This window comes from Micromys minutus, assembly GCF_963924665.1.
Source record: "Micromys minutus genome assembly, chromosome: 5".
NCBI lineage: Eukaryota > Metazoa > Chordata > Mammalia > Rodentia > Muridae > Micromys > Micromys minutus.
The window spans coordinates 45722579-45866757 of NC_137974.1; the positions used below are offsets into that span (position 1 = coordinate 45722579).

The 144179-nt window shown below is 45.2% G+C and overlaps 1 protein-coding gene, 1 long non-coding RNA gene and 1 pseudogene across 3 annotated transcripts; 1 reads left to right on the plus strand and 2 right to left on the minus strand.

The window, feature by feature from the left end:
- Positions 1-56031: 56031 nt before the first annotated feature.
- On the minus strand, positions 56032-85286 carry LOC308420918. Its single transcript, XR_013975042.1, has 3 exons — positions 85176-85286; positions 79564-79674; positions 56032-56463 (listed from the first exon to the last, which is right to left on the minus strand). It is a non-coding gene; the product is annotated as an uncharacterized lncRNA (long non-coding RNA).
- IPO5 (importin 5) lies at positions 85043-115469 on the plus strand. Its single transcript, XM_080917168.1, has 25 exons — positions 85043-85229; positions 91034-91114; positions 93416-93608; positions 95054-95156; positions 95911-96007; positions 96343-96447; positions 98851-98973; positions 99059-99179; positions 100713-100800; positions 101514-101620; positions 102957-103081; positions 103165-103254; positions 103337-103510; positions 104767-104985; positions 106205-106288; positions 108263-108517; positions 108985-109081; positions 109665-109837; positions 110448-110559; positions 110642-110697; positions 111413-111535; positions 112390-112609; positions 113156-113384; positions 114697-114838; positions 115328-115469. Exons 1-25 carry the CDS (start codon positions 85140-85142, stop codon positions 115412-115414), a joined length of 3294 nt encoding a protein of 1097 aa, XP_080773294.1. The 5' UTR covers positions 85043-85139; the 3' UTR covers positions 115415-115469.
- A 19663-nt stretch (positions 115470-135132) lies between these two features.
- LOC308420692 (large ribosomal subunit protein uL22-like) lies at positions 135133-135674 on the minus strand (annotated as a pseudogene). The gene has a single exon. The product of its transcript is annotated as a large ribosomal subunit protein uL22-like (transcript).
- Positions 135675-144179: the final 8505 nt, after the last annotated feature.

A 144179-nucleotide genomic window follows, 5' to 3' on the forward strand; every position in this document is an offset into this window, starting at 1 on the left:
CACAAACCACTCATAAATATGAAGATGCTTCACAAAATATAAGGCATCTGCAAACACAAAGTTTCCTAATCCGTCCACTCAGAGCAGATTGTGATCATTTCACGCACACTCACACACACACACACACTCACACACTCATACACACACATTCACAAACTCACACACACTCATACACACACACACACACTCACACACTCATACACACACATTCACAAACTCACACACACTCATACACACACAGACACACACACACACACACACACACACACACACATTCCACACACACTCATGTGGAGGCCAGAGTTGACCATAAGAATATCCCACAGACACTTTCTACCTCACTTTCAAGGCATGCTAATAATTCTCAAATGCCCACTTTACCGATGATTTCAGAGCAGGTACGTGGCAGGGTCAGCAGTCCGTAATCAGCGTGGAGGCTCTAGCCCAGAAGGTTGCTCTGTTATGCAGCATCTGCCTGTCTGCCTGAGCTTCTCTGCCCCCTCAAAGAATTAAGATTTCTATTCTGCTATTCTGCTAACAAAACACCCTCAGGGATGGAGCAGAAGGCCAAGCTCCAAGTTCAATAGCATCTGCCAAGTACTTGCTTTGTGTGAATGTGCACGAGCACATGCACACACATTCACACACACATTCACACACACATTCACACACACTCACGCACATATTCACACACACTCACACACACAGATTCACACACACTCACACTCATATACACACATTCACACACTCACATGCAAACTCATACACACACACTCATACTCATACACACACACACACTCATACACACACACACTCATACACACACATACATTCACACACACACTCACACACACACTCATATACACACATTCACAAACTCACACACACTCATACACACACACACACACACACAGTCCACACACACTCATGTGGAGGCCAGAGTTGACCATAAGAATATCCCACAGACACTTTCTACCTCATTTTCAAGGCAAGGTCTCCCACTGATTGGTCTAGACTGGCTGGCTAGCAGGCTTCAAGGATCCCCACGTCCTCACGTCCCCAACACTGGGATTACATGTGTGTGCTGCTACAACTACATGTGAATGCTGGAGACTGAGCTTCCATCCTCATCTCTCAGTGGAAAGCAGTTTTCCACTGAGCCATCTTTCTGACCAAATTATTTTTTTAATTGCTGGAGGCTGGAGGGATGGCTCAGTAGTTACGATTGCTTGTTGCTCTTCCAGAGGACCCAGGTTCAATTCCCGCACCTCTGTGGTGACTTGCTGTAACTCTAGTTTCCAGGGAACCCACTGCCCTCTGTGGGAACTAGACCGCAAAACACACGTAGGTATAAAAATAAGCAAAATCTGAAACCTAAAAATAAGAACCACTAACTGAAGTCAGGACACCTCGCTGTCGAAAGCACCCACTGCCGAGCCTGATAACCTGGGTTTAGCTCCTGGGATCCATATGGTAGAAGGTGACCCTTGACCTCCGTGCCCACACATGCAAATACAATAACAAACAAAGAAAAACTTTTTTATTTTTATTCTGTTTAATTTATGAGCTGAAGAGATGGTTCCGTGGCTAAAAGCCCTTGCTACTCTTGCAGAGGCCCTGGATTCCGATCTCAGCACCCACGGTGGACAGCGCACCACTGCCTGTTACATCAGCTCCTAGGGAATCTGATGCCTTCTTCTGGCTTCCACGAGCTCCTGCATGCATGTCACACACCAACATTTGCTTAGGCACTGGTGGGTGTGTGTGTGTGTGTGTGTGTGTGCGTGTGCACGCACTCGTGAATGAATGTGCACACCACACATGCATAAACACACATAAGATAAAGCAAGTCTTTCAAGATAAATTAAAAACTACTCGTTTGCTGTTCCTTCTCTGAAATGGCACATGGAGGCTTCCCCCTGCTGCATAGGTGTCATAATGAGAAGGAACCTGTGGTACCATTCCTGAGCCATCTATGTGGACCTGCCCTGGAACTTCCTGTCTCCTAAGAACTCACTGTTCATCGTTTGAGAAACGATTGTCATCTTTCTCAATAACTCTAATGAGAAGCCCTATTTTTAACTCAATCTAAAATACATTAGGGGAGCCATCTAGTGTTTTTTAGAGTTGGCAGCTAGGAGCTGTGGAGAATGTCCCTGCTCCCTAAATTTAATTTACCATCTGTGTTCATTCTCTGTGTTCTGAAGCATCAGCAGGGTATATATTTCATTTGGGGAGTGAAATCAGTTTTCAAAAATCAGAGCTCATTAGACTGTTGGTTCCCTCATCTTTGGAATGAGGAATTTGAAGCCATGGTAACAACCTCCTCTTTGATATTGGGCACAGCAGGGTAACAACATGGACAGGGTTGGTGCACTTGAAGTGAATACCTTGTTTGTTCAAAGCTTCCAGAACAGGAATTCTTTTATAGGTTGTTATTTTTCTGCCACCCAAATTTGGCTATTTTCAGCACAAGTAACAGCTGACATGAACTCTTGGGAGCTTGAGAAAGGGTCACAAAACATAATCTCCACCTTCTGGTTCATGTTCACCGACTTCCCAGGAACTTGGCTGAGGTGTGGCTGAGGAAGAATAGATTGACATAAAACATTTAGTGAACTTTGATTCTGTTACATTCTGACTTTTGAATAAACAAGACCCATGCCCACAATCATTCTAAAGTGTGTGTGTGTCTCTGTGTGTGTCTGAGTGTGTGTGTGTGTGTGTGTGTGTCCGATTCTGTAGGGAAAGCACTTACCTCACAATCATGAGGAACCTGATCTCCAGGGCCCGTGTAAAGCTAGATGATGTCTCTGTGGAAGTGTGTGGAAGTGTGTGGATAGCTAGCCTGGCATCCAGTGGTGAACAAAAGGTGACCCTTTCTCACACAAGGTGGAAGGTGACCAAAGTTATCCTCTGACCACCTCATGCACATGCACTGTAGCAAACATTCACGTGTACACAGAAAGGCATGTCTCTCTCTCATATACACAGGCACGCACATGCATACACATTTTAGGATGACAATGGACATCTATGTCATCCTCCACAAAAAGGCTTCATCAAGGCCCTGGGTGACCCTCCTCCCACCTCTCTCCACTATCTCTGAAGGGACTTTAGTTCTGCTTATCACTGTGGGTTACCTGGCAGATTGGAGCATGGCAGTGTCAGAGTGCTTGCTTAACATGCCCACAGTCCTAGGTTTGGTCCCCAGTACCAATGACACAAAATATTAGATTACCCTGTGTGTCTGAAATTTTATTAAAAAGAAGAAGGAGAAGAAGAAGAAGAAGAAGAAGAAGAAGAAGAAGAAGAAGAAGAAGAAGAAGAAGAAGAAGAAGAAGAAGAAGAAGAAGGGTGTGATACATGCTTGGGTTTTAGGGGGAGGGGTATCTGGCTTTCTTCACTCAGCATAATAATTTTTAAACTCCTTCATGTTGTTGTGGTTGTGATTACTTTGTGGCACTTGGTTGGTGAGTAAGACTCCCCTGGAGAGATATACCAAATTTGCTCACTTTGGGTAGGCATCTATGCTGTGTCCACAGGATCGAATTAAAGCCACCATGGGTACCTAGGCGTGGACACTTTAGTTTCCTGTAGGTGAATTCCTAGAAGGAGACACTGCTCGCTAGAATCGTTTCTCATGCCACCCATGATGTGTGAGCGTTCCAGTAGCCCCAGAGCCTAACCAGCTCTCTGTGACCACTCTAGTACGTGTGTGTTAGTGTCACGTTGTCCTTTTAACTTCCTCGAATGCCTGAAGATTGGCATGTTCTTGTGTGCTTAGTCTGCTGAATGCTTTAAAGTCTCCATATTGCTGAAACATGAGTGTCCTTTATATACCCAAGACGCAAGTCCTTTGCCAGAATATATTCCAATATATCCTCCCAGTCTGTCTCTTCTCTCTTTGTGTTATTGATAGAACCTTTTGAAGAGCACATGGTTTTTGTCTTGCTCTCGAGTAAGAACTAGGCATGGTGGGGCATGTCTGTAAGACCAGTCCTCTGGAGTCTGAGACAGGAGCATTTTGAGGCTATCTTACGCTATGGAATAAAACCCTGTCTCAAAAAAAAAAAAAAGGAAAATCTAAAAATTGCAAATGAAACTGATGAGAGAGAGAGAGAGAGAGAGAGAGAGAGAGAGAGAGAGAGAGAGAGAAACTCTACCAAAGCCATGAACATTTTCTTTTATTTTCTTCTAGAATTTCAACAGTCTTGCCTTGATCAACAGTCAGTAACTCGTTATTTTTAAACTGTCTGCATACTTTTGAGTTTCTATATATGAGTGTGGTGGTTTGAATACACTTGACCCGTGGGAACTGGCACTATTAGAAGGGTGGCCTTGTTGGAGGAAGTGTGTCACTGTGAAGGTGGGTTCTGTGGTTTCCTGTGCTCCACCAAATGCAGAAGACAGTTTCTTCCTGGTAGCCTTCAGATCAAGCTGCAGAAATCTCACCTCCTTCTTCAAGACCGTATTATCTACGTGGATACTGCCACACTTCCCACCATACTGATAATGGACTTAACCTCTGAAACTAAATTTCCAATGAAATAAAATTTAGGCTGGAGAGGTGGCTCAGAGGTTAATAGCACTGACTGTGCTTCCAGAGGTCCTGAGTTCAATTCCCAGTGACCACGTGGTGGCTCACAACCATCTGTAATGGGATCTTGGCGTTCTCTTCTTCCATGCAGGCAGAACACTGTACATAATAAATAAATCATTTTAAAAAAACAATTAAATTGAGTTGCCTTAGTCAGGGTGTCCGTTCAAACAATGAAACCCTAACTAAAACAAAAGTTGGTCCCAGGGACTGTGATAGGCCTGACCATGCTTTTGTTTGGAGGAATGTGGATATTTGGACGTTTGGATTAGGACAGCTCTGGAGTGCTTTAAGTGGGGTTTAATGGACCATCCTAGTAGAAACATGGAAGACAGTGTTGCTAAGGGGGATTTGAACTGTGGGATCCTGGCTCAAGAGGTTTCAAAGGAAATGAACTTTGGTTGTGTTGCCTAGAGATTGTTCTTGTGATATTTTGGTGAAGACTGTGGCTGCTTTTGTCCTTGTCTGAAAAATCTGCCTGAAGATAAGGTAAAGAGAGTTGAATTAAGCGCATTGACAAAGGAAGTCTCAAAAAAAGGCCTAGTTTAGACTTTGTCCAGTGGTTCACTCTCATGAGGAACATTTTGATCAAAAATGGAAAAAAAAATACAAAATGTAAGATTCAAAGATTAAAGGGACACCAGGATGTGGAATGGAGTTGAATCCTGTGTTCAATGATATTAAATAAAATTAATGGAGTGGTGGCTTTGGGGCAAGATCTCACCCAGCTAAACTTATTGTTTATGTCTTTTCTCTTAGACAAAGGATAATTATACCATGTCAGGCATTATTATAACCTGGTCACTGTTTTGATTTGGACATAAGGAGATATGATTGTGTGTCAAATGGACAAGGGGTGGTTTGTAATGGTTATTCTCAGTTGTTAGCTTGGAATGAACTACAATCCAGAATTTATAAACATCTTATGAAAAGATAAAAGAAAGGCTTAAGTCCAGGTGTGTCGGTGCATGCCTTCAATTCCAGAAGACAGAGGCAAGCAGATCTCTGAGTTCAAGGTCAGACTGCTTCAGAGTAAGCTCCAAGTGGAGAAAAGTTGATGCTCAGGCATGGCAGTATACACACCTTTACAGGAGATAGAGGCATGCAGATTTCTGAGTTCAAGGTCAGTCTACAGAGCAAGTTCCAGAACAGCCGAACTTAGTCGGTGAAGAGGTTTGAAAACAGAAAGTCTGTAATGACATAATAGGCAAGGGGGCCATGTTCCAGCTCCAGCAAGCACCAGAACTTGGCAGCTTCATCCATGGACTCTGGCTTTAGAGTCAAGAATAGAAGGGACATCTTTTGAGTATATACCCAGGAATGGCATAGCAGAGTGTTGAGGTAGAACTATCTAAATTTATTTCCCCTTGCTCCCTTGCTCTTTGCCAGTATGTGCTATCCCTTGAGTTTTTTACCTTCGCCATTCTGATAAGTATAAGATGGACTCTCATAGTTGTTTGATTTGCATTTCCTTGATGACTAAGGATATTGAACATTTCTTTTTCTCAGCCATTCAAGCCATTCTGTTGAGAATTCTTTGTTTAGTTCTGTACCCCGTTTTTTAATTGGGTTATTTGGGTTGTTGTTGTTATCTAACTTCTTGAATTATTTGTAAATTTTGAGTATTAGCCCTCTGGAAGATGTATGGTTGGTGAAGATCCTTTCCCAATCTGTGGGCTGCCAATTTATCCTATTGACAGTGTCCTTTGTCTTACAAAAGCATTGCAGTTCCATGAGGTCCTATTTATCAATTATTGATCTTAGAGCCTGAGCCATTAGTGTTCTGTTCAGGAAATTATCTCATGTACCAGTGTGTTCAAGGGTATTTCCCACTTTATCTTCTATGAGATTTAGTATATCTGGTTTTATGTTGTGGCCCTTGATCCACTTGGACTTGAGTTTTGTGCAGAGTGATAAATATGGATCTATATCCATTCTACATATAGACATCATTAGTCCAGCACTATTTATTGAAGATGCTTCATTTTTCCTTTGTATGGTTTGGGCTTCTTTATCAAAAATCAAGTGTTCATAGGTGTGCAGGTTTATTTCTGGGTTTTTTTTAATTCAATTCCATTGATCAATGAGTTTGTCTCTGTATCAATATCATGTGGCTTTTACCCCTATTGCTCTGTTGTACAGTTTTGAGGTCAAGGATGATAATTCCACTAAATAAACTTGCTCAACTCTGTTCATAGCAGCCTTATTTATAATAGCCAGAAGCTGGAAACAACCCAGATGTCCCTCAACTAAAGAATGGATAAAGAAAATGTGGTACATCTACACAGTGGAATACTATTCAGCTATAGAAAACCAAGACATCATAAACTTTTCAGGGAAATGGATAAACCTTGGGAATATCATTCTGAGTGAGGTAATACAGACCTAAAAGGACATCCATGGTATATATTCACTTGTAAGTGAATATTAGGCCATAAAATACAGGTACTATGTTACACTCTGCAGACCCAAAGAAACTATACAAGAAAGAAGACTCAAGGAGGATGTTTAAATCTCACTTAGAAGGGGGAATAAAATATTCATAAGAAGCAGATGGAGGGAGGGAACTGGGATGGAGGAGGGATGGGGAAGAGAAAGGGGGATTCAGAATCAGGTGTGGGGAAGGCCAGGAAAAATGGGTAGATGTCCATGAAAATGAATAGAGATCTGCACCTGACAGGGGTGGGGAGGTGAGGGGCATCTCCAGGATGAGACAGAAACCTGGGATGAGGGAAGTACTCATGAATCAGTGGGGGTGACCTTAGCTGTGACTCACAACATTAGGGGTATGGAACCTGAAAAAGCCACCTCCTATAGCCAGACAGGAACCCTAGTTGGGGAAACACAAGCCCACCAACAAAACTCACTCCAAAATGTATCCTGTCTACAAGCAATGCAGGAACGGGAAATGGAGCAGACACTGAAAGAAGGAAAGCCAATAACTGGCCCAACTTGAGACCCATCCCTTGGGCAAGCAGCAGTCCATGACACTATTAAGGATACAGTGTTGTGCTTGCAGACAGAATCATGTTGTCCTGGGAGAGGCTCCACCTAGCAGCTGACTAAGACAGATGCAGACACCCAAAGCCAAACAGTAGATGAAATTTATTTAGGGACTCTTATAGAAGAATAGGAGGAAGGATTGCTGTCCCCAGGGGGCTAGCAACTCCACAGGAAGACCAACAGAGTCAACTAACCTGGACCCTCGGGGCTCTCAGAGTCTGAACCACCAACCAAAGAACATCCACGGGCTGGAGCTGGCCTCCCTGCTCATGTGTAGCAGATGTGCAGCTTGGTCTTCATGTGGGTCCTGAACAACTGGAATGGGGGCTCTCCCAAAGGCTGTCGCCTGGATGTGGGATGTGTTCTACTCACTGGGCTGCGCTGTCTGGCCTCAGCAGGAAAGGAAGTGCCCAGCCTCACAGAGACTTGAAGTACCAGGGTCCCCCCCACCCACTCAGAGGAGAAGAAGAGGAGAAAAGATTGTGGGAGGGGATGACCAGGAGGGGCAGTAGGTAGGATATAAAGTGAGTAAGTAAAAAAAAATTAAATTAAATTAAAATTTTAAAATTCAGCATTATACTCTAAAAATACCACATATATTAAAATGTTGCTTTGACATTAAAAAAAAAAAGAATAGAAGGGACTACTGGGACAATTGATGCTGGTCAGCTGAAGCTAAGAAATTAGAAGTGATTAAAAAGAGACTAGAATCACTGAGGTGAAATCTTCTAGGAAGTGTTTCTGAGAGCACAAAGAAGCTGTGTTCCAAAGGTAGCCAAGATTGTACCTCGTGCTGCAGCTGTACTTAGATGTGTAAGAGTCACCTGGGTGGTACTGGCTTTGAAGGCATGAAGATGTCATATAGAGCAGCTGAGGCTCTGCACTGTGAGAGGGCAGGGAAGGCCATTGGTGAAAGTACAACCTCAGTTGCCATTGACGGCCTAGGACTGAAGGGGTCATGCAAAGGCACTGAGGCTTGGCACCATGAATAGAGCCTATGAGGGGCTATTGGTGAAGCCTAGTTGCAGCAGACGACCCCAGTGTACTGGAGATGCCAATACCATGGGGTGATCACCAAGAACAGCAGCAGCAGTGGAGTGGAGTCAACCAGAGTCTAGAGTGCTACAGAGGGCAGAGCTGGAGAAATTACCCAAGTCCTTCAGTGGAGCCCAGAAGATCATGTGTAGATCCCAGATATTCGAACAAGAAGGTGTAAAGTTGAAATTGCCTTAGATACCCCAAAATGTTAGATATGTCCAAGCCATAAGATACCTGCCGAGGACAGCGGTTAATAGGGAGTGGAACCAGCCCAGGAGAAAGAAGTTTGTTGCAGTCAACAGAGATGAAATGGAATCGGGGATCTGAAGACTGCTTTGACATCAGACATTGAGATGCAAGTTTGGAGTCTGTCCAACTGGTTTTTAGTCTTGCTTTATTTCCTCACTATGACATTTTAGAATGGAAATGCATATCCTGTATTGTTGGAAGTATGTGATCTGGTTTTTTATTTTATAGGGGATTACAGTTAAGAGATTGCATGAATCTCAGAAGAGACTTTGAGCTTTTAAAAATCACCAAGACTGTAATAGACTACAGAGACTTTTGAAGTTGGACTAGATGTACTTTGCATTATGCTATGGCTAGACATGCCTCCCCCCATAGACATATGTTTGAACAAGCCTAGAGGAGCCAGGGAATGGAATGTAGTGGTTTGAAGATGGTTGGCCCATAGGAAGTGGCACTATTAGGGGGTGTGGCCTTTTTGGAGTAGGTGTGGTCTTGTTGGAGAAAGTGTGTCACTGTGGGCTTTGAAGTTATATATATGTTCCAGCTATACCCAGTGCTGAAGACAGTTTTCTTCTGGCTGCCTTTCAATCAAATATAAAGCTCTCAGCTCCTTCTCCAGTACCACATCTGCCTGGATGCTGCCATGCTTCCCACCATGATGTCAATGACTGAACCTCTGAAACTGTAAGCCAGCCCCCAATTAAATGTTTTCTTTATAAGAGTTGCTTTGGTCACGATGTCACATCACAGCAAAGAAACCTGAACTAAGACAATAAAGAATCACAACCTACAACCCAACAAGACCACTACCATATTCTGTTCATGGTTAATGAAATGTCACCGTCTGCCCCGTGACTGAGTGTGCATCTGTGTCCTATCACTAAATTCTCTCTCTCAATACATTGCTTTTATGGCTTCGTCAAAACTCTAATCCTCAATTAGAGTTTCCATCACTGCAGGGTCCTGCAGATATCACCATCGATCCAGCTCTTCCGACTTTCTTTGCAAACGTATATTTAAGCTACTCAAGGTCCTTCTTGTTCCCACATGAACTTTAGAGTCCTCTTGTCAGTTTCTGTGAGAAGGCCTAAGGTGTTTGGGTTGTTTTTGCATTGACCAGTTTGGAACAATAACATTCCTCTGGTCCTTGAACACGTATGACTTAAATGTGACTTCTGTTTTCTTGGTTTTTAACATATATTTTTATTGTTTATTTATTTGTTTTCATTTCAATGTTATCCCCCTTCCTGGTTTCCCCTCCACAGACCCCTTATTTCATTGCCCCCTGCTTCTGTGAGAGTGTTCCCCCACCCACCCACTCACTAACTTCCACCTCCCCCACCCTGGCATTCCCCTCCACTGGGGCATCAAGCCTTCACAGGGCCAAGGGCCTCTCTTCCCATTGATGCTCAACAAGGCCATCCTCTGCTACATATGTGGCTATAGCTCCATGCGAACTCTTTGGTTGGTGGTTTAGTCCTGGGAGCTCTGGAGGGTCTGGTTGGTTGGTATTGCTGTTAATCCTGAGTTGTAAACCCCTTCAGCTCCTTCACTCCTTCCCCTAGCTCCTCCACTGAGAACCCTGTTTTCAGTCCATGGTTGGCTGCGAGCACCTACCTGCCTCTGTTGTTCTTCCTGCACAATCCTTGCATATGCCTTTGTCAACTCTATCCATAAATAGTTTTCTTCTGTGCCACTGAAAACTGGTGCTTTCTTAAATCTTTGTGCACTGCTAGTGCATGAAATCACAGCAAGGGGGAGACTAGCTGAAGAGATGGCTCAGAGATTAAGAGCATGTACTGCTTCTGGAAAGGACCTGGACAGTACCGTTCCATCTACCTGGACAGAGGAGAACTGGAGCTCTGTGGATGTCTCAGCTTTGGCAAGACTCTAGTAGCCACGGCTCCATGGGTAGGGTCATGTTCCTATGTTCTCATGACATCAAAACACAACATGAAGAATCTAAGGCACAAAAGAGTTGGTGTAAATACCAAGTCTCAAGTCTGGAAGCTCTCTGTGAGCACCGCATGTCAAGGTCTCCACTGAGCGACACACTCCCTGCTTGGTCTTGCTTGTTTCTCCTGTCCCCCTTCCTCCTTTTGCATTTCCATCTTTCTCCTTCCTCCTTCTGCTTTAGAGGTCATAGGAGGTAGGAATGCTCTCTGGATCTCACTCTGGTTCAAACCCCGACTTTGTCAGTGGGTATAGATCCAATCTCATATTACCAATACCGTGTTAGTATCAGCAACCGTAATTGATCATGAGGGTGACTGTAACCACCCAACTTCTCTGGTCTGTGTCTCGGCTTTCCTCATCTGCAGAATGGTGCTAATAATTATTTCTGCTGCTTACAGGAATGTGAGTGAGGACTAGGTATAGAGGTTCACGTCTTTAATTCCAGCACTTGGGAGACAGAGAGTGCTTTGCTGACATGTGGCTTGGTGCTTACCTGTGGACTTCTGCCATTGTATGTTCTATGTTTTATATGCATGTAAGTGTTCATTAGAAACAAAATTACAGAGGCTTGGGAATGGCTCAGTAGGTAAAGTACGCTTGTTGTTAACCTCTGACTTCCATAAGCATCCCTTGCCCCAACCACCCACACACACACACACACACACACACACACACACACGCAAGTCCATTGGGACCTTACTTCAAATAAGCATGCTGCTATTATCTGTGATGAAATCTAAACAATGGTGACAAATTATTGACTCAACAAAATTTGCAGACTAATTTCTGCTTTACCAATTAATAAAGCAGGAATACTAGGTAGCTAGCGCCAGAACAGACATGTGTATGTTCAACTATCCATTACCAGGTGTGTATGTGTGTGCATCTATGCCTGTGCATTGTACACATTTGACCTGCACGTCAACCTCAGATATCATTCCCTAAGTGCTGACCACCTTGGTGTTAAAGAACAGTCTCTCACTGGCCTGGAGTGTACCACATAGGCTGGCTGGCCAGCAAGCCTGAGGTATCTGCCTGGATCTTCCTCCAGTGCTGGATTATACACACGTGCTGCCATGGCCAGTTCCCACATGTGCTCCTAGGATCAAGCTCTCACGTTTGCAGGGCAAACACGTAACAGACAGGTCCATCCCTCTCCTCCCAGCCCCATAACAAGTGACATATTATGAAACAAAGCCAGGCATCTCCTGCCGTCACTGTCTGTTTTAAATGTGGCCTCTAAGCGTGTGAGTTCTGTGTGCCCCTACCATTCACTTCCTGGATGGTCTCCATGGCGACATGATAGAGTCAGGGTTGGAGAGATGCTCAGTGGTCAAGAGCATTGTCTGCTCCTCCAGAACTCCAGGCTTGAGTTGGAGCACCAAATGGTGGCTCATAAACATCTGTAATCCAGTCCCAGGGGGTTCGATGCCTTTTTCTGGACTCCATGAGTTAAGAAAAAGATAAAGAGAGTGGGGGGGGGTGTGTTCTATGGAGTCGTGGTGATGTGGGGGGGAAGGGGAATGCCTCTGGCAAATGCATGTTGAGTCCCTTCCCCTGAGGGACCAGCCACATAACAGTATAGTACAGAATAGACTTTATTCAGGGCATGGGGAGAGTAGTAAAGGCAGAGAGCGAAGAGGAGAAAAGAATAGAGGCTGGCAATAAGCACGTGGAGAGAGAGGGGGAAGGGAATGAGGGGAGAGGGCAAGAGCAAGAGAGGAGCAAGAGAAAGAGGAGGGGCAAGCAGCCCCTTTTATAGTGCCAAGTAACTGTGGGGCGGAGCATACCTGGCTGTTGCCAGGTAACTGTGGGGTGGGGTTTACAGAATCCCAACACCATTGGCACCAGACAATCGTGTGGTGTACACACGCTCGTGAGGACGTACGGACACACACACACACAAACACACACACACATACATGCAGGGAAAACACTCATACATATATAATAAAATAAATTTAATTACTGGTATATTGGAAATACAACAGACTGCTGAGAAAATCAGGGATGTTTTTGAGCTGTGGCTCAGTGATGCTTTGGTACCTGGCAGTCTCACAGACAGGCTTATGTTATATCATACCCTTTCTTTAACATGACAATATTCCTTCTGATTACCAATAACTCATAGAATCACAACAGCCTGTTCGAAATACAAAATACAAATCTTTAAAAGCCTGCCTGGACTGATGGCCCCCTCCTCGCCTGGAGAGATCAATTCCAGACTTTTGTTTCATTAGACAGGCAGGGAGAAATCGCTGCCTCCCGCCACTGATAGATGGTCCAATCTGCCTTTCAGTCAAGCAGGCAGACTTCAAATGCATTCACGGAACACAGGTCCCACCTCCTTTGTCCTGTTTATTTCGCTTCTGATTCCGCACTGTTGCAGATGCAGGGCTGAGCTGCCTCTGCCGGAAGTTGTTTTAAAATAACAAAACTCTGAAACCAGATTGACACTCACTGGGGCCCTGTGTGTGTCCATTTTTTAAAAAAAATCACTTTGTGCAGAAGTGAATTCCTCTTGTTCTGTTCTTCAGGGCTATGATAGAGTGGGAGCGGGCAAATCGGCATGCGTGTGGAAGGCACAGGACAATGTATGGAGCACTAAAAACTGAGCATTCTGGGAAAGGAGCCGTAGCGCCGCCATGCCTGCACAACACACTTTTGCCCACTCGGCTACTTCAGTGTCCCCCACTGAGACATCTCTCTGCCCCTCCCACCGAGACATCTCTCTGCCCCTCCCACCGAGACATCTCTCTGCCCCTCCCACTGAGACATCTCTCTGCCCCTCCACTAACCCCACTTGGCATTTATAATTGGACCGAGTTTTAGGCATTCCGGGGAGTTTTATTACACCGATTCATTCAGTGCAACTCAGGACAAAGTACTGAAATCTCTCAGGTCTTTTAAACTACGATTATTTTACATGAACCACCGATACTCTCTCTAGAACGTGCCGCTCTAGGTAACAATGACCGTGTGGACCATCAACAGCAGGGAGGAGTTCAGGGAGGGCGGCTTTCTCTCCGCAGTACTAACCCAAGGAGGGAGCTCACTAATTAGCCACCAAGGTGGCTTTGCTACAATACTAACCGATTCCAGGCCCTCCTCCCTCAGGTGGGATTGACAGACACCCAATTAAGTTGGTTTGGTCAAAAACAGAAGTAACTGAGACTCCGGAAACAGCTGCGAAGGTCGGGTGGGGTGGGGGACCTTTAGCTCAGACAATAAACCCCACAGCTCAGCGCAGGGCCTGGGAAGCTGCTGCTCCACTCCCTGGCTCTCAGAAAGAAACTTCTCACGGCTGGTCTTGCTCACAGGCAAGCGTCACCCTACTGCATATGCGAAATTTGGTAAGAGACTGCGCGTTCCTGTGAAAAGGAGAAAGTCTGTGAGGTGACAAATATTGCTAACTTGGTCTTATCATTTCGCGACTCGGTTTGTCAGGTAAATTGTAATAAGGCTTGAGGAAATGAGCTATATCAAAAGGGGGCATTCATAATACTAATGTTTAATAAAGCCACTTAGATAGGCCTTTCTAGACTGAGTCCTTATAGCACGCCACTTATTCATGAATAGTGTGTCTGCACCTGTCCCTTTCGTTGTGACTGGAAATAATTTCACTCTCGGGTGTTATGTGCTCTGTATATATATGCCGTTGTGACGGCATTTCTCCGTATCGAGCAAATATATCTCAATAACGTTTTAAAGTAAAAATAAAACAGAGTCATCCCAAGACACTCCCCGACTTCTGTATCTTACTGGTCAGAATTTGTGGGATTTGTAGCACAAAGCTTTGTGCATCAAAGGGTCCGTGTACGCGGAGTCCACGAGAGGGCGATATAGCCTCGCTTTTAAGCCCTTCACCATCCGCGCAAGCGCGGCAGGAGTGCTCGGGAGCTACGGGAAATCATTACCAACTTCCTTTCCATGGTGAAGTCAGTGACCCTTCTGTCACTTGGCAAAGCTAGCCGGGCAGCGAGCCTGGAAAGGCCGTTCTTAAAGTTAATGATTTATCGATTGTGCTGCCTGGTTTTGCTTTCCCTGAGCTGGGGGTGCTCTTTAAGTGTTTGTGGCTTGTTGCTAGAATTCTAAACAGAAAGCTAAGCCTTCCCTTGGTAGTTGGAATCCTCCATGTATGTAGTGGCTTGTGGATGCTGACTGAGGACCTGCCCCCTGCCCCCAGCTGTTTAGTGCAAGGAGAAGAAAGCAGGAAGACAGGAGATAAGAAGAGACCCAGCTGCCCTAGGGCCGCAGCAGAAGCAGCCAGTGACCCCGGGCTGGCCTCAACTTCTCAGTGTGGGTTTGCACAGGCCACAAGTGAGGCCAGCTGAGAGCTGCTCAGAGAATGAGTCAGCCCTCAGAATTCCATATGCAAATAAAAACAGAGCCACTCCCCCCCAGCACCCTACCCCCCCCACCCCCACCCCCCCAACCCCCCCAACCCCCCCCATCCCCCGCCGCCACGCCTGGATGAGTTCCTGAAAGATCAGAAAGCTTGGCAGTTTCTACAGAAGGTTTGAAGCGGCCTGCTTACCAAAAATGATCTGACTCAACATTATTTGCACCCTGGAGACTAGGAAAAGCCAGAATGTAACGTGTTATAGGTGTGCCAAGGGGTCTCTGGGAATTTTTACCTGCATCTAGTTTTATGCCCCATGATAGAAGCTGCTCTGTTTCAGAAGGGTAGAGAGTCCCAAGTGAGACATCAAAATAAGAAAGGGGGGGGTGGCTCTCGCTGTCCTTAGGAGAAGGAATTGTTCCCTGTAGTTAGCAGAAGACCAGAAGTCAGACTACCTCTGTTCAGAGCCTGAAGTGTTAGGTTCTGGGGGGTTAGGGGGGAGACCACACAGCCATCCCCAGGAGCTTCTTACCTCCTGGAATGGCCACTCTTCTGGATAGCTTTATGTCAACTTGACGCAAGCTGAAGTCATCTGAGAGGAGGAAACTTCAATTAAGAAAATACCTCCACACTGTAGGGCATGTCTTAATTAGTGATTGATGGGGGAGGGCCCAGCCCATGGTGGGTGGAGCCATCCCTGGGCTAGTGGACAAGGGTTCTATAAGAAAGCAGGCTGAACAAGCCAGGGGGAGCAATACAGTAAGCAGCGGACCTCTGTGACTTCTGCATCAGCTCCTGCCTCCAGGTTCCTGCCCTGCTTGAGTTCCTATCCCGACTTTCTTCGGTGATGATCAGGGATACGAAAATATTAAGCCAAATAAGTTCTTGCTTCCCCACTTGCTTATGGCCATGGTGTTTCATCACATCAATAGAAACCCTACCTAAAGCTAGTTGGTACCTAGTTAGTAGGGTATTGCTGCGTCAGCTCTGGCCATGTTGTTTTGGGGAGAACTGTAGAAGGACTTTGGAACTTTAGGCTAGAAAGGCCATTGAGTGCTCAGTACCTGGTGAGCTGTACTGTAGGAGCTTGGAAAATAAGAATATTAAAAAGCTGTGTAGAAGATGAGCCCTGAGGGGCTGGAGAGATGGCTCAGTGGTTAAGAACTGACTGTTCTTCCAGAGGTCCTGAGTTCAATTCCCAGCAACCACATGGTGGCTCACAACCATCTGTAATGGGACCTGGCTCTATGAAGAGACACCATGACCAAGGCAACTCTTAGAAAACTTTTAATTGGAGCTGAACAGAGGTTCAGATCTTGGGAGTGTGCTGGCACACATGGCACTGGAGAAGGAGCTGAGAACTCTACATCTTGATTAAAAGGCAGCAGGAGACAATCTCACGCTGACAATACTAAGCCTATATATGAAACCTCAACACCCCCCCCCCCGTGACACACTTCCTCTCACAAGGACATACCTCCTCCCATAAGGCCAAAACTCTTAATAGTGCCATTTCCCTTGGCTAAGCAAATTTAAACCACCACAGTGGTTGATTGGGAATGGCCCAGCCCATGGTGGGTGGTGTCATCCCTGGGCTGGTAGTCCTGGGTTCTATGAGAAAGCAGGCTGAGCAACCCATGGGGAACAAGCCAGTAAGCAATACTCCTCCATGGCCTCTTCATCAACTCCTGTCTCCAGGGTCCCAATCTATTGGATGGAGTTCCTGTCCTGACTTCCTTCGGTGATGGAATACAAACATGGAAGTGTGAGCCAAATAAACCTTTCCTTTCCCAAGTTGCTTTTTGGTCATGGTATTTTCTTACAGGGACAGAAACTCTCACTAATATGGCCGCCAAGAACCGAAAAGACTGAACCGTAAAACTTGTGAACCTAGGAATCGGGAGGAAGCAAGGGGTCCTCATCCTCCCTCAGGGACCAGGTGGCTCCACAGAGGACAGTCAGGACTGAAGCCAGCCTCCCTCTGTCAGACGGGGAGGAACTAGAGGACCTCATTAGTCAGGATAACCTTCTGGTGTGGGGAGCCCTTAGCTCAAACAAGCAAGTGGTTGCCAGAGTCTGCCCCAAGGGGTCACTGAACCTAACTGACAAGAGCTGTGTCTGCTCACAGGAGCTGCCTTTCTCCTCACCTCGGAAGAGCTCAGAGTCAGTCCTGACAGCCACACAGCCAGGGGGAGCCACAGTCCTGACTGAGCCTTGGCTTTTGGCCCTGCCCCCTCCCTGAACCCAATCACAGGACTCTAACCCTCTGGGTCTTCAACACTCGGAGAGGAATGGCCCACAGAAGGAGATACTGGCCTTTCTCCTAGCTGGGAACATACAATGTTGGCTCAGTTTTGAATTTTCAAGACGTGAAAGGATGGTTGTGATTCAGCGTTGGGGATTAACAGCAGCCAGAAGGACACTCAGCCTGCACAGCAGATGGAGCTGGGTCTCTGTTCTGATGCCAAGCTAAGCCTTAAAACCTCAGGGATGCATAATGAATAAAAAGGGAACCTTCAAATCTCCAAGTCTCCTCCTGTGCTCTCATCTGTCGGGATTGAGAGCAATGGTCCTGCTTTAAAAATGCATACTTGGGCTGGAGAGATTGCTCAGTGGTTAAGAGCACTGACTGCTCTTCTAGAGGTCCAGAGTTCAAATCCCAGCAACCACATGGTGGCTCACAACCATCTGTAATGAGATCTGATGCCCTCTTCCAATGTGCCTGAGGACAGCAACAGTATACCCACATATATAAAATAAATATCTTGGGAACACACACACACTTGCACACACTTACACACAAACATGCACATGCACACTCGTGCACACACACACACACCATTACCCTCATGCAGACATTCACACATGCACTTGAGAAAAAATAAAAATAAAGGGCTGGAGAGACAGCTCAGCAAAGCATATGCTGCTCTTGTAAAGGACCCAAGTTCAGATCCCAGCACCCACTTCAGATGACAGACATCCTCCTATAGCTCCAGGGGATCCAGTGCCTTCTGGCATCCATGAGCACCGTGTGCATGCACAACCCGCATACCCCTCTACACACACACACACACACACACACACCTCCATACACACAACACACAAAGAGGCACTTATACTCACATATGTATTAATTAAAATAAACCTTTTAAAAAATAAAAGTCTTTTTAAAAGATCCGTTCATACTGTCCGTGATGAGCTAAGAGAACATCTAGCCAATTCTGTCATAGAAATCTATCATGACAAGCCGTGCGAGAGACTTCCCAGCTCCGCTCTCTGAGATCTTCAGCGAATCTTCTGAGCCAAAATTCACTCCTTTCTGCAAAACCTATGGGGTGGAGGGAGGGAGTTGGCATGTGATTTCCAAGAGCTCTTGCAGCTGAAGAGTTCCTATACTCTGACCAAAAATAGGTATCGCATATATGACAGGTTTAAAATCCACTTAAACAGAGCTGGGGTGTGGCTTAGTGGATCTGACACAAAGCCCACAGGCTGATATCACACTTCCTGCAGAAGTCATGCAAACGAGGCACGGTCGGGCCACGGCCAGGGGTTCACGCTACGAGCAGCCCACCGTGTTTCCAGAAGGGCAACCTGGCCGTCATTTATACATCAGTGAGGATGTGTACAAACATGACAATTGGGTTTCCTGAGACAGCCAAGAGCACAGGATTTGGAACGGGGAGGGGGGACGTTTTATCAACAGCTGAAGTGGCTCTCACCCCTCCTAAGGCTGCAGCCCTTTAACACAGCTCCTCATGTGGCAGTGACCCTAAGCAGTGAATCATTTTTGTCTCATAAATGTAATTTTGCTGTTATGGATGGTAGTATAAATATCTGTAAGAGGGTCATTGGACCCCAAAGGGGTGGTGTTACAGTAAATATTAAATGGAAAGTTTTATCTCTCTATAGGCCCCTGCGATCTCACTCCATGGACGCTGCTCTAGTGTGGAGCCGAACGCACGGTCCACAAGCCGCCTTCTCCACACGGTTCCCTTCCCAGGCGGTTCACTCCGCCTGCCCTGCTGTTCCTGTCTTGGGTGGCGGTTACCGCCCGGCGTGTTCTTTCCTCCACTGCCCGGCACAAACATTACTCTAAGGCCGGATAGCTTTTCATACAGGTTTATATATTACATTCTTAACCCACAAACCCTCTATACAATAAGATTACATCAAATGGACAAAGATACAAACTGCCCTTCTATAAGAGATAAAAGACCTATAGAATCCCTTAAGAATATTCATATCTACCTATCGCCAATTATGGCCACCAGGACCCAGGTCTGCTTTCTCTGGGTCCATCTAGATTTCCTCCCCAATCCCTGTTCCTCTTCCGTTTTCCTCCCTTTTCTCCGCCTACTTCTCTACTATCCAATCATATTATCACCCTACCATACCTACAGGGTGGTGACCCATGGTTAAGAATAACTGGGCCAGAGGGAGTGTAGGAGCCATAAGAAAAATGTCAGCACCAGGATGCGTACTAGATGCTAACCCAAAGTAGGGATTGCTAACTATTGATCTAGAGGCCATCTGAGGCCCGCAACTATGTCTTTAGTTAGCATAGAACGTTAACTGAAGGTTTGCCAAAGCTTGTATGTTTTCTTTTTTAAATTCAAATTTCCAACTCTGCATATATGTTTCAAGAGAGGCGAGATTTGGTATGATTAAAATGAAATACCTTATTGTTCAAACACTAACAAAAAAGAAAAGGATTCTAAGCTGAGGTAGATGGATGGCCCGCAGAGGAGTTCCATCTCCTAGTCTCTGAGACCTGTGAGGACTTCTGTGGCAAAGCGTACCAAGATTGCCTGGGTTGCTATTGAACAGGTAGCTAGTCTCCTCATCAGCACATAGTAGGTTAACTCAGGATTATACATGGAGACCCAGAGCAATCTTAGAAAGGGGGAAGGGTAGAGGAACATGGTATAACATTACTGGTCTGTTGTCGTTTTGTTGTTTTGCTTTTGGGTTTTTTTTTTTTTTTCCCCAGGCTGGCCTCCCAAGTGCTAGGATTAAAGATTTTTGCCACCTCCGCCTCTAAACAAGTGAATAACTCAATCCACACAAGAGTTGATGGGAGTCGGGGTGGGCTGATTCGGGAAAGACAGACACATTTGAGGCTGCCTAGGTTATAAACCAGCTTTCCTTTATTCCGAACCGATGGTGAAAACACAGGTTGTGATCTACAGACCTTTCCAGGGAGCCTCCGCCCTCAGGAGAGACAGGATGGGATAGGTGGAGACTCACATTGTTACAGAGCACCTATGCTGGTGATGTTGGAGTACGCATGCCCACTCTGTTATTCTGTCCAGGGTTTACTAGGATTCCAGGCTTCTGGGATGTGCGGTGCTGGGAGACTAGGGTTTATCTTGACAATAAACAGCAATACGGATATCCTGGCGGCTTTTCTAAATTCCAGAGTTTAAGGAAACTTGGTCAGATTCGCCCCATTGGCGAACAGCAGCGAGCACTGTGGTATGGTGCGAGAGCAGAGCGGAATGTGTTGGCGATGTCAGCCAGACAGAAGGATAAGGAAGGAGGCAAGAAAGGCGTCTTTTTTTAAGGCTAAATTTATCATGCATCAGAATCACATGAAGAATTTGTTAAAAATCCCACAGGGCTCAGGCCCACTCCCAAGACTTCCGGGCTCTGGAGTCTGATGCTGCAGGTGCTGCTGGTCCAGGGAAATCCACTCTGACGTCACTGCCCTCCGATGTTTCCGTGGCATCCCTAATGTCTTAAGGTGGACCGTGGACCGCTACTGGAAGTGCGCTCGGAACCTTTGAAGTGAGTGTTGTTGTCTAGAGAGGGCAAGCTGACTGACCACCAGGGGGTTGTGAGGGAACAGGATCCCAATGAGACTCTGAAGCAGTTGTTAAAAAAGCAGAGGGAAGCCAGGCCAGTGTCTGGAAAGGGGGTCTGGGTTACTTTGAAAGTGTAGAGGAACAGTTAGCCATTGCAAAAGGAACTCGGTGGGAATTTTGTGGGCTTTCGGTTTGACTGTGCTCTGTTTTGACCTTTTTTTCCCCCATATTGGTCTTTTGCTTTTCCGTTCTCATTTTCATTTTTTGAGGGTTTGTTTCTCGTTTTTGTTTCTGAGAGAAAGGTATCGCACGTGAGCTCAGTTGGACATGTGGAGGTCGGAGGACAATTTTTCGGAGGTCATCTCTTCCCTTCCACTTTAGGATTCGAGGGGTTAATCTTGAGTTGTGGCGCTTTCGCTGCAAATCCTTTTCCTACTGAGTGATCCTTCTGGTTCCACTGTGTGAGCTTATTACGGGACTGTATGATATCTCCTTAGGAATGAATTCTGTAGGATATGCCACAGGTGAGACGCAGGTTCTATTTTGGTGTTTGATTGTTTTTAATGCTGTCGGAACTGCAGCTGGGAGATTGCCCTACGGAGCACACGTAGACCGGCAGTCCGATCCGTGTACATTAAAATCCTTTACTGAGGTACTGTTCTGGTCTAGGTGATTTGGGTTGAAACGAGGTCTCTGGTGGCACCGTCCTATCAGAGAGCCCCAGAGCAACAGAGGTCACTGGTACTGGGCCCCGTGAGCTACCCAATGGCAGCCAACCTTATTCATACCAAGAATGATGCTGTTTGACTTGAAAACCTATGAACAAGGAGCCTGGGCTGCCGCTGTAGCAGACAGGAGACAAAGAAGAGCTCAGGGTGACCCTGGTTGCCTGGGATACCAAGGACACCAAGTGTTCTAACAGCTCGGGGAGGAAAATGCACAGAATTCATCCCTGCAGAGCCCCATCAACCACAACCCGGAGTAAACAGGTTGTGTTATTGTTGTTGAGACAGCAACAAATCCAGAGAATTAATCAACCCTGTGGGAAGGGAAGGTCGTGAGCACAAAGGCAGACGCTGTCACTCACTGGTGCCCAGGGTGGGACAGCCTGGTAGGGAAAGGTGGCTGGGCTTAGCCAGGTAGTGATTATCTGCAGTAAAAGGTTGCCCAAGGTGCTTAGACTTTTCAGGGACTCTGGTTAGTGGGGTCGGTGAGATAACTTTTAGGCCTTAACTCGTGGTTAACCAAATGCCTTTCTCCTCACAACAAAGCTTGCTTGTCATTTCTGGCTAAACAAAAGAAGCCAAGACCCTGACACACAGCCACTTAGAACTCACTTCAAACGGAGGTGGCTCCGAGCTCTAGGTTGCAGGCATCCTAGCTACGAACACCTCCACACCGCAGCCAGAGTCAGTGGCTGGATATCCACACCTCCACTGCTGGGTGTGTTCTCCTAAGAGAACTTCTTGGACTGGAAAGATGGATCCGAAGTTAAGAGCACTGGCTGCTCTTGCAGAGGGCCTGGGCTTTATTGCCAGCACCCACGTATGAGCTCACAATCATCTGTAACCGCAGTGCTAGGGGATGTGGTGCCCTCTTCTGATCTCTGAGAATAACATATGCACATGATACACATACATACATACATACATACATACATACATGGAAAATACCCATACCCAAAAAATAATTTTTTTTTAATTTTTAAGAAAGAGATCCTTTAAGCAAAACACGTAAGGAGGGTCAGGTCAGGGGAGCAAGACAGCTCTCTGCAGCTGTGTGACTTCCCCAGGCAAGAATCTTCCTGGATATTCGGGGGCTGGAATTAGTACCCCTGTTCCTGGTACTTCCATACACTGTCTCGTTCTGCCCTTGCTGAGAAAGTGTTTGAACTGAGAAAATGGCTCAAAGCCAAAGAGCTCTTGGCTCTGCCATTCTCCTGAGCAGCTGCACTTTCTCTTTAGACCTGAAGACTCACCCTGACCCACGACTGTCCACACCAGAAATTCCTGGAAGAGGCTCGACCTGTCTCCTCAGCTCCAGGTCTAAAGCAAGGTGGCAGGAGCGTGTCTTTATCTGTAGGAGGAAAGCCGGGACAGAGGTGGAAACCAGGTCAGGGGGGCTTGATTTACCGTGAGACTCTGGGTAGGTCATCCAAGCTTGCTGACCATCATTCTCGTGCTCTCAAAGGGGCATTCAGGAACTGGGTGTGTCTGCTGGTCCCTTGGGCTTCTGTCTCTACTTCTCTGGCCCACTCTCTCCTGGGAGCACATATGAAAGGATGACATCTTTGCCTTGTGGTATCCAGATGTGACCTTCCTTCAGGGTCCCAAGAAATAGAAAGGCACAGAGTGTCTCGCGCCCCACTTGCCGCCGGCAGGAAAGGGCGTGCGACAACAGGATTCTTCTGCGAACAACCTTTATTGTATAACACTCTGAGCAGGGGATCCACCGGGAAGAAAAATGCACTGCTTATATATGCCCAGGAGACTCGTGTCGCTACCTGATTGGTGCGTCCTCCAGTAACTCATTAGCATGCCCCGAGAGCGGCTGTGACGTCTGTGGCACATTCGAGCTATGTCTCTTGGGCTCTGTTTGCTGCGTCATCGGCGGGAAGCCGGTGCCATGTTTGGGTGCGGCACAAACGGCTCTCTACAACAGAGAGAAGATGTGTTCCCATTGCTCTGCCCTCTTCCAGGAAGTAAAGCGGTCCCTCTCCTGTGGCCTCTGCTCCCTCAAGGCAGCCATGTCTGCAATCACCCTCTGGCTTCTGAGTCTCTCCCTCACCTAGCTCCCAGCATCACAGGTGTTGCCAACCCTCCTGTACCAGCCTGGGCCATTCCACCCCTGATCCAGTTTCCTTGTCTACCTATGAGTCTGCAAATGGTTTAAAAGCTTTTTCATCTCCCTGGTAGTCACTTGAGGGTGCAAACCGTTTCCTTCTGAGACCATGGCTAATATACATCGAGCGACACGGAGCATGCGGAGAACCACGTGGGTGACTGGGGTAACCCATCTGCACTTCAGTTTGGAATTCATAGATGCTGGACCCAGTAGAAAACTTGCTTCTATAGCTGCAATTATGAGTCTGATGATTGTTTTCAAAAGAGCTTTAAGTGGTCTCAGGGACAGAGGACGACCATGAATCTCTAGAATACATTTCTATCTGACAATGTTTTATTGGAGAAGTACAAACATTGCAGCAGTAACCAACCACTCTGATTGAACTTAAGGCTCACTCCAGGAAATGGAGCCTGTGTCTGACACTGCTCAGAGAGCTAAGACTTTGAGACTATCAGGTCGAATCACACGGGGTCAAGTGGCCAAGCTGCATGAGGTAGCATAGTCCAAACATGACCATTCTGTTAAAGGAATGCAGCAATAAAATTACCCCCATGACATTCTACTCTACCCTTAGGTCGGCCTCTCACCCGCCCTTTTTCAGAGAGGCCTCCTCCTGAAGGAGATGGGCACTAACACAGAGGCCCACAGCTGGACAACGTGAGAGACCTTGGAATGCAGTGTCTTCCTTAAACCCCTTCCCTGAGGGCTTAGGAAAACTGTAGGGAAGAGGAGGCAGGAAGAGTGTAAGGTCCACAGCAGAGGATCACACCAAGGTAAGGAGGCCTTCCAGACACAGCAGGACTGAGCCCATATGTACTCACAGAGCCTGAGGCTGAATGCACAGGACTGCACAGCTCCAAACCAGACAGGGTCCCAGACCCGGGGCAGTAGACACACATCTCCACTGCTAACCAAGGAGAAATCTCTAATTGATGAGTACTCAGAAGGAAATTTTGTTTCTCTAATGGAGTATCCCTAGGTATACAGACAATATTTAAGAGGCAGGCCCCACGTCTAGCAGCAGATAGACAAGGCTATCACAAAGGTATTTTGGAAGACTTTCCTGTCTCATAAAGCTTTGTTTGGACATCCTCTTATCTTACCGGTTTTTTTGCTTGTATATTATGGTTTCTGATTCTGTGTTTCTATGGAGTGTGTGTGTACAAATCAGTGTGTGTATGTGTGTGTGTGTGTGTGTGCATGCATGTGTGTGTGCATTGCATGTTTGTGTATGTCTATGTGTACGTGTGTGTACATGTGTCTGCATGCGTTTGTGTGCATGCATGTATGAATGTGTGTACATGCATTGTGTGTGCAGTGTGTGTATTGCATGTGTATGCATGTGTACACATGTGTGTGCATTCTCATGTGCATGCATGTGTGAATGTGTGTACATGCATTGTGTGTGAGCATGCACGTGTGTACACATGAATTTCTTGTGCTTTTTTTCCATTTTGTTCACTTTGTCTTTTTGTTGGTCATTTTTTGTCTGCTTTCTTGAGAGAGAAAAGGTGTGGACTTGTAAGGGTGGAGAGTTGAAGAGGATTTGGGAAGGTATGAGGGAAGGGAAACTGATCAGAATATATTATATGAAACAACCCTCATTTTCAATTAATAATAATAACAATAACAATGTTTTACTTGTAATGTGAGATAGTTTTAATACGCTTGGCCCAGGGAGTGGCACTGTTAGGAGGTTGGCCTTGTTGAAGCAAATATGTCACTGTGGGGGTAGGCTTTGAGACCCTCCTCCTGGCAGCCTGCAGAGCATGCCAGACTCCTCCATGTTCCCTTCAAAACACACATGCACACATGCATGTGCAAGAGTACACGCAGGCACACATGCACACCAACACACACATATACACCTGCACATGTTCACATACACACTTCCCCACATACACAAGCACACACATGCATGCACAGGCAATCAACGCACACATACACTCCATAAAAACGCAGAATGTAGATAGAACTCTCAACTCCTTCTCCAGCTCCATGCCTGCCTGGATGCTGTCATGCTTCCTGCCTTGATGATAATGGACTGAACCTCTGAAACAGAAAGCCAGCCCCAATACAACATTGTCCCTTATATGAGTTACCTTGGCCGTGGTGTCTCTTCACAGCAATGGAAACCCTAAGACATAACGTATCACAGAATTTGGTTTATGCATCGAGTGGTCATAGTGCAATGTGCCTGTAATCCTAGTATGTAAGTAGCAGGAGAATTACTCTAAATCCCAGACCAGCCATGGTTACCCTGTCTTGGGGCCAGCAAGAAGGTTCAGGGGGTAAAGTGCTTGCCACACAAGCCTGATGACACGGGTTTGCTCCCTGACACCCATGAGAAGGCAGAAGGGAAAACCGACTCCTGAGATTGTCTTCTGACCTCCACATGCATACTATTAGCAACAGGTCTGAGTGTTTGATTCCCTCTCGGTGCTACCATCTGAGGATCAGGAGGCATGTCACCGGCGTTGGGCTTTGAGATTGTTGAGGATAGACCACTCTCAGCCCTCCGCCTCATAGATTTCTCTCAAAATGTAATCTCTCTGCTACTGCTTCAGTGCCTTGCCTGCCGCCATGCTTCCTGTCATGAAGCTCATTGACTAACCCTCTGAAACTGTTAAGCCCCCAGTGAACTTTCTCTTCTCTAAGTCGATTTACTGGCTGGTTTTGTGTCAACTTGACACAATCTGGAGTTATCACAGAGGAAGGACCCTCAGTTGAGGAAATGGCTCCATGAGATCTAGCTGTAAGGCATTTTCTTAACTAGTGATCAAGGGGGAAGGGCCCAGCCCATTGTGGGTGGAGCCATCCCTGGGCTGGTAAACCTAGGTTCTATAAGAAAGCAAGCTGAGCAAGCCAGGGGAAGCAAGCCAGTAAGTAACATCCCTCCATGGCCTCCACATCAGCTCCTACTTCCTGACCTGCTTGAGTTCCAGTCCTGACTTCCTCTGGTGATGAACAGCAGTGTGGAAGTGTAAGCTGAATACACCCTTTCCTCCCCAACTTGCTTCTTGGCCATGATGTTTGTGCAGGAATAGAAACCCTGACTAAGACAATCGCCTTGGTCATGGTGTCTAGTCACAGAATAAGAAAAGTAATGTCTTTAATGACTCATGTTATTCACTTAGCCCAGGTCTCAATAAACCCACAGCTCACTAATCCAGCTAGGCGGGCTAGCCAGCTTGCTCTACAGTTCCTATCTCTGCCTTCTGAGTCCTGAAATCATAGGTAGGTTACCACACCAACCTGGTGTTTCTGCCAGTTCTGAGGATGTAAATTGTGGCTCTATACTGGTCCTGAACCATCTTGCTGGTAATAGTTTAACCACTGAGGCATCTATCCATCCATACCTGCCATTTTTTGGTAATGTATCATGTGAGAAGCACTGTGTTTAATACTTTCTCTATATAAATAGTAACTGATTACCATAGTTTTTCCAGTTACAATGCCAACCCAACTACTCTGGCCAGCCATGTATAGGGAGGGTTTCTGTTGCTGTGAAGAGATACTATGGCCAAGGCAAGTCTTATAAAGGACATTTGACTGGGGCCGGCTTACAGGTTCAGAGGTTTGGTCCATTATCATCAAGGTGAGAGCATGGCAGCATCCAGGCAGGCATGGTGCAGGAGAAAGTTCTACATCTCGGTTGGAGGGCAGCCAGCAAAAGACTCACTTCATAAGGCAAACAAGAGGAGAGTCTCTTCCACACTAGGAGAAGCCTGAGCAAAGGAACTTCAAAGCCCACCCCCACAGTGACACACTTCCTCCGACAAAGCCACACCTACTAATAGTGTCACTCCCTGGTGAGCCAAACCCCTCCCCATTAGGAAAATGCCAGCCATCCTTGACCCTCTGTTTAGAACCTGTGAGTTAGCAACCGCTGGAGGGTGGGGGCGGGGTTTTCCAAGCAGCAGCTTTCCACTTCAGCCTTCTCATACAGAAACTCAGCCAAAGACAGTAGCCTCAAACTTCATAGGAACCTTTTCAGTAACTGTATCTCAGCAGCCTCTTCTAAGACCCGAAGTCTGCATTCAGGAAGGGTCTTTCCTGACAAACCTCCCTTCAATAACAGAGCTCACCTGGCTCATTCTTCTCTCAAGGCTAAGGATGGCTTCCTCCACCCGTGGTCCCCTGCATTCGGCCCTAGTTGTTGTCAATGGTCTCTGGTGAATGGTGTTTCCAGGATCTTGGTATCTTGGTAGCAAAGACATGCCCACAAATAATAAGGTATAGAAGGCTTTTAGTCACGGTACAAAGTATAACAAGTACAGAGTTCGTACTTTGCAAGGGAGCAGGACAACCTGAGATAGAGGATTTCAAGGCACCTAGTGGTAGCCTGGAGCCACCTTTTGTGACCTAACCGTAGATAGGTGGGCCTTTGTTTTAAACGACTGGCTTCTGTTGTGTAAGCCGTTGTTCCGAGCATGTCTGTTCCCCTGGTGCATCTGACTTTAACCATACGTGTGCCCAATCATGCACAGACATAAGATGGTGCACAGGGGATTGCCCCTAAAAGTTCACTCAGAGAACACAGTACGACCTACTGAAAGTGTACTCCACCGGCCCAGGCTGGATCACACTCAGCCACCAGTCCCAGAGAGTCTTGAAAAGATGCCACAGAAAAAGAATTAGGGTTGCTAGGTCAGTGCGACCTGACTGCTTTCTTTGTAGAGGGGTATGTGTGCAGCCCCATGAGGGTGTGGGTCCTGTGGCTTTGTTAGGAAAGGGATGTGTGCAGAGTCCCAGGCTTGTCCCTAGACTTCCCTGCCACACTGGTTTTCTTCCAGGACCTTTCTCTCCCCCAGCATTCTACTCTCGCTCTGTCCTTAACAAGTGATTCTGGTTTTCTCCAAAGTGACATTGCGGTCTCTGCTGAAGTGTCAGGCTGAGGCTTAGTGGCTGAACATTGCTGAGGTCTCATGCTTTGTTTGCTCATCTCTCAAGTCCGAGTCATGGCTGAAGAAGCCAAGTCTGGGAGGAGTTAAGGAGTGTACCAAGGTCACCCAGCTAGAGCTGGGAACTGGATCTGCAGGATCACAGGATGCCAAAGCCCACGCTGTGACTCCTCCTCCTCCTCCTCCTCTTCTCTTCTTCCTCCTCCTCCTCTTCCTCCTCTTCTCTTCTTCCTCCTCCTCCTCTTCCTCCTCTTCTCTTCTTCCTCCTCCTCCTCTTCCTCCTCTTCTCTTCTTCCTCCTCCTCCTCTTCCTCCTCTTCTCTTCCTCCTCCTCCTCCTCCTCTTCTCTTCTTCCTCCTCCTCCTCTTCCTCCTCTTCTCTTCTTCCTCCTCCTTCTCTTCCTCCTCTTCTCTTCTTCCTCCTCCTCCTCTTCCTCCTCTTCTCTTCTTCCTCCTCCTCCTCTTCCTCCTCTTCTCTTCTTCCTCCTCCTCCTCTTCCTCCTCTTCTCTTCTTCTTCTTTCTCTTCCTCTCCTCCTCCTCTTCCTCCTCTTCTCTTCTTCCTCCTCCTCCTCTTCCTCCTCTTCTCTTCTTCCTCCTCCTCCTCTTCCTCCTCTTCTCTTCTTCCTCCTCCTCCTCTTCCTCCTCCTTCTCTTCTTCTTCTTTCTCTTCCTTCTCTTCTTCCTCCCCTCTTCCTCCTCCTCCTCTTCCTCCTCCTCTTCTTTCTCTTCCTTCTCTTCTTCCTCCTCCTCTTCCTCCTCCTCTTTCTTCTCCTCTTCCTTCTCTTCTTCCTTCTCCTCTTCCTCCTCCTCCTCTTCCTCCTCCTCCTCTTTCTCTTCTTCCTCCTCCTCCTCTTCTTCCTCCTCCTCCTCTTTGCTCTTTGCTCTTTAAGGAGCTGATCGAAAATGATGGAGTTTTCATGACAGAGGCCACAGCCCTCAGGCTGCACCTTGCCCACCTCTTGACAAAGATTTATCTACATGTTTTTGAAGGAAATAAACCACACTGGCTGCTACTTCCAATTCCAATTTCTGATCTAAAAAGAAAGTGCTAGGGAAAGAAGGGGGGAAAAAAAAAAAAAAAAAAAAAAAACTGCTGCTCCAGTTTTAAGTGAATCCTGTATTGTCAAGACACCGGGAGTCTAAAATCGAGTCCTTTAGGGAGCCAGGGGTAATTTTTAGAAACACAGTAAATTGCAGAGGCTTGGAGTCAGAGGCAGGCAAGTGTCTCTGATGAATGAGTTAGCAAAAAAGCACTCTACTACAGTTCAAACCCCTGAAGTCATATTAGCTGTTTTTAGAACACACCAACCTTCTGCTAAGTTCAAGTCAAGTTCAGTAGGCAGAAGGAGGAGCGCTCGGCTGACACAGGCTGCAAAGGGAAGCGCTCAGACCTGGGAGGCAGGAGCATTGACTTCAAGCCCAGCTGTGTGCCTGGCACAGCCTCGCTGAGGCTCATACTCTCAGATATGCCCTGGAGAAAGTAGCGTGCTGGTCTTCACACATGGAGACAAGAAATACTCAGCATTCAAATCAGCAACAGGATGTTTGTCGGCCTCTCAACAAGGGCACCACATGTAGTTAAAACCAGAGGAGGGAAACATCTAGAACACATTGGTTAGGGAGTAGGGAAAAGCGAGGTCAGGAGAGTGGGGTTTTTATGCGTAGATGTGGCCACTGGAGAGAACTGAGAGGTGCCCAGGAACCCTTGGCTTAGGAAGGCATCGGGGCCAGGTCCCATCAAGAGTCAGGCAGAGGCTCTAAAGCAGTGGTTCTCAACCTGTGGGTCATGAGCCGTTTGCGGGTTCGAATGACCCTACATGGGGGGTCTCATGTCAGACAGCCTGCATATTAGATATTCACGTTACTATTTGTAAAAAACGGTGAATTCACAGTTCTGGAGTAACAATGAAAATAATTTTATGGTTGGGGGGTACAGCACATGAGGAACTGTATTAAAGGACCGTGCCCTCAGGAAGGGTAAGAACCACTGCTCTAAAGAGACTTTAATGAGGAGACAATGGTTAGGAATGGTAGTGTGTGCCTAGACTCTGGGCACACAGGATCTGCCACAAGGTCAATGCCAGCCTGGGCCACACAGGGCGTACCAGGCCATCCCAAGGCCCTGCATCAAGAAAATAGGAGATATAGATGGAACCAGTGGGCAGATTCTCCTCAGGATGATGGAGCATCAAGAGGTGACGTCATCTGAACCTTCTCATTTTAATTAGTAAAATAAAGGAAAGCCAGTGACTGGGCGGGGCGAGTGGGGTAGAGCGAAGGCAGAGGTCTCAGAGGTCAGAGGACGGAGGGTAGAGATAGTGACAACTTGGAGCTTCCCAAGGACCAGCTAGACCCAGGTGGGATTGATTGGTGTTAAATAGCTATGAACATTAAGGAAAATTTTACAGGTCTAATATCTCATCTAGAAGGGCAGTTTGTATCATTGTCTATTTGATGCAATCTTGTTGTGTAGAGGGTTTGTGGATTGAGAGTTGAATATATAAAACTGAGTGAAAAGCAATCAGGCTGTAAGAGTTGTGTTTGTTTTGAGTTTTGGGGTAAACGAAACGCCGGGGTTGGAGGTGAAAGGCAGGTGGAAGAAGACCGCCAAGGGAGGGGAGTTGTGTGGCCAGGGGTGGGCCTCTGTATCAGGGCCGTGCCTGAGGAGTGAGACTCAGGGCCCATAGAGAGATAAACTTTTTATTTTTTAATATTTTCTACAACAAAGGTCTGCAGTTTCCACAGCATGGGGTTGGGGAGCGGGGCACAACAGCCCCTTACTCAGGAAGATTGAACAGCCCATGTCTTTATGTGAATCAAAAAGATGGTATTTTTAAAAGAATGCTATTCTTTAAAAGGAATCTATTGTTCAGAATTTCTACAAAGCCTAGTACCCCCGTCTCTGGCTGGTCTAAAATGGATTTTAAAACCTGCTGTCGCAGAAAGGGCTGTGAGACAGACAAATCTAACACAGTATGCAAACATCTAAACCCTGAATTGATAGACGTACAGGTAAGGTTATTCAGACTGAGCAGATTTATTTATATATTGGGAATATATGTGTAGCATCAGTTAAAGATGACGAAGTCATAAATTTCAGAGAGAACAGGAATGGGGTGTACATTTGAAGGGCTGAAGGGGGGAACAGGAGGAAATGAGGTAAATATATTTTAATTTCAAAAATTATCTATTTATCAACGGCTCTGTCCCATGACAACTCGGCACTGCACTTTCTTTAGAAACCAATTCCCAAATCTGAGAACAATTTGAGAAAGTCCTAAAATAATGGCGGTATCTGCTCCATTTCTGTCGCCGTGTCATCGCTTGCAGCGCCGTTTTGGATACAGATAGCTCTGACCTACCTTCCCTCCCTGGGGTCCTGAGCTGCCTGTGAAAATGGGTCTGGCTCCCCGGCCTGCATATCCTCACAAGCCTGACCAAACTCCTGGGTAACAGGGGACTGGGGTGTCAGCCTTTTCTTCTCCGGCCCCTCCCTTCAGGGCAGCCCACTGTCTCCGTCCACCCCTGCTCGCACATCAGCTTGTCCTCAGCGCTGTCTGCCTCACAGCCGTGGACTCCTAGTGAGAGGAAGCTGTAATTCCTCTTTCCCAACAGAGCGCAGGCTGGGAGCCCAAATGCGCAGAATCAGACATCATAGCCGCAGACGTCCCAGCGCAGGAACAGCTCGCACTGGTTGGCGCCTGGTGGAACATCGAACAGCCTTACATTTTAGGTTTGTTTCACCCTGGATGACAAGCAAGACTAGGGAGGCTGAAGTGCACCTGCCCACAGGGGAGTCCATCCGTTAAACGTTTCAACATGACGTTGTAGTCTGCCTGTGTGTTAAGCCGCGTTTATGGTGATTCTGGGACACATTAACAGGTGAACTGAGCCATATGGAACCACTGTTATGTGACACACTCACAGACATATGGGGCTATACTCACACCTGTGGCATACTCTCACACATGTGGCATACACACATGTGGCTACATTCACATGTGGCACACTCACACACATGGGGTTACTCACACACATGTTACATTCACACACATGTGGCTATACTCACACATGTGGTTATACTCGTAAACATGTGGCCACACTCACACATGTGACACACTCTCAGACTTGTGGCTACATTCACACACATGGGTACATTCACACACACGTGGCACATTTACATACATGTGGCTACACTCACACATGTTGTTACATTCATACACATATGGCTATACTCACACATGTGGCACACTCTCACACGTGTGGCATATTCATACATGTAGCATACACACACATGTGGCTATACTCATATACATGTGGCTATATTCTCACACATGTGGCATACACACATGCGGCACACTCACACACGTGGTACATTCACACACATATGGCACACTCACACACATGAGGCTACACACACAAACATGTGGCATATACTCATACAAATACATGCACATAAGTAAAAATAAAAATCTCTCCTAAAAAGGGAATAATACTGTTAAGTCTTTTCCCTTCAGGAGGAAAATTAACAAAGAACAGATGCCTGAATGAAGGAACAGTGTGTGTGTGTGTGTGTGTGTGTGTGTGTGTATGTGTGTGTGTGTTGTGAATGTGTTGTATGTGTGTGGTGTGTGTGTATTGTGTGTGTGGTATCTATGTATATTGTGTGTGTGTTGTGTGTGTTTTGTGTATATGTTGTATGTGTGTTGTGCATGTGTTGTATGTGTGTGGTGTGTGTGTATTGTGTGTGTGGTATATGTGTGTATTGTGTGTGTGTTGTGTGTGTTTTGTGTATATGCTGTATGTGTGTTGTACATGTGTTGTATGTGTGTGGTGTGTGTGTATTGTGTGTGTGGCATATGTGTGTATTGTATGTGTGTTGTGTGTGTTTTGTGTATATGCTGTATGTGTGTTGTGCATGTGTTGTATATGTGGGATGTGTGTATATTGTGTGTGTGGTATATGTGTGTATTGTGTGTGTGTGTGTGTGTCACAGGTTGAGGGGGGAGGCAGCTGACTCAACAGAACCTCCTCATTCAAGTTTACTCCATAGACTCTCCCTGACTGGGCAACACTTGCAGCAACTTGAAGCAACAGTGCTGCTCTGTGTGGCCATAACTCAGAGCCTGGAACTCACTCTGTAAACCAGGCTGGCCTTGAACTCACAGAGATCTGAATACCTTTTTTAAATCTTAGCTTACTATTTATTAGTTCAAGTACAAGTGTAAAACAGACAGAAGACTCATTAAGTAGCCCAGTCACACGGTGCTTGAGATCATTCTAAACTGTTTCAGAAACAGAGAGGAAAGAGAAGACCATAAATTTCCACAGAACTAGATATCTGAATTCAAGGGCATCTTAAATCTACCCAGTCAGTCACGTAAGGCCACGGTTTACTTCTAACAAATAGGGGTCACCCTAGCGCTGGCCCTCACTGTGAGACAATGTCTCTAGAATACTTCCCCAAAACCCTTGTTACCATTTGTCAAATGTCATTCTTCACTCAGCAAATATTTTAGGAGTGATTATGCACCATTGCTGGCTCTAAATTCTAAAGACACTGTGGGGAGACCATGGTTCTGTCCTTCTCAGAAGAAAAAAAAACTTTCTCTTTAAAAAAAATTACAACTAAATCTGCCCGGTTGCTATGAACGGGTTGTGTGGTACCAGCCTGAAGGGAGAAAGTGACTTAGGCTATGCTTTGGGCAGGTGTGATACCAATTATTTTTGAGGTAGGAGACCAGAAAGTCACTTGACTATGCTCCAGATCCCAGTGCCTCGGTCCTCTGGGCCCACTGATCTCACGACCCCCTCTTGCCACTGTGTTAAGCTACCTTACGGATATGACCTCTTCCTTGGGCCTCAGCCTCCTTATGGGTAAAATGTCCCCTTACACCACCTCTTGTTCAGAGTGTCCACATACATAGGCTTCGGGAACTGGGTAGTGCTACCTCTGAAGCAGACACTGTTAGGATTCTGTAGTAAACCCCACCCCTAGTTACGTGGCAGTAGCCAGGTATGCTCCGCCCCCATGATCTGATACTATAAAAGGGGGCTGCTTGCCCCCTCCTCTCTCTCTTGCCTCTCTAGGCCTCTTGCAGCCTTGCTCTCCCTCTTTACCCCTCCTCTTCCCCTTCCCTCCCCCCTCCCTCCACATGCTCATGGCTGGCCTCTCTCTACTCCTCTCTTTCTCTCTCTCTCTCTCTCTCTCTCTCTCTCTCTCTCTCTCTCTCTCTCTCTCTGCCTCTACTACTCTCTTAACTCTCCCATGACCTGAATAAACTCTATTCTGTACTATGCCATGTGTGGCTGGTCCCTCAGGAAAGGGATTCCCAACATGGGCCCTACAGAGACATCTCTCTACCCCCAGGCCTCGCCGCACCTCCATGGGCCATATGCCCTCCACTCTCTTCATCCTTCCCCTAACATTGGTGCCGAAACCTGAGACGTCATCTTTTTACAACATTGGTGCCCCGTGACTTTTCCTTTCAGTGGTGCCCCGTCATCTTTTCCTTTCACTGTTGATTATAAAGAGGAGGCTATAGGTCAGCACTAACTGGGTGAGGGTGTGGTCAGAGGGCCTTGCCTCCCAGGTTTATGGTAGAACCATCTAGCAGGCAGAGTCCCCTGAGGATCTCAGCAGGAAGGAAGAGCCCATGATTTCTTGGAAAAGGGGCGGGGTCAGAAAGGGAGATGGCTCCGTGGGGAAAGTGCTTGCTGAGCATCAGGACCTGAGTTCAGACCCCTGGCACCACCAAGCAAGCTCCAAGGTGGAGCGACAGAGACGCTGACACTGGTTTGAACAACCCATCACATATGCATATCCTACTGTAAACACACGCGCTTGCACTCGAGCTTGCGCGCACACACACAGACACACACACACACACACACACACACACACACACACACACACACGCACGGGGGGGGGGGGGCTGAGGAGAAGGAGGAAGAGGAGGAGGAAGAAGCGAAATAAGCATACTTGCCAGTCACTGGCTATAAAATGATGTCTACCTAAAAACTGTTATTCTTAGTAAGGCATAAGTCATTATGGTCCACATCAGTAGAAAGTGTGTTAGAGAGATCAGAGTAGATCAGCGTCTCAGAGAGGCAGGAGGCACGGCTAATACCCCTCCACCCCACTGAGGTGGAAACATCTAATTCTCTGGAAAGTTAGTTATATCAAATGATGTTTTGCTGGGGCACACCGGTGAAAGGGTGTCTTGCTAAAGCAAACACTGTTTTCCTGAAGCAGACACGGGTGGAAAGATGCTTTGATCTAACTAGCACATGAAAGGACCCAGCGTAAAGGAGTATAAATATGACCTCAGAGACAGTGGGAGAGCAGCACTGAGCCTTGGTTTGATTTGTTCCACCTTGCTATTCTTCGTTGACGACAGGCATGTGTTCTATCACCTTACAAAGCATTGTGGAGCTCAACTTTTGGTAATGCTGCCGTTGAGAGAAACTTGAAAAGAACTGTTCTTGAGGTTCCGGCTGCAGCCTGCTGCTTCTGTGGCCTTGCCTCGGGCCAGTTACCAAGCCTGGTGATTTCTTCAAGACTGAACTACAGCTGCTGGTTTGTGCCTTGTGCCTGGTGTCTGCTCGCTGGAAGGACTGGACTGTAGCTGCCGGTTTGTGCCTGGTGGTTACCTGGTGTCTGTCTGCCTGCCTAGAGGACTGGTCTGCAGCTACTGACTTATTTGGTGTTTGCTATAGGATTGCCCAAGAAGATCAAGCTCGCCCCTAAAGAACTATCACTGAGCAGGTCCACTTCCCCCATGTCCTAATAACTTTTCTCTCCCACCACCTCTGCCGGGTGGTACCCTGGAGGAGAGGTTGAACCCTTATTTTAAAAAGGTTGCAGAACATTTTTTGCCTACATCTCATTCAAGCCAAAGGTGTATCTCAGGATGGAAAAATTAGTCTGGTACAAGAATAAGCCCATGTGTCAGGAAGGGAGTGGGAATATCAAAACTCCAGAGGATGAGATTGGGGACAGGACTATGGTAGGCGGTCAGGAAGGTCCATAATGCTCTGAGGAACCCAGTCTGTGACTTTACACGTCTGTGACCCTGGTTGTAAAATCATGCAAGATTGGTGCAGCAGCCATTTTTGCCGTTGTCTGGTTGACACCTGGTTCCACAGGAAGGAAATTGCCTTCGCTACTTGAATTTGCTATCCCATAATGAGTCTCTTTCCTCCTGCCTCATAAGACTCAAATCTTTAGGGGACCTTAGGGATCAGGTTACAACAATGGAATGTGGGAAAGATGTGAATATTCAGGATTCAGCATCTGTTTTACAGATTAAAGAATTCTTGGAAGCTTGGTTCCTGAGTCTTCAGAATTACTCATCTACCCACCAGAATGTTCGCAAATATCACTGGTTCCACAATGAACAGCGCCCCGACATTTCTCCAGTCACTAGTCCCTACCAATGGAGTGTATCTGGGGTTCACAGAGCATCTGCGGTACGTTTAGCATTGGGAATAATCCAGTGATAGTCTGAAGTATGTAGGCGGGGCTAGAGTGATGGATGAAGTATGTAGGCGGGGCTAGAGTGATGGATGAAGTATGTAGGCGGGGCTAGAGTGATGGATGAAGTATGTAGGCGGGGCTAGAGTGATGGATGAAGTATGTAGGCGGGGCTAGAGTGATGGATGAAGTATGTAGGCGGGGCTAGAGTGATGGACGGTGGGGGGGGGACAGCGTTGAGCAGCTCACAACTGCCTTTAACTCCAGTTCCAGAGGATCCACACCCTCTCCTCAAATTCTCTAGCATTGCACCCATGCATCACACACACACAAATAAAAATAAAATAATTCTTTAAAATATGTGGGAGAGTGTGCATAGGTCAAATGGAAATCCTGAACTGCTTTATACATGGGACTTGAGCATCCACAGATTCGGGCTCCCTGGAAGCGATCCCTGCAGATACCCGAAGGCCACTGGAGGTCCCAACTTGCTCAGAGTGGTTCAATGACCGTTAGTGGGGCTGAGATTCCACCAAGGAAGATCTGTTGCCAGAGTTCCAGAGTAGCAGTTCCTTCATTCAAATAACGAAAGAAAATGTTCCGGCGCACTAGGAATCCAGGGCCAGCCTTCCATGTAAGCAGAATGTGGTGGCAGATGGTCCTATAGATCACCCTTACCATCCCAACACGTGCTTGCGTTACACTCTGCAACTCCAAAGTGCGCTCGGAGCCGTCTTAGTGACTCTTCCTCACGTGGAAGAGAACATCCCAGCAGCACTTGGCGAGGTCTGCACCCTAGCTCCCCACCACACAGGCAATGTCGGCTGTGTGATCATCCAGTCTGAAAGAGCAGAAAGCGTTGCTCGGCCTATCAGTGCTCAAGGCAGGCTTTCTGGGGTTCCCCTAAGCAGGCTTTCTGAGGCAAACCACACACTGTCCCCTCCACTTGGCCCTCTGTGTGTTCACGTCTCATCCCGACACTGTGGGACTCTCGGGGCTCTGAAGAAAGCCAAAGCAACAGAAATAATTTTTTTTTCTGGGTCTTCAACCTCTGGTCAAGAAAGGCTTGGCCTCTGGACTCTTCCTGGCCCCTTCTGGACTTCCAGGGCCACTAAACTAAAGGCCACCCCTGGCCTGCCCCACCCTGAGCTTTACACAGTTGTACTGAGAAGACACAGATAAGCCAAGGACAGTCTGGGGATGTTTGTCAGGACCTGTGAGTGTGTCGGTGTGAGTGTGTGTGTGCACACTTGAGCATGTTTGCACACAAAGACAGTATGAGGAAAACCGGGACCAGGGCTAGGAAAGCTGTTTACCTGAACTATTTTGCCCTATCACCTATCAAGAATTTCCATGTTACAAACTCCAGTACCCAAAAGGTAGCACTTCTGCTCCGATTGCACTGGGAAGGAAATTAAAACCACAAGGAGCCTCCCACATTCATCTGGAACATTACACCCTATAGGTAAGAGCTTCATGAATTAAAACATTTCCACGGATTAGCAGACACACACCAGTAATCTTCACCAACTGGGACTCACCAGAAATCCAAGGCCAGCCTTGGCTGAGTAGCGGGACCCTGACTCAAACAAAAACAACAACCAACAAACAAAAACAAGCAAACACCAGGATGCACAGGCCTGTCTCTCTGTGGACAAAGATGAGCCCAAGGGAAAACACTGAGCAATCTAATGGTCAATGAAAGAGACTCACTTATTAACACTAATTAACACAGACATAATCAGTGGCATACTACAGAACTATTTTAAAGATAAATAGTAGGGCCACACACATCTCCTAACTAATCACTTTTAATCGGTTGTGAAGTTGTAGACACTGTTTCCCCTTCTTCTGCTGTGATAACACCTCAGAGAAACGAAGGAAGAACTGGCTTCTTCTGCTCACTGATCTTGGAATCCAGTTCATCGCGAGCTGGAGAGGGCATCTGGCTTCTCTGGCTGGTGCATTTTCTGCTTCTTAATTCGCACAGCTAGCTGTCATATAGAGGGAATGCATTTCTGAAATAAAAATAGCTGCTCGCTTATATCATGCAAGGCACAATGCAGTGAAGTATTTTTTACGTAAACTTTTAATTCCCTGATGTTGAGCAATCTTCTCCTCTCCTTTTGCGCGTGTCCCATTTATTAAAGGATGGAGAAATCTGCACGCCTTCCTTAGACTCTAACAATGTATGAGGAAACCCTGCTTGCCAATTGCCAGCATGAGATGCTCTCAGGCATACTGTGGTATCCAACTGAGAAAGCTCATGCTTGGGTATGGCCATGGAAGTGTTCATATTTAATCAGAATCTTCTTCTTAAAGATATTTCTCCTCATTTGACCTCTATGTTTTGAATATATATTTTATGAGCATCCCCAATCCAGACCCCAATACGCCAAAAGAAAAAAATAAATAAAACAAAACAACAAAACCACTGGACTCTTGTGTGCACTAGGATAGAAGGAAACCCAGCCCCGAACCAGAAACTTTCCAGGTGTTAGTGTGACATCACAGGTAGAAATTACGCCACCACGACACCTTTGTCTTTTGGGCAAGATTATGAAAAATATTTTTGCAGAATTATTTCTTATGTGACATGAAACGCAAATGCCTTGTTGGAATCAGTTGCTACCTCTGAGATAGCTTGTTACCTAAGATAGTGAGTGTTCCAAACCCATCAAGATATCCAAGATCTGGCCCTAAGCATTTTACAATACAATCTACACTTTATCCTTAGTATGAACTCCTTAAAAGTTTGATGACTGGGGGAACTGGAGAGATGGCTGAGTGGTTAAGAGCACTGACTGATCTTCCAGAGGTCCTGAGTTCGATTCCCAGCAACCACATGGTGGCTCACAACCATCTGTAATGGGATCCATGCCTCTTCCGGTGTCTGAAGATAGCTACAGTGTACTCACACACACTAAATAAATAAAACTTTTTTTTTAAGTTTGATGATTGGACATAAAGTATGTACTTAGCATATAAGAGTCCAAGTGCAAAGGGGGGGGGGGCAAAGAAGGGAAGTGTGGGAGGGGGAGGGCAAAGAGGGAGGGAAGACTTCCTGGAAACTTAAGTCATCACTATCTTCAGTGGTTTCTTGAAGGGACATAAGCCTAAGCCACTAAGAGCAGGAATATCTGTTTGTGGATGTAATGGATCCACCAATCCTGGGCTGATGTGGGATCCCCAGAGTTTGACAGTGACATACCTCCTGGTGACAATGACCAAGTTATAAATGTCAGAGCGCCAGACCAAGGGGAAGTGTCAAAGGAACAGTGTGGGTGACTTGTAGCCCCAGGCAGGGCTCACACAGCCAGTGACGGGCACAATGCCTCTCTCTTGGCTACCAACCTATTCCACTGTCAGCTCAATGACACACAACATATAAGAGATACTTTCCTGATCTGTAGTTGAAAGAATGTTAAAAATTTGCACTTCAACCTATGGGCACCGAGTGCTGTCCCCTGTTGATGGTAAATATGCTGCAAGGAGCACATGTGTGCTACGTGTGCACATTTGGCATCCAGAGGACATCAGTGCTGTGCTTCAAGGTGTTGTTTATCTAAAACATTTTTATGCATTTATTTATATATTTTTGTGAGTGTAGGGGTGTCTATTGCAGATATCAAAAGACAACTTGCAAAAACTGGTTTTCTCCTTCCACTAGGTGATACACGGGGTTGATTGCCAGTTCCTTAACCCACAGAGCCTTCACACTGTTCTCCCCTCCCCCCATCCTACATATTCACAATCAACAGAGCACAGGGCTGGGGGGGGGGGGGGGCAGGGCACTTCCAGATGGAATAAGAACCTGGATTCAGTTCTGGGAACTGCCAGAGAAAACTATTGGATAAAAAGAGCTAATGCCACTTTGTAGCATTTGAGACATTAATCTTTGCTTGCCAAAGAGAAAAAAAAATGTTAAAATTGATTTGAAATCACTCTTTCATTTCAAAGAAAAAAAAAGTGTCTATTATGGGAGGAAACCATTAACATGATGGTCACATCTGCAAGTATCTCCTCAAAGTACAGGTTCAGGCAGGCTTCTGCAAGACCAATCTAGAAATCTCCGGTGATAAAAGCCACTAGAATCCAGGAAGTGGCAAGCCTGCCTGGAGCCTGTTGATTTTAAGATGGTACACAAATTATTTTGGCCAACATTTTAAAAGCTATCAAATTATTTTTAATTTGTTTTAGGCTTTGATACTGTATGACTTTTACTTTTTAAAATTTTTTTGAGATTATAATAATTGCATCATTTCCCAGTCCATCCCCTCAGATTATTTTTATATCTTCAAATCAAAATAAAGTGATTTCAATGTGTCCTAGCTTCATTTCTGTTGCTGTGACAAATAACCTCACCAAAAGCACAGGGGAAGAAGTTTTCTCGGCTTATAATTTTGAGTTTCTTTGTGGTTTTCTTCAAGTTTACACAGCTTGGGGCCAAGCCTATAGAATGGTGCTGCCCACAGTGGGCTGGGTCTTCCTACATCAATTAACAAGACGGTAACCAACAGACATCTCCACTGGCCAACCTGGTCTACACAGTACATTATTCGGAGTTTCTTTACATGTGATTTGAGGTTATGCCAAGTTCGACTGAAAATGGGGTGCAGTCGCTACCCTCTCTGCTTGTCATACAGCCCAGCTACATCCAGCTGTGGCAGTTAAGGGTCTTCTTTTTCTTTATGCCGAGATTGCTCACCCAAGATACAGGCAGTCAGCTACTCAGACGCTTGGTGGTCCTTGGTGGCTCCAAGTGCAGCCAGACCAATGCAAGACAATCAGCAAGCTGCCCCTAAGCGGGGATATCCCACTGAGGCCACCTGCCTCAGAGCAGACCGGAACTCTACCACTGCTGTGACAGATAGCCAACAGGGAAGCTCACTGGGGGGTGGTGCATGCACTGAGCCTGGTGTCTTCCCTGACCTCTTGGTGCTGGCAAACAGAAGTAGCCTCCCCTGCTGTGTAGGATATTTCCTCATTGCTGTAGCCAAGTTCCTAATGAGGGGCAACTGAAGAGAGGAAGATTATGTCTTGGCTGATCATTTGTTCAAGGAGAAACAGTTCATCCTGACAGGGAAGGTATTTGGCTACACTGTATCTACAGTCAGGGACCAGAATGAGACAAGAAGTCAGGACTGGCCAGTAAATCTCAAAGGCCCACCCACTGTTACTCACTTCTTCCAGTGAAGCTCTGCCTACCGAGGGTTCCAGTCTTCTAAAATGGTACCGCCCGCAGGGAACAAATGCAAAACATGCAGTTGCCAAGGGAAGAGGCCTCACACGTGGACACCTGGTTCTCAAAGAAACCAATACTGCTGTGTCTTTGAGGCCTTAGCAGAGTCTGGGAAGGCTGGTGAAAGCCAACAGGACCAATAATAATAGCAGAATAATACCAGATGGTAGATGGATCGAATCGGCTGTCAAATCCAGAACCGGAGGCACAAAAGTAAAGTCTAAAGGACTTGCCACCAGCCTAGAATAAAGAATCTACCTTTCTCTAAACACAGCATGCTTAAAAAAGTTTTTTTAAGGCTCCACATTCCAAATTTGTACACTACTCAATCCAGAGCACACAAACTCATCCTTGGATGTTTGTTCTTTATTTGAATGTTTTAATGGGACATGTAGAACGGTAAGACTCAAAGTGAGCCTTAGCTACCTGGAGATCCCCAAGTGAGACTTGAGAATGAAGCAAAAGCAAGAGGTCATCCTGCACCCAGAGGAGAAGTGGATCCCCTCTTTTTCATAAGCTTTTTATGTAATTTTTGAGGGAAGATTATAGCAACATCAACTAGGCACATAATGATTGGTGGTTATGGTGACTTTTACATTAATTAGCTGGGCAGGGAGTGGGGTTCAGGGATTTCCCTAAGGCCTGGTGGAAAGTTCCAAGTCCAGGCTCTCTCTCAGAACCCAGTCAGCTTGGGTACTTGTTACAACTTGTGGTCTTCCTGTGTTACCTTCTGCCTTAGTTTGAGTTTCATTGCTGTGAAGCCATACCATAGCTCTAAGCACCATCCTGCTCACACAGTAGTCTCTGAAGAAAACAGAACCCCTCCGGACACCACCATGTACCCAGTTTAGAGCAGTCTGTGGTCTCTAGGCTTCTGGACTTCTCTTGTATAAAAAAACAATTAGTTGGTTGGCACCTCCCAAGTCTGCCACAGAGGAATGTATATGTGTCCCCTCCCAAACTCATGTTGAAACTTAAGCTCCAGTTCAGTGTGATTAAGGCATGGATAAGACCTCTCTAAATGAAGCTTCACACAAGGTGTCTTTGTCAGGGTTTCTATTCCTGCACAAAACATCATGGCCAAGAAGCAAGGTGAGGAGGAAAGGGTTTACTCAGCTTACACATCCACATTGCTGTTCATCACCAAAGGAAGTCAGTACTGGAACTCAAGCAGGTCAGGAAGCAGGAGCTGATGCAGAGGCCATGGAGGGATGTTACTTACTGGCTTGCTTCCCACCTGATTTGCTCAGCTTGCTTTCTTATAGAACCCAGGTCTACCAGCCCAGGGATGGCTCCACCCACAATGGGCTGGGCCCTCACCCTTCTATCACTAGTTGAGAAAATGCCTTACAGCTGGATCTCATGGAGGCATTTCCTCAAGGAAGGTTCCTTTCTCCGTGAAAACTCCAGCTTGTGTCAAGTTGACAAAGCACAAGGTATGCTAGCCAGGGTTCTCTAGAGGAATGGGACAGAATGAATATCCTAACCATCACATGGGACTCGGCTCAGTGTTTACCTTGGTTTGGTTAGGTTCTTGAGACAGGTCCTTAGCTATGTAATACTGGCTGGCCAGGAACCTGTTGTGTAGATCAGGCTGGCCTTGAACTTGTCTCAGATACACTGTCTCTGCATCCCTATTGCTGGGATCACAGGCATGCCAGCAGGTGACTTGGTTTTTGTGTATTTGGGTAAGAATGGCCCCCAAAGTCATATTTGGATTCTTAGTCATCAGGGAGTGGCACTATTTAAAAGAGTTAGGAGGTGTGGCCTTGTAAGAGTGCATGTGGCCTTGTTGGGGGAAATGTGTTATTGGGGGTGGCCTTGGAGGTTTCAAATTTTTAAGCCAGGCCCAGTCTCTCTCTCTCTCTCTCTCTCTCTCTCTCTCTCTCTCCCTTTCCCTACCTCTCTCTCTTCCTGCTGCCTGCAGATTCTGATGTAGAACTCTCGGCTACTTCTCCAGCACTGTGTCTGCCCACGTGCTGCTGTGCTCCCCGCCGTGACAATGGGTATAACTAGACTAAATGGATGTGACTATAACTAAAATAGATAAGCAAGTCCCCGTTGAACGTGAAGTGGAAATGTATGGTTTCTTTGGAAAGCCGGTTGTGTTGGATGGTGTTTTGCCAGGGCAAACACGTGAAGGAGTGTTTCCCTGAAACAGACACAGGTGAAAGGATGTTTTGCTAGAGCAAGCCCATGAAAAGGAGTCTTCACTAACAACAGCCATGTCTTGGTTCACCTTACATTGCAAAACTGAGCTCCATTTGACACAAATGTATGGAGAGAAATGCATGCAAAATATATATGTATACATACATATACGTATATATACATATATATGTATACGTGTGTATGTATGTATATATACATAAGGTAGTATATATATATACTATATATATATATATATATATACACTATATATAGTATATATATATATATACACACACACACACACACACACACACATAAGGTAGTGATTTGGCAGTTTCTTGCTGCTTCCAAGGACTCTGGCCAAAGGCAGAGTTAAGGAGCTGATATAGACTCCCATGGAGTTTTCCTAATGCAGAGTCACTCACATGGTGAGGCAGGACTCATGGGAGGCAAGACCTGTGCAAGGACATGTGATGTTTGGAGGGAATATAAGTAAGACTTAACAGCTTAACAGTCAGTGCTCTTAACTGCCAAGCAGTCTCTCCAGCCCAGAATCTTTCTCATTATTTATATGTTAATATGTTTGTAAACTCCTGTATAGTTTTTTTTAGAGGTGGGGAGGCAAGGGGAGGGTTAGCAACTTCAAAAAGAATCATCTGTTGTATTTGTCAAATGGTAAACAGTCACCACTCAAAAAACAAAACAGGGCTGGAGAGATGGCTCAGTCAATGATTAAGAGTACTAATTGCTCTTCCAGAGGTCCTGAGTTCAAACCCCAGCAACCACATGTTGGCTCTCAACATTCTGGTGTATCTAAAGACAACTTATAATTAATTAATTATAATTAATTATAATTAATTAATTAATTAAAAACAATAAACAAAACATCGCACATGACAAGAGACTCCTTTGCTCATGGCCCAAAAGCCTGGTCATGACGATACCTGTCCACAGTTCAACTGCAAGAATGTTGAGAGCTGTCGGAGCCCTTGGACTAGCTATTGAACATTGCCATGTTAAGTAAATCAAACCTTCAGCCGCCTGGCACCAGAGGACTTGTATAGGAAGGTGCCTGAACCAGCAAGGTGCATTATGGTGGTGAAATGTTTTACTGGGTGATTGAGCAAACAGCTCCTCATGTTGAAATTAATAAGATGTGTCAATGCAACTGATTCTCAACATTTTCAAGGAAGGCAGGTTGTGTATAAGATGCAATTTATACCTCATGCAAAGCAATGAGGCGCTGTGACCTGACTCTGGTAGGGATTCTTAAAATAATGTATCAAGCTTGTTTGTTACACTTGTTGTAATGTATCAAGCTCGTTTGTTACATTTGTTGAAGCTGCCCTTCTGCTACAGCTTGCGATTGCCCAGGTTTCTGTCTCTTAGAATAGTAACCAGCTTTGAAGCCAAAATAAACTCTAGTTCTCTAGAACGTTCATCTGCCTCACCCTTCAACACCAGGAGTCCTTCCAAGGCTCCTAATGTCTGAGGCAGTGCACACATAGACCAGTTGTCAAGTGGTTCAAAAGATGTGTCCTTTCTTGCCACCGCAAGATTTATGTTTTTATTTAATTCCATATCGCAATTATTCCCAGATTGCTAGCTCTAAGACTGAGACAGAAATCGAAAATAGTCCTTCCCCAGATGAGATAATCTGACATTCAAAAAGTGTCCCACTGAGTTGAATCATGTCTAAGAAGAAAAATATCGGGGGCTGGAGAGATGGCTCAGTGGTTAAGAGCACTGGTTGCTCTTCCAGAGGTCCTGAGTTCAAATCCTAACACCCACATGGTGGCTCACAACCATCTGTAATGAGATTTGATGCCCTCTTCTGGTGTGTCTGAAGACAGCTACAGTGTGCTGTATATATAATAAATAAGTCTTAAAAGAAGAAAAATAGCACAAAAATAATATTACATCTTTTTTTAAATATATCCTTTCAGTTCATATGCACAAAACAATTAACTCGTTATTACACAAAAGTCTAATTTTGCTATTTGTAAGTTATGCCTTTATGAATTTGATAATCCCTTAAATGATATGACCAAAAAATTATGAAAGTCAAACATTCTACATCCCAGTATCAGAAAAAATATATATATAAATGAAAAAAACATCATTATTAAAAAGCATGACTTTCCTTACAAGCTCTTGCTGGAGTCTTTCTACAATTTTCTCTTGTGTTCATGATGACATCATGTTTTGATCCAAAAACTAGAGCAGGGGAGTACCAGCAGCTGCAAAGTTGTCAGCACACTGTCGGCTATTCCATAAAGGTTTGCCATCACACCAAGATCCGGGAGCTAGAGATGTGGTCCACATGGCTCTTGCAGTCCACCCAGGTTCAGTTCCTGGCACCCATACAATGTGACTCAAGCACCAGGGACGGGAAGCCCTCTTTTAGCCTCTGCAGGCACCTGTATGTATTTCATACCACACACACACAGAGACACACACATAGACACCAGGCACACAATATGTCCTTACAGACACTTAACAACATGTATAGCCTATAAAAAGAATCCACTAAGTCTCTCCTCTTTTTAAGGGATCCACTCTGTGACAGTTACAATGCTTTCAGCCTTCAACTGACCAAAAAGAAAATATGCTTTTTCAGATTCAATATTTTATATCAATCTGCCTTTGTAAAACACAGAGCCCAGATTGTCTTAAGTGGTGGCTAAATTGTCTCGACTAGTTAAATAGTGTTTCTGAAAATACTGGCTGAGAACAACTTCTTTGTGGTTGTTTCCTTATTCCCTTTAATCCAGTACAAACTGTCACCCTAAAGCACATCCCTTGTATGGGCTGCTCTGCCTGCAACTCAAACACTTCTTGGAAAACACCCAAACTGGACCACATTTGGCAAGACAAATCCATTGGCCACTGTATGTTTATGTTAAGGCAATACATGATTGGACAGTAGAGAAGTAGGCAGGGAAAGGTCCGAGAAAGCAGAAGAGGAGGTGGGAGGCAGAGATTGGTGGAGGAAGAGGATGGAAGCAGATGTGTATATTTCTCTCAGTTCATCTCTAGCTTGATGAGGTTGTTTTGGTTATTTCTAAGGGTTTCTATGGGTTGAATTTATCTTTTCTGGATGGGCACTTTGTATCTTTGTCTGCTGGTTGTGAGCTTATTCTGTAGAGGATTTGTGGATTGAGAATTTAACATATAAACCTGTTTGATAAGTTAATGGATATGGAGTCCTGTTTGTACCGGGCAGTGGAGAAAAGGAACATGCCAGGGAGGTTGTATCTACCCAGGACAGAAGCAACAGGGGCAGCAGAGTGAACTGTGCCTGAGTTCTTACAGGTGGCATGGAGTGCCAAGTTAGGGATCACCGCAGTGCTCCCGGGGGGCAGGTTTCCACTTTTTTAAAATATTTATTTATTTCATGTATGTGAATACACTGTTACTCTCTTCAGACACATCAGAAGAGGGTATGAGATGCCATTATAGATGGTTGTGAGCCACCATGTAGTTGCTGGGAATTGAACTCAGGACCTCTGTAAGAACAGTCAGTGCTCTTAAATGAGCCATTTCTCCAGCACCAGGTTTCCACTTTTTAATATTTGCCACAACAGGTCAAATGTTAGTTAGTTGTGACAGTAGTGCCCAGGTACTTACTCCCAGTTTCTCTGTTTATGTCACTGTAGGATGGCATGCAGCTCACAAGTGACCCACCCCACATTCAGAGCAGCCTTGGTTCTGTGATGAGGCAGACCTTTGGCATGACTCTTGCTCCTTCTCCCTGGCCTTCTCCCTTCTTTAGGGGCCCCAATATGTGCAATGTCTCAGTCATGAGTCAAAAGCTAGAACTTAGACACAAACCATCACTGGCAATCTGAACGAGGTCATCACTTAAATCAATCATGATCTTTACTCCCATGGGACTAGAATGAGGCCACAAAAGTGAGGGTGGTTCTGATACAAGAGTTGGGGTAGACAAATCACTGACTGTAGAGGATATTGTATCATTCCTCTGCAAGAGGGCTTCCTGTGGTTTCTCTTTTCTTCTCCCCAGTGGGTGAAGATACCCAAAGGCAGGCTGTCGACATTTAGATGTGAAATGGCCTCTATAGGTTCAAGTTTTTGAAAGTTTGAACCTCAACTGGTGGCTCTGCTTAAGATTATGAATCTTACAGGCATAAGTAGTTTTACGAAGGAAGCGCATCACAGGGGACAGGCCTTGGTCAGATAACAATGTGACCAGCTGCCTCCTGTTTCTACTAATGTGCCTTCATTGCCATTGTGGGTTGTATCCCCATGAGCTTGAAAGCAAAATAAATTCTTTCTCCTTACCCACAGGAAACTGATTTGTAAACAGAAGATACGGCTGACATTAAGGAACTGCATTAGGAGTTCATTTTCTCCTGTGACTCTGCTGATGGCTTACTATTAGTCAAATATCAGGACAAAACACAAATCCTAGGCACTCGTATCAAGAGAGCGACACTGCACTAGTTCCAGAAAGGGGGGTCAGCTGATTGCAGTGACATGGTCACCTGGAAAACTGGGGCATCTGTGGAGACAAGGAAGTCTAGAGGGCTTAGGTCAGAAGCCAACTTCAGAAGGAATAAATGGATATCATCGGGTGAGAAGATCACTAAGGGCCAGGGCAAAGCTTCTTTAGGAAGAGATGGGTGCTTGGTAGGAGACCTTCCTGAGCTGGGGTCCAGGATCTGCAGTGGTGTGTGGGTGATCTACAAAGTGATCCCTCTAAGCAAGCCTGTAGGAGCATAGAACACCCCAACCAGAACACTCCTGTCAAGTGCTATTATAAAATCACATGATGGGTAGCAAGGATGGAAATACCTCAATGCACACATGTGAGGTGGACCTCTGCAAACATGATTCACATCACCTTCATCGGGGTAGACTTGGGAAAGATGTGGTGAGAAGGCTAGCCTGATTCCATGACAGGCTTCAAATGGGCAGTTAAGGAGACAAGGTCTAAATCTCTGTTTCCAAGAACAGGGCAATTCCAGGCAAGTCCGAGTCTCAAAGCGGCCCCACCACCTGTCCTGAGGCAAAGGCAGTGGGGTCAGCAGCAGTTTCCAGACCTCCTTAGCTACTTCCTCATCAGCAGTTTCTAGACCTCCCCAGCAAGTTTCCAACCAACACACCCCAGTAATGGAATGTCCATAGAAATGGACCCAACAAGTGGAAGTCACCTACGCCAGAATTCCCTAATGTGATTTATAAATTGAGCCTTCGAGCCCACTTGGTTGTCTCTCCATCTTGGTAATGGGAGACCCCAGTGTGCTGAACCTCTGCAGAATAAAACATTCTTTGCATTTACCTACTATTTGAGTCCTGGGTGTCACTCTTCAGCTAATCATGGGCTCTTACAGTGTCCCTTTCTTCCCTTGACCCACTAAGCCCAGACACTTGTTTAACACTTTCAGACCAAGGTGTTGTTAAACATTCAGCTCAGGATTTGCACTAGAGTTTCATTCTGAAGATGAGCTCCACCCTTCCACTTCAAAAGTTCTCAGCTCAGATCTCCCTGCCATCCCAGGAGTTAATCAGACTCCCTATGCATGGCGCCCTCCGGTGTGTGATTACTGGCCTTACTTTACATGATTTTAGTATAGCATCAGCAGCTAGTTGTGGTATAGTCTGAATGCCTTCAAGTGTGCTCAGATGGGTGTGAGAACAGCCTGTCAAGCATTGGTCCATGTGAGCCCGATTTCCAAAGTCTATTGTTCCAAAGGATACTGCACACGGCAGGTTAATGGTAGAGTCCAATCCAAAAGGCAGGTGACTGTGGAGTGTGGCTGACCTCAAACTTCACTCTGAACTTCAGGAGCTCTGTATTCATCAGGACCTACAAGCCATGCTTAACTCCCAGCGGAGAGAATGGGTAGAGCTAGAGATTATCACAGTAAGTGAAACAAGCCAAACCAGACAGAAATGTTTTCTCTCAAATGCCTTAGAAATAGAAGGGGTTCTGTGTTAGCTATGGGGGAGGAAGTTCCCTAAAGCAAGTGGAGAGCCTAGCACAAGAGAAAATAATGTGTCAGATAGGGCTAATATACCAGACGTTTTATGAAGTGGGAATTTCTGGCTTTGTTGGAGACTCAATTGAGTTGTGTGATTTTGTTTTCCTGAAAGCTGTCTTATGAGAGGATGTTTCTCCGAGAACAGACGCATAGTGTTTTTCTGGAAGTTGCCTGGTAAAAGGGCATGTGATGTTTTGCTCGAGCAGATGCTTGAGAGGACACGTGATGTTTGGAAAGAGTATATGTATAACCCAACAGTAGACAATGCTCTGCATTGGTTCGCCTTGCTGATTTTCATTGGGCTTTACTGACTCTGGTCTTTGCAGACAATGTTCTGGCGTTGGTTCTGCTGGCTATCTTCCCTGATCTTTGCTTGTTGTGACTTCACAGAGAGAAATGCACCAAAAAACTTCCAGTGCCATTCTGACTGCTTCTTGTCCCTTTGGTGGATTCATGCTGATTGGCAGAGCCTCGAGGTATCTTCTGGAATGAGCTGCTGCTGTTGATTCATGTTTGCTCTTTTGCTACTGGGCTGGACTGTTGACAACAAAGATGGCAATCGTACCAAAGAACTACTTCTAAATGGGTTTATATCCCTCTTATGCTTTAAGCCATTTTCCTCCCCTACCTTTGATCAGTGGGCTATAAGTGAGGTTGAAGCATTTAAGAACTCTTATTAAAGTAGGTTTTGACAAATAGAAGCTGGGCTCAGTGGTTAAGAGTGCTGCTCTTCCAAAGGTCCTGAGTTCAAATTCCAGTAACCACATGGTGGCTCACAACCATTTGTAATGAGATCTGATGCCCTCTTCTGTTGTGTCTGGGGACAGTTACGGTGCACTTATCTGTAATAAATAAATCTTTACAAAGAAAAGAAAAGAAAAATAGAAGCTTACGTTTTTTTCTAATCTTCAAAATATTAGTTTATGAGGAAAAGTTATGAGGGAAGAAGGGAATCAATGAGGGGAAGAGACATGGAGGAGGGCAGTAAGTGACATGAACGCATATAATGCATGTGTATGCCAACAGCCCACTGAAACTCATTGTTTTGTATCTGTTTTGGTTACTTTGTTGCTGTGATAAAGGACTACCAACAGTGACTTCCATTTGGGCTTGAGGTTCCAAGGGGAGAGTCCATATGGCAGGGGCAGACATGGTGGCAGGAGGCTGAGGGATCACAAGTACACTGAGAGAGTGCCCTGGAAGTGAGGCAAGGCTATAAACTCTCAAAGCCCACCCTTGTTAGTCTGTGGTCTACCTCAATTCCCTGGATGCTAGGATGTACCCAGAATGCTGCTCAGGTAAGGCAGGATGCAGTCTGAGAGAGGGGCGTCCCGGCCTGTGTTTCCCTGGTGAGAACAGAGACTGTGGGTCTGCGCTGAGCCCGGGATGGGTCAAAATCTGTCTTGGTTCTGAGTGAGTGCCAAAACTACAGAAGGGCTGGAAGAGAGGCCTCCTATGGGAAATTTAGGTGCTGCTCTTTCTGATGGCCTCCCCCAAGGCAATCCTTCATCAGAGAGAGTCTTTGCTTGTCCAAGCTGTGGAGAGTTTTTGCGGTCCCTTGGCAAGAATTTGACATTGGTTCAGAACAAAGAAGTAGAGCTACCCCAGGCAGGAATTTGACATTGGGCGAGGACAGGGAAGTAAGCTTAGGCAGGAATGTGATTTTAGGCTAGAACAAAGAAGTAGGCTTCAGGCAATAACTTGACTTTGGGCTAGGACAGGTCAACTGGCTCAAATAACCCTGTCATCTTTACACGCCTTTAGAAACAGTGATATGGGACTTTGTTTGTGGCCTTGCTTGTTCCCTGTTTGTTTGTGTTCATTGTCTTGCGTGTTCCCTTAACCTAGGACTGACCTTATTATTACTCTCAGGTAATTAAAATGGTATAAAAGCTGACTGGAAGGATTAAACCTGCCCTTCAGACTCAGAACTGGCTGGGGGTCATGCTACAGTATTGTCTAATCCTCTCTTTTCTAATCTTTGCTCTGCCACTGGAGAATCCCATTGACAAACCTCTGGCTTGGTAACCAAACTGTTTTATTCATGGTGGATGTAAATGCATATGTCCTTTTTTCTTTAGATTTATTTGTTCTATTTAAATTCTATTTTATTTTATTTATTATACTGTAGCTGTCTTCACACATACCAGAAAAGGGCATCGGATTCCATTACAGATGGATTTGAACTCAGGACCTCTGGAAGAGCAGTCAGTGTTCTCAACCCCTGAGCCATCTCTCCAGCTCCTCCACTTGCTTTCTCATAGAACACAGAACCATCAGCCCAGGGATGGCCCCACCCACAATGAACTGAGCCCTCTAATGAAGAAAATGCCCCTACATGCTTGCCCACAGCCCAGTCTTATAGAGGCAGTTTCTCGGTTTAGGTTCTCTTCTCAGATGACTCTAGTTTGTAGTTGAAACTATCCTGGACAATACTAACTTAAAAAAAATTATAACACAATTAAAAATGCAGGGCCTCTCCTCTGGCTTTCTTCTCTGCTATTTCCTCAGGGATAGAACATGGGAAAAAGAAAAGGACATTACTGTCATCTGGTCTACCCACATTCTACAACTAGGATACCAGAGCTCCTCTCTTCCACATAGCACACAACTTGTACCTAGAGCAAGGGCTGTCCAGGCCTAGTGATCTGATACCCATGCTCTCCCAATAATTAAGAGAAGAGTGTAGATATCACATCCTGGCTTATCCTAAATTCCAACTCCAGTGGAAGGTGGGGCAGAGGTGTCTATCTGTTAAAATAGGATATAATCAATAATATCTAAAGCTAATGAATCACAAGGCACCACTATGTATTATTTGACAATATAGAACACAGGCTGAGGGTGTAACTTGGTTATAGAGAGCTTAGGCAGCATGTATGAAGTCCTGGGGTCAGTCCATAGTACAGCATGAACCTGGCATGTACCTGTCATGTGTCACCTATGATAGTAAGATCACAGCACTTACTCAGGAGGTAGAAGCAGGAATATCAGAAGTTCAAGGGCAAGCTCAGTCCCATACCCTGTCAACACCAACCTGGGCTACAGGAAACTTAGTCTAAAAAAGCAAAGAACACAAGTGTGGTGTCATACACCTTTAATCGCAGCCCTGGGGAGACTGAAGCAGGAGCAGGATGAGTTCAGGCAGCCTACACTACCACACAGTGAGTCTGAGGCAAGCCTGAGTGAGTAGGTGTTCCCACTGAGGAAGGGGACTGACTACAGAGCAGGAGAGATGAGTCTGTTGTCATAAATAAAGATCACACAGAGTCACTTGTAAACAGGTGGTGTGCATGTGTGTGTGCATGTGAGTGTGTGTGTCTAAGTGTAAGTATATATCTATCTGAGTGTGTATGTGTATGTGTGAATGTATGTGTGTGAGTGTATGTATGTGTATGAGTGTGCATGTGTGAGTATATGTGTGTGCATGTGTGTAAGTGTATGTGAGTATTCATATATGTGTCTGAGTGCATGTGGGTCTGAGTGTGTGTGTGTCTGAGTATATTTGTGTGTGTCTGCGTGTATGTGTGTGTGTGTGGTCTGGTGATTTTGATGAAGACAGCTGCTATGTTGAAGGGCCCCCATGTGGAAAGAAACTAGAGGCAGTCAGTTTCTAGACACAGCTAACTATGAAATGGATGCTTTTGGCCAACAACCCACAAGGAACTGAATCTAGCAACAATCATGAGAGATCTTGGAAGCAGATCCTTCTTCAGGTGTGCCTTGAGATATCTGCCTAAGTAGGCCCTCCTTGTTCCCAGCCTGTGAGAACCCTCCACTAGAGGGCTCAGCCAGGCCTCCCCAGGTTCCAACTACGCTGTGGGGTAGTTTGCTCCATAGATAACATATATCGCCCGTGACATGTTTATCACTAAAAGAGTCCTTTGTGGAGAACACAGACCATCACAAGACACACATTTTAGATAGTTTAAGGACACACAGGACACACTTTATCATGTCAGACAGCAGTATGCTGGTTTAAACCTAACTCCAGAAGAGAAAATGTTCATGGGGATTTGGGAATCCAACACCCCAATGTCTCTCCAGTCCTCTCTGAACGGTGTCCTTCCTGTTATGTGCCATGAAGGTTTATCTGAGGCTGTAGCTCAGGAGTGCACTTACCTAGCAAGCACAAGCACAAGGCACTAGGTTCAATGCCAAGGCCACACATCCCTTGGTGACAGTTAATCTTGTCAACTTGAGTGGATTTAGAATCATCATGGGACGATGCCTCTTTGGGTGTCTCTGTGACAGTGTTCCCAAAAAAAGCTGAACTGAAAAGGGGGAGCCACCCTGAGTCTGGTGGTGCTATTTCCAGGGGTGGGGTCCTAAGCTGACTGAAAGGAGGAATGGGCTGAATACCAATGACTGTGAGTGAGACCAGCTACACCACAATCCTGCCTCGCTACCTTCCTGACATGACCCGAAAGTCCACATGCAGCCGAAGATAGCTACAGCTGCATCCTGACACAAAGCCGTGCGTGTCCTTAGATGATTACAGGATTTCTGTGTGACTGTTTTGGTCACTGAGCTCTGTAGAGGACACTAATGCAGTCGTTAGAGCTTCAAACCAAGAGCCTAAAGGAAGCTTCCCCTCCTGGGCTGCTTTTCTTCAGATATTGTGTCAACAATGAAAGGAAAGAGAGAAGCTGACTCAACACACTCCTCCTGACACCCTCAGATCACTCCTCTGCCCCTTGTTTTTCAGGACTGTGTTGTTCAACATGAAGCAGGCGTGAGAAGCGGCTAGAGGGTGGGAGGTATGGCTCCCTGGGTCAAGCACCTGTTATGAAGCCTGGGTTCAGACCCCAGAAGCGGCGCCACACATCTATAATACCAACATTCCCATCCCAAAGGGAGAGGAGGGCTGAAGAATCCCCAGAAGCTCTTAGACCATCAGGGAACTGAAGACCCCATCTCAGACAAGGCTTAAGATGGAGACCCATGGTTATGCAGAGAGTCGTAACGCAAGCTTTTAATCCCAGTGCTAGGGACACAGAGGCAGGAGGAGCTTTGAGTTCAAGGCCAGTCTGGTATACAGAGCTAATTCCAGGACAACCTGGGCTACACAGGAAAGAGCCAATTCCAGGGCAACCTGGGCTACACAGGAAAGCCCAGTCTCAAAAAATAAGCAAGCAAACAAACAAAAAGACCCAAGACGCACTATACCACAGACTGGTTGTTCCTTGCCGACAACAAATTAATCTATTAATTGAATTAAAACGTTTTGAATAACTGAAAGGCTATCTGCAAAACTCAGTTCAGTGGCTAACGCACAGGGGCATGAATGTAGGGTAAGTGTCTTGAGACTTATTCATCTCACTTTGTGACAAACTAACGTGAGAAAAATATTTTATATTAATTATTAGTTTAATTAAAAAGAAAACGGTCCCGGGGCTAAGGAGGTGGCTCAGCAGTTAAGAGCACTGTTCTTCAAAGGGCTGGGGTTCAGTCACCAGGGGATCTGACGCTCTCTCTGGCCTCTGTGGGCACCGCACACATGCACATAAAATAGAAGTAAATCCTTTTTGGAAAGTGGTGCTTTCCTGCTACTTCTCCTCTAAGGGCTCTGCTGTGCTGCCGCAGCTGGGTGGAACCCAAGGACAGTTCTTCTGCATTGTAGGACCGTGTGAGGAAACGTGGCCTCGGAGGGACACAATCCCATCTCTGCTTTGGGCCTGAGGAGAAAATTGAAAGGTTTACCCCTTCGTGGGGCCGAGGCGCCTCTCCTGACTTGGCAAAGTGACAGCGACGGGGCTCCAGCTCAGAGCTGTGGTCAATGGGGCTTTCGTCATTTCCTGTGAAGAAATCTATTCATGGTCCTTAAGACTCATCCCATCGATCCCTGTGAAAAGAAAGAAAGACCGAGAAAGGAAATCTGAGCCCAAATATAGATGCAAGCATTTCCGTCATTGATTCATTCTGCCCTGAGGCCCAGGCTGAATGGTCTCGCTGGTAGATTCGGAGAGAAGAAAGAAATAAACAAACTGAACACAGTCAGCACAGAGAGGTCCTGGGGTTCCTGATGCTGGAGAGAAGAGATGGAGATGGGGGGGGGTCCACTAATCTGTTCCTCCCTTTTCAGGAGGTTTTTTTTTTTTTTTCAAGGTTCACAATTCATCCCCAGGCTCTGAATGCACAGGTTTGAGCCCACACTCCTTTGGTGACCTCAGCCACACGTCCTCCAGCTCCCAAATGCCATTGTGCTGACTTGAACGTCCCTGGAAACTGGTCCACATCAGTCCTACCATTAAGGCCCTCTGGTCTCTGCCAAGGTCAGTTTTAAATTCGGGGAGGAAGAGTTACCTGCTCTCTTCAGTGATTCTAAGTCCTGCCCACTCCTCGAGGAGGGAAAAGATGTTGTCTACTCTCCACAACATTCTGTGAGGATTCTGGCACCAAGTGAGAAGCCAGGTGTGTCAAGGGACATCTGTCATCCTAGCACCCAGAGGGCAGAGGCTACCAAGTATGATGTTAAGGGGCAAAGAGGCAGAAGCGGAGATGGGGAAGGGGGGACAAGGTGGTCCTGAGACCTTCTGCTGCTGGGTAAGTCTTCCTGGGAAACTTCCTTACCCTAGCATTGGGAGGTCAGACAGATGCAAGGCCACCTGAACAGCCCACACCTAGAGGGCTAACTCCTCCCTGAGTCCCTTCGAGAGTGTCTGAGGACGAACCAATCCAGAACGGCCATCACTCTCCTGCTTCCCGGAAGGAATCTGCACTTCCTCCTTTCTTAGCTCCTGCAGTGTGCTATGACACAACACCTTCAACCCGACAGTTCATAAACAGCAGAAATGCTCTGTGTGGGGATGGACAGAGTGCTCAGAGGTTAAGAGCACTGATTGCTCTTCCCAAGGTCCTGAGTTCAAATCGCAGCAACGGCATGTGGCTCACGACCATCTGTAATGAGATCTGATGGCCTCTTCTGGTGTGTTTGAAGACAGCTATGGAATACTTATATATAATAAATAAATAAATCTTAAAAACAAAACAAAAACAAAACAAAACAAAAAAAAGAAATGCTTTGTATGGTTTCAGAAGACAGGAAGTCCAGGGTTAAAATGCTAAAAGACTTAGTGTCTGCTGGGTTCTTACCAGAAACACGTCCCATAGTCCCATAGGAAAACCAATGTGTAGAGGTTAGTGCTAGGGAGGAAAGAGGCTGTATTCAGTGACCAAAGACTGGAGAGGAGGGGGCTGGGCTCACAGACTAACTCCTTTCAGCTGGGCTTTCAGAATAGCAGCCATAGGAGAGGAGAGGTGAGCCAACAAGCAGGAATGTTTCTGAACTTCAGAAGTAGGTGTCACTTCCAGAACCTCGGGTGGGTGTTACTTGCCTTGTGGCCTGGTGGCTGGTGAGTATATTCAGCCTTGAGGAAGAGAGGAAGACGAGGCCACTGAAAATCAAGATAACCCCAGATTATAGCTTTGAACAAAGCATTTCTCCAATGGTTCATGTGTCTACCTGCGAAGCTGAGCTGAGTTTCACCCAAAGGTCAAAGTAGCAGTGGAGATAGTCACAGCAGGAATACGGAGGGACCAAACCTTCTGCTCCAGTCACCCACTGGCCACCTGCAGGCCAATGCAAGGAGTTGGCAGCCGACTGGTGTCCAAAATGTAACGCTGTCAGAAGTGCTGACCGGGCGGGGCTGAGCTAATACCAGCTATGTGGGCCCCAAACCAGTGAGCAAAGCTAAAGGGCCTATTTAGGTTTTCAGGGTCCCCCCCCCAGTATCAGCAAGTAGGTGACATTCCTTAGGGCAGTGAGCCTTCTCTAACTCACTGCCTGACATCTGACTGAATCATACCTCCTAAGCTAGGGAGGGCCTTCATGGACAAGGTGTTCCCTCCACAAGAGAGGCTCTGTCTGCTTCAGAGATGTGCTCCTATCTTTGTCGGATGCTGGCCACAGCCCAAGAATGTTCACAGGGAACTTTGGGATTTTTTTTTCTTTCTCTGAAGCCACCCTTCCCCCTCCTCCCCTTTCACTATGTGGCCACTTGCTAACCTCTTTTGCTAAACGTGCTGGCCTAGCTCAAAAGGCTTTGCAGCCTGTCTGCACTGTTCTTGTTCCTCACACTCTGATAAAACCATCTGTGAGTTTCCTCCTGAGTCCGTTTTAAATTCTTTGATTAACAAGACTAAGAACCCCAAGAAGAGCCAGGGGTTTCCCCTGTAGCAAATCACATCTGCCCTGTCACTAGCTATGTGCCCCTGACAGCTTGCATTATAATAAATTCAGCATAGATACTGGAGAGTATCCTAGTTGCTGTCCTATTGTGAAGAGACACCATGACCAAAGCAGTTCTTATAAAGGAAAGCAGCTTCAGAGGTTTAGTCTGTTCTCATCATGGTGGGGAGCATGGTGGCCCATGGTGACAGACTTTCACCAGCAAGACCACGCCTCTAATTCTTCTGTTAACCCTCAGAGCCACTCCCTGCTGACCACTTATTCAAATTCACGAGCCTGTGAGGGCTAATCTTATTCAGACCGCCATGCCACGTAGAGCACTTATTTCCAAACAATTGTGCTTTCCTATCTAGAATCTTCTGGGGAACTTTTCAAAGCAGACCAATCATAGGCAGATCTCAGAATACGGAGCTCCAGCATCCGTATTGTTGAAAGTCACGGTCAACCAGGACTAAGAGTCACCAAACTGGGCTGGCAATGCTGGTGGGACGGTTGCCTTGCACACATAAAGTCCTGAGTCCTACCCCAACACCACAAAACTCTGACCTAAATCTCAGGCATACCTATGGTTTTGAGAAGTAGTTGAACCTCCAAGTCTCTTCCCATGTCTACCAGATACAGGCTTAAAAGTGCAATGGCCAAGTGGGTGCATCATATAGCCCCACCCACTGTCACTACCCTGAGAGACATGGTGATCTATGTTCCTTACCCAGCCCTAGCTCCTTCACAACTCAGACAGAGAGCGGTCAAGGAATGTTGGTCTCCCTTTCCTTGGGGATCATTGACCACCTTGACTTTGATGGAAGGACTTGTATGAGTCAGCTTCTGTGAGACAGCTCTACTTTACTTTTTAAAAAATATTTATTATAGATAATATACACTGTAGCTGTCTTCAGACACACCAGAGAGGGCATCGGATCCCATTACAGATGGTTGTGAGCCACCATGTGGTTGCTGGAATTTGAACTCAGGACCTCTGGAAGAGCTCTTAACCTCTGAGCCATCTCTCCAGCCCAGACAGTTCTACTTTATTATATCAGGGGTAGAGTACATAAGGGCTTTGGGGGCTATGAATGGTAAGGGTTGATGGGTCCAAACATAGTACCTATCACATAGGCAGGAAGGGTCTATTGGTCATAAACAGTACCTAATTATCATATGGGTTGGGTGGAGAGAGAGACAGAGGGAGGAAGGGGAGAGAGAGGAGAGACTGAGACTCAGTGCTGACTCATGCTACACTTGCAGGAAACTGTGCAGACTCATCCTCAGAGACACTCTCCAAGGGAGGTTCAGCAGAGAAACGGAAGCCCCGCTGAGAAAGGGAGTCCTCCATTTTGTGCTGAGCTCAGAAAGCCATCTGGACAGGGTGGACTGAGAACTTAATAGCAGGCTTCTCCAACCAGGGAATGTGTCTCCCTGTCCCTTTTGTGCCCGGTCATCAAAAGTGACTCAAGTCTCTCCACCAAAGGGCGGTACTTATTCCCATTAAGCAACCCCCCCAACAGGTTTTCTCTGCATTGCACAGGTCACAGGTCTCTCTCTCTCTCTCTCTCTCTCTCTCTCTCTCTCTCTCTCTCTCTCTCTCTCCTCTCTCTCTCTTACACACACACACACACACACACACACACACCCTGGCTGCTCCAAAGGTAGGCTCACTCCTGCTGTTTCCAGTCCCCACACTGCTTTGCGCCTTCCCAGTATGTCTTCGCTCTACCTGCCTGTTTATAAACAACCCTTTTGTTCTAGGGTGGTGAGCATGCCCGAATTCCCAGCTTCCCAGTGTCAGAGGCAGAGAGATCAGTGGTCCAAGGCCAGTGTGGGCTACATACATAAGTAAGACCTTGTCACAAAAATGCCAGGTCTTTTGATGAAATGCAGTGAACATTTCTCTATTGGTCTTTTATCCCCAACGCCCCAGACCATATAGACTGAGGTTATCTAGTGAGACTCTGCCTAAAAATTAAACAACACAAAAGCAAAACCACAGTTAAATTTCCCTGAGATGTCATCATGGGCCACTTTCTTTCCTGGCTGGCTACTCGGTTTTCCTTCAGAACTGCTTTGTTGTTTTTATATTATCAGAAAACATCCAGTCGGGATGCTGTACAGATTAAGTCATATACTCCATGAAAGACAAAAAGCAAGCCATCTTGTGGGGCAGAGCTGACATGGCAGACCTGGGTCTGAATCCCGCTCCTGAGTTAGGACAAACTGCTTCTGCCCTGTGAGGCAGGGTAGAAATACTGCATCTGCTGGGCTCTTGCTCCACGAGGCTTCACGGTCATTTAACTGATATTGTTAGCTCCTGTGTGTGCTTTATTTCACCCCGTTGGGGAAAACCTCATGAAGTTGGTGTGACTTTTAAGCTGTGTGTGAAGCCAGTTATGAGGGAAGTTAAGGGATCATCACAAGGTGGCCTGCTCCTGAGTGGCGCTGGGCAGCTGGGGCTCACACTGGAACTCGTTAGTCACACTCTCTCTCTCTCTCGGTCATTATTTTTCCTGGGTACTGGGTCCTGAAGCAGGGATCCTACTACACACGTCAGGCAAAGCACTTTACCCTCGACCAATGTTCTCAGTTGTCTTATTTTCTTTGTGTTTCGAGACAAGGTCTCATTAAGTTGCCCAGGCTGCCCTGGATCTCACGATATAGCCCAGTCTGGCCTTGAACTTGTGGTCCTTCTGCCTCAGCCTCCTGAAGAGCTGAGATTACAACCGTGCCACCTAGCTCATCGTTTTAAAAAGAAGAAATAAACCTGCAGTTCTACCATGATCTAGTGATATTTCTGAGCTTATAAATAATGCCACTTACTTCTTACCCTGACTGTTTAGAATTTAAGAAATTTTTCCCAATAGAGGCATAGCCACAGGGCTGGAGAAATGGCTCAAGGGTTAAGAGCACTGACTGCTCTTCCAGAGGTCCTGAGTTCAAATCCCAGCAACAATACACTGGCTCACAACAATCTGTAATGAGATCTGATGCCCTCTTCTGCTGTGTCTGAAGACAGCTACAGTGTACTTATATATAACAAATAATTTTTTAAAAAAAGAAAAGAAACAGCCACAAAAGGACATGTAAAAATGGTCAAGGTAACCTCTCTCTCTCTCTCTCTCTCTCTCTCTCTCTATCTATCTATCTATCTATCTCTATCTCTCACATTTATTTTTTTAATGTTTGTGAGTACACTGTAGCTCTCTTCAGACACACCAGAAGAGCACAGTGCTCCTAACCACTGAGCTATCTCTCCAGCCCCCCCCCTAAAATTTTTATGTGCATTTGTGTTTTCCTGCATGTTTATCTGTGTGAGGGTGGCAGATCCCCTTGAGCTGGAAGTACAGACACCTTTGAGCTACTGTGTGGTTGCTGGGAAGTGAACCCCCGGCCCCTTTGGAAGAACAGTCAGAGCTCTTAACCACTGAGCCATCTCTCCAGTGCACCACCACCTCCACACACACACACACACACACACACACACACACACACACACACACACCTTTAATTCTCTAAAAAGCAAACTTGAAGTTAGTCTAGTGCCCATCAACCTGAGGGAAAATTCCATGGTATAGATAATGCAATTATTTTCTTTCTCTCAGGTCGATGTCTTCTCTGTAGAAAGCACTGAAGGGAGGGTTCATTTGACTTACAGTCGATCTCCTAGGGAAGGGCCGACTGTCCAAGAGGCTCCAGAGCACCATCTTTTCTCTCCCAGGTTCTCTAGTGTTGGGGTTGTGACTCCATCTGCACAGATTTCTACACGGGTGCCGGGATCAGAACTCAGGTCCCAAGCTCACTTGGCAGGGGGTACTTTATTGACTGAGGATTGTTTAGTCCCTTTAGAGCTTCCAGTGATACAGCCCACTTGCCACTAGCTTTGTGGTATCTCCATTTGTTAGTTTATAATGGAATTTTGCAATAGAGACTTGGCTAGCCTGAAACTTGGGCTCGAGTCATCCTCCTGCCTCAGCCCCCTGAGTGTTGGGTGAAGGTTAGGGTACCACCATGCTAAATAGGAGAAACTTTTTTCTGATGAGAATTATTTTTCTATCTAGTTTTCCTAATTCCTCATCCTGCAATCTTTATATAATCACAACAATGATTATTTATTATGTGATTATCTAAGAAGCTTTAAATTACTAAATTTATAGCTATTTATTGTTGAACCTCTCTGTCTCCTTATCCCCCATCCCCATTCTTTCCAAGCCTGGATATTAAATCTAGGGTCTCATACATGCAAGGCAAGCAAGGACTCTACCACTGAGGACCATCCCCAGTCCTTCAGTTCTTTACCTACTATGTAGCATTATGCATTTTATGTTACATTGGTAATACATAATAACATTATGGGAGATTTCTAGAGGTTCACAGTTAAAACCTTAGAAACTATGTGTCCTGTTAGTAAACCCTGGGCTTTTTTAGTTGTGTTTTTTTTTCCTATTTATTATCGTGTTTGCCTACACACACACACACACACACACACACACACACACACACACACACACACTTCAGATCTGGTGATGCCTATAATACATTTCTCTCTCCCCAGTTCAGCTTTTCCTCACTGGCAAATTGCTCTGAGAGAACACAGGGGTTCTCTGTGTTCCCTTTGTTCTGAATCAGGAACGGCTGGTTTTACTTTGCTGACATGTGAGAAATTTGCTCTCAGAGCTCCACTGAGGCCCCAGCTCATGCTCATCAGCACTGCCCTTGACCGCTCCCAGCGGCCTGCAGCTTTGCACTGGATTCGCCCCTCGTTTACTGAAGCAGAGATGTGTTTGCTGTTCACTCCCGCTCAGACCCATTTCTATTGAGAAGACCGGGGGACTCTGTTAATACTGTGCCATCTTTTCCCCCACAGTGTGTGTAAGTGCTCTGCCTGCATATATGTCAGTACACCCTGTGAGTGCCTGGTGTCTGCAAAGTCCAAAAGGGGCACTGGGTCCCTTGGAACTGGAGTTACAGATGATTGTGAGCTGCCATGTGGGAGCTGGGGAATTGAACTCGAGTCTTCCAGAAGAGCAGTCATTTCGTCGCCCTATATTGTGTATATCTTAAATGCCGATGTCTCATAAAGCAGATGCGGTTTTTACGGTGTGTGAAAATGTAAAAATGACTTAATCCGTCTTCGTCTAACACAGATTTCTTCCCACCATGCAAGATTGTCCCTTTTACATCAATCAATCTGCACAGGATCGTTGCTAGGCATGTGTTTCCTCCTGAAATTCATAAAATTATTAAAGGACACCATATGTGAGCTTATTGTGTAAGTAAAAACCGGGTGTAGGTTTTTCAAGAGAAAAGACTTCATCTGAGGGTAGGAAGAGCTGCTCCCAGCCTGTGAGTGAGGAGCCTTCAGCAATAAAGAAAACAGCCTGTACCCTGGAACCCAGCGCTGCTTCATGGACGCAGGAGCCTGCCTGTCCTACGAGGCAGGCCAAGCCTGTGTGGGGGACAGAGGACATATGTGCTCCTGCCCTTCAGTGGACATCAGGTCCTTCTAGAAGATGACAGCAACCAGCCCATGTCCCTGAGCCACTTCTCCATGGATATTAAGCTCAGGCAGGATGAGCTAGCAGCCTCTTTGCTCTGCCTTTCTCTCAGTGAGCAGACGGGCTCCAAGAAATGCACCTCCGAGCCAGAGCTGTCGAGGATGATGCGGAGATGCACAGAACGGGTGTCCTTGCATTTTTAATACAGTTAACAGTCTGGCGACTTAGCATGTTTTAAGATTTCTGTAAAGTTTCTCCTAAAAAACATGTCTTTAATACTTGAATTCAAAGTTGACTCATTAGTCCCCAGCACCCATCGGGAGTCACCTCTAGCCCAAGGACAGCAAGCCTTGCTGTCCAGGGTGAGCAGAGCAGCCTGGCAGTGGGTGAGAGTCATTTGCATAGGGAACATTCCTGCTCATTACCTTTGATAGTGTACGAGCTGACTTTCCATTGTCAAAGTCTGATCATTCTTGAGATGAGTTCATGTCAGTCCTGAACAAACAGTCCTATGTCTGGTGGACTGCAGCTAATTGTTTACCTTGGAACTTGGCAGAGTGCACATAAGTCAAATATAGTTAAGAATGCTTTTTTTTAATCAAGTGCACACCCTTAATCCCAGCACTCATAAGACAGAGGCAGGTGGATAGCCAAGTTCAAGGCCAGCTGCATCTACAGAGCGAGTTCCAGGACAGTCAGGGATACACAGAGAAACCCTGTTACTTTTAAGAGTCAAATTCATGGAGACAGTAGAAGGTAGATTGATGGTGGGTAGGGAGGTCACTCAGAGTGCAGGGGCACTTGCTGTAGGAGCTGGCGGACCTGAACTCAGACTTCCCTACAGGACAATTGGTTCTGGGGACCCACAGAACCAATTGGGTGGCAGGCACCTGTGACCTCAGCACTAGGCTCTGCGCACAGGCAGGTCTTGAGACCTTACTGACCCACCAGGCTTGCCAAAACTGTGACCCTCCGGTTCCACGGGAAATCCTATCTCAAGAAAATGACACACATACTCAATGCCACTAAGTTACCCTTAACACGACTTAAGATGGTAAATTCTGCCAGACTGGGGGTACAGGCCTTGGCTCTCTACCACTTGGGAGGTGAAACAGGAGGGTCATGAGTTCAAATCCTGAGCTAGGTAGGCAGTGCCTGAACTGAGGTCCTTGGCAGGACTCTCTGTTTTGTTCATACATACAGGCTGAGAAGCAATCCTGACACCCTTTCTCAAAAGAAAAGGTTAGTGAGGGGAGGGTACAGCCCGGGGGTAGAGAGTCTATCCCGTGCAAGGCTCTAGGTTCCATAACCAGGACAAAAAAGAGGGAAGATGGAGGGGGAGGAGGGAGAAGAATGCACGTGATCAAAAGACACTGTGGAAATGCATAAAGTACTCAAGGAATTAATTAAACCTTTAAAAAGAACCAACAATGAAAAAGAAAAGTTGTGAATTTTACATCATATGTGTATTACAAAGAAAGCACCAACACAGTCATTTTTCTAGAAAAACTTTTAGTAATATGGAAATACCTCTGCATTGAAATAATTAACAAGATAAGCAAGTAAAAATCTTCCATTTTCAGCTGGGGCGTGGTGCGCACACCTTTAGTCCCAGCACTAGGGACGCAGAGGCAGGAGGATCTCTGAGTCTGGGGCCAGCCTGGTCTACAGTGCAAGTTCCAGGACAGCCCAAGATACACAGAGGAACCCTTTGTGGAACACACATACACACACACACACAATGAAGGAGCAGATATGATAGTTAGAGGCAAAGGAACTTGCTGCTAAGCCTGATAACCTGAGTTTGATTTCTGGAATGTATATGGCAGGAAAACAACCAACAACTTTTGAAAGTTGTTTTCTAACATCCATACACACACCACTGGTATATTAATACACACACACACACACACACACACACACACACACACACAAATAAAAAAAATAATAAATAAATAAAATAGTACTATAAAGTCTTGTTTGTATATTTGTTTGTTTTGAGATAGGGTCTCTCTGTGTAACTCTGGTTGTTCTGGAACTTTCTCTGTAGATCAGGATGACCTCAAACTCAGAGATCCTCCTGCCTCAACCTCCGGAGTGCTGTAAGTGGATAAGGCAGATCCTCTAGAGGAATGACAGCAGACTCTGGACAAAGTCCTAGATAAAGAATTTCCATACCAAGCTCGACCAAGGTGGCACCGCCCCGGGAGCAGGCAGCTACCCCCTTTTATCCACCACTCCGCAGAGGTGTCATGGTTCCCACCTTCAGTACTCTGAGCCTTGTGTGTTCTTTGTGTAGTCAATGCTATGGACTTCACTTGTTGCTCAAGAGGCTCCGAGGTGGTGTTGCTGTTCTCAGGAAGTTCGGTCTGTCCCTCACTGTTTTCACTGTCCTATTTCCATTTATCAGTTTAACCTCCTCGGTTACCAGGGCAACAAATAGCCTCAGGCCTTACTGAGTAAACACCAGGTTCACAGCATTGCCAGGGGCACTGAGGTATCCTATGGGGCAGATTAAACACAATTCCTTGACCTCTGGTTTCTGAGATCCAAGCAGACCAATAACATACTTTAACAGAGAAATCAATGCAGAAGTAATGAAGGGTCAAATAAAGTGTGTTCAACAGGGTTTTTTTTTTTTTAACATTTTTATTCTAACATGTATGAGTTTGCCTGAATGTACATACACCAGTACGTTCCTGCTGCCCATGAAGGACAGAGGGTTCTGGATTCTCTAGCTGGGGTTGCAGATGGTTCTGAGATACCTTGAGTGAATCTTGGGACTTTTGCAAGAACTGTAAGCCTTCTTACTGCTGAGCCATCTCTCCGGTTTCTATAATACCAAACTTGAAAGGTAAACATTTTATTGTTTTTTTAAGATGTTTCTAGTTCATTTAATTTCCTCGTTACTGCAGCAAAAGCAAGTTAGGAAAGGAAGAGCTTGGTTTTGTTCACGGCTTGAGGGTGCAGTCCATCACTGTGGGAAAGCATGCTGACCAGGAGCACGAGGCAGCTGCTCACAGTACATCCGTGGTCTGCAAGTGGAGAGGTGAGTGCTCCCTTTTCTTTTTAGCAAGTCCAGCCCGTGGGTTGTGTCACCAAATTCCACATTCCGAGTGGGAGCAGGCACTTCCTCCTGGGTTCAATCTTTCTGGTTACTCTTCACGTATGCACAAAGCTGGGTCTCCTAGATGGTTCTAAATACCCTTGAGTTGGCAAGGCCCCCAGCTTCATTCACATTAATCATGACTTCCTTAAATCTTTTCATATTCAGATATCACTCTGCCCCACCCATTATGTCTCAAGGGGTAAAAACGAGGGGGAAGGGACTCAAGAAGGAAAAAAAAATATTAAATTACAGGGTTGTGGACACTTTTAGTGGGTTTATTGTTGTTATTGTTGTTTTTCTTTTCTTTCTTTGAAGGCGTGGCCTCTGAGGATGGCCTTAAACTGAACCTCTGGTCTCCCAAGTACTGGGATTATAGATGTGAGCTACCATGATCATCTAATTCTTGATTTTGAACAGTGTAGCCAATATTGCCATAATTTAAGTTTTGCATTACAATTACAACCATTTAATCAGTCCACAGGAACATGTCTTAGAGAGAGGATAGCATGTTACGTGATGTCCATGTTATATGGAAGAATCACGTGACTTCTCCAACCTCTCACAGCTCCCCATGCTTAACCACTGCAGGACCTGCCTGAGGTTGCGTTCACTGAGGTACAAACCTTGACTGTCTTGGGGCTGGAGAAATGGCTCAACAGTTAGTAGCACTTGTTACTGTTTTCTTTCCTTGAAGGCATGGCCTCTGTATCCCAGGCGCTGGATACATTGTTGCAGAGGATCCAGTTCCCAGCACCTATGCCGGCACCTTATAGAAGGAAGCATTTAATGGAGCTTAACAGTTTTCAAAGGCTGTGCCATGGCAGAGAGCATGGCATCAGGCAGGCATGGCGCTAGAGCCACAGCTGGGGGCTTACATCCTGATCCATGAGCATGAGGCAAAGAGAGCACTGGCTGGGAATGGTGTGGGCTTTAGAAACCTCAAAGTCGAATCCCAGTGACATACCTTCCCGCAGACAAGGTCACATCTAATGCTTTCCTAACAGTCCCATCAACTGGGGACCACACAGGGCTGTTCTTATTTAAGCCACCACACAGCACAAAACAATGATCCTATGAGAAATGGCTTATGGCATTGGGACAGTTGTACCAAAGGCTCACTTTGATTTGATAAAATTATGATTTGAGATCAGAAAGTTTCCCAAATCTCTTGTTCTACTTTGCACGTGCATGTTTGTGTGTGTGTGTGTGTGTGTGTGTTCTGTTGGAAAAAGAACCTAACCCTATGCATTTAAGAGAAGAGCTCTACAATTAAGCTCTTTCTTTCTTTCTTTTTGAGACATAATAATATACCATACAGTTTAGCCATTTAAAGTTCCCAATTCAATGGTTTTTAGTATGTTCGAAGTTGTGCAGTCATAAAAGCAATCATGCTATTTATTTAAGAAAACTTGTTCTAAGTTTTCATCTCCCATTCTCCCCTAACCTCTACACATCTGCAATCTACCTTCCCCCTATAGACTTGTCTTTCCTGGTTATTTTGTATAAATAGACTCAGTGCCTTTGTGGCTTCTTCTGTCCCCTGACACTCTGTTTCTAGGGTTACTCCAGCATGATGGCATCTATCAGAAATGGTCACTTTTTAGATGGGTGTCATAGCTCTTATCTAAATTCCCAACACTGTGAGAGCAAAGTGACCTCTATGAGTTTGAAACTAGGCTGGGCTACATAGTGAGTTTGAGGCCATCCTAGGCTATAGAGTGAAACCATATATAGATGGTTTCATAGATATAGACACAGATATATGAATATAGACATAGATGAGAAACTATCTTGTTGGCCTTTGTTTTTTTTTTTAAAAAGATTTATGATACACACACACACACACACACACACACACACACACACACTAGCTATCTTCAGACACACCAGAAGAGGGCATCAGATCTAATTACAGATGGTTATGAGCCATGAGCCACCACGTGGTTTCTAGGATTTGAACTCAGGACCTGTGGAAGAACAGTCAGTGTTCTTAACAGCTGAGCCATCTCTCCAGCCTGTTTCCTAAAACTAACTCCTGGATTATTTCCCATACTGCCACAGCACTTTTTTTTTTTTTTTTTTTTTTTTTTTCTTTACATCCGAACAATGTAAGTGGATTCTAACTTTCCACACTCTAGACATTTGGGGGGGGGGGGGGGCTGAAGTGACATCTCATTACAGCTTTGATTTGCATTTCCCTGATGACTAACGCTCAACACCTTCCATCCACATACTGGCTAACTGTACATGCTCTTTAGAGGACTGTCTGTTCAGATCTTTGCCCACAAAAGTCTCTTTTGAAAAGTTGGGTGGCAGATTAAATTATTCATCTCTGGCTGCTTCAGATCTGACCCTTTGTTAAGTGAACTTAATGAGTGTTAATGCTATGAACCAGAAGCCTTTGGTCCCTGGTGGTTCAATAGAACCATGCTTTAAAAGGACTTCTCTACTGAAAGTTCAATGGTGTGTAGGCATATGTGTGGGGTGGGGCAATTGTGTGCTTGTGAAAGAAGCCAACTCTAATTGTCCTCAGGAGCTCTTCCTCTTCTTTTTGAGACAAAATGACTCCCACTAGACTGGAATTCACAAAGCTGTTCAGAGAAGCTGGAAGATCTACCCGCCTTCCACCCTAAGCACTGGGAATGTCAAAGTGCATGCTATCACACCCAGCTCTTTCTTTTTTCATGGAGGTGCTGGGGATTGAACTTGGGACCTTGTGCTTGCAAGGCAGGCACTTGAACGAAAGAATCGACCATCTCTCCAGTCCTACAAGTCTGAGCTTCACACATGGAAGTCGAGGACATAGTGAGACAAAAGGTCCCCATCCCTCGGGAGACATGAATATTGGAGTCAAAGGACAGTGAAAACCGATGACTGTCACTGCAGGCAGGTCCTCTAAAGGACAAAAATCTGAAGAGCTGCTGCTCTTCATGTCAGTGCCACAAGCCACCAGGGGAAGCCCATGGACGTGGGCGTGCTTAATTTCCTGTTGCATTTGGAACTGCTGCTGGAAATAAATCCCAGCCAAGGGTGGGGGGGGTCAAGTCTATAATCCCAGCACTTGGGAAGCTTGAGCGGGATTAGATGGTGTGCTCAGGACAGCTTACACTGTGAGATGTCTCAAGAGCAAGTAAGACCATGGTGTGCTTGTATGAGACTCTCAATATATACAATTCCAAACTAAGTAAACTAAGAACAGAGCCAGCTTCTATGAGAATTACATGAGGTGGTGGTCTGCCTTCCACACTAGCTGAGTGGCTTCATCAAATCCAGGAGGCAGGAAGAAGCCATGCACCCAAAGAAGAGTCCCACGCAGGTTCTCCACGGGGGCAGGCTCAGGAAGGGTGCAGATTGGAGAGAGGGGCTGGCTTCATGGCCTCTCCCTTCAGCTCTGTAATGAGCTATTATGTGACTTCATTTAAATTCGAACATTACAGAACTATCTTTTGAGTTATTTTTTAAATCCACATTCTCAACATTCCCTAAAATAAAACCAGTCATGGTAGGAGGGAAGCAAATGGATACCCACGCGTGAGTGGATAGATGTAACTCAGAGGTCCTTGAGTCGGAGAAGATGGGGTACCCGTGTACCCGTGGGTAGATGGAACGCTGTGGACCGAGAGTCTGAGAAGGTCAGGCTGCTTCAGGGGCAGCTAAAGGACCTTGTCTTAGTTACTGTTCTATTGATGTGAGAGGACACCGAGACCAATGAAACTTATAAAGAAAAGCATTTAATTAGCGGTTTACAGTCCCATGAACGTCAAGATGGGAAGCCAAGTGGCTAGCAGGCACCGTGCTGGAGCATTAGCTGAAAGACCGTCTTATCTGTAAGTTTTAAACAAAGAGAGTAAGACTGGACTTGGCATGAGCTTCTGAAACTTCAGAGCCCACCCCCAGCAACACACCTCCACAAAGGCCACTCCTGTTCCTTGTCTTTCTCAAATTATTCCACTGACTGAGGACCAAAGGAGCCATTCTTTTTGTGTTTCAAGACAGGGTATCTCTGTGTAGCCCTAGCTGTCCTGGAACTTGCTTTGTAGGCCAGGTTGGCCTTGAACTCAGGATCTGCTGGCCTCTGCCTCCTGAGTACTGGGATACAAGACTTGTGTTACCAGTCCTGGCTCCTGTGAGGCTAGTTCCACACCAGTCTCCTTCCTCCCTCTCCCTCTCCCCCTGCAACCCTCTCTCAAGCCTCCAGTCCCACCTTTCCCCTCCACTGCCCAATCACAGGCTCTAGCCTCTTATTGACCAGTTAAATGCTGAGAAGGCTCACTTGCCATCACTGGAGTAAGTGATGGTCTGCTGGTCTGGGACAACCTCTCTTGTGGAACCAGAATTAACATTAGAATACAAGGAGCTTCAGGCCAACCCACTACATCCTCCATGCCCACCCAAACACCATTCAACAGTTGAAATCCACTGGGACAAGGATTCAAATACCTGAGGCTGGGGTGGGGGGCATGTTTTGTCTCAAAGGGTCAGATGGTGCTAGGGGAAGACACCTGACTCTGACTTTTGGGCTTTCTGTGCGCGCACACACACACACACACACACACACACACACACACACACACGTTATGCATGATATACTCACGGCTCCCGATTAAAATGGGGTGAGCAACAGGCACAGCAGGTCATAGTTCAAAGCACCCTCCCCAGGCTTCTCTGACCCTGACATTGTAGGCTACCTTTACCCACGACGTTGGCTGTTCACAGTCCTCCCACCCTTGTGCCTGCTGAGGAAGCACCCATACATGCTCCTCTCAATTCAGTCATGGTGTAGGCTGGGGATGATCAAGGCTTGACCGAGCTCCTCTGGCCAAAGCCAAGCAACCCTTCACAGAGTCAGGAGGGACTCCTGAGAACTTTGCTCCTAAAAATAGCATTCTCCATACAGTTCGGAAAAATCTACCCGTTTTGAGATGGGTAAGGTCACACAAGCCTGTAGTTCCAGCTCTTCTGAGGTCAAGGCAGAAAGACCAAAAGTCCCATATTATCTCTATGACTAAGAGTTCAAGGCCAGCCTTAGTTACATGAGACCATCTCTCTGAGAACAGAAAACCTGGTTTTAAACTCCCTATAGGATCCTTGAGGGGAAATGCCCTCAGGACGCCTGCCTAGGAACCAAAAGATTATGATAAACTCCAGATAAGGAAGCGGACGAAACTGGGCGTGGGCACCGAGGAGCTTTCTGAAGAGGCCCTTTCTGTGGGCGTGTGCTTCAGTCTCTCCTTACCACGAGAAAACAGCCCACAGAAAAGACTGTACACAAGTCTTCTTAAACAGTTTTGTTTTAAAGATGTATTTATTTATTTCATGTATGTAAGCACACTGTTGTTGTCTGCGGACACACCAGAAGAGGGCACCAGAAAGAGTCATACAGGTTGTGAGCCACCATGTGGTTGCTGGGAATTGAACTCAGGACCTCTGGAAGAGCAGTCAGTGCTCTTAACTTCTGAGCCATCTCTCCAGCCCTCCTAAAAAACAGTTTTTAAAAGCTATAGCATGTTGTTTAATTTCAGAGTTATTTTGGGGTAACAGTGCAGGAAGGGCAGCCAAGTGGGCACTGAGGAAAACGTAGAACAGAGATGACACACGTATGTCCTATAAGAATTTTATTACCAACCCAAATGTCGGGACCCAATTTAATAAGGAGTTTCCTGTTCCTACCACAGAAATGTATACATGTCTGTGAGACTGGTTTTGCTTGGTACTGAGTAGTGAATGAGAATTGAGAGCCACCGGTAAAGAGACTGCTCATGTGGTTCAAAGATAAACTTGGTGGCATGTGTCTCACTTCCTGTCCCTGTACCATTCATGTGGACTTGCCCTGTATTATCCAATTCAGAGCCCTGCAGCTGAGGGATGGGCAGACTCAAATGGCCATCAGTGGCACACTGCCCACATGAAGGAGGTCACAATTGCAATCTAGTGTCTCCATGGCGACCTCTCTGAGCTGTGAGGTCGGAACTGTGGGGTTAGTGCCATCCTATGACTGAAGCAAGCACAGGGCTGAGAACAGCCTTGATTACTGTGAGTAGCCCTCATGCTCCCTCGGGACAGAGAACACTTGAGAGCTTGTGGAAGGGATGGCACTGCTGGTTCAGATCTAGGGGCCTCCTTCATCTCTCCTGCTCCCGGGGGTCTGGGGTGCAGCACCTATCGGAAGGAAGACCAGACGGAGGGATTCTGGCTGGCAGGAACTAAGGGACGACCAAAGGCAGTGCCTTTAGCCCACTGCACTGTCTCTGTGAACTTGATCAGAGCCGCTTAGATCAGAACTGGTCTCATGACCCTGCAGCCTGTCACCGTCCCAGAGCAGTCAGAGCTGGTTTTCTATCTTATTCAGGTGGTTCCAGGGAGAAACCTGACCAGGGCCCATGTGTGAGCACAGCCACTTTTCCTGACCAGGATCTTTGCGTCGCCCAGGTAAGTTATTCCCAGGTCCTTCTGGCTCCTAACTGACAGGAACTGCTTTCCTTTAGAACTCTGATGTTCATTTCTTGACTTCCTCACCTCCTATTCAAGTCCAGCCCACTGGAAATGGTCTATCCCCCATCCCTACAGCAGAGACCCACTGGCTGCCTTCCCTTTAAAGGCTCTGCTCCTTAGAGAGCTGAGTGACCTCATCAGGGTAAAGTCTGCGTCACCTTGCAAAGAAAATGATCAGAGACGGGCCAAGGTCCATACTAGTGGAGCTTCCTACACTGTTCTGTCACTGCATGAGTATGGGTGGTGGGTCACACTGGCAGGAGAGACAGCTTGGGATTGGAACATTGTGTCAGCTCCAGAGAGATGAAATCACTGGGATGCAGTTATAAACCCTAAAATGGAAAGTTAGTGGAGCTGAGAGTGTGGCTCAGTCGGTAGAGCCCTAGTCTAGCATGCATGAAGCCCTGAGTTCAATCCTCAGCATTGCATAAAGGCCATCAAGTCAGATGTGGCAGCTCATGCCTGTGACCCTGGCATTAAGGAAGCGCAGGTAGTAGCTGCTCTGGGTTCAAAGTCAAACTGATCTATATATTGAGTCACAAAACAGTCAGGGATACACAAAGGTCTTGCTCAAAAAAAGCCCCTTCTCCCTCCAAGAGCAGCCTAGATGAAACTCTGCCTCAAAATAGATAGTTATATAGATAGACAGACAGACAAGACCTATATAAGTGGCCTAATCGCTGTTCCAAGTGCGCTACTCTTCAGGAATGTGCTCTGCTCCCCACACATGTCACCTTCTACCTTTGGCTTTCCTGGCATTCAGAGCACACACATAAAGCCAGATAACAAGCAACAGGCAGATGAAAACAGCTGCCATTTTTGGTTAGCAGTTAAGCACAAATGACAGCAGATGGTAAAGAAGAGGTTCCTGACTCTAAGGAAGATGTTGGGAGTACAAATCTCTTAAGCTCCAGGAGACATAGAACCGCAAGCTGCTAGCTGCTCTGGGGACACTGTTACAACACAATGGATAGCTGACTTACCTGGAGGACACAGGACGACACCCCAGGGAACTGGTCCAACCCTCCCAAATCCCAGATAAGGGCAACCCTGAGAACCAAAATCACAGTGGTTAATGGCGAAGGTGGGAAGGGCGCCAAGGGGCTCCGATCCTAAAGCTCTACTCATGCAGTTGCTCCATCACATAGGAGAAAGTCTTCAAAGCTATAAAGGTTGGAGGATGGCTCGTTAAACAAAGTGCTTGCCATGTTCTGCTTCATCTCTGCAACTCACACAATGGAGAAAGGACAAAACCCACTCCATAAAGCTGTCCTCTCACCTCCATACCTGTGCTGGGGTGTTGTGCACACAGGTGCACATACACACATGCACACATGTACATGCACACACGAAAATGTTTACCTGCACACACATAGGCACACACAAACACACACAAACGTATGGATACGTGCACACACACACAAACGTGTTCATAGGCACACGTGTACACATACACACATTCACAAATATGCACACACACAAACATATGAACAACAATGCTTATGTATGCACACATAGTTCTCCTGCTCACCCACTCAAGTTTAAGAGCACATTTTCACTGCTCTTGTGCTCTCCAGCAGGTCATCTTTGTAGCCCCACAGTTCTTCCACCTTCGTGCAGGCAACCTATGGACCTGAAAGCACAGCCTTTGCCTACACCCTGCAGACATTCTTCTGAGGGGTAGGGACCGTTATCTCTCCAAATAATCAAACACAACCCTAAGCAAGAACAAAACAAGGAATTTAACTGCTTGGATTAAGTTGGTAGAGGTCAGCCTGTTGAGTATTGTCAGTCCTACTAAAACCTGTTGTAGCATAAAAAGGGGGTGGTCAAGATTGAAAAGAGCAAGAAGGAGGAAGAGGAAGATGAGGATGAAGAGGATGAGGAAGAGGAGGAAGACAAGGAAGATGAAGATGATGAATAAGTTGGTTCTAGCGCAGTTTTTTTCTTGTCTATAAAGCATTTAACCCCCCTGTACACAATTTACCCCTTTTAAAGAAAAAAAATTGAAATGTAAGGCTGTGTAAGATTTGTTTTTAAACTGTACAGTGTCTTTTTTTATTTTTTTTATTTTTGTATAGTTAACACACTACCGAATGTGTCTTTAGAGAGCCCTGTCCTGGTGGTATTTTCAGTAGCCACTAACCTTGCCTGGCACAGTCTGGGGGTTGTAAATTGGCATGGAAATTTAAGACAGGTTCTTGTTGGTGCACAGCACAGATTAGTTATATATGGGGACAGTAGTTTGGTTGTTTTTCTGTTTCTTTTTTTTATTTTAATTTGGTTTTTGTTTGTTTTGTTTTTTTCATCTTCTGTTGTCTCTGATTCAGATTATACAAATATAATTCTTGTCCTGTTAACTGAATACCACTGTGTAATTGCAAAACAAAAAATTATGAATGTTTCTATGTAAATATAATTTTTAAATATGAAAAAAGAACATTTTAAAAGAAAATTGAGGGTTTTCCCCTTTATATCTGGTAATATTACCTCTCTTTGTGTGTAAGAAAAAAAATCAAAAGCAACTTTGTTACAGATTATGTGAGATGACTCCTTTGTACCTGTTTGTCCAAACAGAGGGTTTCCCACTTTTGCCTGTGTTGCAGGATGTGTGAGCACACTGTGAACACCAAGATTGTGTATTTACTGAAATACCTGTAACGAGTTGTGTGGCTCAGCCTTGGCACATACCTTAGTCCCTCAGGCTGGAATACAGACACACCCTTAGCGCACACCTTTAATCCCAAACAATGGATGTAAAGTTAGTTTGTAGAAGGAAGCACCCATGTTTGAAAGTGATGTATAATTGAGTGGCAGACAAAGTGATAAATCAAAAAGATTTTCATGCCCACCTCATGAAAAGAGAGAGGAAAGGGAAGCTACTTAAGAGAGCAATGAGTAGGGGGTCGGAGAGGAAGAGGAGGAGGAGGAGGAGAAGAAGGCAGTTTTTCTAGGACAGTTATAGAGATACAAGTTGCAGAGAGAGAACGAGATAGACACAGGTGAAGACAGAAGGAGCCAGAGAATGAAAAGGGGCCAGAAGACCAGAACAGTTGGACAGAGTTAACATGAGGTCAAGTAGAAACTGAGAGGAGTCGATTGAATCAGTTAGCGGAGAGAGACATCCGAGTTGAAGCAGCCAGCCAGAGCTCAGAGGGAACTAGAAAGGGTGAGGTTATTCAGCAGGAAGTCTCAGAGGCTGAAAAGATTCCAGGACAAGGTTAGACTGTAGGGAAGCCAGAAGCTTCCAGGAATAGGCCTAGGTTAGCAGAGGGAGGCGGTGAGCCCCCCACATGACAATTACATCAGGTAAACCAAAGTTACATTTACATCCGTGGGTTCCTAAATGGTAAAAGAAAAATATGTTTGTACTCAGAAATCAACAGAGATCTAGGCATGGTAGTACAGACTGACAATCCCAGTGCCTGGGAGGTATAGGCAGAAGGACCAAGAGTTCAGGCTCACCCTCAGCTACACAGAGAATTTAAGTCCAGGATGCTCAAGGGATAAAAGCCATTGTTTTGGGAGGACTTGGGCTGGAATCACTACCACCCGTGTGAGAGGCCAGGCATGACTGTGAGTCTGTAATGTAAATGTTGGGAGCAGAGATACCAGTTTCCCCGAACTTGCTGGTCAGATGAGCCAGCAAGTTTCTGCTCTGGATCAAAAGGAGATCTTATCCTGGGCGAGGAGAGAGGGAGACACTGAAGGTCATCATCCTCTGGCCTCTACACATACACACTCGCACATGCATGTACACAACACACACAACTGAAATGTTTAAAGAGGGAGTTGATGGTTAGACGAGCTCAGGACCTATTCACCTGGTCCCTCTAGTACATTTTGCATTTAGTGAAATTTTTTAATTTAATTTTTTAGAGAGGATCCTTAAATTATATTTTAGATCTTTTCAGATCTCTCTCTCTCTGTGTCTCTCTCTCACACACACACAAACACACCCCTCTCACATACACACTGACCTGTGTCCGACTTCCAGCTTTATTATCTTTATTTCCTGAGATGGGGTCTCAGTGTTCTCCTTCAATTTCCTATGTTGACCACCACAGGTAGACTAGGAATTCACAGAGATCCCCCTGCCTCTGCCTCGTGAATGTTGAGATCAAAGATGTGTGCTGCCATGCTCAACTGAGATTCTAAGAAACTAACAAAAACTAGCTAAATGTGACCATTTTTTAACACGTCGGTTGGCGGCTGTTTGCACCATTACCTTCTGTACCACATGGCAATGGCCCCCAAGGCCCCCAGCACCTTCACTGTCCCTCCTAGTTCTACAGTATGTCTTTACAACTATCTCTGGCTTTCTTTTGGCCTTTTGAGAAAGGAGGCCATGTATCTCAGCCTGGCCTAATTTGGTGTGTAGCTGAGGATGACCAAGGGCTCCGGGGCCACTTGCTTTTTACCTCCCAAGGCCTTGAAATCACAAGTGGCTTACACGGTGCTTCAGGCAGAACCCTGAACTGAGAACATGCTCGGCAAGTGCTCTCCCAATGTGCTACACACCGACCTGCTCGGCTCACATGGTGCTGGGCAGAACCCAGAACTGAGAACACGCTAGGCAAGTGCTCTCCCAAGGTGGTACATCCCTAGTCCCTCAGTCCTTCTAAGATGCTGTCTATTAATCCCCCAGGGGTTTCCCTTCTCCTTACAAGGAGTCGCACTGCTAAGCTGGGACAATGCCTGGGTGATGGCCTTATGTCCCTCCGTCTGGCTACAGGCTTTCCTCCTGTCTGTAATGTATAATTCATCTTCGCTTTAGAGGGTTTGTGCTGCTCTCTCCATGCCTCCATTTCTTTTCGGGTTTTTCTTGTTTCTTGGCATAAAAATCTCTCAAAGACTGTAAGCATAGATTCACCCTGCCCCCACTCACCACCTCTGGAAATTATCTTCGCTCACCTGTTATCTCTGGCCCTGGCTACAGACTGAAGGCCTGAGGGTCCATGGTAGCCGCTACCTTCTGGGTGCTGTGACTAATTGTGTGGACCACCAGCTCTGGCTCAATATGTTTTTAAATGACATTTAAGGGGTTTTTGTTTGCTTGTTTATTTTGTTGTTGTTGGGGGTTTTTGTTTGTTTGCTTGGCTGGCTGGCTGGTTGGTTGGTTTGGTTTTCTTAGACAGGGTTTCTCTGATTATGAAGATTTCATAAACCTCAAATCTCTGGCTGTCCTGAAAATTGCTGCGCACACCAAGCTGGCCTCAAACTCCCCCAATCTGCCTGCCTGCACCACCACGCCTGGCTACATTTAATCACCTATTGGCTGTGAGTGGTTGGCATGTGCAGGTCCGACCCACCTAAGTTCAGCCTTTTAAAGTATACGATTGGCAGTTGGGATATTTCAACTGTACATCCGCTAGCACTGCTGTGTTCACGAATCCCTTCATTATCCACGTTAGCTTGCTTTCTGCTGCTCGGTATAAAAGCCATCACTGAGAGCAACTTGAGAGAGAGGATCCAATTCCCTGTGCCTCATAAACTGCAACCCATTGTACAGGGTGGGGCAAGGTAGGAATGAGCAAGGCAGAAACCACGGGAAGTGGCAGCTTACCTTCAGCTCGCCTTCCTATACAGTCCTCCAGCAGTGGCTGCGATCTCTCTCCCACACCAATCAACAGTCAAGAAAACACCCCTCACCTCCCCCAGACTCACCTGCAGGCCAACCTCCTCTGGGTAGCTCCTTGGTTGAGGTTCAAACTTCCCTGCTGACTATGGGCTTTGCCGAGTAGATGATTAAAACTAAGTGTGGGACACCTCCTCTCCCTGCCAAACAAAAGCTACATAAGTATCAACTCTTCTACTCCTTCACCTCTTCTCCCCTCTGCCCCCTTCCCCCAGGCACGTGGCAACCATTCATTTATTTAAACGGAGTCTTCTCATTCTGGACATTTCATACACTACTTGAGCAACTGTGTCTGATGTCACTCTGTAAGCCGATCTTAAAGTCCACCCATGTTATGTTGCGTCTGTGTTCTATTTGTTTTCTTTCCCGAGTACTACCTTGCTGCCTACTTGCACCACACTGGCTTTCCTCGATTCTCCCTTGACAGTCCCTCTGCTGCTGTCCATCAATTGCTACAAGCGCTCGGTCAGCAAAGCAGAAGGACTCTGAGCCTGGAGCAGGATGAGGGTTTCAACCCCTCCACGTTCTCGGCAACACTTATCACTGCCCTTTTAACTAAAGCAGTGACTCCAGACAAAATGGTACCTTGAGATTTTTCTTTTGCACGCCTGTTAACAGCTAAGGCTGTTGAAGAATTTCTGTGTGTTTGTTGTTCATTTGTATATTTCCTTCATGGGAATTGTCTATTCAAATGCTTTGCTCGCATCATAACTGGGCTGCTTTCTTGTTGAGTGTAAGAGTTCTTTACATGTTTGTTTTGAACATAAGTCCCTAAAGGATACCTGGCTTGCATAGGTTTCCTGCTATTCCACGGGTTCACTCTTGTGATGGTATTCATCACTGAGAGACCAGGGCTGCCATTCTGCTGGTGGAAGGCTCTGCACTACATGCAGAAAGCACAGCTTCCATCCCTTAGCACCACTCAGAACCCATCAGGCCCTTACAAGCCTGTAAGCTCAGAATTTACATCAGTTTAAGATTATCCTCAGCTACAAAGTGAGTTCAAGGCCGGTCTGGTTACACAATAATGTAGGCTGGATTTTTGTACACTGCTATATAGACCAAACTGGCCTTGAACTCACCTAGATCTACCTTCCCTACCTCCAGGCATGTGCTTCCTGGAAGAGTGCAAAATATTTAAATTTAGCTCTTATCACTGTAGGAAGCAGCCAGGTCAAAATCTCCGAGAACACTCTGCAAGTCCTGATGGCAGCTAATAGTATGACCCAGAGCCTCAAATTTCAAAGTTGCCTGGATCTCCTTGGCACGGAATTGTTTCTTACTCCAAAAATCTGAGTGGTTCTTACAAGGGTCTCATTATTAAAAATGAACGCATCTCATGGAGGGCAGTCTGTTTTCCTAAGCTGATTAATTACAAACCTTAGATCACATTCCCAAACCCCTTCTCAGCAATATCTAGCCTTGTAGTTGACCAAACAAGTGGGTATCACGAAGTAGCCACATTTTGAAAAAAAAAAAATTAAACATCACAGAACCTTTGTCAAAAAATCAGGAACTAAAACACTGATGGCCCTGACCTGTTACTCCAGCACCAGGAAGGGCAGCAGGAGACTCTGGCCTCCTAAGTTCTGGGATTACTGGAAGAAACCTGGCATCTTGCATTTTTTCCTATGTAGGTGTTTACAGCTCTGATTTCCTTTATGAGCCTGCTGTCGTGGTGTTCTGTACGTGTTGCTGTCTGACAGTTGTATCATTCTCTGGTGTTTTCTAATTTCTCTCATGAGTTAGCCTTTTATATGGCTGCCATTGAAAGCTGTACTGTTTAATCTCCACATACATGTCAAGTTCTCAGACTTTTTTTTTTTTTTTTTTTTGGTAGTCCTATACCTAATCTCAATCTATTAAGGTCAGAGAACAAGTTTTTTGTTGTTGTTGTTTTGTGATTGCAACCTTTTTTAAAAGGTAGGATCCATCCTGGATCATGTGGTATATGTGCCGGGGAAATGTGTATTCACAGCTGTTAGAGGGTGGTGTCCTATACAAACCTAGCGGGGACACTGGATTTATAGTGTCTCATGTCTGCCTCTCTTCTGTCTTCTGTCCATATACCTGACAATCCTACTAGTTGCTGGAGGTGAGAACTAACATCTCAAACTGTTCTCACTGAACTGTCTCGTTTCTTACCTGGGTCAAGCTTTATTTGGGGGTGTTTTTTTTTTTTTTAGGTCCATGTATTTATAACTTCTATGTCTGGGCTGGCAATACAGATCAGCCAGTCAAGGTTCTTGCTGCCAAGTCACGCAGCCTTGAGTTTGATCCCTGAGACCCACGTGGTGGAAGGAAGGAGAGAGCCAACTCCCTGTCCTCTGACTTCACACACCATATGGCATGTATGCACCCACAAGCACACTCTTACCCACTCCATATAGATGTGTGTAGATTGCGTTTCTTTCATATGTACAGAAACTAACATGCTAGAAATCTTTAACTGTATCTTTCTGGTTGGACTGACCCTTTTGTAATAGGAATATCTCATCACTGATGACATTTTGTTGTAGAAAATGCATGTGATGCATGTCTGTGGGCACAAGTGTCCCCACACACACTTAAGGTCAGGGGACAACTGTGTGGGAAGGTGGTCTCCTTCTGCCTTCATGTGGCTTCCAAAAATTGAGCTCACTTGGGACAGAACCCCAGCTGACCTGAAACTCAGGCTCCACCAGCTTCAGTTGTCCAGCCCTTAGCTCTAAAGGTCACCTGGATCCTGGACTCTGCCTGGGCGACAGCGGTGCGGTCCGCTGGCCTTCTTTTGGAAACTGTTTCTATGATGTGTCTCTTTCCATTCTCTTCCCATTCAACATATTTGTGTTCTAGGTAAAAACATTAATCTTAAAAATGAAATCCTTCTGTTAAGTGTATTTTTATTTCATGTTTGAAATTCAGCAAAGGGGATGCTATTTAAATCCATTTGCCACATTTAAATAAAGACAGTTATTCTCCAGAAAATGCTTTTCTTTAGCTTTTGAGCAGTACTTGATTTTTTAAAAAGCAAAGTGTGTGTGTGTGTGTGTGTGTGTGTGTGTGTGCATGTGTATTTGTGTGTCTGTGCATGTATGTCTGTGCATGTGTCTTGTGTATGTGTATGCATGTGTCTATGTGTGCATGTGTGTGTGTGTCTGTGCATGTGTGTGAGTTTGCACCACGGCAAGTGTGTAGAAGTCAGAGGACTACTTAGGTGAGTCAGTTCTTTTTCTAATGTGAGTCCTGGGGATCAAACTCAGGTCACCCTGAGTTCTGGGACCAATGAACCAGGCTCAGGTGTAAAATTTTATCCCACAAGATCAAATTTGACCCGATTGCCTTCAATTCTGTTTATGTCACCAGCAGGGAAAGTAAATTCCTAAGCAAGGAACACCGCTCAGAAAGTGCTGTGCCATGTCTCCAAATCCCTGAGAACCAAGGCAAAAAACTGGGAGCGACAGAAAACACTGTACGGTAACTGATTTGTTCCTTGAAGTCCTTACCTAACTTAAATGACCAAGCATACAGCTTAGCCGCTTACTTGATTCTTTAGCAAAGCACTATCCAATAGAAGTAAAATATGTGTGTTTTACGCGTTACTTGTAAGTTTCTAACTAGCCATACTTTAGTAAGAGCTAAAAATGATCAATATATATATAGTAAATTTCTATATAGTAAAACAAAAATATAGACTTTAACCCAATATACTATTTCTACATGTTATCAATATAAAATGTTATTAATGTTCCATTGTCTGAAATTTTTTGTAAAGTTTTACATTTTTAAGCTGAAAGCACATCTCCTTTTGAACTAGACACACTGAGTCACCGATAGGAACACACCTTTAGTCCTAGCACTTGGGAATCAGAAGCAGGAGAGGCTCTGTGATTTCAAGCCCAGTCAGAGGCTGACAGTGAGGCCCACTCAACAACCAAAGTAAACAGAAACTAACAGTACAGTTACCGCTCCCATGGAGCTCTAGACACCCAAACTTCTGCTTAGGTATTTACTGTCTAATAATCGATGGATGTTTGTTCTTTAGTCAAAGCCTCATGTGACCCAGGCTGCTCTCCTCCATGCAGACAAGGGTGATCTTGAACTCTTGGTCATCCTGCTTCGATATCTTGAGTGCTGCCCTTACAGGCAAGAACCTTCAGGCTTCCTTTAAGCAGTACCGCCAAACCCAGGCCTTCCTGCATGCTGGGCTCTGATTCACATCCCCAAGCCCGGCACATGTGCAATGTATAGATTCGGCTCTCAACAGAGTCTGGGCAAAGGCACTGGGATAAACTTGGAGTTGAGAGCCAGCCAAGAGTTTTACAACAGAATCTGATTTGTGGAGAAAGGTCTCCCCTCTACAGTTGTAGCTGCAACCCTGATTGCATTCTTTCTCTTTGGGAGGCCAGTGCATCTATTTTGAACTAGTTTCCAACTGGGGATGAATGCGTTTTCATTCTTGGGCCACATTTTTTGTTATGTTTTGTATGAAGTGTCAGATCATTTCATGCATTAGTTTGGGAGTCGGTTTTATCTTTTGATATGAGCATTTGTGTCTGTGGACTGTAGACATCATTCTGAATTGGACATGATTTTCAAAGTGCTTCGATTTGAGCTTTGCTCTCTCCCGGCTTAGGCAGCCCATAGAAAGATGGACCAACCCTGGTGTCTTTAAGCATTGGAGTTCAGAGTAGGGGAGAGGGAGGCAGTTTCTGGTCCCCTCCGAGCTGGCCCACATCAACAAACATTAAGATCAACCACGTTAGGGAGTGGCTCATGAATTCTCCCATCCTTAGAGAGCAAAGAAGCTCCAAAACACCAGGACAGGTGGCAATTCCCGGGTGAGAGAGTGTGTGCTTTGATCCCGGGTGGAGAAGTGCAGGGGGAAGAGTCATGAGCAACCCCGCTTCCGGATCAGTCCTAGGACGTGAGTCACAGGACAGCAGAGGGTAGGGACCTCCTGAGTCACATGCTGAGGGGAACGACACGACACCACAGGACCAGATAGATGGAGTGGTTTGCAGAGGCGGGCGTGTGTGTATATATGATCCGCTGCTGGGGCGACTGGGATGGGGGTGGTCCGTGAGCCCAAAGCCTTAAGGCGAGGCCACGCGTCGGGCGGCCGGGAAGGGAATCCAGCCAGCCAGCGGCGCCGAAATCTCCCGCGCTCTGGAGCTGGCCCCTCCTCCAGGCCCGGCCTCACGCCCCTCGCGGCGGCCCAGCCGGGACGGCTCCTCCCTACTCGCGTCCCGCGAACCCCAACCTCCTTGTACAGCGGGCCCTCCGGCCGCCCAACACACCCGCCGGCCCCGCCTCCCGGCGCGCGCTGGAGTGACGACACCGCAGGGTGCGTGGCCAATCGGCGTGGCCCTCGAAGGGGCAGCCTCGGGCACGCCCCCAACGCCGCGAGCCAATGGGACGCCGGCGCCCGCGACCACAGCGGGGTGAGAGGGCGCGAGGCCCCGCCCTGTCCTCCCTCGGCCCCTCGGCCCCGCCCTTCCCGCCCGGCCCCTTAGCTCCGCGCCGCCGCTGGTGCCGGTCGCCGCGCTGGGCCCGCCCCCAACCCTCCCGCCGGCCCGCCAGCGCGCCTCACAGCTCCCTCCTTCTCTCTCTCACGCCTAGCGCAATGGCGGCGGCCGCTGCGGAGCAGCAACAGTTCTACCTGCTCCTGGGAAACCTGCTCAGCCCCGACAATGTGGTCCGGAAACAGGCGGAGGTAAGCGAATCGGCGGCCCCGCAGCCCCGGCGCGCCGATCCTTCCCCCTCCGCAGCCGGCCCGCTGGCCCTGGGCGCTCGGCGGCCGGCCGAGCGGCGCGGGTCGGCCCCGGCTGGCGGACAGCGGCCCCGCAGCCCACGTGCTCACCTCCCGCCCGGCCCCGGCCCTTCCGGCCCGTGCAGCGGCGGCGCCGGTTGCCTCGCCGCCGAGCCGCGCACACGTGCCACCGCGCCTGACGCGCAGCCCCGCCCGCGGGCCCCGCACCCCGGCCCCGCTCTCCCCGCGTGGCCCACCAGCCCTTCCGGGCGGCCAGAACCCAGCAGCTCCGGTCCCGTCCCGCTTCCCCCCACCCCCAACCCCTGCTGCTCCCTTCCCCATCCCAGCTCTGGGAAACGTGTGTTCTGCTTGTCGCTTTCCCTCGAGTCCCTTTCTGGTTTCTAAACGGAACTGCACAAGCCGGTCCCTTCAGGATCGTGTGAAGTTGCCTTGGAGGGATTCCTGCTGACCACCACCTCGCTCTGCTCTTCCTTCAGATTTGGGTTTATAAATGGGATATACTGGGGACTCTGTCTAACTGGGGCAATGCCATTTCTTCCTATAACCCAGATCGTTCTCACTCTTAACTAAGTTCAATTTCAGATGCTGTTGTAAGCCCATTTGCAAGCTAGCAATAATACTATTAGCTCAGTAGAAGGCAGATGATACATTGTTGTTGGTGTTGAAGCTCAGATTTTTGTGAGGTGATTTCTAGGGAAGTTGATAACATGGAACTCCTTGAGTGACACCCATGTGTCTGAAGTTTTTTAGGGGACTCTGGAGATGTATCCATACCTTTACTTACTGAGCAAAGTTGACATGTCTTGTACTTAGTGACCTAAAGTTGTGAGCTGTGCTAATTTGTCTTTGAGTAGAAAAGATATTCTGGCCACACTTTGTTTAGTAAGTAAATTAAGTTGGAAACTTAAGTGTGAAACGGTGCTTTAAACTCTGTTTTTTAATGGTACTTTCAAAATTAATTTTGGTGGGAGGGGAGATAATAAGGTTTAGCTCTAGTTTACACAGGCCCTCAAACCTGTAATGTACAGTGTATAGGGTAAAATTCAGACAGTACAATTCTTAACCCCATTCTCCACATTTGAGCATTTCATGAGTCTTCCTAGAAAATGTATCTTTAAAAGCATTCATGTATACATCATATAACTGGTGTGGCTTTATAGTATACATAATTCTGCAATTTGAATTTCCCCTTGGTTCATTTCACATTGTCACCCAGAAGACCATACATTATATAGATTAGGTACATTATTTATACCAGTATCTCCCCACTAATGAGAAATTGATGCATCTAGTGTGTTCAAGAAGTACTGCACATAGAAGTGTATGTACACTTCTGGGCATACTTTGCAAGGTTTATTTTAAAGGTAGTGTATGTATTTAGAAGTAGTATGCATGTATTACTTGCAACAGTTACTGCTTGGGATATGATGCCTAAACATTTTGATAATTTCTGCAGACTCGAGGTAATTTTTTTAAACCAAAGCAAGTTCTTAATCCCACCCTATAATAGAAATTTCCGTGTGTTGCAGAGCAGAACTGCTTTGTAATTAGTAAGCTAGTTTAATTCTCCCTCTTCCCTCCAGTTGCTTAAGTCTATTGTCAAGCCTGGTGGGGAATCTCTCTTCTATTGAACTGAGTACCAGTGTCTGGTTCAGCTTGAATTCCTATTTGGTGCCTGTTGTAAATCTCTTGTCTCTTACATCACTTTAGGGATAGTTAGTAGCATTCAGCACATTTTCTCATAAAGAGCAATTAGAAGTATTGTTAGTATTCTATTACTAGTGAAAATATTTAGATACTGCATTTTTCCTTAATATATCCTGGGAACATATATAGAAAGTAAGTACTCCGACACAGAATTTTCTTAGTTTGGTGAAACAGTAAATTCGGGGTGGGGGTGGTCCTTGATACCATATGGTATAATACTAAGTTATAAATAAAACTTCCTAGAAAAGCGCCCATACACAAAACAACTGCACAAAAGCTTTCAGTTAACCCTTTTGTCTGGGAAGTTTATAAGTAACCTAAGTAAATGAAATACTAATTCTGATGAAACAAATATGAACATACTTTACTGGAGCTGAAAATTGGCATGGGCTCCAAGAATATATTTGTAATTTACTCAGCCAAAATAAAAATACTCAGTTGACACATCAATACCAGACTCTTGTCTAAGGTTACTTTTACTCATATAAGGAGGCAAACAGTGAAAGTCAGTCACATTGGTACATTTTGTTGAAGTGGTTGAAAGACTTTAAATTTTCTAAAATGTTTCTGCATTTGAACGATCATTTAATAGACTTTTCCCCCCACATCTACAAGGACTAACTTTACAGCAAATGTTTCTCATATTTAAGGAAATGATTTTGAGATGGACTTGGTAGCACATGACTTTAATCCCAGCACTGGGGAAGCAGAGTCTGGAAGATCTCTTGAGTTCAAGGCCAGCCTGGTCTAGTAAGTTCCAGGCCTGCCAGCCACTACTGAATAAAAAGACTCTACTTCAAAACAGGAAGGAAGGAAAGAAAAGATTATTTTGAATGTTTATATGTCTTGGAATACAATAATTAACACAAATAAGGAACTAAATAGATAGTAGACAAGCAATTTAAAGGCATTCATGGTGTCCATAATCCGGCATTTTTATCTGACACGTCTAGTTACTAATTGTGTGTGAATTTTAATCCTTTTTAAATTTTTATTTTATGTGTATGAATAGTTGTCTTCAGACACACCAGAAGAAGGCATTTCATTACAGTGGTTGTGAGCCATCATGTAGTTGCTGGGATTTGAACTCAGGACCTCTGGAAAAGCAGTCAGTGCTCTTAACCACTGAGCCACCTCTCCATGAATATTAATCCTTTACATTCCTCACCGATAACAATTGTATTGAAGGGTAGCATTGGAAAATGTACTTGATTAAGGAACCAAGGTGTTTATATATAAAGTAGAAGTTCCTTGCTCCCTCTTTGGCATTTTCCCCAAGCAAGGAATTGTCATAAAACGGATGGAGTGAGCTAGTAGAGAACATTTCTCCTTTGTGGCGAGGGGGCGGGGCAAAGCTTGACAGTATATGGTGGAGTCACACAGGGTTAGAATTTTATTTGCTCCAAGCTGGTAGTGGACCCTAGACATCTGGTATACAAAAAATGAAAACATGCAATCTCTGCACTTGTAGAGCTTTCTACCTGGCCTAAGAAAATGAGTGGACTTAAAGCTGTGTTCCTGTGTGCCTTTTCCTTGCCTGTCCTCCTGAAGTGAATGTCATTCAATGTTTCCCATTGCTGGGTGTACAAATGAAAGACCTAGGAGTTCCGTGCCATGTGTACTGAATTTTCCCATTCATCCTGGAAGCATGATGAAACTTTGGTGTACTTTATTACTTTGAAAAAACTGGCATGGTGACACCAGTAGGCCCACCTGGATGAGGATGGCAATCCCCAGAGATTATGCTGGACTTTTCAAGAATTATTGCCACTGGAGGTTTTCCGTTTTGTTTTGTTTTGTTTTTGCAGGGGGTAGGGGGTAGCATGTTAAAAGTTTATGACAATTCCAGTGGGTTTCTGCTGTGTGCAGGGAATTAAGGGAGAGATTTATTACATTGTTACAGTTCTGTAACAGGAATTTTCTTCCCCAGGTTTTTTTTTTAAGTTTTATTTATTTTATGTATGTCAGTACACTGTTGCTATCTTCAGACACCAGAAGAGGACATCTGTTTCCATTACAAATGGTTGTGAGCCACCATGTGGTTGCTGGGAATTGAACTCAGAACCTCTGGAAGAGCAGTCTTTTAACCATTGAGCCATCTCTCCAGCCCTTCCAGGTTTTTCATTTAGAGTAATTTATTGCTTGCTGATTATTTGTATTTTTGTTTTTTTAGACAAGAGTCTCACCCTGTAGCCCAGGCTGGCCTGGAACTGAAAGCAGTATGAGCCTCATTCTTGCTTTGGCAAGTGCTCTACACAACTTATTTTAGTGACATCTTTGCTGGGTTCTTTAGTTGGCTTTAGTAAAAATTTAAGTGAAAATTTCAAGATACGTGTCCATTTTGTAGTGAGCCTATCTTTTACATAAATTAATCATTATTTATAATAAATTTAGCACATCTCAGCTGTGCACACATTTGGGCACCTTTTTCAGCACTATTAGATCATGTGTTTCTTTGACAGTGGGACTATGGACCTTAGGTTCACCTTCCCTCACAAAAGTCTTTTTCCTCAGACTAAGATGTTTAAGGAGTTATATAACACAATAACTCATATATGATATGATATGCGTGGCCTTACATAAATAGAACTCTTGTATGCTAGTCCCAAGAATGAGACCCAGAGCTGTGGGTATCAGACATTTAAAGAATGGTTGCCTTGGAAGCCCAGGCTCTGTCACTCTCATCTCTCATTCTGGTGATTCTGCCAATACCTCAGAGATGCTATGATGTGCACTTAGAGGTATAAAGGAGAGAGCAGACAGGTTCTAAGTAGCCGTCATTTGTTTCCAGTGAGAAACTAATACCTACTTTAGACAAGTAGAAAGACATCATTTATTAAGTGATTTTCCAGGTAAAATATTACAGTCCTGCTTAACTTTATCTAGTGTTCAGTGAAAGGTTTGTTGTTAGGCTTCTTGCACATGAATTCGTTTCAACATAAGTTAAGACGAGTTCGGGATCTGTTCTAACCATTTTCTTTGTTATTGTTTGAGATTTTAATATAATTACAATTACAATTCTCCCTTCTCTTTCCTCCCAGTAAACCCTCCCATGTACCCCTCCCCACTCTCTTTCAAATTCGTGGCTTAAAAAACTGTTATTGCATATGTGTGTGTGTGTGTGTGTGTGTGTGTGTGTGTGTGTGTGTGTGTGTATGTTACTAAATATAGCCTGTTGATCTGTGTATTATTTACTTGTATGTTGTTAGGGCTAAGTGTTTGGCACTGAACCACCAATTGGTATGCTTGTCCACAGGGAATACCACAGCTCGTTTTTTACTGGTGTCAACTACCTACCTTACCTATTGCTAACACATTTGCTCTCATACTACCCTAGGAGAAGTCATTCTGACCCACAAAACCTTCTTTAATAGAAACAGATTTTTGACATTGGGGTTTGGTTTTGTTTCTTGTTTGTTTAATCAACTGTTTTTAGCCAAGTTTCTTTGCATTACAAATCGTTTGAGAGGTAGAATATTCCTTCCTTAAATGCAGCATAAAGAATTTGGATACTTTATTGCTTTATCTAAGGCATGCATTTAATGTTTTTAAGTAATTGTGATTTGAAATGTTGACAAGATTAGGATTTAGTTTTATATATATATATAAAATATGTATATGTATTATATATATTCACTATCATAGTGAGCACTTGTTTGCAGTTTTACATTATGCTCATGTTATATTTGAGGCCCATGGACACTAGAAGAGAGTGTCTGATGCACAGAGGTCCTGGAACTGGATTGTGTGTTGTGAGCCACAGTGCCATGGTGGTAATCAAACCCTGGTCCTCTACAAGAGCAGTAATGCTCTTAACTACTGAATCATTCTGGACCACATTTGAGATTGATTGATTGATTGATTGTTAGCCAGAAGACATAGGATTTGAAAGTATACAAACATGAGGAGGTAAGTAGAGTGGGATATAGCACTTCACACCCTGCTCGCTGACTGACTACATCCCAACCCTTATGCTGTCACTGATTTGCTCACATGATGATGTCTAACATTTTATCACAACTTTTCCTTGTCTCATGCAGGAAACCTATGAGAATATCCCAGGCCGGTCCAAGATCACATTCCTCTTACAAGCCATCAGAAACACAACAGCTGCTGAGGAGGTAAGTTCTTAACACTGACACTAACTCTCGGAGTGCTGCAGTGTTGGGTGGTGCGCAGTGCTAATAGGAAATCAGTGATTCATTACTAAATATCAGAATGCTTACAACAGATTCTTAATAGTTAAAAGTTAGTTCCTTTTCTTAGTTTTGAGATGGGGGTTGGTGTACCCTAACATGACCTGGAAATTCACAATTTTCATGTCTCTATTTCCAAGTGTTTGGCATTACACACATAACAAATTTCTAGCTATAAAAATCAGATTCTCTCATTGAGATATTCTAAAAGAAGAAAGAACTTTTCACAAAGCATTTGGGGAGAAAATTACATCTACTTATTTATATGTATAAGTGTTTTGTGCATATATACATACATACATACATACATACATACATACATACATACACCAGAGAAGTGCCTATGAATTGCTGTAAACAGCATGCAGGTCTTGGGAATGGAACCAGGTCTTCCTCAAGAATGGCAGGTGCTGAGCCATCCCCAGCCCCTCAGCAGCATTTTAATGTTCACCAAATATTTGAAAATAAATTTATAAAACAAACATATGTCGCCATTTCTACATGAAGTGTGTGCTGGAAAGAAGCTCAGGAACAGTTTCTGGGGTTTCTCTGCAGCCCTGGCTGTCCTGGAACTCACTCTGTAGACCAGGCTAGCCTCATATTCACAGAGATCCACCTGCCTCTGCCTCCAGAATGCTAGGATTAAAGGTGTGTGCTACCTTTTTAAATATAATTTTAGAAGGACCATTATAATGAAGATTTAGGCAAAAAAGGACAGGTGTCCAAAAGAGAGCTACATCCCAGATTATTGGTTTATATTCCTGTGTGTGCGCATGTATTTGGAGGCCAGGGAGGACTCAGTTCTCCACACTCAACACTCCCATTTATCCTTTGAGATAGGATCTCTCACTGAACCGGAACTCACTGATTTGGCTAGAATGACTAGTCAGCAAGCCCCAGGATTTCTCCTGATTCTGGTTTCCCAGCCCTGGGATTACAAACACACGCTACCATAACTAGCTTTCTACAGCACTTTAATAACTAGCCAACTCCCCACTTCCCCCTTCATAGCCCAGGCCACCCATAATGTGAGTCTTCTGTACCTGCCTAGCCAGGGAGTTAGGGTTTTTAGTGAATTATCTATTGTACAAGATTCAGATTTGCTGGAATTTTAATGTATTTCCTCTGTGGTAAAAATGGCTTTTATAGATTGCTTTTTTTTTTTTTTTTTTTTGTATGTTTAGTATTTTGTTTTATTGTTTCCTTCCATACTGAATATCTCTGACTTTGGGAAAAGTGTTGTATGCTCGGGTCTAGAAAATGTTGTCTACAAACCTAACATACACAGCAACGTCGTAGGCACTCTTTGCTAACAGTCAAGCATTTGCTTGTGATGTTTGGTGGAAATGAAAACAAAACAACGCACAATAGCTGCTAACCAACCAGTTCTTCCACACATTGTAATTCAGAATGGTGTGAAGACCCTCAGGGTTAACAAGGGAGCTACCTAATTCTATGAGGCCAATCACATAGTGAAGGCATGTCAAAATTTGTGTACGGCTTGATTTAGCTCAGATATTAACTGTAAAGGAGCCTCTACATCTGACTGGCACTCCCTTAACTCAGGAAGTCATCATAAATGTATTCCACAGGGGTTGGTTGGGTTTGGTTTTTTTGTTTTTGAGACAGGATTTCTCTTTGTAGCCCTGGATGTCCTGGATCAGCCTTGGTCTGCCTCCTGACTGCTGGGATTAGAGGTGTGCACCACCACCACCTGGCTCCACAGAATAATATGTGAATCGCAGAGTCCTGTGCACATTGAGCTAGATCCATGCTTTCTTTATAGCTACTGGGAACTTGCGGGTTTGCTCACACTAGAGAATCATAAATGGATTTCATAGCATTTTACCAAAGAGACCAATGAGGAAGGGCAGTTAATGACAAGAATAGTTCAAATTGAGCAGAAGGTGAGGTAGGAAAGGCTAAGCCAGATAGGTAAGTGATTCACAGTTCCCCTTGAAGTATCAATTTGAATTCTCACCTGTGCTTTCTAGATTATTATGACTGCACTGAGCATCTCCCTCACAAGTTCCATTCCAGACCCTCATAACAATAGGAGGGGCCTCGGGAGCCTGCCTACTCTCTGAATACCATCAGTAAAGTTTTCAAACGCACCTCCAAACAAAACCTAAAGGTGCTTTGGAATGAGCTGTAACTATAGGACAGAGAAGCCTGTCAGAGGCACAGGGTAAGACACGAGTTAATAACAGTGTTATCCATTTATAGGCTAGACAAATGGCCGCTGTTCTCCTAAGACGTCTATTGTCCTCTGCATTTGATGAAGTCTATCCAGCTCTTCCATCAGATGTCCAGACTGCCATCAAGAGTGAATTGCTAATGATCATTCAGATGGAAACACAATCCAGCATGAGGAAAAAAATTTGTGATATTGCTGCAGAATTGGCCAGGAATTTAATAGGTTTGTGCACTGTAGGGTACAGGAGGGGGAAGGGCTCACTAGTTGTTCCTGTTTGTTTGGGCATTTTTAAGACATGCTCCTTCCCCGGCCTGCCCCTGTGTGCTGGTACCTGGCCCTTTCCTCTCCTGTTCTGTGTCTTCTTTATGGGCCAGGCTGACATCCTTCTTGCCCCAGCTTCTTGAGTCAGCATGCCAGCTGTCACCTTCCTCTCTTCAAAACTAGATTATAGAATATTTACAGATATATAACTGTGTATTCCATCAAAATGAATCTAATTATAGAGTCTACATTTAGACCCAAAAACTTCCGGTACTCATGAGGTCTAATTCTAATATTTTAACAATTGCTATTCAAAGTGCCCTTGTTGACATTTGTTGTCTTTTATTTAGGGTCTCATAGCACAGGCTTGCTTTGTTGTTTTGTTTGTTGTTCTTGGACCTGTCTTAACCTTTAAGTCTGAACAGTGAAGGCCTTTGGTAGTAGGAGTGCAGCTAAGGTAGAGTATGTGACTGGTGTGCTCAAGACTGGAATTTAGTGCCTGAGCCACAGATAAAGTTAGAAGCAAGAATTGGTTTTGTCCATTTTTTTAATTATCAGCTTTTTTAAAAGATTTATTTATTTTATATATGTGAATACACTGTTACTCTCTTCAGACACACCAGAAGGGGGCATCAGATCCAATTACAGATGGTTGTGAGCCACCTGTGGTTGCTGGGAATTGAACTCAGGACCTGGAAGAGCAGTCAGTGCTCTTAACTGCTGAGCCATCTCTAGCTCAGTGATCAGCTTTTAAGAAGAAAATGTAGAAGAGAAAAAGAGAAGACAGACAGGATTGCAGCTGCCCGAGCTGCCTCAGACTTTTAGTTTCTTGAGGCAGTGTGAGCAGTGAGTCTAAGGACCACAGTGCCTCGTGTGCTCACTCCCTCTGTCCAGGCTGGCCTTCACTAGGGCAGTCCCCCTCCAGCCCCGAGGGCTGGGACTAGACATAGGCTTCTTTGCTTGTTTTTGGTTTTTAATTTTGAACTACTGAAGATTGAATGTAAAGCCTCACACATCTTAGGTTAAAAAATACGTTACTACTAGTCCTAAGATGATTTGAAGTTGTAATTTTCCTGTCCTATTCAAGTTGAAATTCTAGGCCTGCACCACTGGGTCTGGCTTAAATTTTGTAGTTTTCAGTCTTGTTAAATAAACACTTCTGGTGCCCTGTCACACATAGCACCCTACAAACACTGCACAGTGTGTGCTGGCCACATGACTGCTCTGACCAAGGGCAAGGCCAGTGTGGGATGTATAACCCAACATGCACACTTGTCTTCTTACATCCTGCTGTTATGGTAGATTGGTTTAAGGAGATGTGAATAGCACTGGTGTTCGATGAGATGAGTCACGTGCATTTATAAAGGTCGAGATGCACACTTCATGTCTGGATTTTGTATTTGTAGATGAGGACGGCAACAACCAGTGGCCTGAAGGTTTGAAGTTCCTCTTTGATTCAGTCAGCTCACAAAACATGGGACTTCGGGAAGCTGCCCTTCACATATTTTGGTATATTATAATGTTTTAATATTTTAAAAACTTCAATGTCACTAGCATCTAAAGCATTTTCGCTGACTGTTTAGCCTCGCAGCTCTGAGAGTTATGACAATTTCTTTAGTTCTGTCTTTGTTGGAAACAAGTCTGAAGAAGCAGCTGCTCTTTACACACTTGGCCATTTCCGTATGCGACTCTGACAGTTCTGAAGGGTTTTCACACAGGACCAAGTGCAACTTTAAAAAAACCACTTTGCTGATGCTATTTTAAAAATCTATCCCTGTGGAATATGTTTCTGGATCTTCTGTGGGGAATATGTTAATAAACTTCTTTGTATTTAGGAGAAGTGATTACTTACAGCTTAGCATTTAAGGTGTCAGTAGCACTAGTTTGTAACTGTGCTAGTTGTCGGCACTGTGTGATGGGCTTCACACATCGCTGTGTGGTTCAGTTGGTGTTTCGTTCAACTTTTCCAAGTGCACGGTAGAACAACCTGAATGTCCTGGTCACTAACTGGACGCAAGGTGGTCGGTGTGCAGAGCTCAGGTGCAGCTGCTCTCAGCCCACCTGCAGTCAAGCTTTTCTTCCAGGTGAGACAGGTAAAAAGGGCGGCCACTGCTATCTGTGCAGCTCAACTGCCTTGTTCACCACTTAGACCATGCAGTGAGGGCTAGTTAAGGACTGGTGAATACTGTTTAATCAGGTTTAAGTCCACACCTTGGAAACATGGTAAAGCTTTTAAAATCGGGTCTTCTGAATCGTTTCTTAGGAACTTTCCTGGAATTTTTGGGAACCAGCAACAACACTATTTGGATGTCATCAAACGGATGTTAGTTCAGTGTATGCAAGATCAGGAACATCCTTCGGTAAAACATTTCATTTCTTTACAACTGACTCTAGGTCTGACCTCTGACCTGAGTTCAAGGAATAAAGGGCTGTTTTTACATTCTTTTCCCAGTTTTATTTGTCTCTGGGGGGGTGAGTGCTGGCATGCCCATGTCTACAAGAGGCAGCTTCAGGAGCTGATCCTCTCTTACCTCTATGTGGGTGCTGGGAACCAAGCATATGCTACAAGCACTGTAGCCTTCTTAGACATCCTGACAGCCCCCCATTTTTACTCTTACACCTTAAAAAATATAAATGCTGGATTCACTGAGTTTGCCAAAGCTGCCTCACTGTGACCTTTCTGCCTTTCTTGCAGATCAGGACATTGTCTGCCAGAGCTACAGCTGCCTTCATCCTTGCCAATGAACACAACGTTGCTCTGTTCAAACACTTCGCAGACCTGCTACCTGGCTTCCTACAGGTAAGATCCAGGGGCTTACATTTTCATCAGTTATAGATTCTGTCAGAGAGGAGGGCATTTGTACCCATTAAGCCCGTATTTCCTGATCTTATGAGCTGATTTGTGAGCATCAGAAGACAAATGGGAAAATTCCCTCTGTTCCACTCTTGAGTCACGGGTCAAGCTCAAACCGCAGTCATGGCTGCAGATTCCTTTACCTCTGCACCCCTGAAAGCTTTTTTCTCTCACTCACCTGGACTTTAACTCTGTAGACCAGACTGTCCTGGAACTCAGAGATCTGCCTTCCCATGTCCTACACCCACCCCAGCCCAACTCCCTGCTGAGGCAGGGTCTTATAGCCTAGCTTCACTCAAACTCAACCCTTCTAAGTGCTCTTAAGACAGGCTTTTGGTTTTTGTTGATTGTTCTTTAGGATTTTCTATGGTTTTCTTTTTGAGGGATGATTAAAGGTAACCCGTGTTTGCCTATAGCCTGCTAAGTAGCCAAGGATGACACTACCATCCTGACTCTACCTAAGTTCTGAACTTTACATCAGTTCTGTGTGGTGTTGAGAGTACCAGGCTTCCTGCATCCGAGGCACACACCAGTTGAACTACATCTCAGCCCTAACGTGATAGTTAGAGTCTGGTGTAGAGGCTTTATGAGCACTTATCAAATTACCAAACAGCCTATAAGATTTCCATCCCTTTTTTTGTACAAGGAGAAACTGAGCAGGGAGAACAAGATTGCCCAAGAGCATACTCCTACAAAGTGGAGGGTTGACAGTGAGTGCAGTCAGGACTACAGTGCTCTATTGCAGGCCTTACTGCTGTTTGCAGCTCGAAGTTTATGGTTCTTCACATTGCTAGTTCCCAGCAACGAGTTAGTTCTCCAACGCTACCTCCTACCTTAGTAGAAAATCAAAGATTGGTTTCTGTACAGTAGTGGTCCAACACCAGACACGGAGGCGGGGGGTTGGGAGCAAGTATGTGTTATCCTAAAATTAAATCACATAGGTACCACAACTCATTTTTAAAAAGTGTGTACATTTTTTAAAAGATTTACTTATTGTATGTGAGTACACTGTAGCTGTCTTCAGACACACCAGAAGAGGGCGTTGGATTTCATTGCAGATGGTTGTGAGCCACCATGTGGTTGCTGGGATTTGAACTCAGGACCTCTGGTAGAGCAGTCGGTGCTCTTAGCTGCTGAGCCATCTTTCCAGCCCATGTATATATTTTTAAATGCCAGTATATGTTCCTGTTACAAAATATGAAGAAGAAATAAAATGCAGTACTATAAAATAGCTTATTTTTCACAAGCAAGTGCATAGGTACAACTAGACTAGAAGACTATCACAGAATGGTCTGTGATCTGTACCGGACAGATAATAACATTGGTAAATCAAGCCCCACTTTGACTACAGTGGCAGAGACAAGGTTGATCCAGGGCGCTCATGGCTAGCCATGCTAGCCCAAGGGCAAGCTTCAGAGTGAGTGATAGAGGAAGACACCTGATAATGGCCAATGGCCTCCACACAGTGGGCATGTGTGAAGTACACTGCACATGAGCAAGTTGATATGTGTGGGATTGTGTTGCTTGTAATACCTAACAGGAGGCAAATGCTTTGTAAGTAGTTGTATTACTTAGGAAATAGTGACAGAAAGGCTGGGCTGGTTACGGGGCCTCATGTCCTTAATCACAGCACTTGGAGGCAAAAGCAGTTGGAACTGAGTTTTGAGGCCAGCCTTGTTTACATGATGAGCTCAGACCAACCAGATTAACATAGTGGACCTTGGCTCAAGAAAAGCTTGGGTATAGTCACTACATAACCAGTTACCCGCTTTTCTGTGGTAAGGCTTCAACCTGTGATACAACTACTGCTAAAAATAAGTTGCTAGATTCTAGGCTCAGGTCATGTGATTTCCCATTTTTAGAAACACTTGGCTTTTGTGATCATGGGAGATGTATGAGGAGAGAATCTTGTGGTTCCCTCCTCAGCCAGAGCCAGTGTCTCCTGGTCTTGATTCTTGACCTCAGCTGTATCTCCTAGAAGATTTTGCATCTAGATGTGGGTCGTACAGGTTTTCATGGTGGCTCTACTAACAACAGCTGAGCAGTTTAGACAAGGTCCCCGTTTTGTGTGATTAAGCCATTCTTATAGTTAGGATGCTGTTTCATTATGGCTTAGGTTTTGCTTTCCCAGGATTTGGGCCTGTGTGTGTATGTGTGTGCGTGTGCATGTGCTCTCATGTGAGTGAGTGTGTGTGTTCTTCAAAGGGACTGGTATTGTCTTAACTCCAGGTAGGACATTTTCACTTGCCTAGTTGCACTGGTCAAATATTTAGTGCTTCTTAGGAATGAGGCGTTACCATTGCCCCAGTGAGTCCTGAGCACACTTGTTTTCTGTTTCCGCATTTGTAGGCTGTCAATGACTCATGCTACCAGAATGATGACTCGGTCCTAAAGTCCCTTGTTGAGATTGCAGATACAGTTCCTAAGTATTTGCGCCCTCACTTAGAAGCAACTCTACAGTTAAGTCTAAAGGCAAGTAAACTCCCTCAATCGGTGTTCTTGTCGTGTTCGGGTAGTCTGGATTACTGAGTGTATGCGGATTTATTTGTCTTTGCAGTTGTGTGGCGACACTAACCTCAATAATATGCAGCGCCAGCTTGCCCTTGAAGTGATTGTGACGCTGTCAGAGACTGCAGCTGCTATGTTAAGAAAGCACACCAATATCATCGCACAGACTAGTAAGTCAAAGCTCTGCAAAGGCTTGGGATGAAGCAAAATTATAAATTTGCTAGGACTTGTGTGGTTTCTCAGCTCATTCAGAATATGAGTATGTGTTGAGTTGGGTGAATCTGGGCAGTGCCTTTATCTGTATGTGTGACTGTAATGATGTGGGCATACTTTAGCTAGGACCAACCTGTCAGTCCCTTTCATCATGAGCTAATAGGTATCTGAGCTAGTTTTAGAAAGTGAATGCACACCAGATGCTTTGTAGTTTCTCCTATAAGGGATGAAATTAATACTTTAAAGGCAGGAACAAGGGAAGGGTCTCCTGTTAGCATTTGCCAGTTCCAAAGCATGCAGTAATACACCTAGGATTGACAGCAAAGAAAACTGCTTGCTTGTCATACGTATTTGATCTAAGCTTGACAATAGTTAGAGAGAGCAGGTGAGAGGTGAGGCACCAGCACCAACAGGAGCGGGTCCTAAGTGGCCAGAATGGGGAGATGAGCACCATGGAGCATGGCCTCACACCAAGGGGGCAGGGTTTCTTGTGCACTGAAGCAGAGTGAGGGTGTCAGAACTGATGGCTCACGTGGAAAGCAAAGCTGACCTGTGTGGCCTGTGAGGTCCCTGGTAAGGGACACTGAGACAACTGTTTATGCAGAAGAAAAAATTCCCACTCAAACATGTTAAAAAAATAATTGGGAGTTGATTAAAGATCCTAGTAAATATAGATAGGTTTTCCAAGTAGAAGTTTAATAGGAAAGCATTTTTAAGACTTAGTTACAAGCCAGAGAGATAAAGACACTGCTGTAATTGCAAATACTAAAAGTAAGTTTTGATCAACCATCTGCCAAAAGGCAAGGTTCAAACTAGCAGGGTATATTTTAGCTCAGCCTGGGCTACATAAGACCCTGTCTCAACAAGCTTAAGAGAAAAGGAGACATATATATATATATGTATGTATGTATGTATGTATGTATGTATGTATGTATGTATGTATGTATGTAAAACAGAGCATTGTTATCTAGAAGTAAGACAGGATTCTGGCTTAGCATTGGTAACAATAAAAACAACAGTGGTTAATAAGTGTGTCTTGGGGTTTAAAGGAACCAAGGGAGAATGAGATTTGGGAGATGCATGGAGTTGTTCCTGATATTCGTGTGGAGTGGTGAACTCAAAACCTACCTGCATTCACAGGCACTCAGGTCCCAGGGTGGAGCTGCTAGTGTTTTGTGTTGCCCTTTCAGGTCCTTTTATGTAAGGCTTGCTTGGAAGACTCATGGCTACTTCTTCCACATTATGTAGGTTCCAGGATAAAACCAGGTCACTGACCCATCTTACCAGGCCATGAATATCATGAATATTCATGAGCCTGCTTGCTTGAACAAGGCTGTAGAACCTGTGTGGCAGGCCAGCTGGAAATGTGTTCCTTTGGGAAAAAAATCAATCTTCTTTCAAATTCCTGAGGAATATTTTTTTGTATTAAAAACAAAACATGTTGATAAAATAAATTCAGTCTTGAGGTATAAATTGATTCTTGACTTTAGTTCCTCAGATGTTGGCAATGATGGTTGACCTAGAAGAAGACGAGGACTGGGCAAATGCTGATGAGCTGGAGGACGACGACTTCGATAGGTAAATCTACAGTCCTGGGTCAAGGTGGGGAAGCCCAGTGGGACGGGTTGGGCTGAGACTGCAGGCTCTGAGACCTGGCTCTCCTTATCCCTAAACTCAAGTTAAAGTTGGCCTTTCTATTAGATGCACTTCTGTATCACATAGATAATATTTTATTCTTCATGTATAATCAGCATTAAGAAGATTTGCACTTAATGGATGTTCTTAAAGCAGCACTTTCCTTGGTTAGTAAGAAGTGCATCAGGGAAAATAGCCACGACAACAACATGTTTATATTTTCAAGAATTAAGAGTGTGTGTGTGTGTGTGTGTGTGTGTGTGCGTTCGTGTGAGTGAGTGTGTGAGATTGCATGCGCATGATCTGGTCTGCTAGCTAATATCCAGCCGGGGCACATCCTGAGACATCTTAGAGACAAACAGTGGTGTACATCCTGCTGGTTCTGAGCTTCTCTTAATTCTTGAAAAATATGCAGACAAAAGGACAGAACAAACCTGGTAGACTGTGACTGAAGTTTTTGTGTGCCAGGCTGGAGGTGTAGACCTACTGTGGAGCTCTTGCCTGATATGCAAGAACCCTAGTATCCACCCCTAATTTAGCACAGTTTTCTTCTCTACCTGGAGGGTTTTGAGCTCACAACTTAGGTAAAAGACTGAATTCTTATCAGGTATTTGCTCTATATACTTTTGCTTATTGTAATTTCATTGTGTGTTTAGCAATGCAGTTGCTGGTGAGAGCGCGTTAGACCGGATGGCCTGTGGACTTGGTGGAAAACTCGTTCTGCCCATGATTAAGGAACACATTATGCAAATGCTCCAAAACCGTAAGCTACCTATGCTTCCCTTAACAAATGTTGACTGTTTAAAGTTAGTCTGCTTGTCTCTAGAATGCTTAACCTAATTCTTCCATTCTCCTGACGAAATTCTTTTCAGTCTAAAGACTGTCTTTAGGAGCCAGGCATGGTTACGCCTTCCATAGTCCCCGTACTTGAGATCTCATGAAGAGTTTCATAAGTGCAAGGCTAAATTGAGACCCTGTCTCAGTAATGAAGTTTTACCTTAATGCTAAAGATACTCTTTTTCTCTCCCCTGCAGAATTAGTATCATTGCATAGAGGTAGACAACTGGTTTTGTTGTTGGTTCTTTTGGCTTGTAACAGTTGTCTTAGCTGTGCCTGGCCTGGAACTCTGAGGCCAGGTATTGGTGATACTCAGCTGTAATACCAGGAGAGCAGTCACTTAGGGGTCGAGATGGTCAAAGATCAGGCTGCATAAGACTCTGCTTACAAATAACTAAGTAAGTTAGTTTAAAGATAGGGATAAAGGAGGAAACATTTCATTGTGTGCAGTTAGACGCTAAGCCGTGTGTTAACTCGTTCAGTGGTCAGCTGTGCTCTTATCTTCTATAGCAATCCCACTGCCTCTGCTTCTAGAATCTGGGATTGATCTCTGTGCTACAAAGACCAGCTGCATTTCTTAACAATAAACCCACTGATATAAGCAGTGTGGAATTAATGTTCTGTTGACCAAAAAGAAACTGTTATGACTAGTGCTAGAGTACAGGTGAGTTTTACCCGATAAAAGTTTTTGAAAAATGAGCGGCTTTCCTTTGGCTTTTCCTCAAAGGCATCAATGCGTCAGTCTAACCAGGAAACTGTGTGTGGCACCAAAAGTCCTGGTTTCTGTTGTTACCCTCAATCATATAGGAACATTTGTTTTGCTTTCTTCTATATTTGATCCCAGAGGTACAACCCAGAGCCTGTTTATGATGGGTAAGCACTCTACCTTTGAGCAAGCTATAGACCCAACCCAGGAAAGTCTTAATCTTTGGAAGAGAAGGCCAGAACATTAACTACCATGGTGCAGGGTGTGGTGTTTTGTGAGGGAAGGTGGCAGGCTCAACCTCAGCTGCACATCTGCAAGGCTGTGTCTGTTTGAGAGTAGGAAAGAAACCAGCAATGTTAGATGAAGGTCAGTCTCTAAAATTCACACATGGGAAATGAGTTCTGTCCAATGAGCCCCGAGGTCATTCACGATGGTATGACTGTAGAGAGAAATTTTAGTGTTCTTCCACTAAGTTTTTTTTTTCTACACATTTCTCTTGTAGAATTAGTGTGAGAATGAGTATCGAATGCTGTGTTGTGTGTCATTCTTTCCACAGCTGATTGGAAATACCGGCATGCAGGATTGATGGCCTTATCTGCCATTGGTGAAGGATGCCACCAGCAGATGGAAGGAATTCTCAATGAGATTGTAAATTTTGTCTTACTTTTCCTCCAGGATCCTGTAAGTACCAATAAATATTTTATAATTACTTAAGTTTCGTATGGAGTTTGTTGCCTTTATTAACACAAAGGAACATGTTCCAGCACCCAAGAGTCCGGTATGCAGCCTGCAATGCTGTGGGTCAGATGGCTACAGATTTTGCACCTGGTTTTCAAAAGAAATTTCATGAGAAGGTTCGTAGCAAGTCCTCAGTTACCTGCACACTTTAAAGGGAGGGAGGACACATGTTTCAAAACACTTGGTTGAATTTTCCAGGTGATCGCAGCTTTGCTTCAGACCATGGAAGACCAAGGCAACCAACGGGTGCAGGCCCATGCAGCGGCTGCCCTCATTAACTTCACTGAAGATTGTCCCAAGTCACTGCTTATTCCGTACTTGGATAACTTGGTGAAGCATCTGCATTCCATTATGGTACTCAAGCTCCAGGAGGTAAGCTTCTAGATTCTCAGGCTCTGCATGTGACCTGAGATTGGCTGCATGGGTGAGACCTAAGACAGCAGCATTGTCATTGGAACAGAAACCCACAAATAGCAGGCCAACACTCCAGGCTCTTAGGAAAGACAGCCCAAAGTGAAAACCCGTGTGTGGATCGAATTGGGTAAAAAAAGGGGGTGGGGTAAGAGGATGAGTAGCCAAAATGACAGAAATGGCAAACTTGGATAACAATGCCTTTTTCTTTGCTTGGAATTCTGTTCAGTTTTGAGTCAGTGAATCATTAAATCCAGGATGGCCTCAAGTGTGTTTTTGTAGCCAGGGACGCTCCTCTAGTTTCTGGTGTGCCCACCTCCCAATTTCTGGGATGGTAGGAGTTGGCCACCACAGTGGCATATGTGATTGCTATAGTGTCAGCTGCAGGGCATAGCATGCAAACACGCTGTCAAGTGTGATAGAAAGTGTGGAGAAAACCCATGAAAACGGATCACTTAAGAAAATGGGGTGCATGCTAAAGAGCAAGTGTGGAAGCACTGGCTTGTCCGCCAGCCCTTGGGAGACTGAAAATAGGAAAGGCCAGGCTCATGGCCAACCTTGACCCCATCTCAGAGAAGGAATTAATACAAAGTACGGAAAATTAGGTTCCGTGTCTCTGTTAGACTCCCAACATAAACCCATGTCACACCACCACACATCAAACAGCTCATTTCCTGTAATTGGTGTGGACACAATGACACTGGTGTGTGTTTGGAAAGCAGAGGAGTAAGTTGTGAGGAATGCCCCAGAAGCCACAGCAAAGGCTTGGGCACCCATTGAGTAAGTGACAGAGACAATATGGAGGTGGGAATAAAGAAGGTGAAGTCATTGAAGGTGAGCTGGCTGCTTGTACAGTTTGCACAGTGAACTTGACTTCAGAGAGAATCTTATCTTGCTGGTTCCCAGACGGCCCATGTGTGGAAGTTGGTTGAGGCATGTTCAGGTAGCCTAGGAGCGAGGCTGCTGAGCATGCTGTTGCCATTGGTAGAGAAATGAAGAGACTCTGGAGAATCATGTCTGCCACAGGCAAAGCGGTCACTATCTTTCTCCAAGAAAGAAACATGTTGAGAGAGAAAAACTAAAAATGCATCCAGACTGTTTTTTGTGCTTCTGACTTCTGGAAAAGTGGCCATAATATCTGTTCAGAAAAAGTCAAGAATGGGGGAGGGGGGTTCTAGCTAGTTACTGAAATGATTGCTTTCATATCTTCCCTTCAGCTGATTCAGAAAGGCACCAAGTTAGTTTTGGAACAAGTTGTGACATCCATTGCATCAGTTGCAGATACTGCAGAAGAAAAGTTTGTCCCCTACTATGACTTATTTATGCCATCACTGAAGCACATTGTTGAGAATGCAGTCCAGAAGGAGCTGAGGCTGCTGAGAGGGAAGACCATCGAGTGCATCAGCCTCATTGGTCTGGCTGTCGGCAAGGAGAAAGTAAGTGACGGACTGTGTGAGGTCGGCCTTCCTGAGCCAGGCTCCAGCCCTTCTGTGACTGTGCGAGGCTTTGTTTTCTGTCTAGTAAATGATTCTTTGAATGCTAAAGGGTGGTTTTTCTTAACCTTCCCCTCACACATTCTATTTTAAATAGAAATACATAATTTCCTACTTTTTTTCATTGTTAATATTAAGGCTTTTGATTTGGTCTGGTTACTTGGTTTAGCCCTGGCTGTTAAGATAGCCATGAATTCAAAGATCCTCCTAGTTTAGGGATTAAAAGTGTGTCATGCCACCACCACCCACAGCAGTGACAGCACTCAATCTTTGTCCTACTGTTTCAAAGCCCATATTCTGGTTTTGTTACTCTTTTTTGTTCGTTTTTTAAGACATGGTTTCTCTGTAGCCTTTGGCCATCCAGGAACTCTGTAGACAAGGTTAGCCTTGAACTCAGAGATCTGCCTGTCTCCAAGTGCTGGCCTTAAAGGTGTGTGCTACCACCACCTGACCCAAATCATTACTTACTTACTTGTGAATTGTTTTCTAAGGGCACTAAGCCTAAACAAAAATTGTATTTATGTGTGTATGCGTGTATGGGGTGTGTGTTTCATACATATATATGGCTTTAAATTAGCTTTGGAACACTGCTTCATTGATTACAGTGGAGATTGTCAACTGCAGTCAAATGGAACTCATATAAAATCTTTATACACTAACTTTCATGAAGCAATCTCAAATTTTCTTTATTCATAATTAAATTACATAAGCTATCAGCTAGATTTTAATGCCATTAGAATTTTTTTTCCTTCTTACCTTAAATGGTAAGTGAAGTGTGTTTTGTTAGAGCATTATGTTAGTTATACAATATAGAAAAATAAAGTTCTGAATAATCTTATTTGTATGGTTGTGATCCAAAAGGAAGATACAGATTTAAAAAAACATTTAACTTATTGGGAAGGCGGGGAGTGCCACACATCACAGTGTGTGTGAAGATCAGATGACAACTTTAGGAGTCAACCTCTGGTTGTTAAATCCTCACGCTCCTTTCCATGCTGAGCCATCCAGCTGGTCCTGGATCCGGGCTTGTTTTGGTGTTAGGAGGATGGTGGTTCTTCTTTTGTTGATGTATTGCTATTGCAGAAGAGGCAAACATAAAGGCATTCATCTCTGATGGGATATGCATTAATAAGATGGATGGCCTTTTCTGCATATTTTCTAGTTCATGCAGGATGCTTCAGATGTGATGCAGCTGTTGTTGAAGACGCAGACAGACTTCAATGATATGGAAGATGATGACCCTCAGGTAAGCAGTTTGGGCATGTGCCAATGCAATGTTTGTTGGTTGGATCTTGTTTTTCCTGCATGCGTGCATGTGTATAATACACCTTGAGTGTATCTATAAATGGTCCAGAGCAACCATGTGGGTGCTAGGAATTGAACCCAGGTCTTCTTCAAGAACAGCGAGAGCTCTTAACCCCTGAGCTATCTCTGTAGCCCAGATGTTAGTTTTAAAGTGAATGACAACTTTCCCGAGATGTTCTTATCATAACTTCTGGTTACAAAGACAGTGGCCATGGCTGTTTTGGAACTGTGCTCAGCCCCGTTAGCTGCTCCTGCTCTCTCTGTTCTCAGGTTTGTTGTCTTTATGGACTCTGTACTTGGCCCTGCTTGCTTTCTGGAGCAGAGCTATTCAAAATTGTGCTGTAGATTTCTCCTCATACTTAATGATGCATAGATCTTTCTCAAGGGTAAAGGGTCTCTTGGCCCTTTGCCATTGACTTATACCCCTTGTCAAAAGAAGTCTCAGCCTTGTGTGTGTGCCCACTCATCCCACAGCTGTTCCCATGAGCAGATGCAGGCTCCGTCACCTCAGAAGGAACGTGTGTGTATGCACAGGCATGGTTGAGTCCTAGCTTTCTCCTTCGTAAAGCTCTCGCTATATTCTAGTGTTCATAGCACAGCACGGTGCTCACCCTGTCTTAGTGGTCACCCTGTCTTAGTGGTATTGACAGTGGTAACATCTCACAAGGCACTGATAGTTCCTGTGTCAACCATCAACTTTACATAAGCTTTTTACAATTATTCCTCAGAGTCAAGTAGGAAAGTGCCATTGTACAGAGGCAGAAGATCCTCTTTGGGTTTCCCTTTGTTCACCAGGTGGTAGTTTGTAAATACTCATCTTTGTGTAGACAGGTAAAAGGCTGGAATGGAAACAGCCAAGAGTAGGGAGAGTGGAGACCATAGCTGTAAGGAAGGTGGGAAGGACTACAGTGCTAGCTTTATATTGGCAAACATAGAATGCTTGGCATATAGAAAATAGACACAAAGCATTATGAAATGAATGTACTATTTTTTTACAATTAAATACATATTAAAACTATTTTTATATGTCAGGTTATCCCCAAGCAGAATGGTTATTATCAAGAAAATAAATGACAACATACTAGATTATATTAACCTTGAGGATATAGGAAATGGGGAATGTTAACCCCAGCGCTTGGGAGGCAGGGCAGGTTGGTCTACATAAAGGCAGATGTAGTGTTCAACACCTTAAATCCCAGAATTTGGGAAGCAGAGGCCTGGCTAGTTTATATAAAGGGTTCCAGGTCAGCCCTGGCTACACAGTGAGACCCTGTCTTAGAGACTGAGGATAGTGCTGCAGGGCAAATGCCCACAGAACTCCATCCTACCACTGTCAATTGACAGTCATGGCTCTTCACAACAGCAAGGACACAGTAAGCTCAGCTGTCCATCATCATACCTGTGGTAACAAAAACATGGTACATGTGCTAACCAGGATGTTACTCAGCTATGAAAGGTGCAATTTGCAGAGCAGGTGACATAAGAAATGGGAATGGCACTGGTCGGGGAAGGTGTGGGCAGGCAGTTGACCTCAGGAAGGGAAGGACCAACCAGAAGAAAGCATGAAGGTGTCATGGTGAAGCCTATTGCCTTCTGTGCTGGTACCACACTGGAGAGTGGAGTTTCAGTAGTGGATGCTGTACCTGGCACTGTGTGTTCTTCGTCAAAAAAGATTGATGCCTGAAAGTCGGCCTTCATTTTTAGTTTAATGGTACAGATGCAGAAAAAGAGGAGAAATTGTAATTGCATATGGGGGAAAAGTAGGACAGCCTTACCCACCAGCTCCATTGGGAACGTTTGGCGTGTATGACATTGGGAAATGCAGGAACACATCTATGAATGTTTTCTTAAGGAGGACATATGGCTTTACATGTCTGTTACCAATTGCCTCATGGCCTGTTTGAATGTCCCCCAGATTTCTTACATGATCTCAGCATGGGCTAGGATGTGCAAAATCCTTGGGAAAGAATTCCAGCAGTACCTTCCCGTGGTTATGGGGCCGCTGATGAAGACCGCTTCAATCAAGCCTGAAGTGGCCCTTCTAGATACCCAGGACATGGAGAGCATGAGTGATGACGATGGCTGGGAATTCGTGAATCTCGGAGATCAGCAGAGTTTCGGTATTAAAACTGCAGGACTGGAAGAAAAGTCAACTGCTTGCCAGATGTTGGTATGTTTCTGTGATTTGACTGAGCTTGGTTTACACCATCTCATTGGTTCATAAGACTGTGATAACCTCATGCAAACACATTAGACCTTTGTACTTCTCGATTTTTCTCCTTTGCTTATGCCTGCTCCCTTTGTGTGATGCGTGTTTGGGAATGCACACACACAAGTTCTGTGGCACACAAAGTCAAAGAACAACTTTAGAGATGGGCTGCCCCTCTACTGTCTCAGCCCACACAACCACTCTGGGTCTCAGCAAGTGCTTTACCCTGTCACATAATGTTTACAGAAGACTTGGGGTATTAGGCTATGGGGAATAAAGGATTTTTCTGTATTTCAGGCAAGTCTACATAGGGACTAAGAATATCTCTTGAATAAATGAACAGAAATGTGCTTATAGTATTAAAAGCTGACATCTGTTTTCAGTGTTGATCTTTTGAAACCCTGTAACCTTGGTTTCCTTCCTTATAGGTTTGTTATGCTAAGGAATTAAAGGAAGGTTTCGTGGAATACACTGAACAGGTTGTCAAACTGATGGTCCCGCTGCTGAAGTTTTATTTCCATGATGATATCCTTCAACAGCTGGATATGAGCATCTCTGGGTGTGTGTAGTATCTTCAGTTTCCTGAACTGAGCATCACCATTGCTGTGCACGTGCTGACTTGTCTGGGTGCACCTTCATTTCACCTTGCACCAAAGGTGTGAAAAGGAAAGTAGTAACCATGCTGAAGTTGGTGCTCAGGGACCTTACTAAGAGCTGAGTCATCTCTCCAGCCTTTAGCCTCTGAAATAACTATTTAGGAAGTTACCCAAGGCCTTTTACTTTATAAATGGTAGTAGATTGGGAAGAGCCACTTAGTCCTCATTGAAAGCCAGCAAGTCCTACCTAGGATCCCGAGTAGTTGGGTAGGAAGCTATAGCCTCCATTGATGTACCACAGAAGCAGAGCCTCGAAGCTTTCATCCATCCTTCACGCTTCCAGACATACTTCTGTGGTGTGGGGGGCAGGGCATGAAGCCATTGCTGGTTTTGTACCTACTTTGTGTTTACACAGCACTCATCCTAGGTGAGCAGGACATGTTGCGTAGCACACGGTAGAATGCTGGGACACTGAGGGGTTCCATGGTGGTGCATTTCCTTAACGATAAAACGGGTCCGAGTGGCGGCTGCAGAGTCCATGCCTCTTCTGCTGGAGTGTGCAAGAGTCCGGGGCCCCGAGTACCTCACACAGATGTGGCACTTCATGTGTGACGCTCTCATCAAGGCCATTGGCACAGAGCCTGACTCAGACGTCCTCTCGGAAATAATGCACTCCTTTGCAAAGGTGAGTGTTTTCTCTGAATATTTCCCTCCCTTTTTATGGGGCATGTTTGCTTGGTTGTCTGCTAAATAAATTAGGGCAGGTTTGTGTAACAAATCACTTTCTGAAGATTTTGCTTTTTTTTTTTTTTTTTTTTTTTTTGGTTCTGAAATGTTGGTGTGGTCATTATATTTGTTGGTTGAGAAGTTACCTTTTGAGAACTAGATTAGCTGTAAGGATTGGTAGAGGCAGAGGGAGTTAGTTATATAGTTAATAGTTCTGGAGCTTCCATTGCATGAGGCATTTAGTGTGCGCTCACAGAAAAAAGTGCTGCTGTTATCTGAGCCTCATTAAGTGCCTGTTGAGGACTCTCGGGTTTATGCCTAGGACCTCCTGTGAATTCCTAAATCTCCCTACTTACCTTTTCTGTATCTTATTTTGCTGTCAAAGCAAAGTGGGTATGGTAAAAGTTGGTTAATGTCCTGACTTTGAATCTACAGCTTGACACATAAGATAGTCCTAAAGAAATTTTTGTTTCTAAGTTCTTTTTGTGGAATGTTGATCCTTAGAAGAGTACACTCAAGGAGTAATGAGTTGGTTCTTTTTCTCAAACCTCTGCTTTCTTCACCCTCAGTGCATTGAAGTCATGGGAGACGGGTGCCTCAACAATGAACACTTTGAGGAGCTGGGGGGGATACTGAAGGCGAAGCTTGAAGAACATTTCAAAAATCAAGAATTGCGGCAAGGTGAGCTTCGCTATTTTATCCTGGACAAAGTTCTTGGCTTTCTGTGTGATCATTTAAAAACATTTATTTGGGTATGTTGTAGTTAAACGACAAGATGAAGACTATGACGAACAGGTTGAAGAGTCACTACAAGATGAGGTAAGTCATTCCTTCAGAACTTCACTCCCATGACCTTTGCATCTGAGTTGTCTGTGTGCTTCAGTTGTAGGTCACCTTCCCTGGTGTGATGTAATCAGTTCACTTTGATGAGAATCTGGCATTTATAGAATAAGTCTTTTGAGATGAACTGATCTTTGGGTTGGGTGTTTCTTTCCTTATTCTGGTAGCATTTGTAGCCGGCAGATGCCGTAGGTTGCTCACAGCATCATTTGTGTTTAATGGTAGTTTCCCACACTCAGTGGTTGTCCAGAGTGACTCTTGGCAGTCAGGGGCAGTTGACCCTAAGGCTTCTTTGTGTGTTGTAGGTAAGCATTCTTTCTACTGGGCTAATATCCCTGGCCCTCTCTATTTGGAAAGGAAGACTTTTATCTCAGTTTTTCAGTGTTTTTGCCGATTGGACTTGAACTTGGGACATTTCTCCTCACCCTCCCAAGCGCTTGGCATCACAAGCCTGCCTGCACCACCAGGCTCAGCTGCGGCCAGCATCTGTGGTGTGCGGGCTCACCTGAAGTTCCAAGGCAGCTACAATAAGCACAGCTCTTACCCTCTGCTGCTCCTCAGTGGTAGAGGCTTACTGTCAGACCTCAGGGCTACTTCAGCGTCCCAGGTCTCAGTAGTGTATAGTATAGATGTTACTGCTCAGTACTCAAGAGATAGTTTTAACTCATGGGATTGTGTTGTGTTTCTTTTTTAGGATGATAATGATGTTTATATACTGACTAAAGTGTCAGATATTTTACACTCAATATTCAGTAGCTACAAAGAAAAGGTGTTGCCGTGGTTTGAACAGCTGCTCCCATTAATTGTCAACCTGATTGTAAGTGTTAATCTTCTCAAAGCTATTTTACCCTTGAATTGTAAAGAATGTCTTATACTGGGGTTAAAATGGGCCTCCAAGGTGGGATTGTCACCATACACCTTTAATTATGCATAGCCTCATGTGTTTTCGATGTCCTCTCAGTACCTTGAAACGGTGATCCTTGCTGGATAGTCTGCAGTTGTGTCCTTCTGTAAATAAGCTCATCTAGTTGATTCTCAAATATTTGGAACCCGTTTAAGGTTAACAAAGTAACCACAAGTAGATTTATCACACCTCTGCTCCTGCACACACACCGCTTCCCATACATTAATAGCCACAATTGTGGAGAGGCCAAGACATTGCATATCCTAGGGAAACAGTTTGCTGCAGAGCTGTCAGAAGCCCCTCTTTCTCCTGCCTCTGCTCACACACCTGTTTTTTTTTCTTCTGAGATAGTCTTGCTAAGTAGCCCAGACTGCTGTGGAACTTGGAACCCTTTTGCTTCATCCTAAGTATCTGGGACGACAGACTTTTGCCACCGGTCCCAGTTTGGAGCAGGGTGATATTAGCCTCCTGGGTAACAGGGATTGCAGGCCCAGTGCTCTGTGCTTGGTCACCTCCTCACAGAGCGTGTGTGCACATTGCTGCTCTGTCTGTTCTTCATGCAGTGTGTGGGATTCTGAAACAAATCACACACATCCATTCCTGTGAAGTTACGTAAATGTATGTATGTATTCCTTCCAGTGTTGTTGCTTTAACAAGTGGCTATCACTTCCTGTATTTGGTACATTCTGTAAGCAGATGGTTCATCATGGATTGTTTACATTTTTTGTGCCCGTATCCAATGCTTAAAAGGGAATCTCATTTTATAGTGTCCACATAGACCGTGGCCAGACAGACAGTGGGGACTGTGCATCTTCGATGATATCATAGAACACTGTAGTCCAGCTTCATTCAAGTATGCAGAATATTTCTTAAGGCCGATGCTCCAGTATGTGTGTGACAACAGCCCAGAAGTCAGGCAAGCTGCAGCGTATGGCCTCGGCGTCATGGCGCAGTATGGTGGAGAGAACTACCGCCCCTTCTGTACAGGTGCGTGCGCTCGCTCTGTGTGCCCTCTGCCTGCCTCCTCACCACACGACTGCCTGCCTGCCTTTCTTCTTCCCTTCCTTCCTTCCGTCCGTCCTTCCTTCCTTCCTTTCTGTTGTTTTTTTAAAGATGTATTTATTTATTATATATAAGTAGCTGTCTTCAGACACACCAGAAGAAAGCATCAGATCTCATTAGAGATGGTTAGGCCCCATCTTTCTTGTTTTTGTGATTTGTCTTCTCCCCCATCTGCAGTATAACCTGCATTGTGCTTATTCTCATAGAAGGGAATGAAGGTGGGTGGCATCTAGGGCTGGGCCAGCCTGTCTAGGGAGAAATTGGCAGTGCTAAAGCGTGAGGCTCTCAAGCATAGGCAGGTGTAGGCTGTGGTGTGCCGGCTCTCAGGTAGCTCTTGTCTCCTGTCTGTGCTTGCTGTCCCTTCCCTTGTATATGGTCCTGGGACAGTGAAGCTTTAGCAATTGCTGATGGACCAGAGATGGACCCGATCATGTGCGTCTCAGGTGACCGGTTCTTACTTGTTTATTTTAGAAGCACTTCCACTACTTGTGCGAGTTATTCAGTCTGCAGATTCTAAGACCAAAGAAAATGTCAATGCCACAGAGAACTGCATCTCGGCAGTGGGAAAGATCATGAAGTTCAAGCCCGACTGCGTGAATGTGGAGGAGGTCTTACCACACTGGCTGTCATGGCTCCCCCTACATGAAGATAAAGAAGAAGCTGTCCAGACCTTCAGTTATCTGTGCGACCTGATTGAAAGGTACAGGCCAGCCTTCCTCTTCCTCGCCTCCCTTGTGCATGCGCACATGCACATTAGCTCTGGCCTGCAGCATGCTTGTGTGTGTGGTAGCCTTGTAAGCCCTGTTACATTTTAACGCTTGGATAAAGATGTAACTTGAAGTTCTCTGTTAGCAAGTCCTGTTTCATGTAAGTGACCATCAACAATGTATTTTCTTATATATGTGCATAGATCAGGTCAGTGTGGGTGAGGTATGGTAAGTCACACTGAAATCTCAGGGCAAGTTCAAGAGCATCCTGTCTCTGAGAAATGGAGCCCAGCAGGCAGCCACAGTGACCTGGCCTTGCGTGGTATCACTTATACAGTGTCCAGCCCCGGGTGTTTAGCTGCAGCAACACAGTGGCTTTAGAAACTTTGGATTAAAGTGATTCCTTGGGGTCCTTCTTACTCCACAGCCCTCTGGCTGTGACTTTAATCTTAGATCTTTCACTATTAATTACTGTGCTTCAATTATTCATTCATATGTCTAATAGAATTCCTGAATTCAGGGTTTTGGTTTGGGGGGGTAGCATATTCCTTCGTGCCTGCTTGATTCAGGTTCATAAATGTTTTGTGTGACCCCAAAGCTTGGAGGAGTGTGATCGCCACCCTCAGACTACACGTCCTTGCCATCATCTGAAATAGCAGTCCTCAAGCTATTTGATCTCTTTGGAAGTGACCTGTGCCAGTCACTTATACTCAAGTTCACTGTTGTGTCTTTCCATTAAGCCTGCCTGAAGTTTAACCCCTGCTGTACTCTCTACTCTTGAAATACCCAAGTAACCTTTGTGGGACCTTCTAGTATATCAAACGTTATTCTTGGTGATATTGTACCTTATTTGCACCAGGAGTCTCACATGTACTGGGCAACACAGTTTTGCTGAGCCCTCTATTTTTCCCTTGAGCAGGGTCTCAGTAAGCTACCCAGGCTAGTCTTGAACTTGGTGCTCCTCTTCTTCCTCCAGCCTCATACTTGCTGAGTTTACAGACTTGAGACAGACAATAAAACTGTCTTATTGTTTTGTTTTGTTTTTGAAACAGTGCAGATTAATACAAAGCACTGAATTTTTTTGTTTGGTCTTAAATTCTGAGGAATGGGCCTGTCTTTTTCTGAGTTACATAAGAAACTGCAGGCCTACTAAGTAAAACCATCTGGCTTTCTTCTTGACTGAGCCAGAAGGACATTTGCTCTTAATGAACATGTGACTGTGTACAAAAGGACAAGGGAAGTAAGTGGTCATGAGTGACTCCTCACAGAGCTCATTTATAAAAGTGTTTTCTTTTCTCTTTTTAGTAATCATCCAATTGTTCTTGGCCCAAACAATACCAATCTACCGAAAATATTCAGTATAATTGCAGAAGGAGAAATGCATGAGGCCATTAAACATGAAGACCCCTGTGCCAAACGTCTGGCCAATGTAGTTCGCCAAGTACAGGTAAGCTGGTTCGGTTGAACTGGAAAAGGACAGATTAAATATTCTAGGTATTTGGTTGGCGTTTCTGTTGTTCTTGATGTACATTAGGAATTAACAAATGTACTCTCATATTAAGCAAGCTTCAAAATAGATTATTAACATAATCTTATCATTAAGCATGTTAAGTCCTTCAGTGGGTGCTTAGTATATGATTATTAATTTCAGAATACAGAAGAGGAAAAGGTGCAGTTTAATGATAGCAGGATAAAGCAGTTATGGGTGACTCACTTTGTGACTGAGGCAGTATATAGGTTGCTTTAAGGTACCAGCTGCTGGACTAGTTTTATTGAGGCAGAGGCATGAACTTTGAAAGACTGAACAGATTTCTTGGTTTTACAGTAATCATCAAGTTAAAGTATAGAGCGTTTGGGCATTGGTAAAGTCTTTGCATGTTGTTTACCAAGTGCTTGAAGAAATCACCTTGTCTAAATGTGTGCATTTCCCCCCTAGACTTCTGGAGGATTGTGGACTGAATGCATAGCACAACTCAGTCCGGAGCAGCAGGCAGCCATACAGGATCTCCTGAACTCTGCCTGAAGGGCCTGAAGACCACCTGCCAGAAGACTAACTCCAAATAAACGTTTACCCTTTTGTTTAGGTTTCTTTGTTTTGTTTTTGAGCAAGAGAGCAGTAGTGTTGTGTGTAGGCCATTCTTCTGGAGCCCTGCACAGGGAAGGCCACCCTGTGTGCACAGTGGACTGCCGTGGACCTCGCCAGACCCGAGCAGCAGGTCCCTGTGAGCCCTATGGTAGCACTGCAGAGTATTTTTCTATTGCTGTGTCCGACCCACGTGAAGGAAAGGGGAACGATTCCTATTTCTCAGTAGACCTGCAAACACATAAGGACAGCAGCTTCAGATCAATTCATCCACATAGTCGTGTGGTACACAGACTGGGGACAGCCCAGTGTTTATTCTGCAGATGGAGTGACAGTCGGGGGCGGCGGGGTTAGGGAGAGAAGCCTTTACCAGCTGCAAACAACCGCTGACAGACCAGAGCATGGGGCTGACTCTTGATGTCTCTTGATGTCACTCTGGTTCTTTCCCAGAAGGCTATGCAGTGATGCTGTGGAGGCTGCCCCAGTCCTGGCCCTTGAATGTGAAGTGTCGTTGGCATGTCTGCCGTAGTCTCCTTCACTCCTCAATAAACAGCATTGAAACACAGAGGCCTGTGTAGGACTCCAGTGCTGTCTGTCCTCATTTCTTTCCTGTTTCAATACAAGAGGGATCTGATATTTTTTTAAGGTGATAGTTCTGGCTCAGTGTTACCACCACACTCTGCAGTGCCGCCTTGGAAGTGTGTCTGCTGTCTTCAAGTTAATTGAGCTCAGCTATAACACAGCTAAACTACTCAGTTCACAACTGGTATTCTGAAGGTTTGCAAATTCAGCCAGCTTTCTTAAAGCTAGGATTGTTCTGTAGAGCAAAAAGGTTTGGCTTAAGATTTTCATTGCAGATTGTTATTGTTTTAGAGCCACACGCAGCTTCTGAACTTTTTAATTTTACAAGTATTATGGCTAAACTTATTTACTGAAAATTTCAGTAAAATGTGTGAAATTTTCTTTATGTATTAACCTCAGAGCAGTAACTGACTAGCTGTTGTTTCCTTTGAGTAATTTTCTAAGGGATCTTAACAGATTTCTGTTGAAACCTCAGTGTTAACATTTTTCATAGTTTGTACTAAATTTAACTGTGATACAAAAAAATGAGTTTTATGCATAAATCAGAATTTAAAATTAAATATTTCTTTCTTTAAATGATTTGCATTACTTCATTAAAACAAAATTTGGAATGAAATTGAAAATAAATGGATTTTATTCAGATGGCTCACTGGTTAGCATGTGCCCTCTGCTCTAGCCACCACACCGATCGTCTGGATGCTAAGGGATCTGGCAAAAACAGTGGCTTCAGCATCCGGCAGTGCTTTGGGCAGGTGCTCCGCCTCTCAGAGAAGGCCTGTGGTGGCTGGAGGGCTCTCGTGCTCTTTCCCTGGAAAGACACAGTGCAGACCTTCTGGGCTCTAGGCTGAGGTGGGGTCTCGCTCTGCCTGCCACCCAGTGCCTGGAGCAGCATAAATTTGGCTTTTGTTTAAATTACTGCTGCATTTACTGAAAAGCCCATGAGAAACACCTGCCAAGTTGAGGTGGTGGTGTGGTTAAAAGATGCTGGGATTTGAGGAGAGCTAGTGTGAGGACAAGTAAACTCGCATCAGTGACTAGTGGGACCCACAACAAGGGTGCTGGTAGTACAGTGCAGATGAGGTCCAGAAATATGGCTGTGCATAAATGGTTCCTTTCTACCGGAGTCGCCAAAGGTCAGACCACCGTGTGGCAGTGTGGTAACAGTTTACTAGCACTGTCTTGGTGGCAGCTAACACCCATGTCCTGGGGGTTTGGGAGGCAACTCCCAGTGAATCATTTCCAGATACTAGCCACAGCCTAAGCTACATAAGAGTGAGATATAGCATGTGAGAGGCCCTGGGTTCCATTGATGCTGGGGAATTTAGGGACATGTGGACTGGAAAGTTCACTCATTTCTCAGAAGATCCAGCCTGTTTCCTCAGATTCCAGTAGTGTGTAAAAAGGACAAAGGTGGGTGGTCTCAGGTTGGTACTTAGGTGGAGTATATCTGGTCTCACATGGGTTCTTAGATGGAGCAGGCAGTTATCAGAGCCTGGATACCTTACTGGTATGGCTGTTGGCTGATTTTCACAGAATGGGCCACTGGTAATCTGTTCACAAATCAGACTTAGCAAGCATCCAGTGACGTCTCTTGTTCCTGTTCTTGTCTTCCAGTGGAAAACTTAATCCAAACAAGCACATTTGTTTGGTTTTATTCTCTGGAAGGAAATCGGCATTCTCGATAAGTCCATGTGTTTCTGATACGGAGGACTCAGGTAGTGAACCACTCTGACCAGCAGACATCTGGATTAGTCAGTTCTGCCCTTCCCTACAAAACACACAAAAAGTTGGCCTCTGAGGTATTCTTACAGGAAGTTGGTAATAGCAGTCCAACATAACTGTCGGGAACACAAATCCCCGTAAGGAAAGATACACTGCTGTGGGTTGAACCCAGAGCCTTACATACGAGGTAAGTGTTTCTTTGGGTTAGATTCCAACTCACTCATTTTTACTACATGCATGTGCATACACAGATCTGTGAGCGTGTATGTTATATCGGTGTAGAGACCAGAGGACAACCAGTGGGAATCTACTCCCTCCTTGGGACCGAAGAAGCAAACTCAAGCCTTAAGCCCCTATATTAGAGTTTCATTGTTTCATTCATGTGAAGAGACACATGACCAAGGTGACTTAGGAAGGAAAGCGTTTTAATTGGAGGGTTGTTTACAGTTCACAGGCTTACTCCATTGTGGCAGAGAACGTGGCAGAGGGCAGGCAGTCATGGTGTTGAACTAGTAGCTGATCCTCCTCAACTCTGAACAAGGCCACACCTGACCTTTAATCTTCGACAGTTCTGCTCCCTGTGACTAAGCATTCAAATATATTAGTCCATGGGGCTGTTCTCATTCAACCCATCACAGCCCCCTTCCACAATGATAACAGTAAAAACACATTCACTGGAAGATGACAGTACCAATTGCTCTGATTAGCTCACTATACTGCATGCACCTGCATCAAAGCAGTGACTCTGCCCCAGAAAGGGAGGTAGAGTCTTGGAAGTTCAAGGCTTGCCTGAACTATACAGCAAACCCAGCCCCAGTCTGGAGAACTTGGTGAGGCCTGTGTTAGAGGAGAGGGGCTCAGGGGTCCTTTCCTACAGTGCAGGAGCCCTGAGTTCAGTCCCACAGTACCACAGACATTACAAGGCCAGCTTAGCTCAGCCCCCGGGATGCCTTCTTAAATTTGGATTTTTTTTTTTTTCTTGTTTTGTCTTAAAATATCATCATGCTTCCTAGGGTGGCCTCAAAGTCCAAAGTGTTTCCTGCCTCTCTTTCCAGAGAACAAACAATAACATCTCAACAAACATAGTAGAGAGATTGGTGGTAAGTGCAATAAAATAATGGAACTTTTCATTTATGTTATAGTTACTCTCCTTGGCTGTGGAGATCATATATATATATATGTGTGTGTGTGTGTGTGTGTGTGTGTGTGTGTGTATGTATTTATGTGTGTATATATGTATATATATGTATATATTGTGTGTATGGATGTGTTTGAGGGGGTGCATGAATTTAGGAGCACGCAGAGTCCAGAAGAGGGCACAACATTCCTTGGAGCTCCATTGTGAGTTGCCCAATGTGAGGCTGAGAGTGAAGTCGGGTCCTCCACAGGAATAGTAACATCCTTAATGATTTAATTTCTATTTAGGAAGTATTTTTCTTAAAAAATGATGCTACATGGCAAGCCACATCCAATACTTTTCCAGTTCGCCTCTTTTTTATTCCTTAAAACTGCCAATATGCCGGGTCATGGTGGCACACACCTTTAATCCCAACACTCAGGAGGCAGGGGCAAGAAGATGTCTGTGTTCAAGGCCAACCTGGTCTACAGAGTGAGTTCCAGGACAGACACAGGTACACAGTGAGATTCTGTCTTGAAAAAACAAACAAACAAAACAAACAAAAAATAAACCAAAACCTAATATTGTAGGGTTTCATCAATAAAATACAGTAGATTCTTTTTCCTGAAAATTATAGTATAAACACACTGGATTTCTGTCTTACTGGTCAACCTTGTAAGTTCAGTTTGCAAAATAAATGCCTTTGTAAGGATCAAGCAGGAATGTGCATGTCATTCTCACACAAGGGCCATGCTGATCTCTCTCGGTCCAAATGTGTGTCCATGCTGCTGATATCAGCAATGCTGAGAGTTAAGACCTGAGAATTATGTCTAAGGAAAGGTGTTTTGCTCTTTTCTATAAAACGTATGCAAAGTATTTTTAATTATGCATTTAAGAATTAAAAAAATACCCCCCCCCTTTTTGGTTTAGTTTTCTTCAGTTACATGTATGTATCTATGTAGGGGCTGTACATGTGAGTGTAGTTCTTACAGAGGCCAGAAGGAGGCATGAGAGCTGGAACTGCTGGGAATTCAGTTTCTCTGAAAGAGCAAGCACTCTGAACCACAGAGCCATCCCCCAGCCCCAGTCCCAAAGGATCTTCCTGGGAGGTAAATGCCACCCTCGAAGCAAGCATGCGAAAAGTAATGTTGCTCAAGTTCTTTAATACTGAACACGACTGCTTACATTATGAGAAGCTTGGGTGTGGTTTTAAGATGCTATTTGGTTTTTTTCAAAATTATTTTAAAGATTTATTTATTTTATATATAAGTATACTGTAGCTGTCCTCGGACACCCAGAAGACGGCATCAGATCTCGTTACAGATGGTTGTGAGCCACCGTGTGGTTGCTGGGATTTGAATCAGAACCTCTGGAAGAGCAGTCAGTGCTCTTAGCCGCTGAGCCATCTCTCCAGCCCTATTCAATTCTTGTTAATGGAGAAAAGCTTTGAAAACCTTGAGAGGGCTGTAGAGCAGCATCCCTGTTTTAACAAGTTTGGGAACAACGGCATTTAGAGAAGTTTAACATTTTAGAAAAAAAAAAAAGCCAAAAATAACACTAACTCATGCTAAGGCTACTTCTGAAGAATCACTTACCGATTCTACTGAAATGCTTCAGACCTGAAGCCAGCTTCTCAGCCATCAGGTGTTCGAACAAGGCCAAGTGAGGAGGGGCTACAGAGATGACTTGGTTCAGCAGGTAAGAGCCAGAGTTCAGTCCCCCACACCCATGTGGGACACTCCGAGCTGCGCACCCATGCCGGGCAGCTCAGGGCTGCCTGCATCTCCAGCTCCAGGAGAGCTGATATCTTCTGGCTTCCCAGGCCTGCACTCATGTCATACATCCATATGCATACACACTGATTAAAAATAATTTTTCAAAGTGATGTGGGAAGATTTGGGGTGTGTTTGAGACAAAACAGAGCCTTTATCAGCTTGGTGAGCCTAGCTAGCTCCGTGGGGTGGGCTAAGACTGTTGAAAACTCCACCGCCAACAACGCCCCCTGAGCTAATCTCACATTCAGAGCTACATTCAAGGACTACAGAAGGTAGGTGTTAAGGAGAAGTTTGTTATAGATGGCGTATAGGTAGGACCTATAGAGGCAGAGGGCAGAGCTCCTATACAGCAGGGGTGGGTCTTGGGAAATAGGACACATTGAACTGTTCACCTTGGGGCTTTTAAAAGCACACAGTGGAGACAGGGAGGCATGGGAGGGTGTGAACTATGCCAGGTTGGCCCAGCCACAAGCAATACAGTTGCCTCCTCACTTAGAGCTCCCAGGCAGGGGTGAGAGAAAACCAGGATCTAGAGCATCCCTGGCCTCCAGCAAGGGCACTCTCAGAGTGGCCACTCTGGGCTTCCTCTGGCTCTAGGTGTGCTCAACCTTCTGTTCCTGTGGCCATGCCTGCAGCGTGCTGCCATGCCTCCCTGCTGGGACAGACTCATCCTCTGTCTCTTAGTCAGGTTTCCATTCCTGCACAAACATCATGGCCGAGAAGCAAGTTGGGGAGGAAAGGGTTTATTCAGCTTACAATTCCACATTGCTGTTCATCACCAAAGGAAGTCAGGACTGGAACTCAAGCAGGTCAGGAAGCAGGAGCTGATGCAGAGGCCATGGAGGGATGTTGCTTACTGGCTTGCTTCCCCTTGCCTTGCTCAGCCTGCTTTCTTATAGAACCCTGTCTACCAGCCCAGGGATGGCACCACCCACAATGGGCTGGGCCCTTCCCTCTTGATCTCTAGTTGAGAAAATGCCTTACAGCTGGATCTCATGGAGGCATTTCCTCAACTGAGGCTCCTTTCTCTGTGATGGCTCCAGCTTGTGTCAAGTTGACACAAAACCAGCTAGTACACCCATCATGGCAGGTTGCACCCCTGGTTTGTGCTGCCTTGATTCCCCCATCGTGGCAGACTGCACCCCTGAAATGTGAGCTAAAATAGACCCTTTCTCTTTTATGTCGCCTTTGTCAGAGTATTTTGTCACCGCAGCAGGAGAAGCTGAGGCAGAAGCAGATGTGGAGTTTACTAGACTTTAAAAGGATAGGCACTCGGGACAGGCACCATGCATGGCTTGTGCTTCCCGAGTCTCAGGCGCTGTTTTTACTGCAACACCTATACTGTCTGGGAGACTTCTGAAGTTGCAGTCAAAGGAGACCCATGGGCGCCCCTAATGTGCACTGGATTGCAGTTGACCAGGTAAAACCTCAGGTTGTGGGGCTGCAGAGAAAGTCACATTTTGACTGTAAATGAAAGTTTACAGTCTTGTTCATGAGCTTCCCAGAAAATTAATGGCTTGCATCCAGGGAAGGAATATGCTATTCCTGCTTAGGCCTCAAGCACGGAGCATTGCTGATTCAGCATTCTTGCTTTGAGTAGCTCTATATGACAGGAATATGCTCTCTGTGTAGACAGCCTTCCCAGCAAATGTTGCTTATTGTACTAAAAGTGTGTGTGTGTGTGTGTGTGTGTGTGAGAGAGAGAGAGAGAGAGAGAGAGAGAGAGAGGGTGACAGAGCAAGTGTGTGTGTGTGTGTGTGTGTGTGTGTGAGAGAGAGAGAGAGAGAGAGAGAGAGAGAGAGGGTGACAGAGCAAGTGTGTGTGTGTGTGTGTGTGAGAGAGAGAGAGAGAGAGAGAGAGAGAGGGTGACAGAGCAAGTGTGTGTGTGTGTGAGAGAGAGGGTGACAGAGCAAGTGTGTGTGTGTGTGTGTGTGTGTGTGAGAGAGAGAGAGAGAGAGAGAGAGAGAGAGAGAGAGGGTGACAGAGCAAGTGTGTGTGTATGTATGTGTGTGTGAGAGAGAAGTATGTATGTGTGTGTGTGAGAGTGTGTGTGTATGAGAGAGAGAAGAGTGTTGTGAGTGTGTGTGTGTGTGTGAGAAAGAGAGAGAGTGACAGAGCAAGTGTGTGTGTGTGTGTATGTGTGTGTGAGAGATGTATGTGAGTGTGTGTGTGAGAGTGTGTGTGTATGAGAGAGAGAAGAGTGTTGTGAGTGTGTGTGTGTCTTGTGAGAGTGTGTGTTTGAGAGAGAGGTGTGAGTGTGTGAATGAGAGAGCAAGTATGTGTGTGAGAGAGAGTGTGGTGGGGTGAGAGAGCAAGTGTGTGTGTGTGCAAGTCTGTGCATGTGCTCCCTGAGGATCACAGTGGGATATCCCTTGCTCACTCTCCATCCTTACTTTTGAGACAGAGCCGGACTTGCCCTTTCAGCTGCGCACTGGGACACTCTGGTCCACATTCTTCACACCAGCCCACTGAGCCACCTCCCAGCCCCGTGCTAGAATTCCTGACTTTGCTGGAGAAAGGTCAAAGAGACTCGGGGAGGGGCTCCCTTTCCTTCTATGTCCATTTATTTTCCTGACTTTCGGTCCTGCCTCAAAACTGGGTGGGCACATTTCCTCAGATTGTGTCCCTCATCTGAAGGAGAGCCTTGGCAACCTCCAGATAAGTAAATCATGTACATTTAAGTTGTTGGGTTTTCTTTTTTTTTTTTTTTTTTTCAGTTGTGAGTGACAATATCCCACAGTGTCCTCCCTGGGCCAGGGACACACGTGCATCCTTAGGACCCTGCAGTCAGGTGCCTTTTGTAACACATTAGGGACTGCACCTGAGAATGAGCCCAGGGCACTGGCTCATTACTGCAGCTCTCTCCAGCCAAGGAGACAGCCAGGCTTTGTCCTCCCACGGGCCTTTGGTAACCAAGACAGTTTCTGGAAGCAAATGAAACAGATTTTTTTTTCTGCAGTACAATGAAATCAGTTTTCCTCAGTTTCCTCCAAGTTAAGACGACAATGGAGGAACGGCTGGGTTCACGGGGCAGAAACAAGAAAGCCATTTTGCTTTTGTTCATTCAAATCTCTTCCAGTGCTGTCTAAGGCTGCCCGCAGTTGCAAGCAGGCTCTGGGGTTAATAGGCCAGGATGCCCATGCCCGGTTTTCCAATCTACTGTGGCTGCTCCTGACAGTAGAGGGGGCTTTGACAATGAACTCTGAGCGTTGGGCTATCTCTGTAATCCTGGACCGGGAGGGAGATGTCCCTGAGAGCCAGAGCTGAGCCTAGCATTGCAACAGCCTTGGCCAGTCCACTGGCATCTCTACTACGTGAAAAACGGTCAGAGAACAGCAAGCCTCTGTTCTACAATCCAAAACCAGGGAAGATATTTGCACAGTAATTTCGAGCAAGGGTTACCAGCCCAGGCCGTCACCCTGTTAGGATGCTTGGCTCTAAAAGTTAAGAAAACAAAAAAGCATCATTTAGAAATCCCTAAGAATAGGAAGGATTGCCATTAAAAACCATTCCTTTCAGGGATCATTAAAAAACGGGCAATTTAATTTGCATTCTGAAAGACTCAAAGGAAAGATAAATCTGTCAGGATGACTAATGGGGAAGTTTGATAGTACAAATTATTATCTTTTGTCTCAGTGGAGACAAATGTGGTTCACAATGAAGTCCAAAAGAAAAATGAAACCCATTGCAAAGGGGCACAGTGCAAACCTAGTCAGCACGGTCACTGGGTTTCACTGAAAGCCGCATGAACCTGGCACCTTGGCGCATGCCCGAGAAACCCCCGAGAAGAGGTGCCTTGGCACGTGCCCACAATCCCTGGGAAGATCCTCTTAAACCTCTTGGTCTTAAGCATGTTACACAGCAGCTGTACAAGACCGCTCTGGAGCTGTTCTGCACATGGGACACGGGCTCTGCTGTTCCACAGCCATTCTGAGAAGCAAGACTTTGGTCTCTCAGGACAAGTATTTTTTTCTTGATCAAACAGTCAGGTGACATCATAGTCACACAAAGAGCATCTCAACCAGGTAAAGTCTTACATGATGCTGAGCCCCTTCACCACAAGAATGCTTCACTATGGACCACATTCTCCTTGGAAAAAGAAGAGCTACAAAAGGAGCCTGCCCTCCTAATACAGACACGCTGAAAGAAAAGACAGGCAAATTCAGATGAATAGGTGAGCAAGAGTAAGAAAGATAGGGGTACCAATTAGGATGTCTGTCAAAGTAGACTTTAGCCAAAAGCCAGGAGCAGCTTCAGCAGAGACCAGTGGGAAACCTGGCTACTGACAGGTTAGAAATGAGCCAAGCACCCAAGACCTCCAGACATTGCTCTCAGACCAAATAGTATCTGATAAACAATAAAAACTTACAGCCAAAATACATTTTGTTTCTCTTTTTGGCAACCCAGAGCCTCACACATGCTAGGAAAGACTCTGTCTCCACAAGTCAGATCCTCACCACTCAAACAATTCCACCGAATATCTAGAATAAGGACTGGAGAGATGGCTCAGTGGTTAAGAGCACACTGAGTGTTCTTCCAGAGGTCCTGAGTTCAAATCTCAGCAACCACATGGTGGCTCACAACCATCTGTAATGAGATCAGATGCCCTCTGCTGGTGTGTCTGAAGACAGCTACAGTGCACTTATATATAATAATTAAATTAATTAAAAAACTGAAAGTGTAGAATGAAATGCTGGAGAGATGGCTTAGAGGGTGAAAGTGGACACTGCTCTGGCAGAGGACCTCAGTTTGGTTCCTAGCACCCATACTAGGTGGCTCATGATTGCCTGTACCTCTGGATCCAGAGGATCCAACACCCTTTTCTGGCCTCAGAGGTCACCTACATGCATGTACAAGCATTTACACACAGATGGGCACACACATACTCAAAATAAAGTTTAAGAATTTAAGGTGGAATTAACAATTAGCTTTCTCTCTGGGTGTGGTCTCGTACGCCCACAGTGCCAGCACTTGAGATGCAGTAGCAGGGACATCCAGAATCCACCGCCATCCTCACCTACATAGTGTGCAGTGGGTTCCCAGAGAGAAGAGCAGCTCCTACCAAGCCTTCTACAGGGGCTGAGTGCTGATCAGAGCCCCAGTGCTTGCAGACCATTTCAAATGTGAGTCCAGAGCCTATTTGTCTTGGGCATTCCTCAACTCTCTTGATAGGCATCTACTGCCATCCTCTGTATGTGAGCCACCATATATGAGACCATTCAGGATGTGCAGACAGTACCACCAAACAGTTTAAAAAAAAAAAAAAAAAAAAAAAGCTATCTATCATACAGCACCAAGACCTACAGCTAAAATCTCCCCGCTTTTCTGTGACCTGCCTACCATTTGTAGATTGTCTAGATTTATGGTTTTCTTACCACTTTGGAACATGGAATTTGGGGTAATCCGAATCCATATTTCCATGTGATGGTCATTTGTAGGGCATGTGGGACCTTGTTACTAGACAGGCATGAGAACGGTAAGGCTGAACGAGCTCAAATCCTGGGAATCTGAGTTGAAAACGGCAGGAGTGGAACCAATCTCTACCTGCACTGGAACGGGTAACCATAACAGCCTACCAGGCACCACAGGCACTGGGTCACTTAGCATAAATACCTAGACAGTCCTGAGCCTTCAGCCAATGAAGTACTGGAATACCTTCCTGGGTATTCCTTCCTGATAAAAAAAAAGATATTTAGCTCTTGGTTCACCCAAATAAAGTGTACGCATTCAGGTCCACCATCAATAAACCAGTACCAATAATCAAGGGCCGGGTCTTCATTAAGAATCGCCTTGGGGAAGAGCTGCACCTAAAACTCCCTAGGAAGGCCTTCTCTCCTCCAACCCCACATATTCTCTCACTCACTCCCAATCAGATCAGCTCATCACAGGCTCCTCCTCCTCCTCCCTGCCCAAGAAGATGTTCCTGACCCCAAGCAAGAGGAGAACCAGAACCACAGCTTTCTTTCACCCCAGATCTCTGCTGTTTCCCCTTCTGGTAAAGGAAAACACGAGCTGTGCACCCACATTTCGAACTTTCCATGCTACCCTCGGACTGCATGCAGGTAGAAGCCAGGCTCCCCATCTGAGAGGCAGGATGGGGTATGACAACATTCCTGTGTGGCTCCAAATTAAACTCTGAATCCCCTTTGAGGTAAGACCTGTTTCATTTGTTTTCAATACCAAATTCAAGGCTACATGAGAAGCTATTTCAGAGAACCATTAGAAGCTCCAGGTGTAGCTCAGTTGGTAAGGGGTTTCCTTTGTGTGCCTGAAGCCCTGGTTTCAATCCTCAGCACCTCACATACTGAGAGTTCCTAATATCATGAGCTTGTCCAAAGGGACAGAGGAGAAATGAGGCAAGGGGCACTGTCGCTGTGAGAGGAAGAAACCAGTATGAACGCAGCCTCGGCTCAGCTTGGCTGCTGGAATCACACATCTACAAAACCTGGGTGAGCGAAGCCACACTTAACCTTTGCTACTTATCAGCTATTTCCCTTGTTTTAATTTCAGCCCTAGCTTAAAAGAACTGCTGGGAACTGCTCCTCAGAGCAGAGTCTCCATGCCAGAGGCAGCTGCAACTTCAGGTCCTTGGAGGATCCTTACCACAACCCCAACCACTCTCCCCAGCTTTGGCGCTCATCTGTCTATTCAAGTCTGTCTTCTTCTCTGCCCTATACCCCACCCCAGCCCCACCATCCACGCACGGGTTGTGGAGTGCTGTTCCTGGAAGGGTGGCAGCTATAGAGGTCTTCAGTCCTCCACCTACCTTGCCAAAGGTTGCTTGCTCAGAGTAGCTCTTTCACCTTCTGGCCTCTCTGAGGAGCCGCTCTGCCCAGCATGCCCTGCTGTCTCCTCTCTCAGCCACAGCAAATGGATGAGCTTTTCAGCAAACCACTGAACCAGTGCAAGGCAGAACCACTCCAGTGGTTTCTGTGGGCTGTTTGGTACATCTCAGTTCCCTGAGTTGACAGCTGTCATTGCTGAGGCTGTTGCTACTACACTGGGTGTCAGCCTGCCTCTCAGAATTTACCCTTTGTAGATTCTGGGCTTAGATGGGCATGAGGAGAGCATCGTCCTCATAAAATGCTTAAAAGGCTAGAAAAACAACATGAGGTCAGGCTAGGGATTCCAGGCAGATTCTAGGAGCCAGTTAGCTCCACTCCATGGCTGCAAGTTTCTACCTGGGAGGTCATAGAATCACAGCCAGACAGTAGCCCAGAATTCCCAGTTCCCTCCATGTGTAACTGTAGGATGATGTCATTAGGCAGCAAGGTGGGTCCAGCCTATCATTGGATGAGAAGGAATGATAGACAGGGAAAAGTTGAAGAAGACCGGAAGAGGAGCAGGAAGAGAATCAAGATGGAGCCAGAGAAGGAGGACCTAGATCCAGGTGGTCTTAATTGGTGATAGGTAGATATTTTCAAGGGTTTCTATAGGTCAATTTGTCTTATGTAGGTGGGCAGATTATTTCTTTGTCAACTGGTTGTAAGCTTATTGTGTGGATGTGCTGTGGATTGAGAATTTAGCACATAAATCTGGTCATTAATTATTGAATGTCGAGTCATGATTTTACCTGTTGTGGTAAATATTAAAAAGTAATCTGCTGCTACCAGTCCTGCACGGTCTCATGGGGGCCGCTCTAGTGTGGAGCCTTGTGCCTGGGCTCTTTCTCTTCCCCACATCAGTCCCCACACTGCCCTCTCTCCCCTGTTTCTCTTTTAGTCTGGAACGTTGGCTACCAGTTCCCGAAAGGAACCTCGGGACACCATGCTGAAACTGCTTACCCCAGCTGCTCCTCTACCAGCAGAGAACTTAACTTACATTCTCCACAGCCCAGTAAAAACATGACTCACAACCATCAACTTATCAAACAGGTTTATATGGTGAATTCTCAACCCACAAACCCTCTACACAATAAGTTTACAACCAATGGACAAAGATAAACTGCCTATCTATATGAGATAAACAGATCCATAAAAACCCTTAAAAATAATAATAACAAACTTATCAAGCTAGAGAAATGCCAAGAGGAACATACACATTTGCCTCCATCTCCTCCTCCATCAATCTCTTACTGCCTCCTCTTCTACTCCTCCAGCCTCTTAACCGCCTACCTCTCTGATGTCCAATCATGTATCGCCTTAACATAAACCTACAATGGGGAATGTGAGTAAAGTTCCCAGCTGGCAAAGGTTGGCTCTTGGACCTCCTGGCAGAGAAGCAGCCAGCAGACCCGAGGTGGAGCAGAGTGAGAAATGCAAAAACTGGTAGATACCGCTTTATAATATTTACTGCAACATATAACAATACCAAGACACAAGAGAGGATCCTTCCTATTTGTAGCTAAGCATGATATCTCTTACCTATAATCCCAACATGTGGAAGACTGAGGCAGGAGGATTGCTAAGTTTAAAGCCAGCTTGGACTACATAATTACATGCTTGCCTGGGCTACCGGGTGGAACTTAGTCTCAAAAACTAGGCTTAAAAAAAAATTCTACACTTATCCATCCAGGCAGGGTAGCACACACTTTTAATCTCAGTACTAAGGAGGCAGAAACTGGCAGATCTCTGAGTTGGAGGTCTATAGAGCCAGTGCCTGTCTACAGTATAGCCAGGGCTACAGAGGGAAACTTCATCTCAATAAATAGATAATTAAAAGCTCTACTTCTATCCTGAATAACAGTATCTGTTAGAAAAATAACTTCTAGTTTGAATAGTAAAAATTGATTGCAAAGCCTTCAGGTCGTCTGTTTTTCCTAGTCACAGGGAGTGAGATGACATTTAAAGATATAGCAAGGGCTGGAGCGATAGCTCAGTGGTTAAGAGCACTGGCTGCTCTTCCAGAGGTCCTGAGTTCAAATCCCAGCAACCACATGGTGGCTCACAACCATCTGTAATGTGATCTGATGCTTCTTCCTGGTGTGTCTGAAGACAGCGAAGGTGTACTTTTATATATGGAAAAAAAAAAACTTAAAAAAAAAAGGAAGGGGAGGAGGAGGGCTTGACAAGTAGCATGCTTACCATGTTCTGTCCTATTAGTGCCCATCAGATAGAGAGACCCCGCCCCCAAAATAAACAAACAAATAAATAAATAAAGATCTAGCAAGAGCAGTGCCAAGATTTTGGTTTTTAAATTTGGTTTTGTGTGTGTGTGTGTGTGTGTGTGTGTGTGTTCGTGTGCACACTATGTGTACATACCTGTGTGAGGGTAAATGTGCCTGTGCACATGTGTGGAATCCAAGGAGGACCTTACATGTTCTACTTTTCACTTTCTTCCTCCTCCCCTTGAGACAGGGCCTCCCTCTAACTTGAAGCCAGCCAGCCCCGGCTGGAATGCATTTCTAAAAAGCTTACAGCTCGTGAACTCATGTCTCCGGGACCCCTTGAGTCATGGCTCTCTCCATCTGGATCCTATTGTGAATAAGTTCATTTTGTGCTCATTGAACTCATTTGTGGGGCAAGGGGAATGTCTCCATCAGCAACACATCTGTACATACAAGCGCAAAGACCTGCATTTGGTCTTCAGAACCTATACAAAATGCTGACTATCGTGGTGTGTTTGTACCCCAGAGCTATGGAAGATCGTCTGAGGCTTACTCACTGAACAGTCTACCCTAGTCGGTGAGTGTCTTAGTTACTTTTCTATTGCCATGATAAGACATCATGATCAAGACAACTTATAAGAAAAAAAATTTATGGGCTGGAGAGATGGCTCAGTGGTTAAGAGCACTGACTTCTCTTCCAGAGGTCCTGAGTTCAAGTCCCAGCAACCACATGGTGACTCACAACCATATGTAATGAGATCTGATGCCCTCTTCTGGTGTGTCTGAAGACAGTGACAGTGTATCCACATACATGAAATTTAAATAAATCAATTTTTAGAAAGGAAAAAAGGAAGGAAGGAAGGAAGGAAGGAAGGAAGGAAGGAAGGAAGGAAGAGTTAATTCAAGGCTCACAGTTTCAGATGGCTAGAGTCAATGACCATTATGGTAGGAAGTGTGGCAACAGGGAGGCAGGCATGGCCTGGGAACAGCATCTGAGAGCCTACATCTTGACACATAAACACCACAGTGAGCTTTAGGTCAATGAGAGATCCTGTTTAAAAGGAGGTGAATGGAGTCCCTAAGTGTCTTAGGTTTCACTGCTATGAACAGACACCATGACCAAGGCAAGTCCTAATAAGGACAACATTTAATTAGGACTGGCTTAGGTTCAGTCCATTATCATCAAGGCAGGAGCATGGCAGAATCCAGGCAGACATGGTGCAGGAAGAGCTGAGAGTTCTAAATCTTCATCTGAAGGCTGCTAGCAGAATATTGACTCCCAGGCAGCTAGGATGAGGGTCTTAAAGCCCACATCCACAGTGACACACCTATTCTAACAAGTCCACACCTCCAAATAGTGTCATTCCCTGGACCAAGCATATTCAAACCATGACACTAAAGATGACACCTAAAGTTGTCCTCTAGCTTGACCCTGCACACAAATTGAGGCATATGTGCAAGCACATGTGTGCACGCATACAAAATAATTATAAAAAAATGAAAGAATGAATAAATGCTTTGGTTCATGAACACCGATTCTGCCTCAGGGCTGGATCCACGGCTGGGGTATCCATGGCTACTGTAGGGTGGGAGACTGGTGTGGATTGCAGAGAGGCAGTTGCTAGTGATGTATCTGTTAGGGGACCTCCTTCTGGTGCCTGCTGGGGTCTGGAAATTGCCACACAAACCACTCAGACACAGAGTTCTCAGTCAAATAGGGCTGGCTTATAGAATGCACACCCCCAAGACAGATCAGTCAGGGACGCAGTTCAGATTCGGGAACCGAACTGGGACACCTAACCAGAATATAGCAGAGCTGTTAAGCCTAAAATCCACAAACATTTGTGCCAAGCTATTCTGTCATTGGGATTTAGAGATAGAAGATTTCTTTGGGAACATGTCTTTTATGCTGTTTAAATACATTAGTATACATTTATACTGATCCTGTTGGCTGAGATATTTAACTGTGGCAGGAGACTGGCCCTATCTAGCATGCATGTCTTAACTTGCCAACCAGGATGTCAGTTACACGCATACATGTCTCTTTCTGTCAAGTAGGATGTCAGTTCCCAGGGAGGTCTTGGGAACTTAAACTTTATTTGACCCCTTACTCAAATTGGAACTTTTACTCCAAATGGTTTCTTATATTGGTGCAGGTATCTTTCTTATGTTGGGGATCCATCCCAGGAGCTTATAAAAGAAAAAACATAAAAGCTCATATATAGGTGCAGGTCCAAGCTTATTCTGGCTAACTGTAGAAAACAGATCTGACTGACCTCTATCGTGACTGGTTCCCGAGAGCACCAAAACACAGAACTTAACAGACTGTGTAGTCAACTGGGGCATGAGAAAGTTTCTTTGTAACAGCACAACATGGCTGGTGAGACAGGCAACAGTTTCCTAGGCCTTAACAACTTCTACATATTCTGGGATTTGAAGAAGAAGCAGTAGGGCTTCAGGATATTTGCAGAGCCAAAAATGGAGGTTGGGGATCAGGAAAACACAATGTCAGAAACATGCATGTCCCTTGCTGAATTTACAGAGGAGTAAATTCTTAGCCTCGCCACTCCAGAAAGACTTTGACAACAGCATATAAAATAAAATTCATAAGTTTGTGCCCTCAGTTTAACTGACAGTCTTTCTGAACAAACACACCAGAAAAAAACACAAGATAAAAATAACAGAGATCACCTGTAAACAACCCCAACCTTGCCTGAGATTATTCAATTGTGGAAAAAAAAAAAAAAAAAAAATATATATATATATATATATCTTTCTGCCATTTCCCATCTCACCACAGGAGTGCTGGGAGCACGGACACACAGCATCTAGCTTTTTGTGTGACTTTTCAGGGCGTGAACTCAAGTTGTCAGACCTGAGCGGCAAGTGCTTTTTACCCGCCGAGCCAACCCCTTCAGCTGTGAAATGCGTGTCTCAGTTTTAGATGTCTCAGAGTCCAGAAATTTGAGAAAAAGATGTCTCTTTCATATACACTGCCAGCTTGTGGCATTCTGTTATAGCACGGGCATTTATTGACAAATCCTTAGCTATTTATAAGAGTTTCTGGGGATGGAGAGATGGCTCGTCAGCTGAGGGGACTTGATGCTTTTGTAGAAGACCCAGGTTCAGTCCCCAACACCCACATGGCAGCTTACCACCTCCTGTAACTCCAGTTTCGGAGTATTCATGCCCTCTTCTTGTCTCTGGGGGCACTGCATGTACAGACATGCACTCAGGCACAAACATCCACATAAAATAAGTCTTTTTTTAAAAATAGGAATTTCCGAAGTGGATCTTCACAGTTAGCTGCCCTTGACTACACTGTTTAAATTGGCAGCGGTTTTTGTTTTGTTTTGTTTTTTGGTTTTTTTTTGTTTGTTTGTTTGTTTGTTTTGCAGTTTCCACATGATCAATAAAATAGCTGTTCTCATGGTGATTGGTCTTGTAGGTCAGTTACTCAACCAAGAGCACCAGGCAAACTACGACGGCGCTACAGGGAGTTTTAGGATTTGCTCAGTGAGACCAAAGCACTTCTCCCATAGCTGCGTGTGCTGTGTGCTGTCTTTGGTTTGCGACGTCACACTGTAGATGCTCAACATAAGGGCAACCAGCCTCCTAGTTCACAGAACGGTGTAAGTCTCAGATCACTGCTCAGTTCATCTTGCCTCTGGCATTTTGTATGAGATAGTCATTAGAGGGCTTTCACCCTCGCTAGAGAATAATAAAGCCTCTCATAAAATGAGCTGTCTGGGTAATGTTAGACCATGGAGAACCGTTCCAAGGTGACCACTGGATCCCAGAGGCTCTTTGAGGACTTGCACAATCCCGTTGTCCCTTGGGATTCTTGGAACTGGATTTGAAGGCAAGATGCTACTTTGCCAGACTCCTCGCCTCTTTAGCTCAAGTCTGCATGAGGCTGCTCGGCCTTGGATGCCTATTGCCGATTAAACCCTCCTTGGGTCTCCCTTTAGAAGCAACATATGTATTTTTGTACATGTGCCCAAGTATATGTCTGTGTACCACATGCATGTTAGTGCCCACAGAACAGCCATGTTTGACAGGTGTCAGCCGTCTGATGTAGGTGCTGGGAACTGAAGCTGGGCCCTTTGCAAGAACAAGTGCTCTTGCTCACTGAGCCATCTCTCAGGCACTATCACTTTCTTCATCCTCGGAAAGATGGCTGCTCAAGGACTCTCCAGAGGCAGCTGGAAATTTCTAAATGAGTTAATACTTTTAAACCCTTAAATCTGAGTCTGACATTTAGTAATTATTTGGCAGATATTAACTGTTATTTTATGGGATCTCCACAAGGTATATGTCTACATTTTATGGTTGTGGAGATTGAAGTCCGGAGAGTTTAAATTACTTGCCCCAGGTCAGATGAGACTAATAGTGGAAACTCAAACCCACGTCTGATTCCAGAGTCCTCACTGTCTGACATGTAGCTGTTTATCATCTAATATTATAGAGTTGTCTACAGCTTTGATTCCTGCCAAGGAAAATATTAAAGATGTATTTAATATTGATTGGCTAGAGGGTCCTAGAAACAAGAAAAATATGAGAAGCTATAGATCAACAAAGGACAGACGTTATTTAAAAAAATGTTATTGAAGGACTGAAGAGGTAGCTTAACAGTCAAGAGTGCATGGTGTTCTTACAGAGGACCCAAGTGGGCTGGAGAGATGGCTCAGCGGTTAAGAGCACTGACTGCTCATCCAGAGGTCCTGAGTTCAAATCCCAGCAACCACATGGTTCCTCACAACCATTGGAAATGGGATCTGATGCCCTGTTTTGGTGTGTCTGAAGACAGCGACCATGTCATAAAATAAATAAATCTTAAAAAAACGAGGACCCAAGTTTGGTTTCCAGTACACGTCCAGCTGCCCATGACCCCTGTAGCCCCAGTGCAAGGGATCCAGTGCCCTCTGGAACGTACACGCATGTGGTACACATATAGACATGTAGGCACACACACATATAAGTAAAAATGATTTTTAAAAAAACAGTAAATAAAAATAATAATATTAATCTTTAAAAAAATAATAAAACAAAAAATATCTTTAAAAAAAAAACCAAACAGTTTTTGACTGAGTGGTAGAAGCTTTGAGCAGTACAAACTTCCCCTTCCCCAGAACAAGAAAGGATTTACTGGGGGCTCAGTCATCACGTGGAAGCCAGAGGGCGTTAAGCAGAGAAAGAGGGAGCTGTGGCTGGAACAGGGCTCATCATAGGCTGCGCCAGAATCTGAAACTGATTCTGTGACCAGGTGCACCCAACACAGGGGATTCCCTGATCTACAGGCAGCAGCATCTCCTTGGTAATGCCTTAAGAGTGCACAGATTGAACAAACTCCAAGAGGGTTTTTTTTTTTTTTTTTTTTTTTTTTTACTTTATCTGCATTTATTTTATGCTGAATTTATTCCCGTGCCATGAGCTTTTGCTTCTTCAGTTTCTTCTGGGATATCTTTTTCTTCTGTGCAACCTCCTCTCCTGGCTTTGGAGCAATCTGTCCCTTCTCAGTGAGGATCATCTCAATGTGGCAGGGGGAGCTCATGTGTGGGTTAATTCGGCCATGAGCTCTGTAGGTTCGCCGGCGCATCTTAGGTGCCTTGTTCACCTGGATGTGTTCAATGACTGGAGAATCTGCATCTAAACCCTTAAGTTCAGCATCACTCTCTGCATTCTTAAGCATGTGCAGCAAAAACTCAGCACTCTTTTTTGGCCACCGTCCCTGTGTCCAGCCCCACTGTTTGGCCTGGGTACACCATTATAATGTCGAAATGGCACACATTGCTTCTTTAAAGTGACATCCTTCAGATACTTGGAGGCTTTACGAATATACATACCTTTAGTGGCCTGGGCAGTTTTCCCGGTGTTCTTAAAATGAACACAAAGGTTTGAACCTCTGGATTTGCATAATTTTGTGGGGTTTTCTGGGTCAAGAGAGTAGCGAACCATCTTCACAGGTCACCTCTGGCCACTTACAGGATTTTTTTTTTTTTTTTTTAAATGAGTGCTCTGTCTGCATAAACACCTTTATGCCAGAAGAGGGCATTGGATCCCTTACAGATGGCTGTAACTCACCATGTGGCTGCTGGAAATTGAACTCAGGTCCTCTGAAAGAGCAACCAGTACTCTAACTGTTGAGCCATCTCTCCACCCAGCTACAAACGTTTTACACGGACAGACAAGGGCCAAACTGAGTCAGATGGGAAGAGGTAGCTGATGAGCTTTTTCCTTTACAAGGAAACTTTGTGTACTTTGGGACGTGCTTCACAAGAACAGCAACAACAACAATCACTGGGAAGAGGTAACCTCTTCACTTCTAGAAGTAGTCCAGGGGGAGCGAGACTATGTAAGGACAAGGAAGTGTGGAAGAGTCTCACAGTAGGTTCAGGGCAGGGAGATGCCCTTGGCGCTGGAGCGCAGGCGGCCGTTATACAACCTTCGATAGAAGTTTCCTCGCTCCAACACTGGGGTACAAGCTGTGTGCCAAGAAAGAAGAGCTAGCCTGCTCGAGGGAGAGATTACACTCTTGATGGCAGCTCCATGGCAGGGAGGTAAAGCACATAAAATCAAGGAGACTTCAATCTGCTGTTCCGTACAGCACTTTAGGTCTTTGCCAAACAGCCCCCTTGTAGATCTGAGTCCATGAAAAGAATCAAACAGTGATGGGTAAGAACTGAATGGTGATGTGATCAAGAGAGGCAGCGTGTGTACCCAGCTCCCTGGGTCAGACAGACTCTGATCAATGAAGGGTTAAGAGGGGTGTTAATCCATCAAGAACCTTGGGACCAGCGAGGCTTCGGTGGCCACGATGAGGCATATTTTTTTGCTCTGTGCAAGTGTCTCCAGGGGAGTGTCTTAGATCAGCGTGCAAATTGGGTTTGTAAACTGGTCAAGCACTCAAGAGAGGAGAAACATGCAAAGCCGATAAAGGTGACATCAAAGAAAATGTGGCAAGATTTGCATAAAGCTGGGGTTCCTGGAGCAGGAGTGGGGGTGGGGGTGTGGAGGAACCTCTGTAATGCTATGCTTATGAACTTTGGAAGGCTCTAAAGCCTGAACAAGTTTACCATAGGTAGAAATGCCATTGCACCAGCTGCAGTGGAGGAAGGATCTCTCATGGTGGGGAAACCACAGCAGCTGTTTTCCTGTTGGAGAGGCTAAAGTCTGCAGCTGAGGACAGTGCACAGTGATCATAGGTCCCATGTTGAATTTTGGATTTATTGGTCCTCTACTAATATGCAAACTATTTGGTCATAGTTGAAGGCTGGGGCTGGGTATGGCTCGGTTTCTGGTGGTTCCCAGGAGTATCAAGAGTACACATCACTGGGTAGATATAGAATTGATACAGAAGGAAATAAATAAGCTTACTCTAGGGGTAAGCAGTTATCTCCCCAGAGCATGCTGTATACTTCTCTCTCCCAGGGGTGAAGATTGCTCACATAGCCTGGGCTCTTTGAGTACCTACATGTGGTGGCCAGGAGGGAGGCAAAAGCATGGTCCAGCTCCCCTTTGGTCCCAGGTCAAAGCAGCACTGAGTGAATTTCATTGAGCCTCATCCTGAGGAGATATTCAGTGGCCCTATGGAAGCATCCCATGGTGTGGAAATAGAATGGACCGGGGGAATTATCATGAATAATAGTGAGCTGCTGTAGTGTCTCCATACCCAATATTGATCTTTTGAAGGAACAGTTGTGCTGGATGTGCTGGCACACGCCTTTAACCCCAGCATTCAAGAGGCAGAGGCAGGACAATCTCTATGAGTTCAAGGCCAGCCTGGTCAGAGCAATCAAGGTTATATAGTGAGACCGTGTCTCAAAGAAACAAAAGCAAAGCAAAGGACACTTGGTACAGGTGGTGGGCTCTCTCCAGCCCAGTGCTGGACCTTTGCTGATCTGTTTTTAGTCTCTGAATCTCAAGACCAACTGTCACTTGCTTGAATGGACTTGTTTGTTTAGTGGACTTTGAGGATCCTGCCACCATCTTTAGAAAGGTTCTTTTTGGGAGGTAGGTAGGTAGAGGTCAACTTCATAATCTCATCTCTTCCTCTATCTTATTTTTTGAGCGAGGTTCTCTCACTGAATCTCGAGCTAACCATGAGTTAGGCTGACTGGCCAGCAAGGTCCCGGGACCCACCAGCCTTCCCCACTTCCTTTGCTGATGTTATAGACTTCTGGCTGCGATCCTTGTCTTTTTCACAGATGCTGCGGAACTGAACTTCGGTCCCCCTATATACTTTGTCTTTATGTATTACTGAGTTCTGCGTGTCTTACAGAAAAGCAGCAGAAAAATGCATGAGTGTAGCCAGAGGAGGAGGGGAGGGAGGTCGGCGTGCGTAGGTGCAAGCGTCAGGCAGAACCCTTAATACTACAGGCAGGCAATGCTCTTGGGAGTATTATGGCTGAGTAAGAAGCATGTGGTGGACTGGAGAGATGGCTCAGCAGTTAAGAGCACCGACTGCTCTTCCAGAGGTCCTGAGTTCAATTCCCAGCAACCACGTGGTGGCTCACAACCATCAGTAATGAGATCCTATGCCCTCTTCTGGTGTGTCTGAAGACAGCGACAGTGCACTTATATATAATAAATAAATAAATAAATAAATATTTACCTGAAGGTTATTGAAAAGAAATTCTACAGCTTGAACCTGTGAAAATAAGACATCTGTGGGTGCTCAGGGCGCTCTTAGGATACAGGGTGTTCATATCCTGCCTCTCCCAAGTTACTCATCCTTGGTATAACCTGAGTTTTGGAAAAGGGGGCAATCCATGTGGGACCAGCACAGGCAAGCTCCAAAGGCTTAGGAGCAATTCCTGTGTGATGGCTACACGGCTGTGCACACCCACTTCTCAGTGAGGAAAGATTTACTTATGAAGATGTGGTTCTTCATAGGGGCATGGGGCATGGTGGCAAGAGCTGGAGTGAGCTGGTTGTATCCTTCAGGAGGATTCAAATACAAGTAGTCGGTTTGGGAGATGGCATAGCGGCCATGAAAAGCTTAGGGCTAGGCAAGATAGTATGTCTATAATCCCAGGAGGTTGAGGAATGCAGATCTCTGAGTTCAAGGTCAGTCTGGGACAAAGCAAGTTCCAAGTCCAGGTGTGGTGGTACACACCTTTAATCTGGGTCACACCTTCTGCTGAAGGCCTACATAGGGGTATTAGGAGAAGAAAGATTCATTTTTTAAAAAGATTTATTTATTATATATAAGTACACTGTAGTTGTCTCCAGGCACACCAGAAGAGGGCATCAGATCACATTACAGATGGTTGTGAGCCACCATGTGGTTGCTGAAATTTGAACTCAGGACCTCTGGAAGAGCAGTCGGTGCTCTTAACCACTGAGCCATCTCTCCAGCCCCAGAAGATTCACTCTTCTTCACCTGCTTGCACTTACTTGCCAGCACATCTGTTGGAACCCACTTCTACAGAAGACCAGCTGAAACATCTAGGCTCGTGGGACTGACCAACTACTAGATCCTTGGACTTCCCACCCAGCCTCAAGACTTCTATTGTGGTCGTGCTTGCAGACTGAGGTTTTAAGGCATGGGCATTTTTATGTGGACACTGAACTTAGGCCCTCTGGTCTATGCAGCAAGCATTTTGTCACTGAGCCATCTATCAGCCCTTCCCAACTTCTCCTGAGTCGGGGTCTCATATATTTCAGATTGAACAGCTACTCGTCCTGCTTCTGAGATTATTAGCATGTACCATGGCTGGAGATGGACCGAGGGCATCTTGCATACGAGGCAAGTATTCTTCTAGCTGAGCTACACGGCCACTCCTGAGACTTGTCTTTGACCTTGCATCCTCACAACGCTGGTTCTCTGGCCTCCACGGCTCCCATGGTTGGATAGTGGATGGTTGTGTATTGATGTGATTGACCACCAGGGGGAGGACTGTTTGGCCTCCTCGGAACACACTCAGATGCAGGCTGTCTGCATTTCTGGGCCTTCAGCAGCGCAGGGTTACATTGTTGGCAGGGTTACATTGTGTATTGTCTCCATGAGAGCCCTCTCTGTAGTCACTCTCAATAAATTTGGAATAAAACATGGACAGATCAAGAGATATGGCTCAGAGGTAAGACCCCTTGCCTAGCACGTACACTCTCTTAGTTCAGTTCCCAGAACTGCAAAAATAGTTTGTATGTCTGTGTCTGTTTGTATATCTCTGTGTGTTTGTGTGTGTATGCGCACATGTGTGTTTATGTTTGTGTATGTATGTATATGTGTATATGTGTATTATGTGTGTATGTACATATATGTATTTATGTTTGGATATGTATATGTGTATATGAGTGTGATGTGTCTGTATGTATTGAGGTATGTGTGTAAATGTATATGTTTGTGTGTATGTGTGGATGCATATGTATGTTTATGTTTGGGTATGTATATATAAGTGTGTAGGTGTTTGTGTTGTGTTTGTGGGGTGTGTTTGTATGTGTGAAGTTTTACTATTATCTCTCTCTTAAGCTTTGACTTCACATTAAGCACATTGGATCCAAAAGAAATAGGAATTAATTCTGATCATGGTCATGGGTCACAATAAAAGATAAAAAGGATGTGTGAAGTACAAAATGCTCATTGTGGAGGTGAGAGCTGTCTCCTTGGGACTGTAGCCTCCCCACAGTGGGAATGGCATTAGTCTCACTGTGTCTGCAACACACACACACATACACACACACACACACACACACACACACACACACACACACACGCACACATGCACACTCTTCTGGCCTCTGTTCTGACTGCCTCAAAACCTCAATGCTTGGGAACAAACAGCCAGGACATGACATCCAGCTAGGATTCCTGACCCTCTCAGAGCAGGATAAGGCTGGTTTGTCATCAGAAACCAGTGATCTACTGGCATTCGGATTTGTATTTCATTAATATTTTTATTATGTAGTTTGCTTCGTCTGTGTGGCTGCAGAATATGTATGATATAATTGGCTTTTATTCTTATTTCTTTAAATTTATTTATTATGTATCAGGACACTGTCGCTTCTTCAGACACACTAGAAGAGGGCACCAGCTCTTATTACAGATGGCTGTGAGCCACCATATGATTTCTGGGATTTGAACTCAGGACCTCTGGAAGAACAGTCAGTGCTCTTAACCAGTGAACCATCTCTCCAGCCCTTATTCTTATCTTTTAAAGTTACATTTATTTTGCATGCACATGTGTGTATGTGCATGTGTGTGTGTGTGTGTGTGTGTACACATGTACATATGTGCAGGTGCCAAATGGGTACAAAGGTCAACAGACCACCTTTGCAGAAGTTTGTTTACTCCTTCACTGTATGAAGATCAGTCCCCGGTCACCAGGTTTGGCAGCAAGTGTCTGTGCAAACTGAGCCAAGGTACAAAATGGACAGACAGACAGCCGGGCTGCTGGCACAGCCCCAGCTCTCCTTGAGCTGATTTTCAAATGCAGCATTGTTCCTTCCTCACCGTTAGAAACACTCCAGTAGTCTCTGCAATAGCTTCAAATGAGCAGGAAACCAGTGCCTCAGACTTCCTTTCATCTTTCAGTGTTGTCAGATGAAGGCACAGGTGATCTGTCTCACTGTTACAGGAGGTGGCTTCCTTTGAAACACGTAGGGGTCACTGCCATTGTATTCCCTTCTTGGTTCACAGAGCTGCCACATCCCAGGACAAGGCTTGAAAGCAAAGAGGAAACGTTCTACAACGCTAATCATGTAACCCCAAATGACCTTAAATTAAAAACAAAACAAAAACCCCAAACAAAACAAAGTACATCCTGTTGAGCTGGAGAGATGACTCCATGATTGATGGTTAAAAGTGTTCGCTGCATCTGCAGAGGGACCGGAATTCACTTCCCAATGTCCATGAAACCAGCCATGAGTGGTTCTACGTGTGCCATAATCTTGGCACTGGGAACACTGAGTAAGGCAGAAGCCAGAGGATCATGGGTTTGCTGGGCTCAAGTCTAGCCAGATGGATGCATGGATGGATGGATGGATGGATGGATGGATGGATAGATAGATAGATAGATAGATAGATAGATAGATAGATAGACAGACAGACAGACAGACATATAGACAGATAGACAGACAAGATGGATGGATGGATGGATGGATGGGTAAATGGATGGATAAATAAATGGATGAATAGACAGATGGATAGACAGACAGACAGACAGATATAGATAGATAGATAGTTAGATAGATAGATAGACAGACAGACAGACAGACAGACAGATAGATAGATAGATAGATAGATAGACAGATAGAGGGATAGTTAGAAGGATGGATGGATGGATGAATGGATGAATGGATGGATGGATGGACAAGCAGAAAGACAGATAGCTTGCTTGCTCTAGACTCAAAGAGAGACCTTTTTTAAAGGCAGTGGTTCTCAACCTGTGGGCCTCAACCCCTTCCACAGGAGTCATCTAAACCATCAGAAAACACAGGTGTCTGCATTACGATTCATAGCAGTAGCTAAAGTACACTTGTGAAATAGCAACAAAAATAGTGTTAAGGTTGGGGTCAGCACGGCGTGAGGAAGAGAGTCAAAGGGTCGCAGCCTTAGGAAGGGTGTGAACCACTGCTCTAAGGTATAAGGTAAGGCATCATAGAGGACACCCAGTACTCTCCTCTGGCTTCCAAATTCATACAGCACATCTACACATGGCACACATACTGTGCACGCATATACTGCACACACACACGTACACATACTGTACAGACACACCAAAACACACACACATGTACCACATACACCCCCACACTGAACACACATACACCAAAACACACACACACATATATATACCATATATACACCCTATACACACACCCATAAACACACATACACCATATACATCTACATACATACACCTATACATACACATACCCCATACAAACACACACCCATATACACACACACCCATACACACACAGACACACACTTACATACACACGCATACCCATGCACAAACATATCTACACACACTCTAAGTTTTGTGGGCAATCCTCAAGGCTGAGGCCAAATGGAGCCATTCAAACCCTGCCAAGCAAACATTAGGCTCACTTAGGTGACATTTATAAGAATCATCAAGATCAAACTCTGGGATGAAGGGGAGAGGGACAAGAGTGGGGGTGAATGTCATAAAGATGCATCATATGGAAGGATCAAAGGGTTATGTATTAGTAAAGGATAAAATTATAATAATTGATCACTAAAATTATCATATCTAAAATAATATCAGCAGGCTAACTACGGCTCAGTTGTTGAGTGTTGGCCTAGAATTCATGAAGATCTGACCAAGTCCTGGCAGAAGGATCACAAATTCAAGGTCAACCCATGGCTACGTAGGGAGCCGAGGCCAGCTTAGACAATATAACTATCTCAGAGTATAATCATAAAAGGCCTGGCATGGTGAGCTGCCCTTTTTTTATCTTAGCACTTAAGAGGTAGAAGCAGATGTGCCTCCATGGATTTGAGGCTAGCCTAGTCTACATAGTGACTTTCAGGTTAGCTAGGGCTAAATGCTGAGACCTTGTCTCAATAATGATGATGATGATGATGATTTCAAAATAACAATATCTAACACCTTCCAATAATCTAAAATTATCCTTAAAAATGTATTTCTTCAGCGTCCTGTTTCACAGAATCATCAGATTTTATGTAACATGTGAAGTCTAACAATGAGAACTCAGTGTGAAGTAAGAGAGACCAGCTGCTTCTGCCCTACACTTAATAGTCCTCACTGTGTGTGTGTATGTGTGTGTGTGTATGTATATGTGAGTGCGTGTGTTAGTGTGCCTGCATGTGCTGTATGTGTGTATGTATATATAAGTGTGTGTGTTACTGTGCCTGCTTGTGCTGTGTGTGTATATATGTGAGTGTGTGTGTTAGTGTGCCTCCATGTGCTGTGTGAGTGTGTGTGTATGTGGTGTGTGTGGTGTGTATGTGTTATGTATATGTGTGACTATGTATATGTGAATGTGTGTTAGTGTGTCCACATGTGCTGTATATATGTGTGTGTGTGTTATGTGTATGTGTATGTATTTGTGAGTGTGTGTGTTAGTGTGCCCGCATGTGCTGTGTGTGTATGTGTGTGTGGCATATATGTGTGTTTGTGTTATGTATATATGTAAGTGTGTGTATGTGCTGTGTGTGTGTGTGTGTGTGTGTGTGGTATGTATATATGTGTATGTATATGTGAGTGTGCATTAGTGTGCCTGCATGGGCTATGTATATATGTGTGTGGTGTGTATGTGTGTGTGTTATGTGTATGTGTGAGTATGTATTTGTGAGTGTGTGTGTTAGTGTGCCCGCATGTGCTGTGTGTGTATGTGTGTGTGGCATATATGTGTGTTTGTGTTATGTATATATGTGAGTGTGTGTGTGTGCCCACATGTGCTGTGTGAGAGTGTGTGTATGTGGTGTATGTGGTGTGTATGTGTGTGTGTGTTATGTATATGTGTATGTAT

Excerpts from the sequence above, each read along its gene's own strand:
- IPO5 (XM_080917168.1), top strand. The coding sequence starts at position 85,140 with ATGGCGGCGGCCGCTGCGGAGCAGCAACAGTTCTACCTGCTCCTGGGA. Across the intron at positions 103,082-103,164 it reads TACTTTTCCTCCAGGATCCT|CACCCAAGAGTCCGGTATGC; the intron begins GTAAGTACCAAT and ends AACATGTTCCAG. Across the intron at positions 106,289-108,262 it reads TGGAAGATGATGACCCTCAG|ATTTCTTACATGATCTCAGC; the intron begins GTAAGCAGTTTG and ends AATGTCCCCCAG.